The sequence below is a fragment of the Ceratotherium simum genome, chromosome 4, assembly GCF_057802395.1.
Source record: "Ceratotherium simum simum isolate JZ-2026a chromosome 4, ASM5780239v1, whole genome shotgun sequence".
NCBI lineage: Eukaryota > Metazoa > Chordata > Mammalia > Perissodactyla > Rhinocerotidae > Ceratotherium > Ceratotherium simum.
In genome coordinates, this window is record NC_141903.1 from 9,776,118 (window position 1) to 9,919,873 (window position 143,756).

Consider the following 143,756-nt stretch of genomic DNA (forward strand, 5'->3'; position numbering starts at 1 on the left):
GTTGTTTATAATAGTGAAATTGAGAACCAACCTAAGTATCCAACTATATGGAATTATTGAAATAAATTCTAGTACCTGCATACCACAGGACGCTTTGCAGCCCTTTAAAAAGCTGCTCTGGGCTGACATTCCACCACATGAAAAGCTGTTCACAATACGTTGTATGTATTTTAAAAAAAAAAGGTTATAAAGAATTGTATGAAGAGTGTGATCCCATTTTGGCAGTGTGAAAGGTTTTTTAAAAAAAGGAAATAAAATTTTAAGTGTTTAATTATTTTATTATTCTTTTTTCTTGTTTGTATTTTATTAACGTTTCCATAATGACTGTGTTTTACCTTTGTAGATAGAAAAGAATCATAACTTTGTTCAAACAACACAAAATATGAAGATAACGGACAACTTGAAGGGATGTGGGTGGCACAAGTGTATGAAGCCATTATTCCCCTATGGCCCCCTCTGAGCATCTTCCAGCCCTCTGCCTTCTGACCCAGACAGGGCCAGGGCGTCACTGCATTCAAACACGGCTGTCTCGGAGTCTTCCTGGAGATGCAAAATCCCCATATGCCGTTTGCGTTATGTCAGGTTACGTCATAGGAAGTCTGGTTTCCTTGCTTGCAATCAGACAGTGCTCTCGACACACGTGTTTCTGATGCTATCAACCCCGGCTGAGCCTACATATGCCCCAGTCGTGCTTTTCAGGAGAAATCAACAAGGAAACTGAAGAGTCACCAAGTCTGGAAGGATTCCCCCAGACACTCTGAAACCGAAATGAACATGTGCTCTGGTTGCCCAGGTTCCCGACAGCAGGGCTGCAGCAGCCACATGTTTGGGCCAGGTGGGCCTCATAAGGCTCATTCGTTCATCTGTGCCAGGTGCCCTGACACTCCTGGAGACACGGTGTTGACCTGCCCTTAGGGAGACCCCTTTTAGTGGGAGAGATGAGTGGTCATGTGGCCACTCCTGGTCATGTGGCACCCACCCCCTGGATGCACTTAGGAGGGACCCCTAACCCACATTTGGAGACTCAGGGAACTTTTCCAAAGGAAGTGATGCTCAGCAATGACAGGGAAGAGAATTTGGGAGTGAGTCCTTTACACATTCTCATAGAAGGGACAGGATAATGTTCTCAGTCTGCATCAAGAGTCACCTGAAGTGATTCTGCTCTCGCTTTCCGGATAAAGGGGGTCTTGCGGCTCTGGGTCTGGTCGGGGCCTTAGAACCCTGGTCAGGTGACCAGACAGGAGCTGAGAAGAGCCAGGAGGGGCCCACATGGTTGCGGCGGGGGAGACAACCAAGCTTAAAGCCAGGCATCAGGTCTGTCCAAGTCTCCCATCAGAAGGGAGCAGGAGAGAGGGAGAAGAGAGGAGTGTGCCTATGGACAGAGGTGGGGAGGGGCGGGACCCACGCCTCAGGGAGCAGGGAGGGTGAGAGAGGCGCAGGTGGGAGAAAGGCCTCCAGGGGGCGCTCGAGGTAGCTGTCACTGCTGCAGCCATCTCCCTTCTGATTGCTGCTTTGAGGTTCCCCAGCCTCTGGTTTCGGCAGGAGAAAAACCTATTAAGGGACCCAACCAGGCACAGAGCAAAAAGCCCGACAAGGATAGAAGAAGAGCTGTTTGACATTAAACCTAACAGGGGAGATGGAATATACTACTTAATAAAGAAGGGCTGGTGAAGAGAAACAAAGATGACCCTCCGTGGTAAGAGACCCCCGCCACCCTGTGACTTTCCCCAAGGTCAGCCATGCACCTCCCTACCCCCTGACGGCCTGCCTCACTCCATGGCCCCTTCCAACCTGGAACCCGCACTCCCAGTGAGGTGTTTTCTTGCTGCTGTATTTGCCATCCATCAGCATGAGGTAACCTTCCCCTACTGCCCAATTGAGAAGATCCTCTCTGTGCTCACTCTCACACTGGCTTGTTTCAACATGTCCACAGCAATCGTCCACACTGAAAATGGCCATCTTGGTGCATTTATTTCTCACTCATAGTTTTCTCTCCCACGCTTCTCGAGGGCAGCACCTTGTCTGTCTTGTTTATTACCATAAGGTAGGGCTTAGAATAGCGCCTGGCATGTAGTATGGCTTGATGAACAATTGCTGAATGAATGAACAAACGAGTGAATGAATGAATGAATGGTGTGTGCATCTAGGGGAAAGAAAACAAGCAACAGAATCAGACACAGACAGACCCTAGGACTGAGGCCAACTCCACCACTTACCCACGGGGTAACCATTGAGCCCAGGGTCCCAGCTGAAAATGGGCTACGCAGGATTGTGGATTTGCAAAGTGCCTAATATAGAATATAAGCTAGCTCTTTTTGTTACTATGAGGAGAAAGAATGAGGAGGAGAATTTTGCTGTTATACCAGAGGCAGGCTGGATTAAGAGTCCAGAGTGTCCAGCAAGCGAGTAGAAGAGGCAGGCCTCCTGCAAGGGGTCAGGAAGGAGACACGGGTGTGGGAGGAGGGGATGACCAGCTCTAAGGACCTCTATGCCGTCACACAGAGGGAAGGAAAGGCTGAGCTGTCGGGACTCTGCTCTCCAGGGCAGATTGAGTGTGGTTTCTAGGGTCAGTCCCTGGGCGGGTACCAGAGCAATCTGCATGACCCGCATCATGGCTCCGTAGCATGTATGTTTAGGGGGAGGATGCTTAGCTCAGCTTAGCTCCCCCACCCCGCTTCCCCCATCACCCCTAGCCATGGGGCAGTGCCTTCATATCTTACTGGGCAGACTGCCCCAGTAGAGGAACCAGGTTGAGTATCGTGGCTTCCTCTTCTGGTTCTTTCACACGATGCAGATGACTATCTGCATAGTGCAGTTGGGCCATATTGCAGAAAAAGGGCAAGTTCAGCCAAATTGGAAGAACACATTCTAGAAAAAATAGGGAAGAGAATCAAGATGCAGCTGGATCAAGGGAAAAGCAACAACTGGGCACGGAGAGAAAAATGCTCATTGAGAACCCTGAGAATAAAGGGAAAACTTACATGAGGGGATGGGCAGCAGGGGAGAGTGCAAGACTAGGGTCGGGAGGCCTGGGTTCAGGTACTGGCTCTGCCTGTAACTGCTGTGTGGCTTTAAGCCAGTGACTTCCCCTCTGCGGGCTTCAGTTTTCTCAGTTATCAAGCTTTTCTCCTTCCTTCTCTATATCATCCATTCATTCATTCAAAAACATCTCTCAAGCCCCTAGTTTGTGCTGGGCACTGCTGCAGGTGCTGGGGATTAAGTGATGAGCAAAGCTGAGAAAAGTCCCCACCCTCATGTTTACAGCCCACACAAAACAAAAACAGGAAAAAATGTCGTATCTTAGTTCAGCACAAGCGCTAAAGAGAAAAAAAAGTGAGGAAGGGGGACAGGGAGACTTTTCTGAAATGGTGACTTCTGAGCCAAGACCTAAGGATTTTGTCTGTTCACTGGCAAACTCCCATCACCTAGAACTTTCTTGTCACATAGTAGGTGCTCCATAAATACTTGTTGAATGAATGAATAAGAGAATTGAATTGAACGTGGGACTTGGAGAAGGATCAATCGTCACAAAGTCAAACTCTTTTGGGGGCTTAGCAGGGGATAGAAATGAGTGAAGGGGGTGGTGTAATTTAATGGGGAGGAGTGGAGATGGCAAACTGAAGAGAGTGTGCCCCATGTAAAGGCTTTCAAAATCATTTTCTGGGGGTGGGGAAGGTGGAGAGGAGCACAGAATGCCCACAGCAAAAGACACCCACGAGCTGCCACTCTCGGGGACTTTGTCACTCCATAATTACAGGCCTCTGGTTCCATTTCCCAGAGGTTCAGCTCCACACACGCCGCAGTCCCGATGGGCATCCCTTGTGTGTAATGCCATCCAAGACCCAGGGCTCAGAACATCAGCATCACAGATGGCACTGAATGGAAACGTTCTTGTCCATGTTCTCACTCAGCGCGGACTTTTCCGGGGAGGCTGGACGGTGCCTCAGAAATTACATGCACACACACACAAAGAAATAACATGTGACTGGCTTGAGAAACAGGAACATCAGTCCAGGAAGTAGTGGCCGAGTTGACAGCAATGACAGACAGGGTCCAACACAATGCCCTGTGTCTAGGAGGAAGTCTCTCTTGGACAGGGCTTGAGTTCGGAAGACAGTGCCTATGGTGGCCCTTCTTGAGCTCCCTCGGGGGCATTCATTGTTTTTCTTGAACAGAACAGTAGGCAAATGGCCCACACCACTTACCCTGCTCTTTCTCTCTCTCCTCCCAACCACGTACAGCTGTGTTAATGTGCGGTGTAAGAGCACACAATGTGCACTCCACACTTGCAGGGACTTAGGCGACGTTAGTTACCTCCATGTGCCGTCTGCCGTTGTCCAGACAGTGACACGAGCACCAAGTGTCAGCATCCCCAGTGTGAGTCACAGCTGTGTGATGTTGGGCACCTTCTGGCTACTGATTAGGTTGTGGGGTCCTTCCAACATAAAAGGTGATACCGTTCAGTGATTCTAAATCAGAAGTGGCTCGCAGGTCCTCTACAGCCAACAGATGTGGTTTGTTGGGGCCATGTGTTTTTTTTTTTTTTTAATTAGTTGATGTATTAGTTTTCTATTGCTGCTGTAACAAATTACCACAAACTTAGTGACTCAAAACAACAAATTCATTGTCTTACCCTTCTAGAGGTCGAAAATATGACACAGGCCTCACTGGGCTAAAATAGAGGGCTGTGTTCCTTCCTGAAGGTCTAGGAGAGAATCCTTTACCTTGCCTTTCCCAGCTGCAAGAGGCTGCCCACATTCCTTGGCTTTTGACCTCCTTCCTCCTTTTTCAAAACCAGCAATGTTGCATCTCTCTGCGCCTTTCTTCCATATCACACTTCCCATTGACTCTTTGTTCTTCTGCCTCTCTCTTCCATTTTTATTTTCTGCTGAGGAAGATTAGCCCTGAGCTCACATCTGTGCCAATCTCCCCCTATTTTGTATGTAGGATGCCTCCACAGCATGGCTGCCAACGAGTGGTGTAGGTCCGTGCCTGGGATCTGAACCCGTGAACCTGGATGGCCGAAGTAGAGTGCGCTGAACTTAACCCACTATACCATGGGGCTGCCTGCCCCCTCCTCTATTTTTAAGAACTCTTGTGATTACATTGGGTCCACCCAGATATTCCAGGATAATCTCCCTATTTTAAGGCCAGCTGATTAGCATCCTTAATTCCCCTTTGCCATGTAACTGAACATACTCACAGATTCTAGGATTAGGACATTGACAGCATTTCCTGCATTTCGTTTTTTGTTGTTTTATTTTTACATGAAATCTAGCTTTTCTTAAGCAAAGATTTGACAACCCCAGGCCTCATTCTTGCACTAGAAGGCCCTCATTACAATATGGCAACACTTAGCTTGAACTGAGCTGTTCCCTGTTTGCCCCAGTCCCCACCCTTCCTTACCATCTTCCTGGCTAACGCCCAGAGTAAGTTGCCATTTGTCATTGCATTGAGTTATTATTTTTCCTACCAGGCTTGCTTCACTCACTTGCATTTTCCCCTGGCCTTACCAGCCTATGAGCCTACAGCACCTGTTCTTAATTATTAGCAAAGCTCAACTGTACCACTTTTGCTATCTGTCTACCTCAGATATATTACAGAGTATAGTATGTGTATGCAATTGATCCCCATCCAAATGTGATACGGGAAGGGTAAACTCAGTGTTACATGTAACCCGAGGAACGCATAGCAATGGCGCACTGACTGCCCCTCTGGGCTGGGCCCTGGGGAGGGATGAGTGAGTCAGACGTGTTCACAACATTGAACAATGCCAGCAAGAATCACCATCCATGGTAGGCCAGGGCCTGTGCTCTGTGCTTGCAATTTTATCTCACTGAATCCTCACAACCATTCAATGAGGTCAATTCTATTATTTAGCTTTTCCCATCTCCCTGTGAAACTGTGGCACAGACGAGTTGAGTGAGTTGCCCAAGATCACGCAGCTGGAGTGTAACAGCGTTGGAATCCAAACATGTTATTCTGACTCCAGAATCTGAGTCTTGACTCCTATAGGTTGTGTCTTTACAGGGAGAGAATTGTCTGCAGTTTCACGCTTTTGAGGGATTAGACTTGGAAAGAAAAGCTGGACCGGAAGGATCATTCTAGCAGGTCTCCAGAATGAACTTGAGTCCCTCTAAGTTCCCAGGTTCCCACAGGAAGTCACTGAGACAGGAACGAAGGCCCTCTGTCAGAGGATGCTGTGGCTCGGGGGAATGCTGGCCTTGAAGCTCCTAGGTGAGACTTCCTAAATCAGAACCCTGGCAGCCTGGGAGCACAAGATGCTCATGAGAGGGCCTGAAACTCTGCAGTAGGTGACAGGGAACAATGGTGGCATTGGAGGAGGAGGGAGGGAAGCTTGCTGTGAGACTCTGGCACTTCTCTTGGCTTTTCACTCACTAAACTTAGAGCTGTGAACTTCTATATAAAATCTCCCTGGCTTGAAGATAAAGCGGAGCCCCCAGTTCCAGCAAGGGCAGGATAAGACAATGCTCCGAGGAGGCCCATCACACAGCTGGGAATTAACAGCCACTGGACTCATGGCCACATGAACATGCCTCCACCTGAGTTACACCCAGGGCTTCTGCCTGTGGCAAGTGGGATTCTGATTTCCTGCTAAACGCAAATAGAGTCGCCATTTGCCAGAACAAGTGAGGCGTACGGAATTCTGCTTACCTGGGGCAGACGAGACCTTGCAGGAGAAGATCAACAAGGTGTGAGTGTAACTAGATGAGAACTTGGTGACTAGGGTGCCCCTATGTTCCGTTCCCAGGGGTGGCCACCAAATATGCCTCCTTTCCTGGTACATTATTAATAGAGCCCCTTCCACTTTCAAAAAGTCCCAGTTTGGCTGATAACATAGATGATCATAGATGAACTAGATGATACTCCATGAAAGGTTTTCAGAAGAAATCCTTGACATCAGGTTATCTGTGAGTTTTTTGTTTCTGTCTCCCAAGAGAAATGGACTGAAAATTAATCAGCTACTGAGAACATCATAGAATGTTAGGGCTGAAAAGAAATTGTCTGGGGAAAGGAAACAAATGTGTGGCATCTCTATTATATACCAGACACAGTTCAGACGCGTCATGTGAGCAATTTCACTTGTCACAAAGGCACCAAGAGGGATGCTAAGTGTTATTAGCCTCTTTTAAAGATGAGGAATCTTCACAAAGGACTCAAGATCAGACGCCCAGTTGATGGCACCATTGTGATTAGAATCTAAGCCTGGGACCTCTCCACCTCCCGGGCCACAGCTCTGTTCCTTACCCCAGGCCACCTCTTTTTCTTTTGACATTTTTTGGACAAAGTAAAGAGGAATGGTCCATGTGTCCTGGGAGAGTTATGGGTTTTTTGTCGTGCTCTGGTCTGAATGTTTGTGTCCCCTCAAAGTTCGTGTGTTGAAATCCTAGTGCCGAATGTGATAGTGTTAGGAGGTGGGGCCTTTGGGAGGTGATTAGGTCCTGAGGGTGGACACCTCCTGAATGAGATTAGTGTTCTTATAAAAGAGCCCCACAGAGTGCCCTAGCCCCTTCTGCCCCGTGAGGACACAGCAAGAAGGTGCCGGCTATGAGCCAGGATGACCATGCTGGTGCCTTGATTTTGGACTTCCGGCCTCCAGAATTGTGAGAAATAAATGTCTGTTGTTTATCAGCTAGCCAGTCTGTGGTATTTTGTTATAGCAGCCGGAATGGACTAAGACAGGTTGCAAGCAACAGAACTCAACTCTGTGCAATATGAGCAATAAGGCAACTTATTAGAAGGATGCAGGGGCATTCATATATTCAAAAGAATGGTTTTAAGAACCAGGCTTGAACATGAAGAAGCCAGACAATTCCAGGGGTCTCCACAGCAGGGCGACGTAGGCTTCTTCAGGGCCCCAGGCTGGAATGCATGAGGGCCAGTCATTTTCCTCTTCCCTTCCTTTCCTCTTCTCCTCCACCCCTGCCCCATCTCCTGTCCCCCATGAGCCTGGCCCAGCTGAGCTGTTGCCCCAAGTGCGTGTCTCTCTACTTGCAGGGTACGTTCCAGGGACTTGGTGAGCTTGTACCACTAACTCAGTATTAGAATTGCTAAGACTTTTTTTTTAATTAGAGGAAAATGTATGCAAACCAAGAATCGTTATTTTAGGAGAACTCAAAGACAAAATACCCTTTCTTTCACAGCCTAATAAATGTGGTGTATTATGGTTATTCACCTAGTATAATTTCCATCCTTGGAAACTGCATCTTTCAGCGGAAAGAGTCTTAGCATCAGACAGGTCTGGTTTCAGATCCCACATTCTACCTCTGACTATCTATGAGGACTTGGACAAGCATTTGACCTGCAAAATGGGTGTGTACGCCTCTATCTCCCTTTCACAAAGAGCAGGATCACAGGATGTAATACATATAAGAACCTAGCATTCCTTTTCCCCAAACCCTTGAGCTCTCATGGAAGGGCTGTAGAGATAAATGATGTGTTTTCTAGATGCATCCTCTTCTCCCCAAATCTCTAATCCACTCCTTCTAAGGGATCAATGTCTGTTTCAGAAACATGCTTGTGGGAAAGCTCTGACACTCACGCACAGTAAGGTATAAAGGACAGATAAGGCCTAACAAGGCGCCTCTCCCAGGACAGCGTATTGGAAGATGCACTCTGTCTGGGTCCAAACTCTGGAAGGTCAGGTATAGACTGGTGATCAGGGCAGTGAGATTTTCAAGGCAGGTGATGCAGCCAACATCAGGAGCTCCAGAAATAGAGAGAAGGCCACCAGCACCAAGGCCACCAGGTGAGGCAGGAAAGTCCAGATGGAAAGTCAACAGCTAAGTGACTCGCGAAGACTGCAGGGACAAGTCATAAAAGTAGAACAGATGGAGATCCAGCTAGCCCTGCGTTGGCATTCCTGCTTCGTGTTTACTAGCTGTGGGAACTTGGGCAAGTGAATTGTGGTCTCTCAGCATCTGCAAAATGGGAGCACTGCCATCTACTCATAGGGCTCTTGTGAGGATCAAAGGGGCTGAGAGCTATCAAGGGCTGGATCCATGCTGGGCTGCTGGTTTTGTCTGTTGCAAATCTTCGCTTCATCTTGGGGGCACGTATGCGCTTCCGGGGCCCACAGCTCTTTGGAAAGAAGCAGCTGGAGGAGACCACATTGACCTTTGCTGGGCTGTGGGTAAAACTGCTTTTGCTTTTCTCCCACCGCACCGACCCGCCCCTCACCCTCTGCCATTCTCCAGCTTGCCTCAGGAGGAGGGGGCAAGGTTTTTTTCTCTTCTGTCAAGCTGAGAAGCCTGTCTCCCACCCCTCCCCCCACGCCTGCCCCCGCCCCGCCCACTCCTGCGGGCACCTGGGGAGTTTCCCTTGAGGCAGAGCTATCTGGGGATGGGTTGCCAGAGTCAGAAATAGGGCAGACGAGAAGGGAGGCTTGACAGGAAGTCCAAATATGCACTTCCTCCCACCCACCTTCGAACTTCTGAGGCACCTCAGCTAAAACAGCAGAGAAAGAGAGACAGAGGATGAATAATATACATAAATATTTTGAAAAGAATGAAATTGTCAGCTCTGAGGAAGTGGAAAATATTGCTCCTCATTGCCTGGCCCGCAGTAGCTGGTTCACGCTTTCCTCATGCGAGTCCCGGGATGGGGGAGGTGAGGACTGTGTCCAGTCTGGGGTGGGGAGGGTCTTGGTGGCTGTCAGGACAGAGGGCAGTGTGGCCTGGAGAAGGGCTGCTGTGGGCTTGCACGAGCTCCCCCACCCGCTTCCCACCACACAGCCTCCGGGAGCGCTGGTGAGGGCAGCCCTGCCCACCCAGAGACGGCCGCATGGCAGCCCTGCCCTCCTGGCACATCCACTCTGAGGCAGGGTCACCAAATTCTGTGTCCTAGTGTATGGCTGCTGGGTGTGTGGAGCTGCCCGGCGCAGGGGAGCCGTCAGGACCCCTTCCTGGCTGTCCTCGCACCACCATCCTGTGTGGGTGGAGCCCTTCGCCATCCAGAAGGATTCCGAATAGATGGTGCTTCCACTGCCAGCCTCTGAGAATGGAGCGGAAAAGCTGTAGTTCCTGTTCCCCCTCCAGGAAAACCCACACAGGCCCTGAAGAAAGTCCCAACGGCAAGTCACCTCAGCCTCAGGTGGTACATTGAGCTACAAAACGCTGGTGGAGGTGAGGCTGAGTGAACCCCTGTGAGGGCATTCTCTCCATCGCCCACCCTCGGTGTCCCAAGTCAGCACCCTCCCCGGGCCGCATGCCACCACCTTTTTCTCCTCCCCCAGCCAAGACCCTCTGTCCAAATCAAATCCAAATACGTACTTCCTCCCACCTACCTTCTCGCTTCTTAGGCGTCTCTCCTAGGAAGGTCAACACATTCTCCCCTCCAAAGTCCCTACTCTCCATTCTCTTCTGGTCCCTAAGTTACCACTCCCTCTCCCGCCCCACACACAGAAGCTGCAACTCCCAAGTCTCTTCTGATGAACTGCATATTTTTCTCACCTCTAAAATTAGCTGACCAGTTATCTCCCCAGATGATTCTGTTGTAGGTTAGCGGGAAAGAGAGGGAACTTCAAGCCCGGGTAGGGTGGGGTGGGGTGCAGCAGGGGGAATACTGGGGTGATTCCCCACTCTGGGTTGCAGTGTGCTGCCCCTACATCCACTCTCTGTCCCTAAGATGGAGAAACCTGACACATCGCTCCCCGTGAGTACTGCTTTCTTGTCCACAAGCTCGTTGGCTGCACACTGAAGATTCCTATCGTGCGAGCCCGCATCCCCGTGTACCCGCATGACGCTGTTCTCACTGCGCTCAGGGACTATTTGCCCCCTTCCTAACCTTGAGATACAGATTACAAAGCCTAAGAAGGCCTCCGTTAACCTTTCAATTTGCTCCTGCCTGAGTTTTGGGTTTCTCCACCTGGCTAGAGGGGAGAGAGAGAGATGGGAGAGGGGATTCCCACCCAGGCCGCGGCTTCACATCCTGCACTTAGCTGCTCCCCACTCTCTGTTCTGCATCATGCTTAAAGCTAAGACCAGTGCTCTATAGAGGATCGGTGTGAGTTGGCCCCAGCCTTCATCACTGCAGCATCCCCTCTGCTGTGGGCTGTCCCCAGAGGCTGCTATGATGACTTCCCAGTTTACAGGAGAGGAGCCTGCGGCTGGGCCAAGTGAGCCTGCTTCTCTTGGGGGCTAACTGGCCCTGTCCCCAGAGCTTGTGGAACCCTCAGCCAGAGATGGGAGATGTGAAACTCGTGAGTGTTGAGAAATCCCCGAGGACTGGGGAAGAGGAAAGAATCCAGGCCTGAAGCAACCAGCTTCCCCTTGCGTCACCTGCTGTCTCTTGCCCAGCTGCCCTTTCTGAGGACAAGGCCTGTGGTCCTATGGGAGGGGACATCAAAGCTCTGCCTCGTGGAAAGTGCTGTATGCTTTTCTTAGCTGGCCCGGATTGACAACCTCACTTACTGTTCATGGAAGGCAGATTGATCAAGTGGAAACTGTACAGGCTCTGGGGACAGAGCTGGGTTTGAATTCCTGCTCCATCTTGGGCAATTCGTGTAACATCTCAGAGCCTCAAGGTGGCAGAGGGGTGAAGGACAGGGTCTTGGGACACAGAGAGAGTCCCAGATGAGACCCAGCTGCATAACCTGTTTGCTGGGTACAAGGGGGCAAGTGGCTTCACCTCTCTGTGCCTCAGTTTTCCCTTCTGTAAAGTAGGAGTGATCATAGTGCCAACAATTAAATAAGAAAATTCGTGCAAAGTTCTTAGCCCACTTGCTGGCACACATGAAGGACTCCATGCATTGCATCTGTGATGATTCTTATCGTCATCATAACTGTCACCCAGGTTTCTTAAGCGCTGTGTCCCTCTTCTAAATGGGCTCCATGGATTGTCCATCTTGGCCACATGTACTGGATAATTCTTCCAAAGGAGCCTAATATTTAGCTATATCTTAATTCCAACTTTTGCTTTTCTGTAGATTTTTATTCTCCTGAGTGGGAATGAATATCATTAAAAAAATTGCTTCTACTTTTAAGGATGACCCTGAATGTTCCTTTCCACAAGTGCATTGTGTTTTGTTTGCTCACGAAGCATACCCCGACACACACACACACACACACACACACAGATCTAGAATGCCCTCCCTCTGCTCCATCTTCCAAGGCCTTGCTTAAATCCCAGCTGATTCCACGACATCTTCTTTGACTGCCCTATTTGGAAGTGATTTCTCTCTCTCCTTCTCTTCTCAGATAGGTTTTTATCGTTTGCCACTGTTGTGGTGATTTGAAAACTGAAGTGACCTCTCTTACCAGTAGTGGAGCTTTTGAACTGCAGGGTCATTATCTACAGAGCACGGTTGGTTATTGAGAGCTCTTAGGTACCAGGCCCTGTGAGGAGAGTTCTGCTTGGGCTGCCTTGATTGATGCCTCCAGCACCCTCTGAGGTGAGGATGACACCAGCTCAAGTTTATGGAGCGCTTGTATACAGAGGCTGGGGCTGGGACAAAATGCAGATCTCATTTAAGCTCATAATGAGCTGGTGAGGCTGGTGCATTCCAGTGACGGTGCATCTCCTTAGACTGTGCATAAGATGGAAATGGTGCATCACCTAAGCTACCCTTGAAAGGCTTTGGGAAGGCACTACCTCAGGGACCAAGGTAGCATCACTCAGTATGTGCAACAGAGCTCGGTCCCTTACTCAAATATCAGAACAGATGGCCGTCTGTGTGTGTATGTGCATGGAGCACTGGATGAAATGGTGACGTGTTTAGAGGCTGCGATGTTGCACAAATATATTTGCTTTTAGGCGGTGGACTCCCCCTCTACCAATGAGGTGACCAGACCACGAGAAGTGCACGGGATCTGAGAGAGACTAAGAAAGCAGCAGATTCCCCTCTCCTGTCTCAGGGCCACTCCAGGGAATGCGCTCTTTAGGTAGAACATATGGAGGAATCAGCAATGAATAGAAGGTGTGATGGAAACAATAGTGAATCGAATATATGGCAGCATCAACAGCAACAGTTATTATTTTCTTTTAATTTTTTTCCTTCAAGTTTGTCTGGTTAAATGCATCCATGTTTTATGTGCATATGAAGCAATTCCTCTGTTTTCTTATTTTATAGGTAGGGAAACTGAGATTCCTAGATTTTGAGTCCTTGCCTGAGGTTGCACAGCATGGAAACAATCGTATCAGAAATTAAGCCCAAGTCTGCCCAGTGTAGCCCCTTCCTCAGCCCTGGGTGCCTGACTCACTCACTCGCCGAGAATTCTCTTGTGATAATTATAGGGAGACAGCTGAAGGGAATCTCAAGGTTATGCCTTTGAAAGAGACTGAGGGGTGGTTGGAAAATATTACAAGGCCATGCTCTTTCCCCTGGCAGTTCACTGATTTGGGAGATTGTCTACATTTTAGGTCAACCGTCAAAACACATTTTCATCTGCAAAGACCCAGCCAAGCAGGAATGCAGTGTAGACATATGGGTGTCAGGAGTTTTAATGGAAATGTAATTGGACCCACTTTGGAGAGTAAGTCCCCTTCATCGCGCCTCCCACTGGGCTGGGATGACTGGGGCCAGTGGGGAATTACCAACCCTGTCGCTCTCTCTGCCTCTCTAGCCCCCTGAGCTGGCCTTCCTTGTTTACTTACTTAGAGCCCAGCAGAGGAAGTGGTAAAGGAAACTTGCTGAGTCGTTTTCTGAGAAGAGACCATATTTGTTCTCAGAGGAAGCCGTTGCTTTCTGGGATCTAGTTACAGCAGAAAAGGCATCTGCTCCAACAAGGGTGTTCTAGAGGGTAGCTGGGAGCTGGAAGAGCCAAGGACACCTCCACACTCTGGATTTGGGGATCTCGGTCCATGGGTGCAGTGCCTGTGCTCAGCTGGTGAGCTTCGCCTGGGAGAGCAGCCATGGCATTGAAGAACGTGCCCTTTCGCTCCGAGGTCCTGGCCTGGGACTCCGACAGCCTTGCAGACTATTTCAAGAAGGTGAGCCTTGCTCTTTGGTTGGTGGTAGGGCTGGCAGTGCCCTTGGTGGGCTGGGCAGAGGCTTGAAGATGGAGTCCAGGCAGAACATGAGAAGTGTAAAAGATAGCAGTGGCACTTCCAACCCCGTGGCAACCTCACCGTTGAGCGAGTGCCATGTAGACACACGTACACCACTCAGCTTTCTTGGCAATGAGTTCTGGAAAGAAGGGAGGCCCTCAAATGACTGCGTACCTACCGCATGCCAGGGCTTGAGTTTGCACTCCACAGGCACTGTCCTATTAAACACTCTCCAGGATTGTTGTCCCCTGGGCTCAGCTACAAAATAAGCTCAGGGAGGTTAAATGGCCCAAAGCCCCAGGGACTGCGTGTGACAGAGGCGGGATTCCAGTCACGCCTGTCTGGTCTCAGAGTCCATGCTCTGAGACTCAGAACTACTGTAACTGAGAGTAAGAGCAAGGCTACCTACTAGAAAGGGGAGAAATGGAGTCCTGGGAGGAGAACAAAGAAAAGGCAGGGGAGGAGGGTTGGAGAGGCTATGATGACAATGCTGGAGACGGCGTCTGGGCGTTCAGTGCTCATCACCCTGAAAGAGGCTCCTCAAGCCTTTACATGGGACAGAGTCACATTGGAGCTCTATGAGGGTCTCAGGAGGCAGCCAGAAAACGGATACGAGCCCCAAGTTATGGCTTGGGAAACTGAGGCCCCTACAGAAGAGGTTTTCCAGGCAGGGTCAGAGCTGAGACAAGAGTGTTGCTGTCCTGCCTTCCAGCCTTGGAGGAGATGCCCAAGGATCCCCAGACTTCGTCATCTGCTAGTGGGACCACAGGTCACACATCTGCTTGGGCAGATCCCAAGCTACATGACTCGATTGGGGACCATCTACCCCTGTCCAAAGGATGAAAAGTCTTGTGAGGGACATTTGAGCTTCTAACACCCCCCACCTCTGGAGGCTGGCATCAAAATCAGTTGACACTCCAGGCTGTCATAAAGAAGAGATTTTAAAGTCAAGACCTTAGAGGTCATCTAAGTCAACTTTCTGTTTTTTGTGGGGTTGGAATAGGCTCCCTAGGACACATAGCTGAACCTGGGTCTACATAGTACCAAGGTATTTGTAGTACCAAGTTATTTGTAGTCACAACTGTCCTTCCCCAACCCAGAGAAGAAAAATATGAAAATGTTGAATTGGGTGTGACGTGGTAGAAGCACAGCCCACAGATCCTGTTATTTTTCTGCTTTTTGTGCATCTTATTTCTGTTCTTTTTCCCTCCAAAAGGTCATAATAAACTTAGGTTTCAGCATTGTGGGTGCAAAGATCATTGAACAACTGATTTCTGAAGGATGTTTCTAAATACTTTTCTTAAATGTGGACCAAATAAACTCAGGCAAGAAGGTGAAATTTGCCAAGATGCTATCAAGTGGCATGTTAGCTCAATAAAGGAAGGAGAAAAGAATTGAGAAATAGTGAGAGAAAGCAGGGGACAGGCTGAGAGATACAGACAGGCCCCATCTTCAGTATGAGAAGGAGAGTTACACAACCCAGTCAAGCAACAGAAGGATCCACGGGTGAAGTTCCCTTTAGTCCAGGGAGACGAACTTTAGGTCAGCGGTGGTTCAGGGAGACAGCTCTCTGCCTGAGCTGGGGGAAGGGAGAGCTTTCCTCCTGGAGACCCCAGGCCCCGGGACAAGTCCACAGCACAGGGACAGGTTCGCCCTCCCAGCATGAAAGAACTCATGGCAAGAACGAGGAGATTGAGGGGAATCCATGATCTGGGAAGTCCCAGCCCCCCACAGACTCAGACACCCTTCAAATCCTGAGCACCCGCATTCCCCCAGAGAGAATATACCAAGTGAACTGACCACGGAGTCATTTGGGGATGGATATTAACCATCAAACCTCCTACTTAAAGGAGCGACTGGCAGATGCAATTTCTAATGAAGCAGCAGGGTCAGGCCCGCCTTGGAGACACTCCCCACCCAGCTCTGGAGTCAGACGCACATTAGTTTGAGTCCTGGCTCTGCCACCTGCTAGCTTGGTGACTTTTCCTTAGTGGCTTCACCTCTCTGTGCCTCAGCTTCCTATCAGTAAAGTAGAGATACTAACAGTAACTACCTCACGGGATTGTTGGGGGAAATAACGTGTGCGAAGCATTCAGCAGAAGGAGGGGGCCGATTCGTGTTCCATGCTCCCTTTTTCCTGCTCTATAGATTGGACTCGAGCTGGGGACGCCCTTGCAGCCTGTCTGGCCTTTGTGTCTTATTGTCTCAGATATGTATAGCTCATCCTCTGTCTGGAATGTAAGCCCCTGAGGACCGAGGTCATGTGTGCATTTCTTTAACCCCTCCAATTCCTTTTGACTTGGCAGCAGAGCATCCCTGGGCCATGCAGGGAAGAGGCACTGGCTCAAAGCCATGAGTTCTAATCCCAGCTGTGTTCCCAACTCGCTGTGTGACCTTAGGCCAATCCCCTTCCCTCTCTGGGCCTCAACTGTCCCATCTATGACACCAGGTACCTACTCTAGACCAGTGCCAACCAAAGCTGGGTACTCCTAAGAATCAGCTAAGTATTTACTAAAAATACAGACTCTAGCCCCCAGGCCCAGATATTACTGGATCAGAATCAAACTTCTAGGCAAGCCCCAGTCTGCGGGGCTGTCAAAGTCTGCACTTTGCAACATCAGAGATTCATCTTATCAGATGAATACATCTGATGAATTCATCTTATCAGATGATAACAGTGAAAATGATGAATTAAAGACAGTTGAATATTCCAAGAACCACTTACACCCCACTGCACGTAGATAAGAGGGATGCTCAGGGCTCCTCAGATGCTGCTTGCTTTCTACACTGACATCTAAATCAGCTTTTTCTAAGCTTTCTGACGTTCATCCCACCCTTTCAAGCCAAGAGGTTACAACAATTGCATTCACTTTTTAGATTTGTTGGCCATAAGAAAAGACCATGATTTCAAATTTGCCCCAAAATAAGCCTGCCACAAACTGTGACTCACACTTGTGATGAGAACCTAGGGTTCTCCAGGACAAATATGCAGCATGAAACATCAAATTTAGAGATGTTTCCAGTGCAAATGCTTATGCTGTTGAGGACAAGACGAGACGGGCACCAGATGCGACTGTTGGTTGATGTGACTCCTTGGGAAAGCAGCCAAGACCCTAAAAATGAACATTGCTGTCTATCCTATAAGTATTCTGAGAATTTAGCTCAAACAATTTATCTTAAATAGAGGGAAAAAAAACTGGATGCAAAAGAAAATCCGTGCTGTTCTCCATTTTGATCTGGGTGGTATATTCAGCTGCACTTAAATTGGTTTACTTTACTTACTGTACGTAAGTTATATTGTTACTAACAAAAATGGAGAACATTCCTGACAGAGACATTAAAGCCTTGTTCTGAAGCCCAATTGTCACCTCTGTCACCTGCTACCCAGGGAATCTCACGCAAGTTACTTGACTCTCTGCACCTTTGACTCTCTGTCTGAAAAATGTGAGGATTAATGACTGAAGATGGGTTTAGATACTTAGCACAGTGCCCGCCACATAGCGAGTGTTCAATAGTTATTAGCACCTTCTATTGTCATTATTGGAAGCACAGTTTGGTAAGCAACCTAAGTGTTCAACAATGAGGAAGTGATTAAATTAGAATAACGTTTAAAATAAGTTTGCAATAACAGGAGGCAGTGTTTATGTTATTATTTTAGGGTAATTTAAAAAAAAAGTCAGGATAACAAGATTGAATATAAATTATAAGCTCATTTGCATTTAGAAACATGCTTAGAACAAAGCACTGGGGGGAACATGTCGCGATGTTCACCGAGGTTGACTTTGGGCAGCGAGACAACGGATGCTGTTTATTCCCTTCTTTCAGCCGCACTACCTGCCCGAGGAGCACATGGCTAGCCCTGTGCAGCTTTGAAGGCACTCTCTTTCTGTAGGGGTTGGCCCCACAGCCTTAGACTGAGGCAATTTCTCCATTTCAAGAGTCCCAAGGGGCTAGTGAAAGCAGGGCTGAGGTGGGGCCGGGGCCCCTCTTTTAACAGGGGAGGGAAGGGGGGAGTCTGGCTAGCCGCAAGTACCACAAATTGCTAAGCTGCTGGGGGAGGCAGGGGAGGGGGGCCCAGGGCATGAGTCTGCCTGCCGCTGACAGCGCCTTCCCTTCCTCTTTGCAGTTGAACTACAAGGACTGTGAAAAGGCAGTGAAAAAGCACCACATCGACGGGCCGCGGTTTTTGGTAAGCGAGGGGCCAGTTTAACACCTGAGACCAAAGCTGTTCTGTGCTTTAGCTATTGGCTGCAAGGCCACTTGGTCTACCCTGTCCCTAGGGCTGCCCAGGGCCAATGTCTGTCTTCAGGATCCCCAGGCAGCCCTTTGCCTTCTTCAGAAGGTTTGTATGAACCTCTCTCTCAGCACCTCGCGGGATCCTTCTATTTAGGATACCTCCCAGATCCTTCACTGATAAAAGATACATTCTAAAGACAAAGCGTAAGGAGGAAACCAAGCATAGTTACACACACACACACACACACACACACACACACACACACCTTGAAAATCTATTCAAATACCATCCATATTTGAGAAACCCAAGGAGAAAAAAAGACCAGATGAGAGAATAGAAGACTCTATTTTCCCATCTCTCATTTTGGGGTACATACTCACTGAGTGGAATAAACAATGGAATCACCCTCATTGTTTCAAATATGTCCCTCTTTCTCTCTACTAAATTCGCATAGTTGGTTTTGTGCCAAGGAAACACACATGTGATGTGGCTCTCTCCCCTCCATTACACTGCAAAAAGCTTTAAGTGCAAGACGAAGATGCAGCCATATATTAAGGACTAAGCCATTAAATGAAAAGGGAGGTAGCTCTGACGGTTGGGATAGAGGATTGGGTAGTGGCTGGGGATGGTCTGAGCGTTTCCCCTGAAATGACACCTTTCCTATGGGTAAGAGAGACCCTGACTGCACCAATCCATCCCTTCCGATCACGTTTCTTCACTCTTTAAAAAAGAAGTGGGAACAAGACTTCAAAGGTGTTCTGGGGTAGATGTTCCCTATTTGATTTGGAGTGAGGAGGGCAAGCCAAGCTGGTTTCCCTGCAAGGCCTAGTCAGCAGCAGTGAGGGAACCGGGCCACGAGACTTCAGGGTTGGAAGGGACTGGAGAGGTCACGTGCTCTAGCTTTCCACCCAGCACACCAATCTATTTCCTGTATTGCATCTCTGCCACTGACATCTGCTTGAATTCCTTCAGTGATGGTGAGCTCATGACCACCCATAGTCACCTGCCCCTTTCTGGGCAGCTCTGGAGTCTCATGCTGAGACCAAGCCTGTGCTGCTATCAGTCTGAGTTTTGCTTTCATGTGCCATGGAAGACGTGTTTATCCACTGTCCCACCTAAATCATTCATTCATTCACCCAGCCATTCACTTGACAAGCATTTTCCTGAGCAACTTTTACACACTGGACTATGCCATATGCTGGGAATATAGAGATGATTAAGATGTGATTTCTGCCTCCCTGAAGCTTGTTTTATAGCAGAAAGGTATCTTCAGAAAGGCTTCAATCACCTCATTTGCAATTGAGGAAACATGTACAGAGCTGTGATGTGATTTGTTCTAGGTCACGCACTCAGTAATTGGACTCAAGCACACATGTAATTTAATCTAACACTGCATGGGTTTACAGTGCTATTTCTTCATACGGAGCTTTGAGCCCATAGAAGTCCTGGAGTTTTGTTGTTGTCGCTGTTCTTGCAAATTACTGCTGCACCTGAATGTTTCCTTCTGGTGCCTCCAGCACTAAAAAGAGACTTATCAAGGCTGAGCGGAAAGGGAGTAAGACATCTTGCTGAGGATGGTCCTGGTTGTGGCCCTGATGGCCTGGGTCACCTTGAACAAGCACTTGCCCTCTCTGAGCCTCCCCTTGCTTCTTCCTCTGACAACTAAGCACGTTGGACTGGGTTGTAGTGGTTGACACTCCCTTCCAGCTCTGTGAGTCCCCCCAACACTCCGTGTGTGAGCTTCAGGCCTGTTAGGACAGGGTTGTTTCCTTGGTGGAGAGATGGTTTCCGAGCAGCTTTGTCTCCTCTGCTCCAGTATCTGGGACCTGTCAGGCCCTCAGAGAAGACTGCATATTCTGCTCATTGTGTGAAAAGGAGGAAGTGGAAAGAGGGATGTTAGGACCCAGGAGAGCAGGGAGCAGAACCTGGGGCCTGGCCCAGCAACTGAGGTATTTAAAGGCAGCTTCTGCTGAAACCCACCCCCACCCCAGGGACCCTGGGTACAATTTAAGCTCTGATCTGAGCTCTAATTTCTCATCTATCGTTCCTTCTGGTTTGATAACATCCAGGACCATTCTGCTATTGAAGGCATAGTAGAAGGCTGTAGTCCATCATCCATCCTTCCCTCCCTCCCTCCCTCCCTCCCTCCTTCCTACGTTCCTTCCTTCCTTCCTTCCCTCCCTCCTTCCTTCCTTCCTTCTTTCCTTCCATCCTTCCTTCCTTCTTCCTCAGTGTAGGAGATAGTAGTTCCCTTGAATCTGTTTTGCTGCCATTTTTGTTTTCCAAAGAGAAGGGTAGGAATTTGTCTGGTGGAGAATGGGGGTGCTATGCTCCCAGAATGTTGAAGAAGAGGAGGAAACGTGCTTGGAACCTGTGTCAGTTAAGAAGGCGTGTGGCCGCCTGTAACAGAAACCACAATGGCTTAACCAACTAGGGGTTTATTCTTCTCAAGTGATAAGAAATCTAGAGGTGGGCGCTTGGGGCTGGTGAGCCGCTGAAGGAAGTCATCAAGGCCCCATCTAGCCTATGGAAAAAGCCTGTGGCTTCTGTCTTCATGGGTGCAAGGTGGCTACTCCATCTCTGGGCAACACATCTGCATTCCAGGTGGGAGAGGGGAGCCAAGAGTGAAAGGTGCATAAGTGCGTGGGGAATGCATCACCCCCTGATTTCAGGGAAACTTTTCCAGAAGCTCTGTCCAGTAGACTTCAAGTTACAGCTCACTGGCCACAGCTGAGTCCCATGACCTCAGCCATCTGCAGGGGAGTTGAGGGCATTAAATATCTTGAACTGGATACATTTACTGCCCTGCACAAAACCCTCCTGGTAACAAGGAAGAAAGAGAGAATGGATCTTAGGCAGGCAAGCAACAGCATCTGCCACATCGCCTCTCCAGGCAGGACCAATTTGCAGCTCTCCTGCCTCTCATACCCCTCTTGAGGTCACCCTCAGCATGTAATCATACTCCTGCAAAGCCACCGACTAAGTCCAAGTCGTTGTAATAGGAACCCAGAATTTGCTGACGGTTTTTGAAGGAGGTGGAGGAGGGGGTTACACCACACAGCAAAACTCTCCAAAAATTCTGTTTAAAGCTCTCTCATCTTTCCTTTCAGTTCCTGTCTTGTTCTGAAGGCCTTTCTCTTTCCTAACATGCTGTTCCTCTGTGTCTCTGGCCATGCTCACATCCACATTCTCCTTCACGCTCTTCCCCAAATTCCCTCAGCTTATGTCCTCGACTCAGCAAAACAGAAGGCAGTGGCCAGCACCCATCACTCAGCTATCGTCCCTCTGGCAGCCCCCAGGAAGCCCTCACTCGTCATGCCACACTCTGAACATGAGTCACAGTAACTCCCTGAGAGGGGGGTTGTTCTGGAGGGAGGAGACGCCACAGCTCAGTGATGTTAAAAAAAAGAAGGAGAAGATATTAAGAAGCCTGACCAAAAACCTGATTCTCTCAGGACCCTTGGCAGACTCCTGCCCCAACCCTGCCACCGATGGTCTGATGAGGGGACTGGGGCAGATACTGCTCCTAAGAGCTGGAACACGAGTCCAATACGCACATTGCTAAGGTGCCCCGGCCCCTGTCCAGCTGGGCTCAAAGGGAAGCATGCCCGGCTCTTCCCAGCGGGCAGCAAACAACCTGCCAGGCAGCTCCTGGTCCAGAGCAGGAGAAGAAGCAGACACTAACCTCCGAGAGCTTGCCGGACCCCAGCTGCTCCCTCCCCTGGGGTAGTCATGACTCACCTAACGCCAGCATTTCTCACTCACTAGGATGTGTCCGGCAGGGTGCCAAGCACATGATATACATCATCTCATCCAATCCTCATGACCCCTGAAAGGTGGCTGTTATTATTATAATGGCCCCCATTTTACAGATAAGGAAACTGAGGCTCAGAGAGTCTAAGTGTGTGCCCCAAATCAGATAGCTGCTAAGCGAACTAAGAGTCAAACCCAGCCTGTCTGACTCCAGAGCACCCCCTAACTACCAAGGCTCCCGGCCTTAATTAGAATGTCGATGGAGCTCCTTCTTTGGCTCAGCGTTGGTTCTATGGAACATGTGCCTACCCTCTTTTCTCTTCCCATTATTCACACCCCTACCTCCTCTCCTCCTTCCAAGATGCCAACTTCTTTCACCCTCCCCTCCTACGTCCCTCCCACCTAGGCCACCGGGACCCTCAAAGGGCTTGGACAGGGGAGGACGAACACTTGCAGGAATTAAATAGACTGTGGATGCCCCAGAGCAAGGTTCCAGCCCCAATTCCATCACCTAGAAGCTGAAATTCCCTTAGCATCCCCGAGCCCCAGCTTTCTCCCCTGTAAAATGGGAACACTGATCGTTCATCACATGGTTGATGTGAAGATTAGTCAAGGTGCTGTAAGGCAGAGGCCCAGAGTCAGTTCTTCACAAATAGGAGTGTCTTTCTCCTTCCCTCTCGGTTCCCTCAGGAAAGCCTCTTTGTTGCATCCCCACATCTAGAGAATTCTACCAATAACTCTGATAAAAGAGGCTTTTGGGGTGTGATGGTGGTAGAAGAGGCACAGATTCCTTCTCCAGGCTGGCTTTTCTTTGGTGCTCCACAGAGAGACTGAGAGGGGCCCTGAAGTCTGGGCTAAGAGATCACGACATGGCCAAATTCAGCCCATAAAACAACTTCTGTTTGGTCCCACAATTCAGCTCTCATAAGTATTTGTTTGTTTGTTTAAGTTAAAATCATTTGTCAGTATTTAGAACTCAGGTAATTTCACATAAAATCTAGAGTTTGGGATTCCTTTTGAAAAAGTAGATCTGGCTATACCAGGCCCATAGGCTTTTATACAACATCTAGAAGCTGCCCACTTTGGGTGGATGGGTGGGGGTGTACTCTTCAGTTTGCCGCAGTCCCCACCACTCCCTATTGTTTCATACTCTATTCACCTGGCCCAGAGCCCTTCCTGTGGGTTGTAACCTGCTGGTGTCTTCATTTCAGAACTTGACAGAAAATGACATCCAGAAGTTCCCTAAGCTCCGGGTGCCGTAAGTACTCCCGCCTGATTCCTGGAGTGGTTTGGGGAACAGAGGTTGGAATGGGGAGTAGTCCACAGGGAGCTGAGTCAGTTATCTATCACTGTTGGTTTGAAATAGGAAAGCGAGAAAGAAGAGTGATGGCAAGGGCAGGGTGTGGGGAAGAGAAGTTATGGGGAAAAGGAAGTAACAGATCAACCCAGCTGGTGTGTTGGCTGCTCTTGCCAAAGACAAGCCCAACTCTGGACCATGTTTTCATTTCCTCTCTCCCCAGTGGGGTGGTTTGGGCCTGTGAAAATAACACCAGAATCAAGAAGGCTGGGGTTTCATCATGGCATCATCACAGACTCAGTGTTTGCTCACGTTTTCTGGACCTTAGTTTCCAGCTCAGTAAAAGGAGAGTTGGGCCAGATGAAGGGTGGCAATGGACATCACTTTGTCTGTCAATACTGACTGCTTGGGAATGGCTGTCAGGGCCGTTGTGTTGAGAAGAGTTCTAAGGAAAGGTGAGCGTGACCCATTACTGATGTCTGACATGGGTGCTGAAATAGGAAGCTGCATTGTGCATATCATGCCATGTGTTTTCTATCCCTCTAGTAAAGGTCTCACATACTCAAATGCTTACAGGAGCCGGGCAGGTGATATAAACGTATAAAATGGGCCAGGTTGAAAAATACTAAGTCCTATTGATTTCACTTTCATTTTGCCACCTTTGAATAAAACATGGGTATGGAGAAATATGTCTTCACTATAAGAAAAATAATGGCACAGTTATGATGATAAAAGAGGTAATCAACACAAAGCCACATTGTTGGTGAAACAACAGGGAGTAGTGGAGATTGTGGCAAATCAGAAACATATTTTCCATCCAAGGAGAGCAGCAGCTACTTAGCGCCAGTCAATGTGGACCCAATGATGCCCAATCTTTAAATTTATCAAAAGTAGCTAGAAATATAAGTCTTATGTGATACATCTGAATTTTTAAATGTTGGCTCAAATATTTTTAAACATTGTAGAAGCCAAAGTAAACATATCTAGATTTAGTCTGGGGGCTACCAGTTTGAGACCTCTACCCAGCACATTCTCTGAGGTACTTTCTCTTGTTCTAAGGGTCCTAGAGCTCATAATGGTAAAAGGGAAGTAGGCCAATGGAGTAGGTAGGACCACCAGTGTAGCTCAATTAAGGAAAATATGGCTCTCAGGTTTCCCTCATCTGGAAGGGTGAAGGAAAAGATAAATAAGGATTTTTGCCTTTGGCGCTGCCTATCTCCAGGGGCAAGTATTGTTGAAGAATGCTTATTCTTCCTAAGGGTTATCTCTAATGACTTATGGTTATTTAAATTTAAATTAAATGAAAAATTCATCCCTCAAAGGCAGTAGCCACGTTTAGGTGGCTCAATAGCCACATGTAACTGATGACTACTGTATTGGACAGTGCAGATATGGAACATTTCTGTGATTGCAGAAATGTGGTGCTCTAGAGCAAGATCATAGTTCTATGTGAAGGAGAGACCTTAACACATGAATCAGATTTGGTGGCTGGTGGGCAAAGCCAGCCTGCAGGCATATTAAGTTTGGTCCACACAATGTTTTAGAATCAAGAAATCTTCTATAAAATCCAGCTTTTCTAGAAACCAATGGAAGATGTGGTAATCCAGGGTTCATAGTCTATTGTGGGAACAGTCAGCTGAAACTGAGTGTCTGCTGTCCTGTTTAGATGGGGTTTATGCTCCCCAGTTCACCATGGTCGCCACCACTCCTTAAGGGATTATCCTAAGGTGATTTAATCATTTATATCTTATGCATGGAAACTTTGGCTTTCTGACCAACAAGAAGTAATAGAGTGCAGATTTTCCTCCCACCTGAAATAACCAAATAACCAGATAGAATATATGAAGCAGCCATTTTCAAGACATCGGACATCAGATAGTAAGACATGGAAAACAAATGAGGTGATTTCTCACTGCTTTGAGAGAGTCTCCAGGCCATGGCACAAGGAGCAGGGAACACAGGTGGAGTCTGGGGAACTCCTTGAGTTGAGGAGACAGAGCTGAGGGTCAAGAAATCTAGAGTTCATTAAATGAGAGGAGAAAGCTGCATGAGAAAATGTTCTGGAGAACTGCAGAGGATCCCTCTTCAGCAGAGTGCTGATCAGTGCATGCATGTAAGGAGACTACCCAAAAAGAACCACCCAACAGGATTCGAGGAAACAGCAGCCAGCCACAGGGCAAGAAATGGTGCCTGTTTCTACACAGGAAAAACTCCAGATTCACAGTCATTGGGTAGGGTGCACAGAAGGACCTTGCCTCAGTAGCAAGAATAATTAACCATAGTCTAAAACTGCTCTGGCCCTGCCTGGCGAATCCTAAGAGCAAAACTGAAAAAAAAAAAATCAAATTGTTCCCAAGTAACTTAACTATATCACAAAACAACATCAGAAGGGACACTGCAGAAGAAATTATTAGTAAACATGAAGACACAGCAGTGGAAACTATCCAAAATGAAACACAGAGAGAAAAAAATTAAAACAAAACAATGAAAAGAGCATGAGGGAACTGTAGGGCAAACTTCAAGTAGCCTAATACACATGTAATTAAAGTCCAAGGGAGAGGAAACAGTGTGCATGCAGAGAAGGGTTGGAGAGACAGAAATAAAATATTTGAAGAAATAGTGGCTGAAAATTATCCAAGTTGGATGAAAATGATAAGCCCAGAGATCCAAGAGGCTCAACAAACTCCAAGCCCAAGAAACCGCCAGAAAACTACTGGGTACATCATACTCCAAGGTACATAATCAAATTGCTTAAAACCAATGATAAAGAGAAAATCTTAAAAGCAGTCAGAGAAAAAAGACACATTACATACAGAGGAACAGATATAAGGATGACAGCAGATTTCTCATCAGAAACAATGCAAGTGAGAAGATACTGGAGCAGTGTTTCAAAGTACTGAAAGAAAAATACTGTCAACCTGGAGTTCAATACCCAGGAAAAATATCTTTCAAAAATAAAGACTTTTTCAGACATACGAAATCTGAAAGAATTCATCACCGGGTGACTTGCACTACAACAAATGTTAAAGAAAGTCCTTCAGGCAAAAGGGAAATGAGACAAGTTGTAAATCTGGATCCACACAGAGGAATAACGAGTATTATAAATGGAAACTATCAGATGAACAATGAACTGAAAGACATTCCAGGAATGGGGAACATATTGCAAAGCACCAGAGGGCCACCAGTGTGTTCAATGGAACTGCCAGTGGGTCAGAGGGGCTGGGCATATACACAGGGGATTGGAAAGCAAAGAGGCTGGAATGACTGGTCACAGTTTAGAAGGGTCCTGTGAGCTGTTCTAAAGGAGTCTGAGAGTGTTAGTGAAGTGCGTGCACCAGGGGGAACATTAAGGTCAATCTTGTGTCTTGGCTCTCTCCAGGGCAGTGTAAAGATGATTTAGAGGAGGGCCCAGCTGGAGGCATAGAAGTAAGCTAGGAGATGGTGGACATGATCCCGCTAATGAGATGGGAGCCTCACCCAGGGCTGTGGCTGTGAAGACGTGAGAATGAGGGGATTTAATCAGAACAGTAGAAGGAAAGAGATAAGGAAGGTACTTTCAGCTTGGAAGATCCCTTTTTATATTAAGGCTGAGCTCAGCTGATGTCTCAAGCTATGTTTGAGTGCCTGGAGGAGGAGGTGGGTGAGACGTGGCTGCTAGTTAGTGTAGAAGGGATGGTTGTAAACACTTATGTTGCAGGTAGGGTAGGGGTGGGATATTTCTTCAGCTATTTGAAAACTGAAACAACAACTTTACCTGTACAATCCCCCTCCAATATGTTTGAATGTGTGCCCCAGACAAGCTATGAGGCCCATGGAACAGGAAGGGTGAACATGGGGAGCGATGGGGAGGGGACCCAAGGAAGGTCGGGGCTGCCCCGATTAGTGACTCTGAGAGCTACCCTCCCTCTTGCAGTGATATATAATAAGGACCAATTCCATCTCTACCTCTGATGAGCTCTACACCGGGGACGAGTCCCTAGACCACCCTCAGTTTCCTAGTCTATAAAATGAAAGAACGGGTTACATGGAGTGTGGGCTCACTCGTTTTAAAGGTTATTATTTTAGATATGAACAGGCAGACGGGAGAGCTTAGTGAGTAAAAGTGTGGGCTCCAAAGTCAGACTACTTGAGATCCAATTTTTCCATTCACTATGTGAGTCTGTGGACAAGTCATCTGAGTTCCCTGAGCCTCAGCTTCCTCATCTGTAAAATGGGGAAAGTTAGAGGAGATAATGGGGAAATCAGAATATGCACTGAAGAAGTATTAGCTGTCCTTATTATTTTATGCAAAATCCCGGTGAGCACAATTTCAAATTTTTACTAATTATTCTATCCTGCTAAAGAGGGAGGATTAAAGAAAAGAAAGGCATAGGCATTGGAGCACGGGGGAGATCCAGATTCTAAAGTAGGCTCTGCCCCCTCCCAGCTGTGGGACGCTGGGCCAGTCACTTTAATGCTTTGAGCTCAGTTTCCTCATCTATATTGGAGAAAAGAAGAACTCTCCAGGACCGGTGGATATGAAAGGAACAGCCCACATAAATTGCCTGGTGCCATCTTGATGCATTCAATACTTATCTGTTCCATTCCCTTGTAGTTGGGTTCATTTGCCCTGCTCATTACCCTAAAGGGCCATGGAAAAGAAATTGTGTTTATGTAGAGCAGACCAAAACAAGATTACACTCCTCTGAATATCTCTATTTCCTTCCCGATGCATAAAAAAATCAGTAGTAAGTAGATTTTGTAGGAAGGCAGACTCTGGTGAGAAGGCTTTCTCTGTCTGCAGATAGAGTCACTCTCTCAGGACATAGTTGCTCCCACAGATACCCCAAATTCTGTAATGGAGGAGGGTTTTTAAATAAAACAATGAATGCTCCCGTTGTTGGGCCTAGCTTAAGATCCATGGTATAGCTGAGCACGATCTGGTTAATTCAGTAGAATACATCTTAAAATCTGCTGATGCCCATTTGGAGTTTATTTAAAAAAAAAAACATGTTGTAAGTTTTATATTTAAATCTACTGTGTTAACTTTAAAAAATAAAGAGAAGGAAGTGATGGGGCAGTGGTGTAGGTAACAAATAAGTGTTGGATGATTCTCTCTATATTGTTAGTTATCATTGTGCCCATTACCAATTGTGGAATTAGGCTGGGAAAAGCTAAGACCCAACGAGAAAAGTAATGCAGGAATACCTGTGTGTTTGTCTGACTTCCTGATAAGGCTGTAGGTCTTCTAATAGCAGAGACAGTCTCCTGTCTCATCTAGTCAGTGCCTACCTGAGGTAGAGAAGATAGGAAAGGAAGAAGGAAAGATGGAGGGAGGGACCCAGAGGTCAACAGAATGTGACCAGCTCTCAGCGGAATCAAAACAGTGACAAGTCTATCTCCCACAAGCTCCTTCCCTCTCCTGTTCATTGGCTAATCCCTGGCCAGGTACTCAGTTGTCCCCATGTGAAAAGTGCCTCCTCTCCACCAACAGCCACTCATTCTCCCCAACGCAAGGCCAGAAAATTTGACTTCCTGGCTCAGCTCCTCATTAAAACTGGTTGTGTGGCCTTTGACAAATACCTCTCTCAGAGCATTGCTTACCTTTTTGTTAAAAATGGGAATAATTCTAGTTGTCTATCACTCAAAATGATTGTGAAGCACAAGTAAAATAATACACGTACAATTGTAGGGGTTGGGAACATGGCTGAGAAGTGGGGAGACCACGCTAGGCCCACAAATTCTTATTTCCCACCCACTCATGCGTGGTTCTCCACTGAGGCCTAAGATGATGATGGAAGACCCCTTCCTGAGTCCGTAGACTTACATCTTGGCTTCTCACGTGACAAGGGCAGAGCTTTGGAAGGTTTGGCTTTTGGTTCAAGGAGGCTCACCTTTAAAGGTGGACACTGTGTTCCTCTAAAGTAGGATGAAATGCAGAGGGAAAGCCAGAGTGAGAACGTGCGCTGGGAGGCCGGGAGCAGGCATTGACAGAGGTGATGTTGGAAGAGAAAGAGGCAGTGGACGGGAGGGAGAGTTGGAGGAGGGCGGCGGGAGGACAGTGTTGAGCAATGTCAGACTCCTGCCCAATTCTGGGCCTGGGAAAGTTGTTGCGTGTGTTGTCATGATCTCTGAAATTGGAGTCGAGGGAGCAAGGCTCCCCTCGTGGGAGAGCCTGTGAGAGGGAGAGAAGGAAACTAGTCTAAAACTCTTACTATGTGAGCAATGGTAAAAAATACATTTTACATTGTAAGCCGGCACACAACTACACATGGGACAATAGAGGCAACAAAAATAGAATGTTCACAAATTAGTAGCTACTCTTCCTGTGTGCTATGAGCTCTGACATTTTCTATTCTTCCTGTTTCCTTCCTTCCTTCTTCCCTGCCTCTCTCTCTCTCTCTTTCCTTCCCTTCCTGCCTTCCTTTCTGCCTGCCAGCCCACCTTTCTTTCTCATTTCTGCATGACCAGCAAAGTTGATATCAAGAACCACTAGTGGGCTTCCACCGCACTTGGTAAAGCAGAAGGGAGCCCTGCGTCTCCTGGGAGAGTCCAAGGAAACGCTTCAAGATAGACTGAGACGTCTCATTCCGCTCCTGCTCTCCCACCGCACTCCCTTCATAGTTATAACGGGTCTTCTCCTCCCCCTCCTCCTCCACCTCCCTCCTCCACCTCCCCTCCACCTCCCCTCCATCTCCTCCATCTCCCCTCCATCTCCTCCTCCTCCATCTCCCCCTCCATCTCCTCCATCTCCCCTCCATCTCCTCCATCTCCCCCTCCACCTCCCCTCCTCCACCTCCCCTCCTCCCCTCCCCTCCATCTCCTCCATCTCCTCCTCCATCTCCTCCATTTCCCCCTCCATCTCCTCCTCCATCTCCCCCTCCTCCATCTCCCCTCCATCTCCTCCTCCTCCATCTCCCCCTCCATCTCCCCCTCCATCTCCTCCTCCTCCATCTCCCCTCCATCTCCTCCTCCTCCTCCTCCATCTTCTCCTCCTCCATCTCCCCTCTTCCACCTCCCCCTCCTCACCTCCCCTCCATCTTCCCCTCCATCTCCTCCATCTCCCTCTCCATCTCCTCCTCCTCCATCTCCCCTCCCCTCCTGCCCCTCCCCTCCATCTCCTCCATCTCCTCCTCTTTCTCTTTGTCTCCTCCTCTCCCTCTTCCATCTCCTCCTCCTGGTTCTCCTCCCCCTCCTCCTCCTTCTCTTCCATCTCCTCCTTCATTTCTTCCTCCATCTCCTCCCCATCCCCCTTCTTTTTAATTTTTTTTAAAAACAAGTCAGAGAATAACAGACCTGACTTCATAAACTTTTCAGACCATAAGAATCACCTAGGGGACTGTTGTTCCTGCCCGCCAGGCCTCCCCCCTGGAGGTTCTGGTGGGTTATGTCTACGGTGGGCCTGGGGATCTGTGTTTGTAACAGGTGCACCCATGTAATCCCAGTGGTCAGGCTGGTCGGGGATTCCCTAACCAGGGCCAACTCCCTTATTTTGCTGGTGAGGAACCAGGGCCGAGGGAGGGCAAAAGTTTTGCTTGAAGACACAGAGTAGACACTGCCCTTGGGGCAGGACGTTGCAGTCATACTTGGACAAGGACCTGCCTTGTGGGCCTTCTAACCTCACCAGGAGAGGCCTCCCATTGAGAAGTCAAAGACTGGCCCCCATCAAGCTACAGATGCAACTGGGCAGGAACCCAGGTCGTGGCAGGATTCCACCTTGCTGCCATGGCCTGACTTCCTGTTGGAGAACTCAGCCCCCCTTCCGGGACCAGTTCACCCCTAAAACAAGGCAAAGCAGAGGAAACTATGTCTTCCAGCTGCCCAGCCCCCTCACCTCTCTCCGTAAGAGGTGCTAAGTGAGGCCTGAGGTTTGTGGGGAGGACGGGGAATGAGTCACCTCCGGCCACTCACTGTCACTTGGTCCTCTGGGGGCGGGGAAGTGGGGGACAACTTTGAAGGTTTGCACACAGAGGTAGCAACACCTCCTTGCCCTGTCTACCAGCACTGCTACCCTGCACTCTCACCCCCCCTGCCGTGGTCCCAGCCGGCTCGGGAGGTGTTCTCTTTGGCCCACCGCAGCAGGAGGACCCAAGTTTTGCTGCAAGCAGCACTGCCAGGCCCTGCTCTGCTCTCTCTCACAGCTCTTTGCTGCTCCCCTATTGGGGCCTGTGGTTTGGCATTTCCTTCCTTAGCCAGTTAGAGCCCCAGCAGCCTCCAGCCTGGCCGCTAAAGATACTGGTGAGAAGAGACACCGCAGAGAGCAGGGGGTCTTTTCAGGATCAAAGCGGCGTTGTGAGTCGGTCAGAGCCCAGCCCCGCTCTGTGGGACGGGGGCGTTGAGGTGCTGCCCAGCATACCTCTTCAAGTCGTTGTTGAAAGGTCACCTCCCCGCCAAGGCCCGCTGGTTTTCAACTGCAGCTGCACCCCACCCATGCACTCCCACACCCCCTCACCCAGCCCCCACCACCATCGCACGTATGTATACACGGGTCCTACCCAGAATCTCACTTCCTTAAACGTTCATTGTTTTGTCTCTCTCTCTCCACTAGCATGTCAGCTCCTCGAGAGCAGGGACCTTTGTCGGTTTTGTTCATTGATGCACCTTGAGCACCCAGCAGAGTTCCTGGCACTTAGAAGGCCCTTAATGCCTGTTGTTGAATGAAGGTGTGACTGAATGGGACTGGCTGCTGCAGCCACACACCTGACCTGGCAAGGATGCAGGACACCAACAGGTTCCCTTGGCGGCTCTGTAGAGCCCTTCCATCCCAAATGTCAGAGGAGGGAGGAGAGGGACTCCCATCAGCTTCTCAAGACAATCGCTTAGAGGAAACAAAAAGAACCACGTCACAAATGTTCTGGTGCTGTGATCAGGAGGCCACTGGGAAGTCCCCACCCCTGCTTTACAGCATCTCGCCCTCTGGGCATCAGTGAAGTGTGAAAGTCCAATAATGACATTATGACAGAGGATTAAACATTGCCCTCTCTCCTTCTCTGTCCTCTTAATTCCCCAGTGTGTTTATCAAAATTCATTTATCCTGTCATTCTAGCGAGGTAGGAAGGTTCCAAGCAGCATTTCCCTGGGAGTGTGGAGAAGTGGGGGATTGAGGGCTTGGGAGAGTGAGAAGGGGAGCAAGAAGTGGTGGATGCTAAGGACTACCTTTGCTAACTCAGCAATTTGGTTTTAGGCCAAACTTGTTACCTTGAGATGGTCACTTAACAGAAGGAATGTAGATCCTGGGTCATTCTCAGATGGGCACAGGCTCAACAGTGTCCACATCCAGGGAGCTTGTAGCATAAAGGGAATTAACACAAGGGTGTGGTGTGTTGAAAGTGTGCTGCCCTGGAAATCAGGGATCCTGGCTTCTGAGGCCGGTGTGTGTTGTGGGGAGAGGGGTGACCTTCATCACTAAGCCACTCTGTGGGCCAGTCCCTTCCTTCGTCTGGGCCTTATGGTCTCATGTATAAAACGACGTTGGACTAGATCTTCTCTGAGGCTCCTCCCAGCTGTCCCAAATCTCTAGGTGCTAAGGGAGGCTGGAGTCTCATGTCCCAGAGATTTGGGAGACCCCCACGGAATGGACGCTTAGTGTACGGTGTGCTCGTGGTGCAGCCCTACTCCCCCTGTCCTGGGGTCTGCTAGTTCACTGCACTCAAGGACTAAGAACGACTCCAAGGGTCCTGGCCAGGGCTGACCTCAGGGCATGAGTGACTAAGGGGCTCTCCCACTCTGGAGGCTGCAACTTGATTGGGAATACTTCTCCAAGTTTTTATAAGAATCCATGTCACCGAGGAGAGGGTGGGGTGGGGAGAATGGAAGGAGACAACAGGCCAAAGAACAGCCCACTGGAGCTCTTGTCAAGAGTTATGCAATGAGCAGCTGATTCCTCCAGGTCTCAGAGATGGTTTCAGGATTCCTGGAAGCTAGACACCACCACAAGGATGCTAAACCAAGAGTCAGAGGACCTCAGCCCCAGGAATACTACACAATAAAACACATAGAGGTCATGTCCAGATCTTGAGGCTGCAGAATTTCAGAGAAGGGAGAGCCAGGCATGAGTTGACAAGTCTTGATGGAGGGGCTCCGAGTTAAACTTTGAAGGCTGAGCTGGACACAGACCAGCAAAGAGGAGAGAGGGCTTCCTGGGCAGGAGGAGGGACTGGCAGGGTGATGAAGGTGACAAGTTCTAGAAGGAAGTGAGGAGCAGAGGCCCTGTGGAGGGGATTGGCTGGAGGTCAGAGGAGGAGGCTGGCCAGGGTGGGCCCAAGTGCCCTGTGTCACACAGATCAGGGAACTATAGGGACCAGTGGGAAGGTTGGGGTTGGGGAGAGATGATGGTTTTGTCACCTCATCTGTCTCTTTGTCTTGTAGGATTCTCAGTAAGTTAAGTCAAGAAATCAACAAGAATGAAGAGAGGAGAAGCATTTTCACACGCAAGTGAGTGGGGCCTGGTGTCGCTATAATGTAATGCAAAGAATTTTCAAGCCCAAGTTGAACCTTAAATGGGAGGCACAGGACTGTTTTTGCACCAATTTTTGATCTTCATCCCGTCTTCATTTCCCCGGTCCCGGGGTCTTGAAGCTGGTGCCAAAGTAGGGTGGGGGGGGCTCCCTCTCCCTGCCCCACATTCTGGCCTTGGGTCTGGACGCCAATGGAACTTCCCCCGGAGAGTCAGGCAGTCATGAGCCCCAGTCGCGCCACCATTGTGGCTTTGGTGGTTTCCAGAATTTTCCGGCAGCCTGGCTAGAGTTGCCGAGCAACAATGACACCAGTCCTGGGTGGTGAGACATACTCTGTAGGGGGGGCTCCTCTTGCAGGGCCAGACAGAGGAAAGAGGGAGATCCCCTGAAATCAGTAGGGCCATTAACACAATGCTGTTTGCCTTTGCAGACCCCAAGTCCTGCGGTTCCCTGAAGAGACAGGTAAAGATCTCAGCGGGGAGAGGGATTGCTTTAGGAGGTGACAGGTACTTCAGTGATTCTTCTGTCTGCCGGTTCCTAGGGCTCCTTTGGCATCATGCAGTGACCTTATTCATTTGCTGTCAGCCAGTTCTTACCCAGAAAAGGGTTTGGGTCCCATTAAGGGGAGGAGAGATGTCACTATGCAGGGCACCTGGCTTATGGCCCCTGTTCAGCTGGGACCCTCTGCAGAGACACAATGAGGAACTCTGTGGGGGGCAGGGAAGGACCCAGGCTTTGACTGAGCATCTGAGTGGAGCCGGCCCCCTGCTTCTGAGTCTTTAAAGCAGTTTTTCAACATTTAAATTACACATGGTGTTACAATGCAGATTCCTGAGCCCCACCTAGTCCTGCTGAATCAGAAGCTCTAGGGTAGGGGCCCAGGTATCTGCGTATTTTAAAGCACTCTCAGGTGACTTTAATGCACGCAAAGGTTGAGAACCACTGCCATCCTCTGGTAGATTGAGCCCCTCAGGTAGAAATTCTAGAGCTGATACTAAATTGTTAATCTCAAGTATGTGGAGTGGAAGGTGGGATGGAGGCCTGGGATGGGGCAGTGGTGTGGGAGGGCATCAGACGGGGAGCTGCTTTCACTTTCCTTCTAGTGGCTTCCTTTGGTACTGATGATGGTGTTATCTTCTCCCGCAGAAAGCCATGAAGAAGACGATGGGGGCTGGTCGTCCTTTGTGAGTATGGCGTGGGCTGTTCTACCTTCACAGCAGGTCCCAGAGCGCCTTTGTAATAAGGAGCTAGCATAAGGCCAGAAGGAGCAAGGCCTCTAACAAGATGCCAGTATACCCACTGAGGGGCAGAAAGTGTGTTCTGTAAAGGTCAATAGGAAATATTTTCGGCTTTGCAGTCCACACAGTCTGTCTCATCTCTGCCTCTCTACTATGGTAGCACAAAATCAGCTGTGGATGATACCTGAACAGTTTATTGGCTACATGCCAATAAACGTTCATTTACAAAACACACGGTGGGCCGGACTTGGCTGTGGGCTACAGTTTGCTGCCCACACCACACCATTATCCACCATGACCATCCCAGAGCAGAGCCTTCCACCACCCCCTCCCCAACATGGTCTACGCTAAAGCAGCTTTAAAGTAGCTTTTCTCGTAGACTTAAGTCCCCACGGGTGACAAAGAGGGAAAGGGATTTCAGAATCGACTATTAGCCCTGAAAAGACCCCAGGGAAGGTCCAACCCAATTGGTTTTAAATTTATATTTATATATTACATTTTATATTTTTATTTTTGGCCACAGTGACCCTTGGAGAGTCTGATGAACTCTGTGCGCCCTCTCCCCGGAAGACTCCCTATACAGTCACTGCACATGAAGCCAGACTCAGGCTAAGAGCTCTATTGTGGATCATAGCCCAGTCAGTTAATTACAGAGGAAGCAGCTGAGCCCACTGGAGAGCCTGACTCATGTGGAGCCCCACATGAGTCCTAGAGCAGGCCTAGGACCCAGGGGGCCCACCCTCAGTCCAGTGGTCTTATGAGAGGAAAGGGCTGGGTGGGCAGGCTAAGGGAACCTAGGGACCGCCTGTCAGTCTAGTGGGCAGCCAGCAAGGAGAGGGGCTGAGACCACTGTTCTGAAGTCCCCATCATCATCCCCATCCACCCCCTGCTCTCAAGTTACAGGAATACTGATAACAGGACAAATCTTTTTCGGAGTTCAGGAAGACACTCAACCTTCACTTTGCCTTCCAATATTTTTAAAAAATATTCCTTGAGTCAAAAATTAACACAGGAATCTTTCAATTGAACAACTCAGACAGTCTTCCTTAAGCTTCCTTCATAGCAAAGCTGTCAGGATTTCTAGGATAGCAGTGCATACCTTTCCTCGCTGAGTTGCAGCCTCACACTGCCCTTGACTTCAGAAATGCCCTGGGCTCATTTACGACCCACTTGACTTCAGCGTGAGAGTGATAAGCCACTCACTGCTGGGCGGCTGATGGTGCCACCTCTGCTTGGGAAATCATCCCTCTGTCTACTCTCATGGACTGCTTCAAAGGCAATCACGCAGCCCCGAGGGCTTACTTTCCCTGAGAGCCACAAAGAAGCAAACATAAAATACAATAAAAAATTTAAAATGTAGAAAGAGAGTCTTTCCAAGAGAGCGGTTTCAAACTCAGTGTCACCTGTCATGAATAGTAAGCTGTTGTTTCTATACACACAACTCTCAGCAAAAGAGAACAGCACAGCCGTGACTATCCCCTCTCAGACACAACTTGATCTGCCTTCTAATTAACAGGCTTTGCTTATCTGGTTTCCTCATTAGCGGGGTCTTCAACACTGCACTGGCTTATAATGTGAAGACATTTTTTGAGCACAGGCACACGGAGAACAGAGCCGACCATTAATTATGGGCATCACAAGCGCTCCAGGCGTTTAGTCTTCCTCTGGGCGATTCCTGGGGTAAAAATGTGTTTACTCAAAACAGAGCCGGCTCTCCCTCCCCTCTATTCCAGCATCCTTCTCATTTCTTCTGCTTTGCTCCGTTGTGCAAAAAGAGGAAAATGCACTTGCCTAGCAGTCTGAAGACCTTGCTGGAGGTCCCAAGTCCATGACTTGCTGGCCCTGTGAACTGCAGTCGGTGTCCTCATCTCTAAGATGGGAGTAACTAGGACGGAGTAATCGTCCTAGTGCTGCCTGCCCCCAAGCCAGGACTATTGTGAGGCTTGGCAGAGAGTGTAGACGCAGGCATGTCGAGTGCCATGGAGCCTCTACCAACTGCACTGTCCCTGTCGCTGTGTCGGCAGGAAGAAGATGACTATGAAAGTCCCAATGACGATCAGGATGGGGAGGATGATGGGGACTATGAGTCCCCCAATGAGGAAGAAGAGGCGCCCGTGGAAGATGATGCCGATTATGAGCCGCCGCCCTCCAACGATGAGGAAGCTATGCAGAACTCCATCCTGCCCGCCAAGCCTTTCTCCAACTCCAACTCCATGTACATCGGTGAGGCCCCTGGCAGCCCCCAGCCCCACTGAGGCACAGGTGCCCCACACCCACACAGCAGAAAGCTTTGCATGCTGATGCCAGCTCAGCTTCTTACCAGCTATGTGGCTTTGGACAAGTGACTCCGCCTCTCTGGGCCTCAATTTCCTCATCTGTGAAATAGGATAATAATAACACAGATCTCATAGGTTTGCTGTGAGGATTATTCATATTGCAGACAATTTATTACCTGTGGCGGCTGAGATCAGCATTGAACTGCCAGATAAGGGTATTTGGCAGTAATAACTCATTTTCTGTATTACTCAGATACTCAAGAGCACTTTCCTCTCCTCACCATCTTTTGACCGATTCATAGTTAGGTGGCACTCCCACCCATGGACTGTCAGAATAAACCTAATGATATTGAGTGGGCTTTGACCATAACTTGAATGAGTTTTACACAGTATTTAAGATTTTCATTGTCTATCTGTTCCTGTCAGCTAATTTCTCCCTCATTCATTCAACAAAAATTATTGATCTCCTACTACAAGCCAGGCACATTCTAAATGCTGCAATTTGAAATCACCAGGAAAGAATACCTGGCCCTTACTTCACGGGGCTTACTTTCTAGCAGTAGTGGTGACAGAAGACACGCTCATACACTCTTGCATAATATAATATCATGGGGTGAGCTAGAAAGGTGATATTAATATCACAGAATTTGATACCACCAATCCTTTGTGCTGTACAACACTTTGCAATTTTAAAGCCCTTTCACGAACACGACATCAACATTTCATTTTGTGTTTTTAAACACCCTATGCGATAGGGTCAATGATTGTCAAGCCTGTTTCATATACAGGGAAACTGAGGCCCAGAAAAGAAATGGATAACTAATTTGTTGGGTACCTTGTGTGTGCCAGTTACGAAGGCACAGAGTGAGCAAGACAGTCTTCACCCTAAAGAATTCACAGTCCAGGGGGTGAGGCAACCTCAAACAAATAAGTCACAAAATGATTTAACTGAACCATGATACATACTCAGGAAGACAAGCGTTGGAGATGAGGCTGGGGCATATGCCTAGTCTCTGGGTTTGCTTCACTGAGGACGTGATGTTTAAGCTGAAATTTAAAGGATAAATAGGAGCTGGCCAAGTAAGGGTGGATGTGCGAAGGGAAGAGCATTCCAAGCAGTAGAATTGGCTGTGCAAAGGCCCTGAGGCTTGAAGGAGCATGACATGTCAGAAAAGCTAAGAGATGGCCAGTGCGGGTGGAGTGGTATGAGATTAGATCGGGTTTGCCTGAGTTCTGAGCCCCATTCTCTGTGGAAAAGCAATGCCTCTCCAGGCCTGGGACTAGGATGAGGCAAAGAGGCACACGGGGCATAAAATGTAAGGATGCCCTCCTTCACTCACAGCCCTGGCCTGGCCTTTCCCTGTCAAAGGGGTGGGACATTGCCAGCCTGTCAGCCTGGCCTAGGGATACTTCTGTGGTGATCAGAAGAATGTGAATTTCTGTCCAAGGCAAGTCCAAGTAACCAGTTAAGAGTCTGATTTGGTAACAGGAGTTGGTGAGCAGCTCCTCCCTTTAAGCGCAGAGATGAGCAAAAGGAGGAAATGGAGGGGGGAGGATAGCCCAGAGCATTTGAGAGGGGAAGGAAGCGGACCCGGAACAGGATCCCCACGATCCGTGACAGCCTGCTTAACCCTGCGGGGCAGCTGGGTGTGCCTGTGCGTGTGTCTGTGTCGGTACATGTGTGCACGTGTGTATATGTGTCCATTCATAGAGGTGCGTATGTGTGCATTTGTGTGTCTGTACGTGTATTGACTTCTTTACATTTTGTCTGAATGCACTCTCTCTTGGCACTGGCTGAGCTAAATACAAAGAGGCCTTTCTTCACACCTTGATCCACAAAACCTCTGATAAATTTCCTGAGAGGTGAGGTGAGCATTGCCCCTAAGCATAAGAAGAATAAGACAAACCGGGACAGGCAGGGGACCAAAGACTCCCCACCCCTGTAAGACCCACGTGCGGCCAAATCTCTGCAGGGCCAGGGAGGCAGTTGGTCTCGTGGAGGTCTGGGGGATTCGGCGCCCCCGAGCTGTGCAGAACCCGGCGCAGGATCGGCTCCCGGAGGGCCCTGAGCGTGGCCCACACTCGGCCTGGCTTAGCATTTGTCCTCTCATTTCAAGGCGCTTGTGTCTCTGCAGACCGCCCCCCCTCCGGGAAGGTCCCGCAGCAGCCGCCGGTGCCCCCGCAGAGACCGATGGCCGCCCTCCCTCCTCCCACCGCCAGCCGGAGTCACGCGGTAGGCCCTCGCTCTCTCTTGTGCTACTTTGTGTCCACTCTGAGGATTTCCTCTGGCAGAGAGAAAAGACTATAAACATCTTTATCTAATTCTAACTAGTAAGAAGAGATTATACATAGGCTGGGAAAATGCATACCCCCAAACTCACAGGTTTTTGGGGGAGGTGGTGGTGAAATACTAGTGATTTTTATTCATGGCATAATGCTTATCATGGGTGTTTTCTTTTTACCATAAACAACATAAACTACATGTATGTTAAAGTCTCCTTCTAGTATTCATTGTGGTATTACTTCCCACTTTTGAAATAAGTGAAAACTATAGAATAAAGTCTAAGAGGACCGAGTTAAGTTAAACAGTATTCCACGGTCACAAGCCGCCTTCTCTCTCCTGCAAAAAGACTTATGCCACCTGCTGGCCAACGCCTGAAATTGCACGGGCAAATGGCTTGAGACCACGCAGTGTACAGAGCAGTGAACTCAAGGAGCAAGACAGAGGCAGCAACGCCCCTTCGTCTTTCTTCGAGCATACAGTCCCAGGTCCTGTGGGTGTAATTAAGCATGCACAGAGACCCCGAGAAGTTCAGGCTAAGGAGTCAATAGCTGGAAATGTGTTCTCTTCACAAGGGGCCAGAGCATTTTAACAGCTGTGGCAAATGCCAACGTGTCAGGGCTGGAAGGAGGGAGAGGATGTATTTTTCCAAAAGCTCAAAATCCAGACCACACCACACTCGGGACCTCCCGTCTAAGAACAGATGGCTCCCTCCTGCTCGTGCAGTTTTACTGCAAAGGGGGCTCACGGAGCTGAATTTATCTACAGGTACATTTTGCCTTTGAAACCTGAAGGCCTTCCCCTCCACTGTTGGGATGAGGAATTCACTGATTCAGTCAACAGATACTTACTGAGCAGCTACTGTGTGCCAGGCAGTGTTCCACTGCTGGGAACAGAGCATGAACAAGACAAAAAAGGTCCCTGCTTTCATAAAGTTTCGATTTGAGTTAGGGGGAGCCAGATAATAAACAGGTCAGCAGAGATGCCAAAGAGGGCGTGAGCTTGAGATTTTGCAGGAACTACAAGAAGACCCTTATAGCGGGAGCCCATGGGCACTGGAGAGAGGAGGATAAGAAGGGGTTGGAAGGGTGGACAGGGCCAGCTCAGGCAGGGCTTTGCAGGCCATGGTGAGTTTTTATTTTGTTCCTAACGTGATAGGAACCACTAAAGGGCTTGGCAGTGGAGTGACATGCTCACTTCACTGCGATGCAGAGAATGCGATGAGAGAATGCAGAACAGGGAGCTCAGAGCAGAGGCTAGTGTTCAGGTGAGAAACGGAGGCATGTTTGTAGGTGGAACACGGGGATGGAGAAAAGTGAACAGATTCAGACATATTTTGGGAGATAAAGCCACCAGGGCTTGCTGATGTGTTGAAAATGCTTCCTAATATTTGGATCTTTTTAAAGCAGCCACTACTGCCACCTCAGCCCAACCACGAAGAACCTACTAGAAGTAGAAACCACAAAACAGCAAAGCGTAAGTACAGGGGCTGCTCTCTCCTTCCCACCAGCCCACCCGTACCCTCACCCCCAACCAAGTGCTTTCTTCTTTTAATTGACTTCTGTCTTTTTCCTTCCAGTCCCTGCTCCTTCGATAGACAGAAGCACGAAACCACCCCTAGATCGTTCCTTAGCCCCATTTGACAGAGAGCCCTTCGCACTAGGTTGGTATCATTCTATTTGACACATAGTGATAATGTGGTAAGTGATAATGGCCGATATTTGCAGAGTGCTAACTGCATGCTTTTCACATGCACCATCTCATTTAACTATCGCCACAACACTGTGAAGTGGGGACTATAGAATCATCCTCATTTAACAGATGAGGAAACTGAGGCATGAAGAGATAATTTCCCAAGATCACTCAGGTACCAAATGATGGGGGTAGAGACCCAAACCCAGGTCAGCGTGATGCAGGGCTCCTGCCCTCAGCCCTGTGCTGGGCCTGCTTCTCCATGAGTGACATCTGTGTACACAAATCTCCTTGTCCTCGTGGAGGACAAGGCAGGAGGCATCATGGTGCAGAGGGAGGAACTGGGCTGAGAGACAGGAGGTCTGGGAGAGCTGCTGTCTGCTGCCTTGGCTGCTCCTTAGCAGCTCAGTGACCACAGGGATGATGCTTTTTCACAGCTGCCCCCTTGTTTGTAGGGTGGGTGTTCTGAAGGAGAAAATACTCTATAAAACTCTAAGGTGCGAGTCAAATGTCAGGGTTGTTTTCTGTTGTATGTGTGTGGTTGACCAAACTGTGGGTATACCTCAGTCCTTTCCCCCAGAATTAACCAGAGTATTCTTGGACTGCAGCTGCCTCCACTTGAAGCTATTTTCAGTTCAATTCTAAAACTTAGCTACCATTTATTGAGCACCTACTATGGGGCAAGGGCTTTACCCGCCACAAATAATTTACTTACATTATCTCTAATCCTCACACCAACCCAACTGAAGGGGTGTATTATCATCCCCACTTTGCAGATGACAAAACTGAGGCTCAGAGAGGTTGAATAATTTTCCCAAATTTGCATAACTAGGTGCAGGATTTGAACTCATGTCTTTCTGACTTCCAAGTGGGTGCTCTTTTCCACCACATCCTGCTGCAGTTGGAGACCCTGGATTTTCCTTGCCGTGGACTAGGAACTTCTGGGGAAGGAGCCCTGAGCCTTGAGGGATAAGGAGCCTGGATTCCCAGCCTCACCCCAGCCCTTTCTCACTACACACTGAGCAAGGCATTCAGCCTTTTGTGACCTCAGTCTTCTCATCTGTCTGTCGGCAAAATGACTTTCAGTTCTTGGATTGAGGCTGCTGCTTGCTGCTCTTTCCCTGAACTGCATCCCAGCCCCGCTGAATCAAGCACAGCTGTGGGGCTGTGCTAGTTCAGAGTGGTCCACTGCAAAGGGCTGTACAAATCAGGTGAAAATGAAGACAGAGAGATTCGACTTCAGACTCCAGCCCTGCTCACTACCATGAGCCAAAGTGTCAGAACAGTGGAATACTGACATCAAATCCTTCAGAGTCACCTCCTGAACAAAAGCTACCCTTTTAAAAGATTCCTTTTTTTTTTTTTACTTTTGGAAGACACCCTTTCTTGAAAATACCAGCTCTACCTTTGAATTCCTCCCTTGTCCATGATGTTTTGGGAGAACTAACCTCTTACAATGATGCTCAGACTCTTATCAGGAGACTCCTAACATGCCCAGAGAATATGCTTAAATCAGCAGACTTTTTCAAAATAAAATCTATTCAGGCCTAAAGATATAAATCTAAGTTTTCTGGGTACCACTCTAAAGTAGGGTTTCCACCCAAAACCAAAGTTTTCTAAATAATAGACATTTTTTATACCACCCAAACTCTCTCCCACTGGGCAGTGAGCTTCTACGTGGGACAAGATTCTTAGGACCTATCATGGGTCTGGCATATACTCAGTCCTTAAAGAGTAAGTTATGCCGTGAAAATGCAACTCCAGGCAGATCATATCACTGTTCACCTTGGAGTGCTAACTGTGCCTGGAGGTGGGAGGGAGGGGAAGAAAGAGGAGTTGTCTGACAGTTGTCAGCACCCATGGATCGTGTGCCTGACCCTGCATATAAATTGTCACCTGATCCTTACAGCAAACCTATGCAGTTTTAACCTGTAATCCCCATTTTACAGGTGAAGAAATTGAAAGTCAGACTTTGAATAACTTGCTCAAGATCATACTGGCTTTGCTTCTAGACCTGGTTGAATCCAGTTAGTAATCCATTATTACACTGAAGATATGGGGTGTATCTACTCTAGCGGACTTCAGACAGGATAAAGAATAAATTGCTTGGAATCATTCTGTAATGCAGAGTTCTCAGGTACGCCTAGCATTTCTTCAGGAGCCTGCATGTCATCTGTTCGAAGAGAAAAGTAAAAGAAAGAAAGGAACAAAAACCAATAAAAATCAAAACAAAATGATTTGCAACTCACAAGAGAATCTCCTGAAGCCCTCTCCCCAGAGTTAAAAATTTTTCCAGAAACTAAGTATAATACTTTATGTAATGTCAAGTGTACTACAAGATTGGAGGAAAATTAACCTCTTCGTGGCAAATGGGTTTATTTCAGATACAGAAATAAATTTAGGCTGTACAAAGAACCTCTTGATCAATGAAAGAGGCATAAAATCCCGAGAAGACATTAATCCTTTTAATCATCAGTTACATAAAATAAAATGCTGAAAAGCAGAATCCAGAATACTGTTTGTATGGACACAATGCTGTGCGACCTTGGTCAAGTCACTTAATTCTCTGAGCCTGTAAAATTAGGTGCTCTGTAACAGATCCTTTCAGGTCTGTGATTCTTTAATGTTTAAAACCAGTCAGTTCCCCAAGGGGCTCGGATTCACACTTTCATCAAACTATGGTTTTATGCCTCATGCCTAGCTGATAAAGCCCTGAATTCAAGGCCTGTCTGCTCTTTGTCATTTACAGGAAAGAAACCAGCATTTTCTGACAAGGTAAGCTGTTTCACTGTTTTGTTTGTTTTCGGTCTTGTTTTGGATCTTTATTCTTTGAAAAGTGCTGAGGACACTCACACATCTTCCCTCCTGTCTTGCAGCCCTCGGCCCCAGCAGGAAGGTAAGCGCTGTTGCATCTGCGTGAGGGGATGCGGTCTGTGCTGTAGACTCTGTGGGGACATTAACTTCGTTTCTCATACATCCTTTCTCTCAATTCTGCAGGCCTCTTGTGGAGCATTTACCCAAGATACAAAAGCCTCCTTTACCGCCGACTGCGGAAAGACATGACAGAAGTAGCCCCCTGCTAGGGAAGAAGCCGCCTATGCCAAAGTAACTGTCTTCTGTTGTTGAGCCTGTCATTCAGAGGGGTGACGTGAACAGCCTGCCTAGTGTTAGCTCTACATAGGAATCGAAATCATGGGAGCTCCCTGGTGGGAGTGGGCTAGTTTTGCTGCTGTGGCTTGAGAAATGTTCAGGTTTCTCAGGCTGGAGGTAAAGCACCTGGGTCCCTTTGAAGAAAATGGCAAGCCAGAGAAGAAAGGAGTAGAGAGATGCTTTGTCCGGAGTACAGGAATGACTGCTGTTCGTGGAGACCTAGCCGTCCACCAGTCAAATTGGTGGTTCGTTTTCCTTCCATCACAGCCCATAGGAACTCTGCCTTCCATTTTAAATTTCCCAAGAGGTAGCGGAGAGGAAACACTTGGGGGAGATTGTTAGGTCAGTGTAAGCGTCTCCCTCAGTGCTCAAGCACATGTTGTAAAGGCAGAATCCTGAGGTCTGCTCGAATATATCTGACTTTATCAGAGTCTTTTGGGGCCTATTTGCCAAATGGCACAAATGGATCTAGGCTCGGGCCCAACCCCACTACTCACTAAGGACATGACCAAGGCTTCTGCTGATCTCACCTGGGTAATCAGGATTCATCTCTCTGGCCCTTGCTTGGCTGGTGTGAGGACTACACCAGGGCTGGGGTGAGGGTGTACCAAAAAAGCCTCAGTAATCGAGTTAATATTTTAATGGAATATTTTAAAAAATCAAAATGAATGCAAAAAATATCATAATGAACAAAATACCAACATTTTGAATAAACACAGGATGAGATGATGACACGTGAAGTGTCCGACAGATGGGAGGCCTTCAACAGATTGTCCTCCTTGTGTCCCCCTCTCTGAGGAGAACATGATCGGCCCAGGTGCACAGCTGCCTGCCAGAGCTCTAAGGCAGCTGCCACCAAATCTGTTTGACTAGCTCGTGCATCTGGGCAGAGTCCCAAAGCAGCAGCATTTTCCAACTGTCTTTCCTTCACAAGAAGGGTGAGCCCGAGATGGCTGTTTTAAAACATCAGCAAAGGAGAATATTATCTAGAATGTTTTCATTTGCTTGGAGAAACATCTTCTCAGTGAAACTTAATAGCTACTAAAGAGTTAGTTTGCTGACTAAACCTTTTCTTTATATATATATGTGATCATTTGCCGCAATAGCTAAACAGAATAGAGGTTTGCCTCGCTCGGCTGGCAATGATGACGGAACACTGAGTCACACACCTCCGTTCCACTCCTCTCCTCTGCTTTCCTGTGGGGCTTTTTTGCTTCTCATTTTACCACGGCTCAGTGGGTTCAATATCTTGTTATTAGATTAAGTAAAACTGTATTCTGAGGCCACCTCTTTGAAACTCTTCACTCTCAGTTCTCTTTCTTTGCTCTAATTCATTGCAGGCATGGATGGGGACCAGACAGAAGAGAGAATGTGAGTACAAAATGTCACTTGGTGAATGTTCGGCACAGAGAAACCAGTGCAGGCTCTGTGGAGGCCGGGGTTCCATCTCTCTTGGCCTTCACTAAGTCCAGCACTGGGAGCAAGGCTTGCACACAGTTGGCTCTTGAATATTGGTGCCTACTGGGGCCTCCATCTTCCCCTCCGGGCCACCATGCTGCATTGATTAGCTCCAGTCTCTCTGAGAGCTCCCAGGGTGTCTGGGTTAATTGCACCTTCATCAGGTGGTAATTAGCAAGGTGAAGGGGCAGTGGGTGGAGGGGAGGATAAAGTGAGGGATGCCCAAGAATCTAGGCCTCACAGCAAAGTTTCCAAGGCCTCTGTTTTCCTTTTTAATACTTCCACGACCTGAAAAAGAGGGGAAAATAGCATTTATTGAATGCCAGCTCTGTGCATGTTGCCAAGCTAGCTGCTTTTGGGTGACCAGCTGTTTGCCTGGGACTTGGCCGGTTTTAGCACTGAAAGTCTCACATCCCAGGAACCCTGTCAGTTTCAGGCAAACCAGGACCAGGACAGTTGGTCACTCCTAGCTTTACACATGTTTTGCATTTAATGACCCTATGAGGAATCATTGTTCCTCTTTTACTAAAAGGAAATTGAAGTTCAGAAAGGTAAGGTACTCACTGCAAGTTGCATAGCTAGTAAGTAGCCAGGATGGGAATCCAGGTCTGTCTGATTTCCTCTACACTATAAGCCCTCTGAAGACCATCACACCCTGCCCTGTTCAAGCGCTCAGCCCACAAGTGCCTGCTGTATCCATAGCTCTGTGGGAGATGCTGTGCTTGTTCAGCTGAAGTGCTAAGATGTGATGGAGACAGGCAAACCCACATCCAACATGCTAAACAGCATACAATCACAGAATGAACTACAGAGGTGAAGGGAAGAAAGTGATCCCTGAGGGTCAAGGAGTCAGGGGTGACTTCTTAGAGGAGGTGAGATTTGTAGTGGTCATTGAATGACGGGGAGGACACAGAATAGTCACCCTAAGAGAAAGCCCGGGGGCATGCCAACCTCAGGGACGTCCTAAGCAAAGGCAGGTGAGTGGCAATGCCCCTGGAGCCTTGAGGACAGCAGGACAGCAGCTAGGCTGCAGAGCTATAGGGGCAAAAAGGAGGCAAAGTGCTTGAAAGCTTGAAAGCAAGGGTAACATCACACTCCTGAGGTTCCCAGTCTCTGGAAGTGTTGACGCTCATGTCATGAGAATCTCGGTCATATATTCTGGAACCAGAGGGACACGGTTGCAAGTGTTGAAGAGCGATTTCATGGTGGGGATGCCCTGAGCCCACGTGCAGTTATGTATGCAGCCTTTTGCTGGGACTCCCAGTTGGCCAATTGGGATGAGTGATTCTGGCTCTGATCCTTCTTGCTCCATTTCAATGGTAGGGCTGATGATAGCTAACTTTTACTGAGCACTCAGCGTATACCCGGGGCGGGGGGCACATATAGTAACTAATTTCATCCTCACAACACTTTGAAGAAAGTGCTCTTTCATCACCACTGTGCTGCCCTAGTCTAGGTCGGCAACTCTGATCTCCTAGTCAATGGCAAAATTGTTGTTTCCTCTCCAATATCATTTCTTATCTGAGGAGTAAAGCAAATAGCCCCTCCTTTACCTATTCCACAAGTTTTCCCTGAAGATAAATTTTTTGAGCAATGTAGACACACCTTGTAGGCCACATTATAAATAAGTAAGGCTGTGTTGCTTTCAAGAGGAGTGGCCATTGCAAAGCAGAGCCCAAAAGAAGGCTGAGCTTTGGGTCGACAGATTAGGGGTCGAATCCATTTCTGTAACCCTTAGCGTGTTAGGAATTCTTCCTGAGCATCATGTTTCCATTTGTAAAGTAAAGATGTTAAATTCTTGAACGATTGCTAGGGGAATTGGGTGAAATATCATGTATGAATCTTTTGGGCACATAGTAGATATTGTCATTATTATTGTATCTTGGGGCCCTTTTGGGCACCTCAGAACCTATTTTATGATTAGTATGTAAGGAGAGTCCCACATTGGAGTGTCTTCAGATGATCGTTTGTATTAAGAAATTGTAAACCATTAGCAGGTTCTACTGTTTTCCACAATATATTTGTTATGGAGACACACAACTGCTAAAGAAAGAAACAGGGACATTTCTGTGATGAGAACTGTAGTTCTTCTTTTAAGAATTGTGTTTTTCTGATAAAAAGGTTAATATTTTTTTTTTCTTCCCCTTGCCAGGATGAAGATGATGGTATGTTCAGAAAAGCTTTCTTACAACTTATAACTCATTCCTTAATTTTTCTGCTTGGGTATTCAAATGGAATTATTTAGTACAGAGACCCCATAGAATCAATTATAATTGTTCAATTAGTATTAAGTAGACGTATATCAGTTGGTATTCTGCATAATGATAATTAAATGGAATTATTTGGCTGGGTTGCCAAAGAGAACTGTTAAGTTCATGCGTAACAGTGCAAACGGCTTAATAGTACAGCAAAAGTGAAAAATGCTTGTATGGTTTGATAGAAAAATTTCTAATATTTATGCCCTCTACACTTGTGGGCAAAGGATCATAACTGCAGGTGAATGAGATAGCATAAAATTTGGCTTTCATAAAACAAAACCAAACTTGTGAATCATTTTTGAAATTCATATGGTTACCAAATGACAATTTTCTGCCAAGGTTACATTTCAAAAATGAAAAAAAATAAAATAGATGTGTATTGTAGAGAATGATATAGAACGGTAGCATTTTTAATGCAGTCTAAGGTGGCAAATCATCTAGAAAAACCTTGAGGGGTGTAGTTTCATCCTACCACTTCTTAATTACATTTGATCTTTTGGATTTTTGTGTCTCCCTTTAGACTAGCTCTTTCTAACTGGGGAGCATTCTAGAATGTTCCTTGTGACACTTGGATGCTGACAATTGCCTTTATTTTTTTCTTCTCCCCCATAGTGCATCAAAGACCTTTGCCCCAGCCAGCACTGCTCTCTATGAGCTCCAACACTTTCCCTTCAAGATCTACCAAGCCATCGCCCAAACACTCCCTCCCATCATCTCACATGCCTGGAGCATTCTCAGAAAGGTTTGTGCCAAGGTCCCTAAGTTCTAGCTTAACATAATGTCTGGGTCCACCGATACTGGGCTAAGGCCAGGTGGATTGAGGAAGAAAGAAATGAGCCAGTGGCTTTAGTAGAGTCAGAACATTTTGAATCTTAAGAAACAAAACCAAGCTGAGCATAAAGAACCACACGTGTTAATCCACTGCTGTCTTCTGAGTCTGTGCTTCGGGTCATTGGGGTACAGAATTGACTTCCCCATGGGCGCTCCAGAGAGAGTGAACCCTTTAGCAAGAAATGGAGAATGTTTCCACTTTGTGAGTTAAAACAAACAGACAAACACCAATTAATTTAAGGACTCGGAGGTCACCCTGCATCTTGAATGCGTAGAAGGAGAAAACGTACCTTGCACTTAGCAGATGCTAAGAATTCACTGCACAGGCTCTGTCCCCAGCAGGTCTGTTTTCTCAATAGCAATAGTGTTTCTCAAGGCCCACAATGAGGCTGTCCAGAGACAGAGGCACAAATAGGGAAAGACTCAGGTCATTTCTCCCTAACCAAGCCCAGGGGCTGCCTCCTGGTGTGCCTCAAGGCCTCCAGCCCTTTGGGATCACTCTCTCCTTTACTATCCAAAGGGAGAGGCGCAGTCCCCACCCTAAATGTGAGAGAAAACTCAACCACCAACACAACCCCTGCGCCCCTGCCAAACAGAAGGATTCTATCTAGGATTCTCAAAATTTTTCATTTTCCCTGGGTGCCTCTTCCTCTGATTTTCTGCTGTTTCTTATCATTATTCCAGCTGTTTTCTACTTATGCCACATCTGCCATTTTCTCCTGCTGCTTCATCCCACACTGGGCCCCAGCCCTGTCCTTCACTCTTGCAAAATACCACTCAGTGAGATTGCTGAACAGAGAAAAATTTTACCGAAGGTTTGGGCTAATGCACGGAGGAATTGCTGCTCAGCAGGGGGACGACAGCATTTCAGGGCTCCGCATGGGCCCTCCCTCTGCCACCCAGTCCCTGCAGATGCTGTTTCTGTCTGATGCTGTGCCACCTAGCCCTCTCTTTGTTCCTCATCCACCCTGCCCTCTCCTTGTAGACAGACCATTAGGTCCTGGGATTCACTATTCCCAAACGACATGCACATTAATATATTTTCTTAACCAAAAGAGAAGTCCTCTCCCCAGAGGGCCTCTGCCATTCTCCAAACTCAAAGGCCTCAAATTGCAGCCAACTTTTTAAAGTAACTTTTAGATGTCCTTTACGTAGACTTTTGTTTGGGGCTTGCGAAGCTTGTTAGACTCTGGGATTGTCCATCTTGGGGCAGTATGAAATATGTCCCATCAGTTCCTTCTCTTTGCCACCCCCATGGCATCAGGGAGAGAGTGGGAAGTACTAACAAAGGAAACAGCATTTGCAGTCCAGTTTCCCCCACCTAGCCTCCCCATCTGGCCCCTTCACCCCAACCCAACTTAAGACCTGTTCTTTTTCTGTCTCCGCAGTAACAGTAGTTTTCCGCAGAGCGCCTCCCTGCCGCCATACTTCTCTCAAGGTTTGTACTCCGGGGACCTATTCCAGGCAACACGCCTTCATGACTGGGTTACCAGCCTGTCCCAAAGCCTCTTGGCAAGGGTTTTGTTTCCTAAAAAGCATCTGACTTCCTCATTTAGCACTTAATTTAGTTTCTGCAGTGTACTGTTGGAATGATAGGACACCACATAAAACACCACACACAGACACACACACACACACACACTTCCTCTGGAAGGTGGCCTTGGCCTTAATCTTCCCACATAGAGCTTTTCCTGCCTGCTGTTTTCATATGGCGCTCAGGATAGTGCGTGGCTTTCTTTGTAGTTTTAGGTTTCTATAATGAATCTGGCCTTGAGTTGCGAGTTGGGGAGCATGTTTAAAATACAGATCAAGAGAATCCAACCCCTAAGACTCTGATTCACTAAGTCTGCTGGAGGACCTGCATTTTTAATAATACCTCCTCTGGGTGTCCATGATAAGTATTTGCTGAGAGTGTTCTCAAAGTTTAATGTACATACAGATCACCTGGGAATTGTGTTAAAAGGCAGATTCTAATTCAGTGGGTCTGGGATGGGACCTGAGATTCTGCATTTCTAACAAGTTCCCATGTGCTGCTGATATTGTTGGTCCGTGACCACTCTGAGTGGCAGCGAAGGCATACAAGGTAGGACTAGACTGTGTCTATTTTTCATCCCTAAAGCCTTGCAGGTGATTGACATATGGTAGGCACTTTTAAAATGTTTGTTGAATGCCTGAATGTCTAATGACTGTGGAAAGTTACCCAACTCTACTAAATAGAGTTTTCCCGTGCCAGGAAACTGGCCAAGTTTTGCCAGATTTTCTGTTTTTTTTTTTTCCCCCCAGGAAAACTAGAAATATGGCTTTTAATGTGAAAGTATCCCATTTGTAAAGGTTGACTTAAAATTTTTAAAAATGCTGTGAGGAACAAACCAAACACTTTTTTTGCAGTCATGGTCCACGTGCGGGAACACTAGTGTGTGTTACAGATAGAAAACTACGTTAGTAAGTTTGAATTGTAGCTCAAGAGTAAACACTTTTCTCAGGAGCACATCTTACACCCCATATGTGTGTGAGATCCTACTGCCGACACCAATGAAAACTACTCAGTTTTCAATGTTCCTCAGCATTTGAGGGTATAGTGTGTATTTTCACTCTAGGGTTTCCACAGTCCGCCACACTCCTCCATTTTCCACAGTGTCCACGACTCACTGTGTTTTATGAACCACACTGTGGCCCCTGCAGGCATCTGAGCCCCAGCCACTTCACTGACAGCAATATTTCCCAAAGTCAGTTCCACAGACCCCTGGTTTTGTGAGTTGGTGATGGGATTATTAATACAAACAGTTGGTTAATTCTTTCTTGGGATACTACCTTAATCAAAATTGATCCCTTTTCCCCTGAGACTGCCAGGACACCTGGTCTTCAGTCTTCTCCACTGGCTGCTCTAACATCAGGAAGGTAAAGGATGTGTTGTGCATTGTCCAGAAACCTGTCCCAGCTCCCCTGAGGATCTAGATAGTACGGGTGGTGGGTGACTGCAAAAAAAGTAGTATATTGTCTGTCGTGAATAGTGACTTTATGGTACTGGCCTGCAGATGCAGAAGCAGAAAGAGAATAATTCCTCAACTCTAAAATAGCCATGCAATGCAGGCCTTGGTTATATGACTTTCCCACATGGTTAGAGTTCATTCATTCAACAGACGTTATAAAACATGCCTGCCATGTTGGACTGCAAAAGTGAGGACAGGGAAGGTCTGTTGAGGCATTGGGAGCCTTAAGAAGGAAGATCAGCAGCTCAGGCCAGCCTGATCTCCTTATTTGGAAACAGTGAACGTCATTGTAAATCATCCTGGTGACATGGCTCAGGATACCTCAGCCCTTCCCAGGCTACTCTCCTCTCTCGGTGGCAGGGGGACAGGCAGTTTGCCACTTGTGGCATCGTGCAGATGGAGTAACAACCCTGGTGCAGAACCACCTGGAGTGCTTGTTAAATGCAGGTTCCCGAGCCCTGGGTGATTCAAAGGCCCCCAGGGATTCTTATTTATGTAATGTTTGGGAACCACAGGTTCAAGTCGTGGCCCTGCCACCAAGAGCACATGATTTGTTTAGACACTCTGAGCCTCTGTTTCCTCATATTCAAAAAAAAGATAATACTCCCCTGTGGTGCTGCTGTGAGGATCAAAGCTGGCATGCACAGGTGCCTTACTCGAGGGCCGGACAGAGTAGTGCTGGATACATATCTGTTGAATAGATGAATGAATGATGCATGAATAACTAAGAGAACATTCAGCTCACAGAACTTTTCAGTTTTTAACAGCTGTTCTGGCACATAGAAAACAGCCTTGGCAAGTACAAATCAATACATCAAACCGTTCCTGAGATGAGGAAACACATTCTCTTGGAAAGTTTCAAGGAACTGTAAACAAGAAAAAATAGTTTAGAGTGGGTGAGACACAAGTGCTGGGTAATGTGTAGTTCCCAATAAAGAATTCCTGATCGATCAGATAGTTGGTAGGGCCTTCTATGTGAGTTGAACAGTTCTGCCTCTTTAGAAAATTCACTAAAGAACAGCAGGTCGCAAATGCTGGTTCTAAAAGCTAACAATATTTTCAAGGTAATTTCACCTTGTTTTGGGTAACTTATATTTCTTTCTGTGAAAACAATGAGAACATAATTATCTCTATTACTGCATTGTCATTACATCAGTGGTTGGGAATCCATTCTGGGTGTGCTGGACTCTATGAAAGATCTGTCTCTTGAATATTCGTTTTGATGATCATATTAAAATGACTGTGACTTTTTCATCAATGGATCTAGTCACTTTATATTATGTAACATGCACATTTAAGAAATCACTCAAACTTGTGGTACTGCTCTCAAAATTTCATTGGCATGGCTACAGAATAATGGCCTGAGTAGTCCTTATGGTTTTGAACAGGTGAAAATCATTTTGAATCTATGGTTTCTTGAAATGTTAGTTTTTGGGACCAATTACAAGGGCACTTTGGGGGAAACTGTGTTATGACAGAAGGGAAAAATGGCTTATGGTAAATTAACTTTCAAAATGCTTTACTTTTGAAGGCCCTAGCAACAGACCACCACCCAGAGCTGAAGGCAGGAACTTTTCCTTGCCAGTTCCAAACAAACCTCGGCCACCATCCCCTGGGGAAGAAGAGGTAATAAAGCATATGTTTGTATTTGATTTTTTTCCCCAGCAAATGAATCATCAGAAACTCCCATTGAATACTCTTTTACACTTTTATCTTCTACTAGGCTTAATTTTTTTTTAGTGAAAAAAATTAAGGGTAGGATCCACAGGAAAAATAACATATTGTTTTTTTCTTGGTGTTCTTTCAGACTCTTCCAATGGCAAATGTGTGCTTTGCATTAAATGAGAAAAAATAATCCTATTTTTCATCTGTTTCCTCGCTTCTGACCTTGAATAAGTCATTTAACTGCTGCTTAACCCAGTTTTTTTCATTAAGTATATTACTATACTAAACTGAAGAAATTATTACATCTATTTCCTGATTAGAAGTTCCATTATAAAAGGAATGCTTATTCACAGCTACCTTTGCAACCAGTGTTATGATAAAAAGCAGTTCACACAAAATATCATCTATTTAGCCCCACCTGAATGATTCTATATTCAAATTAAGAAAACAAATGTTTCAAACCTCATGGAATTGAGGCAGTGATTTATGGAAATGATGACTTGGGGGCTTTTCTTTTCACTTACATATGTAACTGCAAAATTTATTCAGTTCTTAAAAATTTACATTTCCAGAATTCATTAAATGAAGAGTGGTATGTTTCTTATATCACCCGACCAGAGGCAGAAGCTGCTCTTAGAAAGATAAACCAGGTACTGTGCTAAAGTTTATTTTTAAGTAGTTATAAATATTAATGGAAGGAGAAAAAGGGAACTGACTTTTATGGAGTACCAATTATAGGCTAGGAGTTCTGCTAGTGCCATTCATGTTCATGCTGTTATACCAAGGGGACCCATTAGTGCCAGCTTCACACCCACCAGCATCCATAGCAATGCGTCCTAGCACCCTGGGAAAAATCTAAATTAAGGTAGTCATTGGGCTGGCAAAATCTTAGGAGATCTTATTAACGCAGGGGTCCGTCTTGTCATAGGAATCATATAGTGTCAAAAGGAGACTCTTTCCCCCAAATTTCCAACATCTTACTGATTCCATCTTCCTCAATACACAGTTACCATCCACATCAATGCGAAGGGAACCATATCGAGAGAGACAGCAGCAACTTTTTGCCCTTTCCCCTAGAAATTTCTAGTTGTCCTTTAATATTACAAGGTCGTAACCAGATTTCCTGCCATCTGGTGCTGAACCTTAACCTTAAATCTATATATCAGAGAGGAGAAAGCCAAGATCCCTCTTCTTTCATATCTCGAGTCTACAACAGTAGCTGTTAACCTTAGCTTAGCTGCACATTTAAATCAACTGGGAAGCTTTTAAAAATTCTAATTCCTGGGGCTTACCTGCAGAGATTCCAATTTAATTAGTCAGGGGCGCTGTGTGGGCTTTGGGAGTCTTCAAAACTCCCCAGGTGATTCTAAAGTGAAGTCAAGGCTGTGAATCACTGGTCCATAAGTATATTTGTTCAACAGAGATGTTCTGAGAGGAATTTACTCAATTACCTTGGAATAAAAAGAACAAAGGAAAGCCATTATTGCAGATCGATGGCTATTTAAAGCCATGTTGATTTAATACATGGAGAAGGGCGTAGTGTAAACATGTACTTACTAATTAATTCTATTTTAATATTAGATCTTTACAGTATTATTATTATGTAGCAATAATTTATGGAATGAAATTTTAAAGTGCAGGATAAATCACAACACTATTTGGGTAACTATCAGAAAAAAGTGTGGTGAGAACACAGATGGTCCACATTCGATTTTGTTCAGGTATCTGATGATGAAACACTGTATCTGGAGATCATGAGGTTTTAAAATGGGTGAATTTCATAGGCATTTGGGTGTTTTCTGACTTTTGCTGTGGAAAGAAAGGGTTAGGGAATTAGCTCCCAGGAGTAGGATGATATATCTTTAGTTAACCAATAGGCCTTATTTTACCTGGCCACTTATCCACTCAACCACCTATTATTTGTGTTATCACTAAAAAATAGATTCCTTTTTTATAAAGAGGCTTCAAAGAGGTCTCTTTGAAATCTGGAAATTTCTCTGATACAATCTCTGCTGCCTCTCTCTTGACAACCAAGAAATCCATGACACGCGGGACTGTACCTGTTTGGGGAACTAAATGCTAACTGACTTGTCAACTGGTAGGTTTCCAGATCCCTAGAGTCTTGTCTACTGCTCTTAACAGGCAACAGAAATATTGCCTTTTACTGCTCCCATAATGACAAGAATTTATCCTTTTAGGATGGCACTTTTCTGGTTAGAGACAGCTCTAAAAAAACAATAACCAATCCGTATGTCCTCATGGTGTTGTACAAAGATAAAGTCTACAACATCCAGATCCGTTATCAGGAGGAAACTCAAGTTTACTTGTTGGGAACTGGACTCCGAGGGAAAGAGGTAAGAACTTCCCGTTGTAAAATTTCCCCGGATTCTCTATTTGTGCCTTTCTGGGTACCTACCTACATGGAACCTTGCTGTAACATTCTTTGGGGGTCCATAACTTAGAGTTAAATCACATTAGTGAAGCCCTTCATTTACTGGAAGGAAATAAAACAAAATGTTAAGAGTAGCTACCTCTGCCACAGAGTCTTATATCTTTTATTCTAAATAGTATAAAATCATGTGTATAATTTTTAAAATAGAAAAATGTTAACATTTAAATTAAAAAAACATCCAGTTAGATAGTGTCAAAGGCAAGTCCCTTCTATCATTCACCTTTGTAACATAATTTTAACATAAGATTGCAGCATATTTATACGGCCGTATTTTAAATCAACATCTGGGAAAGGGGAAAAGATAGAATTCTTGTTGTGGTGATTATTTAGATATTTGTGTTGTCTCTTACTAAAAATGGAGGTTTGACCAAATTGCCGAAGACATTTTTCTTTGCTAGTCACTTTCTGGGTGGTAATCAGAACTGGTGTGAAGGAAAGCTTTCAAGGCTGCTTTTTGCAAAGGAAACTAACAGCTAAACTTAATGCCCCAAACATGTTCTTTAAGTTCAAAGTTCCAGGAGGAGGATCAGATGAATCAAACATTTCCAAAATGAGAATGAGCTCACCTATAACTTCCACTTCACTTCAAATATTTTAAAGTTATGATCATGTAAACGAGTAGAAAAAACACACGATTTTGTTAAATGTTTGAATCACTAGTTAGGTGTGGATAGAGCTGCATGGGTCCTATAGAAGCAGAGATGTCTGCCGACCAGGATTTCTGTTGCTCTAGTATGGAAATAACACAAGGACAAACCACTCCTTGTGGCTGCCCTGGAGGGAACACCTAGCAGAGTAGTCTTGGAGGAAGTGCATAATCCTGCGTAGGGTACCAGGGTGCTTCTGACCCATATCTAGAAGGATGGATGGCATTTTTCCCAGGCTGGCCATCAGGGATAGGGTGATTCAGGCAATGGATGCAAAGACCTTGTGAGTGTGGAGATGGCAGTGGGACACAGCAGAGAGATCATGAAGGAACTATATTGTGCCCCACTATGGATATCACTTCCAGACACCGGGGACGCTGTCTGACTCCCTGATTCCTTATACCTCCTCATACCACTAGTGATTGAGAGTGAAGTAGGGATACAGAAACCAAAACCAAACCCACAAATAGAGCAATCCTAAGGCAAGGGTATCATAATTAGACCCCCTATATGAAGTTAAAATACATACATATATATATATATATATATATATAGTCTTTTTATATATATAAATATATATGGATAGTCTTTATATATATATAATATATATACTTTTTATATATATTACAGTCATATATATTACAGTCTATATATTATAGTCATATATAGCTGTCTCTATAATATATAATATATATCTTATATATAATATATAGACTATATATATTATAGTCTTTTTATATATACATAATATAATTATTTATAGTCTTTTATCCAAGGTTTGCTGGATGTTGGTGAGGAATTTTTTTTTCAAAGTTCTATAGCAGAAATCGTTAAAATATTTGCCAAATTTTACATGTTTTTTCCCACAAACCTCCTAACTTTAAGAGGTAGGATATTATGAGATAAAAAAACTGAGGGTGAAATTCAGGCTATCCATTCCAATGTTGATTTATCTCCCTATTTTGACTCTTTCAGGACTTTCTGTCTGTGTCAGATATTATCGACTACTTCAGGAAAATGCCACTTCTGCTCATTGATGGGAAAAACCGAGGTTCCAGATACCAGTGCACATTGACTCATTCTGCAGGTTATCCCTAGCAAGTTAGCCAAGCAAATGAACCTTCCTCTTGCCTCTGTTGCCAGCATGGACAGATCAGTCACCGTTGGTGAATGGACACTTAGGACTGAATCAAACTTCTCAACATGAACACAAGGGTTTTCTCCTTTTGCTTAAAAATGTGTTTGAAATGAAGACTGTCAAATATCCCATAATTTATTTATTCTTCTTCAATGTTTGTAAAGTGCATGAGTAATAATGTTCACACAGTCTAGTAGTGCACTGTAATAATTCATATAAAATATATGTATTTTTGAATACTCATTTCAAAGTACAGTAGCTTACACGGCTATAGACATAATTTCGGACAAGTATAAAAACACTTAAAACAATAGTAGTTTTTGGTATCACATAAAACTGAATTTTTTTTATAGCCAAACCTTTGTCAGTCAGGGGCAATCATCAGTTTTATACATAATAATTTGAGAAGTACTAAAATTCACTTTCTCATCAGCAGTAATTTAAGAGCCTTCAAAAATATATCATCCTTTATTTGGTGTATTTTGCTAGGAGATTTCTGTGTACTTGTTTATGAAAAGATAAGTGCATGTTGGGATAACTTCCTGGGATTAAAATTAATTTGCCTTTTGCTTTACTTTTGGGTTCCTAAAATAACTTTATTGACTTCGCTGTTTAGTCCATACTATCATATACTTGTTTCAAAGTAAATTTAAGCTACAAATACCAAAAGGAAACATTTTAAATTCAGAGATGAAGCTGTGGTATCAAATATACCTGGATTTAAGTTCCTCACATCCTGACACCCACATCCCACCTCCTCCACCCCCCACCCTACTCCAAAAGCATTGTCAAATGATGTCGATTTTACCAAAGTCTTCCTGGGAAGATGAAAGAGCAATGCATAGACACGGAAAACTTTGATGTGACTTTCTGATTAGATACATTTCTTCCATCTCTTTCTATCCCCCTTGACAACTCTGTCATAAAGACCTTCTCCTCATCCTTCCCAAAAGTCTCTATAAATCCTGCAAAGTGATTCAGCTCTTTCCTTTGGTTTACATATCTCACCTAAAAAGCAGTAAGCATTTGAAAAACAAAAACCTGGCCTTCAGTGGTTCTTTAAGTTTTCCCTTTTGAGCCCTTGGTTGTTAGTCTACAACTTTTATTAATACAAAAATTGGGGGCCGGCCCTGTGGCGTAGCAGTTAAGTGCGCACGCTCTGCTGTGGCGGCCCAGGGTTCGGATCCCGAGCGCGCACCGATGCACCGCTTGTCAAGCCATGCTGTGGCGGCGTCCCATATAAAGTGGAGGAAGATGGGCATGGATATTAGCCCAAGGCCAGTCTTCCTCAGCAAAAAGAGGAGAATTGGTGACAGATGTTCACTCAGGGCTAATCTTCCTCACACACAAAAAAAAAATCTAAAAAAAAAATTGTTGGCTTCTCTGCTTAATCTACAAGTTTTATCTTGCATTTTCATTTTCATGAGCTAACAGAACATTGGAAGGAATCTTGGAAGTCACTGAGTTAAAACTGACAGTTAGCTAAGACAACAAGTATGTGGAGAATTTTAATCAATGATATATAAAAAGGATGTTTCACAAAACTTCATCCTTACAAACCATAAGTTCTCAATTTAGGGTCCAGAACTTGGCAATTCTAAAGCTGAAAAACCTGCATTCATTTACATGTTTATTCAACAGGATATTCAACAAGCATTTGTTGTCTATTCTGTGGTAAACACTGAGCTGGGTGCCGGGTAGTGAGGATAGCAAACACCACCCGTTCTGTTATGGAGTGAGCTGCCCTTGTGTCTTGCTTCATGGTATTCTTTTATGTTCAAAAATATCTAAAAAGAAGGGCATGGTACATTTCAAAGCAACTATTTCGTAGTGAATTATGTTTACAAGGCAAATCAAAGCCTATTATTTTAAGTCTCCTTTGGTGGAAAGGGATGGAAATTAGAAAGTTTTAGGATAAAGATATCCTAAAACTAAAGGCTACTTCACTGCTCTGACTGAAGTCAGTGGTGAGTATCTGATGTTTTCATGGCATTCTTTCTGCCCTCCTTCAGGCCATGGCAACTCCATTCTTCTGGCAGGGTCTCTCCTCCTTTGGCCACAGACCTGGCATATGACACCAGCCTCACCAATCACAGTTGCTCAGGACCCTGTTCAGGGATAAACACCTTAACCAAATCTAGGCCAATCAAGGTCTTTCTCCGGAATGTTAAACATAGCAGCTGAGACAGAGGGTCTCTCTTTGGTCTCCCTCAAAGTTAATTTTGTACACCTGGAGTTGTCTGCTGCCATGCCTCCACCCTCTTCTACCTGCCCTTTGGAGGAAATCAGTCTATAACAGGAGCAGATGAGGCCAATGCACAGAAACAGAACCAGGATAGAGACATCTGATGAATTAGTGGAGTCCCTGAAATCTACTCCAACCATGGGCTTCCAAGTCACACGACCCAATAAATGCTTCAGCTAGCTTGAGTTGTTTTTGGCACTTGCTATCAAGAGAGATCTGATTAATATAAAATCATACTATCCATTTATAATTTAGTAACTCTCTTTCAACCTGAGCCAAATTCAAGCATAAGGTAAAGGATAAGCAATGCCCCATGGCCAATTTCCTATGTCATACTCCTGCCATTAGTGAAATCAATTAGCCAATCTTTTTAACATTAAAACAATAATAAAACAGCCTTCAAGAATATGAAATGACTATTTACAACTCAACATATTTTTATTTTGTTTTTTATTACATTAAATATATTAGTAAAATCAATTCTCCCAGGTATTTGTTAATTCAACAATAAATATAGTTAGAAATTCACAACAAACAAATGAGAAATCAAAGAGAAAAACTGTTAGAAGCAAGGGATACATCTGATATTTTAGATTCTTCAAAGGGGGGGTTGTTTCTTTCTGTTTCCTTTAAGTCATCTATCTTCACAGGATGACTAAAATGTAGAGTAAGGTCACAAAGCAGTAACTGGGAGAGCTCTGTGCAAAACAAAATAAAAGATACTATATTATAGCACATATGTCACAGACTATTATTCCTTTCAGTAGCTATTTCCCAATTCTAAATTCAGTTTTCTTTTAAGTGATTATTGATCATACCACAGTTTAGATGGCTTTGACTTCAAAGTCAAATTTATGTAATACAAAATAAGCGTGACATAAAAATTTACTAGAAGGGCTCTTTAGCCCAACTTGTCAGCTATCTCACTAAACTGCAACTTGATTTATGCAAATTTTATTTATACTTTAACGCAATATTTTTATCTGTTGTACATGTACATAGTATAAAGAATCAAATAGGTCTATAAGGAACGTTACAAAAACTAGCAGTTCCTATCTCCCAGAGGAACCACATTTAACTTTTTTTAGCTCATTTTGTTGTTGTTTCGTGTGTTTCTGTTGAGTTTTTTTGTTTTTTTGCAGGGGTTGGTATTACCTCCATATCTCTAAACGACATGCATATTTTATTTTGTCAATTTGAGGTATCATCTATCTGCTTCTGACTATAGAAGATTAAGATATAGCTCTTTTCACTCACCCCCACTTTCCTAATATACTTGAGTACAATTTTTGTTAGCTCACTATTTAATGTGAAAAAAATTTTAATTATATAAATATTCTTACAGCTGAATCTTATAGTATGACATTTCCCTTCCACCCAACCACAGTTAATAATTTTCTTTTTTCATTGCTTAATTATCAAGAATATCCCAAATTTCCCCCAGTTGGGTAATCTCCTCTCCGTATAGTCAAGTGCCTTAGCTATTCTATTGTTGCAAGTCTCTTCTCTCCTCGAGCCTTCTGATCTGCTCGAGTCTGGACTGATTGCTCTCTAGGACTGCTGTACAGTTTGCATCTTGGGAACTCCCTTCACCATTATCCTAGGGACTCCTTTCACCTCTCCCTTGTGTGGAGTATCCTTTTCCCAGAATCTCATGTCTTTCTCTTTTTGGTCTGCTTCTTTGTTTGGTGGAATACAACCTCAGTAACTTCCTGGGGGGGAAAAGTATATGTCTGAAAATGTCACTCTCTACACCAATGCTTAATAGATTGACTACAGAAGTCTAGGTTGGAAATGTTTCTTCAGATTTCCAAAGGCATTACTGCATTTTCTTCTAGTTTCCAGTGTTGATATTGAGAACTTTCACATGATTCTAACTCTTTATTGTTGTTTCTCTTTAGAAGGCTTTAAGGATGTTTTTGTTCTTCCACTGTTCTGAAATTTCACAATATTGTACTTTGGTATGGGTCTATTTTCATCCATTGTCTTGGTCTCTTTCATTGTAAAAACTCATACTCTTCAACTCTGGAAAATTTTCTCAGATTATTTCTTTAATGAATTCCTCCCCGTTTGTTGTCTATGTTCTCTCTTTCTAACACTCCTATTTATTGGATGTTGGACTTCCTTGACAGAGCTTGTATCTTTTCCCCCTAAAACTTTCCATCTCTGCTTTTTTGCTTTACACTCTAAGACATTTTCTTCATTTTATCTTTAAATCCTTCTATAGAGTATATTTCTATTGTCACACTTCTAATTTACAAGGGCTCCCTTTTGTTCCGTATTTTTTTATAGTTTCATGTTACTTTTTCATGGACATAGCATTGTCTCTTCTCTGGGGATATTAATGATAGTTTCTTAGAGTTTTCACTTCCCTTCATAATTTCTGTTTCTTCCTCATTGATTGAATCTATTTATTTGTTTTGTCTCCACTTTTCATTTTAGATGCTGTCCTCAAATAGCTGTTGTGCCATAGTTGTCTGCTCATATTTAAGACCATGGCACTAAAAAGACAATTGGAAGCTCTATGCCCATAGTAGTCTATATTGTGGGGTGATCTAGCTGGGTATTTTGTTTGGGGAACCTCTGCTATCAGTATCTTTAGATCTTTTCTCTTAGGCTGGTCAGATTCCTGAAAGAAAAATCTACGTGAGGGTATAAATCTGGCTGCCAATGTTTTGTAGCCAAGTGGAAAAAGAAAGCTGAGGTCTTGTAATTCAGTATGTAAACTCTGTCTTAATACCCTTGTTTTTAGTACAGTACTCTCTCCCTCAACTTGTGGCTTAGTGGCTCCAGGCCAGAGATCCCCTGTTTTATCCTCTCAGGGAATAAAACTTGAGTCTTCAATTACAGAGGAGAAACAGTTGCCCAGTTATATAGAGAGGGGAAGAGACCTCAGGGGTCTACAACTTCTTTTTTTTGGCTGAGAAAGATTCTCCCTGAGCTAACATCTGTGCCAATCTTCCTCTATTTTGTATGTGGGTCACTGCCACAGCATGGCCACTGACAAGTGGTGTAGGTCCACACCCGGGAACTGAACTGGGCCGCCAAAGAGGAGTGCACCAAACTTAACCACTATGCCACGGGGTCGGCCCCTACAACTTCTTAAACAAACATTGAACCAGTCCTCCTGTTCTTAGCCCCATCTTCACCTCCACTTCCAGAGGATTCTGGTGCCACCATGTGTTAAATCTTCGGGGCTATTTCTTGGCTTTACCCAATCAGCTCATGGTTCAGATTTTTGGACTTTAGGGTTCAGATTTCTCTGTTGGCTTCCATTTACTTCCTGTTTTGTTGTTAACTCTTTTTGAGAGCTCTTTGTCTTGTGAATTTTTGTCTCTTTAAAATGACTTTAAATTTAAATCTCACGTCTACCACTGACTAGTTGTGTGACCTTGGGAAAGTTAGTTAACCTCTCCATGTCTGTTTCTGTATCTGCAAATGCCAATGGTAATATTTCCTACCTCACAGGGTTGTTATGACAATTGAGTTCATTTATGTAGAGTTCTTGGAAAAGTATCTGAATTATGGTAAATGCTATAAATGTTAGCTATGGACAATACTATTTTAGTGAGAATGTGGGGGTAAATGGAGTGTTCATTTAATATTCCATGTATACCAGAAGGCTACCCTCCTAGTCTAGCTCTACAAGTCCCTTGTATCCTATCTACTTGACCTACCCCATAACTTTTCAGGAACACATAGATCATATTTATTATATCTATTTTACTTCACAAAAGAATAATCCCCAAACTAGAACAGTTAGATAATCAAGTTTGAGAGGAATCTAAAGCTAATTGTTTTAAATGAGTGCAAGCATCCAGAACCAATTATTCACTTAATAAACATTTTCCAAGAATCTATTATATCAAGGCACTGTGTTAAGTGTTAGGAACGCCCTTATGGAGGTTACAGTTGAGCAGGGATAGGAAAAGTAAGTAAACGTGCAATTACAACACAGTGTGATAAGTGATACTAAAAGGTAGAAGAGACAACACGCTGGCTTAAAAAAAGTTTTCCAATATAAGCAATTTTGACTAATAAGTAGCAGTTAAGCTGGTGGGGTGGAGATGGGGGTGCAGCAGTGGGCATTTCAGGAGGAGATGCATGTGTTAAGACACAGACACAAAAGACAGCAAATGTGTACATATGCAAATGGCTCAACATGGCTGGAGGATAGAACACGCAGGGAAACAAAGAGCAAGACACTGGAGAGGCAGGCAGGGTTCTGACCTCAAGAAGTCTTATAGTCCATTCTAGGAGGTTTCGACTTTATCCTGAGGACAATGGTGAGCCAAGGAGGGTTTTCAGCAGATTACATTTTAGAAAGATAATCCTTGCTGTAGTGCTGACATTGGTTTTGAGAGATCATGAATTAAGCAAAGCTAACCAGATTTTTTTTTACATCAGACTCCTCAGTGCCTTTGTTCATATGTACTATAAATTTGTGAGAGAAATATATAGCATAAAGCACTTCCCAACTTATTTGACCATAAGAACATGGACTCCATTTTTACCGCACACCATCTATTAACATCTCTTGAGACAACAGGGTTTACAGATCAAAGTCTAGAAAATGCTGCCACAGGGAAAATAGAAAAAGCATAAGAGGCACTCACTATTTGGTGCCTTACTAACAGCCACTCCCCTCTTCTTCTTGGTGGCACAACTTGATTTCATTTGAGGTGCTCCTCTCCCCAGGTCCAGCAGTAAGTCCTGACTGGTCCAAAGTGGTCTTGGCAGCCCCATCCCCTTGGTGGTGGCTGCTGTAGGCATACGCATGTGATGCAAATCTGGCCAATGAAAGCAAAGGGGGAATGTGCTGGAGGGATCTGGGAAAAGGCTCACATAAAGAGATAGTGTCTGTATATGGCCATGTCTGCAGTTAATGACGATGAGGAGTGACAAACAAAATGAACACAACAAAGTAAAAAGATAGAACCTGGTACCTGATGAAGTCATTAAAACTCTGAATCAACTTTAGGGCTGCCCTACTTTGGATCTTGTTATTTTCCTTATTGTATGAGCCATGTTAAGTTGGTATTTTGTTACTAGTAGCTGAAGGCTTCGTAACTGACACAGAGGCTATCTTCAAATATCCACGAGTTGTCATAAAAAGAATAATGAGATATGCAGTGTCCTTTTCATGGTTAGAAATAGGACCAGTGAGTGAAAAAACAGGGGAACAGATTTCAGTTAGTCCATAAGGAGGAACTGTCTAAAATGCAACAGGTTAACTGATGAGAAGAACTCCCTCCACATAGGATATGTTGGGTCTGGGACAGATTATCCCTAGAAATATTCAATCATGGAAACTGTACAGGCCTGGATAAAACAGAATATACCTGTGAGATCAGGGACGAAACATCATGACTTATAAGGTCTACTCGTACTCTAATCTGTTTAAAATGAAGAACTCTTAACTGACAGAATCACACAAACTTATAATTTTTAATTTGTAAAGAGCCTTAGGAGGCTTAGTAAGGGTTAATGGATAAAGACACTGAATCTTGCAGAATGTGACATTGCCACGTAACAGTTTGTTGAAGAGAAGGAAGAGAAGTAAATTTAGAGAGGATAGTTAGACATAATAAGCTTGCTGGTGTCAGGGACAGGAATTCAAGTTGGCTAACTCCAATGCTCAAACCTAATTCATCTTCAGAGTTCTAGTTCATATTAGAGTGTAAACATTTCTTAAGAAAACAGAAAAATCCTAAGTAGTGGGCAAAATTCAGTTATACCCCAGCAGAAGCAAAAACTGGTTCTACTGTTTATTGTATAACAATGACAAGCAAACATTTTAATTCACTGATTCCATACTTACCTTTCATCTTCTTCAACTCCAAAGAAATTGTGTTAATGTTTTTAATCATGGCTTCCACGTTTTGCTTATGCTCAGAAACATTAAACATCTGATGTTAAAAGAGAAACAAAACTGTGCAAATCAGAAGTATTTATGTGCACTTTTAAAATACTTAAACTTTCAGTATTTCTAAAAGAAAAATCTGTTATTACAGAACTGTAATAATTGTGAAATAATAGTCTTTATAAACGATGAGAATTCCAACACAAGAAGGCATCAACTTGTTAATATTTTTCCACCTGAAAACACCACCAACTGGGATTCTTAGGATGAGGTTTCTTCTTTAATCAAACCACATCCACAAGATGGGGCCCTTACAACGGAAACGCAGCTGTGCCCTCTTCAGAGAGCCTCGCACTTAGAAACCACCTTACCATTTAGCAACCGTATGAGATCTTCTCTAATTTTATGTAAGTCGGTGTCTTTTTGTACCTTATTCTTGAATGACAGGGTTCATATACAATTTCTTTAAGTACACAGTAAAACTCAAAATAAGATTTGAGGGCCGGCCCTGTGGCTTGGTGGTTAAGTGCGCGCGCTGCAATGCTGGTGGCCCGGGTTCGGATCCCGGGTGCGCATCGAGGCACCACTTCTCCGTCCATCCTGAGGCCGAGTCCCACATACAGCAACTAGAAGGATGTGCAGCTATGACATACAACTATCTACTGGGGCTTTGGGGGGAAAAAATAAAACAAATAAAATCTTTAAAAAAAAAAAAATAAGATTTGATTACAATTAATTGACTAAGAAGATGGCAAAATGTCCACTTCTACTTGAGCTTTGGGAGTTAGGGCAACACATTTTAATTTTGGTTCACTGAAATGTGTAAATCAACCCGTTATTATGTTATATGCACAGTACATATATTTAACCAGTTGTGTCAGATACAAATATATAGAGGTGGTTCACTACAAACTAACCGTAGCCATTCAAATCTCTCAAAACGACTTGAAAAAATAAACCACAATCAGCACACACGACTCCAGCAATGTGAAAGGTGGGCAGTTTGTCCAAAATAACGAAAACTAACCTTTAACTCAATTTCCTGCCTCTGCCTTTTCCTGAGTGCGGGAATTTACGCTCTCTCTCTCTCACTTCGGAGACCCTGTAAAAGAAATAAAAATTTTGTTTTCCAAACAATGAATGAAATACCCTTTGCATCCACCGACAAGCATCTACACGCTAAAAAGGGAATGGCGGTTCTCTTCCTTGGTTGGTTATGGCAAACCAGAAGATTCAGGTTTGAGGGGAAAGGAAAGATGATAAAAAATAAAGGAGGTGCGGTGGAGATGGCGGAATTAAAAATCCTTAAAAATGAGGATCGAATGTAAAAAAAAAAAAAAAATATATATATATATATATAAACCCAAGAGGGGAGTAAAAACTAAAGGGATAGAGAAACGCCCAAGCAAGGTGACCCTCCCCACTCTGGGGTCTGGCTGTCCACGGCCCTCGAGCGCCCACCGGGACGGGCCAGAGGGCAGAGCCACGACTGGACTCCGCCGGTCTGGAGAGGCCAGAGCTGCCCCCAGCCGTCCCCAGGGAGCTGGTCAGGCCAGCACGCAGAGAAAGGAGAGGCCGCCCACCCGGCACCTCCCCAGCAGGTGAGCAGTGGGGACCGGCTCTGGGGGCAAAGGGAGTAGTCGGGGTCAGAGGCCAAGACACGGTAGCCTGAGGGCGCTAACGCGGCTCAGCCCTGCCCGGGGAGGACTGTCCTCGCGCACTTTTCCTCCTCTGGGCCAATCCCTCCTTCCCGGCCCACCGACACCCCCACGGAGCCCCCGTCTCCGCGGCCGCGGGGTGCAGCCAGCCCGCCCAGCCGCCGCTTGGCCCGAAGATGGAGCCGAAGGCAGCCTGGACGTTTCCACGGTCCTCAGGCTCCCAGACAGGATCAGGACATCGCAAAACGCGCTCAGCGGCACCCCGGCCTGCGGACGACCACCGTCCCTGCCCGCACCCACCCAGCCAACCGCCCTTCTCCACCACCAGGTCCAACCGGCAGGCCCAACCGACGCCATGAGGGGCCCCGGAACTTCGAGGCCCGCCGGCGTGGTGGCTGAAGATGGGGCCTGAGGCAGCCTGGAAATTTCGTCTTCACCCTCCCAAACCGGATTAGGATCATTTTTTAAAACCGAGCAACCCTGGCCTGCCCACATCCCCGACGCTGTCAGGACCCACCCAGTCAACGGGCACCGAGGTACTGACGAAGTTCTGACCGTTAAGTGGGACTAGCAGGCAGGGAAAGCGAGACTGGGCTTCCTGATTGGCCAGCTTCTCTGCCTGGTGCATCCTGGGAGTTGTAGTCCCAGGCAAGGCCCCAGCAAAGAAGGTTCTAGATGCGAGGCTGAAAGTGACTGGCACTGCCTCGTGGGCAGAGAGGGAGGGCACGGAAACTGCTGACATTCTCTGCCTCCTATGTGCCAGGCACTGTGCTAGATGCTTTAGAGCCGTTATCTGCATTTAATTTGTGTAGGAGTTGTGGTTAGGCCAGACTCTGGACTAAAACTGCTTGCGTTTGAATCCTATTCCAGCATTTATTTAGTTTTAGAAATGCTGGTAAGCGCTTTCATCATTCAGAGTCCAAATGTCCTCATCTATCATATGGAGATAACAATAACTGCCTTCTAGTGTTTTTTTGAGGGTTAAGTGAGATAATGCATCAAAGGGGCTTGGCAGATGATGTGCCCAATAAATGTTAGCTGTTATCATTCCTGTAAATTTTTACAGTAAAAAATGAGTAAGGATGAGCGTAGCAATGTCTGCTTGTTTCTTGCCAGCTGGAGAAGCTGGGATTCAAGCCATCTTTGCTGGATTCCAAGAGGAATCTCTGCCACTACAACCTCTGGAGCTGACTCAGAGACTGTTCTTGATGCCTTCCGGAATTGTCTTCTGGTTGATGAGGAGCACAGACCTCAAGCATTAGGTTCTACACAAGCCTTTGTCTTCTCCAAGTCTCCCCTGTAACACACACCAGCCTCCTGAACCAGTCCTTTCCTGACAACCCATGCACATAGTCTGTTGTTTATTTTATATCCAACTACCTTCAGTTTAGCACGAGAATTTGTTGTCTGATGCAGAGTTAGATAGATGAAGAGGGGCACAGGAGAACTCAGCTTCAGTCCTAAGGATAGCTAGCTATACAATCTCGGGAAAGAGTACCTTCCTCTCCCTGAACCTGTTTCCTCATCCATTTCCTTATGAGAGGGGTGGGCTAGATCAGAGTTTCCTAAATTTCACTCATTATTGGGCCACTCTAATGATTGGTTGTGCTGTGTATCACCAATATTATTATTACCTTAATATTTTAAATTTACTTTCCTTTAAAATTTAAATCTTAAAAGTCTTTGTATCATCAATGTAAATGGAATAAAATATAAACAGAAGATAATAGTAAAAATAAAGACAATGAAAATAAAACAGTATTTTTGTGTGTGTGTGTGTGTGTGTGTGTGAGGTAGATTAGCCCTGAGCTAACATCTGTTGCCAATCCTCCTCTTTTTGCTGAGGAAGATTGGCCCTGGGCTAACATCCATGCCCATCTTCCTGTACTTTATGAGGGACGCCACCATAGCATGGCTTGATAAGCAGTGCATAGGTCTGCACCTGGGATCCGAACCTGTGAACTGTGGGCCACTGAAATGAAGTGCGAGCACTCAACCACTACACCACCAGGCCGGCCCTAAAACGGTATTTTTAATCATCTAGATAGTCTTGCCTCCTGATGGCTATGATCCTGCAGCCTGATCTTCTTTGTTAAAATGGGTTCTTATTAAGTGTTAAAGATAGTCTAGCACAAACTGAGACTGTCTTGGTGATACAATCAACAGAATTGAGGAAGTTGGAAGGGGAAAAACTCTCACTTGTGATTGCATGTTGTTTAATGCCTGTGTACCACATCTCTCGTATTCCTAGTGGGCTATGTCCCACACTTTGCTGAACCTAGGATTGGATGCTGTCCAGTATACCAGCACTTTCTAAGACTCCCTCAGTCTCAATGTGCTATGGATGCCTTTCAAAACTCACCTCAGTCGTGGAGGGAGTCTTCCTGAACTAACCCTGCCCAATTCTGCAGTTTCACACCAGTCTCTCTGCCAGTCCTTCCCTCACTCAACATTTTAATTGTGGACACTTGCTAGTGTTAGAGTCTTGCATTTTCTTATATCTTATATGTGTGCTGAGTGTTTTTCATCTAATTCTCTGAATGCTAAGTGAGGGGGAAAAAGAGGCAGAAAAGGTCAGGGAACAAACATTCTTTCAGCACTTACTGTATATCATGCATTATGTTAGAAGCTTTCATCTTCTGACAACTCTTGGAGGTACCCCGGGTGTAGGGAAAACAAAGCTTGAGCTCAGGGAGCTGAGTGCCTGCTCTGGGACATGAGAACCAGATTCAGATCCTGTCTGTGCAACTCCAGAGCCTTCTGTTCTTTTCTCTGAACCAGGTTGTCTCCTAGACCAGGATACCATCTCTTGAAACAGTAAACAAGTACATCATGGCTCCATAATGCTTTGGGCCTCAACAGATCATTGAACTTAAACACACGTGTACTAACACACACACAAGCACACAAATACAGAGTGGTCAACATAGGGTGGGCAACATTTATTTTCTGAATTAAGGACATTAACGAAACAAAAATAACTGCCATCGCTGTTTTATAAAAGCAGGGATAATTTAACATCAAAAGGAAGGAAGAAAGAAAAAGAAGGAAATGTCATAATAATTTCAGAATAAGACTAGCTTAACAAAAATCTTACTGGTTGTACCTTTTTTTCTCCCCTTGTATTGATGCAAACTAGTGAAAACTTCACCTCAGACCTGCATGACTCCAGATGTGTGTTTGGAAACTCCCCATAGATAACAGCAGGAGAAAATAAGGTATTTAAGAGAAGTAGGGTGAAAAAAGGGTTGAGATAGCATTAAGATTGAGAATCCTAAAAATCAGGTGATGATGGGGGCTGGCTGGGTAGAATGTGGTGTCTCTGGGGCCCCAGCATCCCGAACACACTGAACTCATTAACAAGGTCCAGCAAGTGTTTGCAGGGCCTGTCTGAGCTAATACCTGCAGATTAGGATTCTGCTCACAGGACTTTTGATAAAATCTAAAGACCTTCCACCCATCCAGAGTGCTGATTACTTCTTCTGAGTAGATTCAAACTATGGTAATTTGGGAAAGATCATCATTAAGCCTTTTCTTTAAAAAAAAAAAAAAAAAAAGAATCAACTTTGTGTTTCTTTTACATAAGTGTTATAAGAGGAAAAAAGATCTGAACTCGGAAAAAGGTAGATTGTAATAATGTATTTTCCTCCATAAAAATGTCTTGGAGCAATGATGACTACTTATTGTAGTGCTTTTCCTCCTTAAGTAACTATAGATTCTGTGTTTTCTGTTTCCTAAGAAAATAAAACTTTAAAAACACAGTCTGCTACTTAATACTTGAGACTGTTATAGATGAGGCCTTAAAAAAAATCTATCTTCCTTAATAAGTTTGCAAATACAACACTTTACTGGAATCCAACACAGGGTGCAGTTGTTGATTCTAATGTTAATCAAATAAAGGAGATTAAAAAGCTGGTAAATTCTCCCATAAAGAGAAAAGCTGTCATAGAACAAGGTGATTAAGCATTTTATGGAGCCGGGTGTGAGTACCTCGGTTAGTTTTATTACAAATTCTTGACATAAAGTCTTCATTCCCAGGAAAACAAATTGAGTAAATTATCTCACTTCTTCGACTTGCTCTCAGAGCTCTCATTCCTGTCCTCTCCCTGCTCATTATCACTTAAAAGTGCTGGTCTCTGTGCCTAGGGACTGGCTTTCTGCTAGAGCATCAAGTCCCTTCTGAATATTGCTCTGTACAACCCCTGTGTACACAGATTTGGGAGGTAACAAGCACGTGCTTGGATCTTTACCTGGGGCGCATGACCGGTGTCCAAAAGATCAAGGAAATCCTGGTGCGTCAGAACAACCAATGCTTTTCCCATAGCCAGTCACATAAAGGAAGCAGGAAGGTGTGCGACTTCTGCCTCTGTGGTCTGAAGTGAAAGCTGGACCCCCTGTCCACTGTCTTCTTCAAGTAGTTGAGGTTACATTGGACAGGGTCATTTTCTTTTTCTCCAGAAGAAACACTTTTGACCTATAGAAAGATGTTATTAACAAAAATCCACATTGCTTGCTGTGTTAACTAAAATATTTTCACTTGTGATTAAGAAATTACATAAAAAAAGGAAATCGCGCCACTTGTGGCAACATGGATGGACCTTGAGGGCATTATACTAAGTGAAATAAGTCACACGGAGAAAGACAAATACTGTATGATCTCACTTATATGTGGAATCTAAAAACATTGAACTCATAGAAACAGAGAGCAGAATGGTGGTTGCCAGGGGCTGAGGGGTGGGGGAAATGGGGGGATGTTGGTCAAGAGGTACAAACTATCAATTATAAGATGAATAAGTTCCAGGGATCTAACGTACAGCATGGTGACTATAGTTAACAAAACTGTATTGTATACTTGAAAGTTGCTATGAGGGTAGAGCTTAATGTTCTCACCATAACAACAACAACAAAATGGTAATTATGTAAAATGAAGGATGTGTTAACTAACCTTACTGAGGTAAACATTTCAAGATATATACGTGTATCAAATCAACATGTTGTACACCTTAAACCTACCCAATGTTATATGTCAATTATATCACAATAGAGCTGGGGAAATAAAGAAATTACAGTTCTGTACCAATATTTCTCTCCGAAATAGGAAGCTACCCAAATAGAATTGCCAGATCAAATACAGGACAGCCAGTTAAATTTAATTTCAGGTAAACAACAGATAACTTTTTTTAGTATAAGTATGTCCTGAATATTGTATGGCACATACTTATACTGAAAGTTTATTCATTTAGCTAAGACTAAAATTTAATTGGTAATCTTGTATTTTTATTTGCTAAATCTGGCAACCCTATGCCCCAAACATTTCAACCATGAAAAAAAACCCAAACAGTCTGAAGGCTTGTAGATTCAGTAGGTATGGAAGCCAAAGAATATTGAGGTTTTCCAACTTGATGTCAAAAATAATAAACTTACACTTACTGTGCCAGAATTCGGCTCCCTTCTTCCTTCAGCATTCCTGTAATTCGAGAAAGAAGCTGGGTCTTTGAAAACGCAGATGGACGAAAGAGGGCAATATTCAACAGGGTGCTGTTTTTGACAGTTGCTTGCTAAGCCTGTTTGTCTGAAAACTCTTTGCTCTTGGCCTTTTAGAAAGTGCCTTCATCCAGGGAGGCATATTCATGACATAAGTTGTGTTTATTTCCAGAGGTCTACCTATCAGAGAAAACCTTCTCTGTCCCAAAATAAAATATGTTTCTAATTCTATCATGTCAGCCCTCCATCCACCAACAGTGCTTCCTGTTTATTAAAGACATAGATCCTGATCAGATGTTTCTGCCTCGAGGCTTTGCCTCAACTCCCACGTCTCACCCTCCTCAGCCAGCCATGCAACGAAAATTGAATGTATCTATGAAAAAACATATTATGTTCGTGAAGTCAATTACAATAGAATAGAAGTGCATACTCACCTCTTGTAATGAAAAAAATGTATATGTGCATGAAAGCGAGTTTGGAAGAATATACACCAAAATGTTAACAATGATTGTCTTTGGGTAGTAAGATTTACGGGTGATTTCTCTTCCTTGTTTATCTGTGTAGCGTAGTTGTAACTTTAGTTCCAACCCTCTTCTCTATATTTCAAACTCTGCAGGGCATTTCTCAGCGTGGTACAACATCAATCACTTTAAAGCAGAGCTTCTCAAACCTTACAGTGCACAATTCCTTAGGGAGCTCGTGAAAATGCAGATTCCCAGGCCCACCCCAGACACTCTGATTTAGTAAATCTAAGGTGAGGCTCCCTGAAGCTGCGTTTTGAATCCCTCCATTTTAACCTCCATGGACTGTGACTGCAGGCCATACTTTGAGGAATACTGACTTACTGCTTTGTCGGGCATCTCCTACAAGTCGCAAATGCGTGACCACAGGTGAAACTTATTTTGGCTACTGATGCCAGAATTTGGTCTTTAAAAAAATATGTATATATATACACACACACACATATAATTTTCAGGCATAAATCAGGTCCACTTAATTTCCATTTAAGAGAGGAAACTGTTTGTGGGTGGAAGCCCCCACCTCCTTCCCCAGAAGGAGGTGGACATTTCAGCTTCAAGTTCTTCCTAATCTAGGTCTTCATTTCTTCTGTTTCCTAGGCTTTTTGTTTGTTTGCTTCCAGTTTCACTTGCCATCATAATGGAAAGTCTAGTGCTAAAGTCTGAAATTGCACATGATTTTTAAAGTATACACATTTTTATATATAACTTTTTGTGCTAAAACTTCCTCTATTTCGATCTCTGATGCCATTCCCCTGGTCTGGGAAAACACCATCTCCTGCCTGTGCTGCTTGCAATAGCGTCCTCCTTTCTGTAGCCCTTGGAGGAAACACTAAACTCCTGACCCAAGTCTACGAGGCCCACAAACTCCAGTCTCTCTTCCCCTCACTCTTCTCTCAGTCCTAGTACACACCAGCAACTGTTCTGCAATTGTTTCCTTCTGACCCTCCCATATTGGCTCTTTTTTATGCTTTAGGATTCAGAGAGGCCGTCCTCTAATATCACCCCATTCTCTGTCCCAGCCCCTTATTTGTTTCCGTATAATTCTTGATATAATTTGTAATTTTCAAATATCTGTTTCTATTTCCTTTTTTGTTTTGTTTTGGGTATGTCTCTTTCACTAACACAGACCTGTTGTATGGGCAGGAACCCATCATCTTGTTCGCCATTATTTACTCATTGTTGCCTAGCACAATTCCTAGGTCACAGTAAGTGCTCAGCATGTGTTTCTTCCGTGACTGAATGAATGAATTGGCCTGCCATAGTGGTAGCCCCCACAGTCAGAGAAGCTCAGCTGTGCGTCAGCACCGGCCACTCAGCTGGGCTCTCAGCAAAGCTCTGACAGCAGAAGTCGCACCGTCATGGCTTCTAAGCTCTCTGAGGGAGGGACAGCCCCCACGGTGGCTAAGGAGAAAGTGGATTAACCACAGCAATCCGAACCCTGCGTATTCTCTCTTAGTTCTCTCTGCTTTCTCATTCTGGCACACGGACCAGGGATCTAAGACAGCAATGGAAAGCAGACTTGTGGCTGTTTGAGAAGGCAACGACAGGCTTGAAAGCTTCAAAGCAGCCTTGTGTGGGAAGGATGACGAAACTCTGGTCCCTGATAAAAGAAGTGTCTTGGTTGTGCATCATCATTTGAATAAAAATCAAATGACTTAGGATCTGTCCAAAATGAAGAATGTTTTAATACTTTGTGTGTAAAAACACTGATATTTTGCTTCTTTTTTATTAAACAGATTTTATTATTTTTCCGAATCTTGTCATCATAATCATTTTATGGGTGGATGAAATATTCAGCGCTGCCGCTCTAGGAGTTCTTTCCCAGCAATTACCTCGTGGCACTTTTGCTGTAATTAGGTTTTCGCCAAGGATTTTTCCCTGGGTCTGTGTAATAAATGAAATATGACCAGAATTTAAATTTGTCAATTACAAGCAAGCATAGTGCATAAACACACAACAGAGCCGTGAATTCCAAACCACATGCTGTTCCTAGGGGGTAGACGCTCTGAAAATTAAAATGGAAATAAAACTACTGACTGGCAAGCGAAAAGTGGCCCCCAAAGAAAGCAAATCTCCCCTAACACTCATGCATGATTCTACCCAGCAGTGCAAGCTCTTGATTACAAATTCTTCAGCATGAAACTGACAAATCAAAGAGCAAGTAGTGGATTTGAATTAAAATAACGTACACAGGGTGCTGATCTTCTGCCTTATGAATTCTTACATTTCTAGAGGCCTGATCAAAAGAATTTTGGACATGGCAGGCTAGAGACCCACTATATTGCATAGCCTGGTGGTGGTGTTCTCTCTGAGTGGCTCAAGGATAGACAGATTTCGGGACAGAGTCCGCTGTATTCCAGCAGCTGCTGTTTTCACTGACCTGACTTCAATAATTGCTCCTGTGGGGCCCTCTGCCGACCATCTCTTGTACAGGGGGAGATTCTAGGAGTCTGCACTGCTGAGGACTCTGACAAATGATTTATTTTGTTAAAACAACCACAAAACAAAAGCAAATCTTTTGAACTTGCATGTATAAAAAGCCCTAGGCAAGGAAGAAGGAGCTCCACATTTGTAAACTTACTGAGTATCATGCATTCATTCATGCAACAAATGTTTCTTGAGTATCCCTTCCATGTCAGACAACAAGTTTTAGGCACATAGTGGTGAGCCCAAATCAACAGGTCTCTCTATCACAGAGCTCACAATCTGGAGGAGGAGATAGACTGGAATCCACAAATCACACAAATGCATATTAAATGATAATTTAATAAGGCAGTGTCTGGGAAGGAGACATGTCATGATAGGGGCAGCTCTCTTGGAGGGCTTCCCAGAAGAAGGGACATTTGGGCTAGGATCAGAAGGAGAAAAGAGCATTCTAGGCAGAGGGAACAGCATGTTCAAGGGCCCTGTGCCAGGAGACAGCCTAGCAGATGGGAGGGCTTGAAGAAATGTCTGACAAGGTTGGAGTGCAGGGAGCAAGGGGGAGCCAAGGACAAGAGGAGCTAGTGAGGGGCTGGGGCCAGGCCACACCCGGGCCAGGGAGGCTGTGTTGGGGGTTAAGGTCCCTCCTGACACCTGTGGGAAGCTACTAAGGGCTCTCAAGCAGGAGGGGTCTGAGAATGGTGGTGGTTGATATGATCATATGTGTGGTTTGGAAGGATGACCTTGGCTTTATGATGGAGAACAGACTGAAAGAGGGAAAGCATAGATGCAGGAAGTCCAGTTAGGAGCCTAATGCAGAAGACTCCGTGTCTTTCATCCACGTGAAAGATGGCAGGGCCTGTTTAAGATAGTGGCAGAGGGATGGAAATGAGATTAGAGAGTGTTTGAGAGGTAGAATCAACAGGGACTTGGTGATGGGTGATACATGGTGATGGAAAGGTGGGGATGTTAAACATGGCCTACCTTATCTCATTTAATTGTTAGAGCTTTGCAAAATAGCATTATCCCCATTTTACACATGGGGAAATTGAGGCTCAGAGAAGCTTAGTGTGGGGCTAACATCATTCAGCTGGGAAGTAGATGAGCCATATGCCTTCTACTTCCCCCGGTGTCTCTGAGGTCGTGTGGGGATTTTAGGAACATATCTCCTCCACTTCCTTTCAATGTATCCCTTACATTCCTGACAGCACCCCAAAATGTTTGCTCTGTTTATTCCTTGTCTTTCTCTCCTGCTAGGCTGTGAGCTTGCTGAGGCCTGTGGCCTCTGTATTGCCAGTACTTAGTCCAGAGCCTGGCTCAGATTGGGAGCCAAGGAGTGAATGTTGAGTGAATAAGAAATTTTCACCGGTCTCCTACAGAAGGGAGCCCGTTGGAGGGCAAAGTGTATTTTAAACAACATTCTCACGGGTCTAATTCTCTCTTGTACCATGACCACATTTTTGGGATTTTTGCTGGAATGCTCAAAATCGACTTTCAAGAAGGATCTAGAAGTTTGTAGTAGCCTAGTGTGGTTAAAAGAGCATAGGTTTTGGAGTCATATGGCTCTGGATTGAAATGCTAGCTCTTCAGTTTATAAGCTGTGCGTCCTAGAGTTACTTATCCTCTCTGAGTATCAGTGTCCTCATGTGTAAAGTGAGGATAATTTAAGTATTCATTATCAGGGCTGTTGTGAAGATTGCATTTGATCATCTGTGGAAAGGGCTTGGCTCCTTAATATATAAATTCCCAGTTGTTGTAGAATGTCACAGTTTCATGGCCAGCCAAGAAAGCGGATGGGGCTGAGAATTTCTGTCTACTTGGTCTCAAAGTTCCTGTCGCTTACTGACTCCTCTTCCTGTGGTTTATTCTGGAATGGGGAAAGAGGAAGTTGGCTCTCTGGGGGTCCCTGACAAGCTGACACATGTCTCCTAAGGCAGTTTTCAACAGAGAGCTCTTTTTTATCATTATTGTTATTATTCTTTTTGATTTACAATATGCGCCTACAAGCCTCTGGGCATGATCACGGAGTAGGAATGGAATTAATAAATTGGATCTGTTTCCTGCTAAATTCATGGCTTTGACAAAATTAAAAATGGAGACAGGTAGGAGAGCCTAAACAAACAAAGTGCCCCAAAGCCTGGATTCTGGGGTGCACAGGGAAGAACACTGCACACAGCCTGATCTGCAGTTGGAGCCAGACAGACACCCAGATGGAGCAGGGGAGCCTGGGGACACCCCAGAAAGCAACAAATCCTTCCAGTCCAAACACGTTTGATTTAAGGAATCCAGGACTCTGGGATCTTACATGAATGGGTTCAAATCCTGATTGTACCGTTCATTTCCATAAGTTGTGCAATGGCTCAAGGTCACATGGCTGGTTATTTGCAGAACTGGATTCTGACGCAAACCTGAACCCAAGTCTGTGGTTTTTAGCCATTGTAGGGGAGGAACAATAATTTTCTCTCTACCCTTCTGAGTTCCTGGCTGAGCTTCCCTGTGATTAAAGACAGATTAATAAGAGAAAAACAAACAGAAGTTTATTAACATCGTTAAAAAACAAAATTCAGTTGAGTAAATTTTAAAGGTCTAATTGGCTTTATTCAATGATTCATGAATCAGGAAGCATCTGATCCAGCAGATAGAAAGGCCATCCGAGGGCCGGCCCCATAGCTTGACGGTTAAGTGAGCGCGCTCCGCTGCTGGTGGCCCGGGTTCGGATCCAGCACACGCACCGAGGCACCACTTCTCCTGCCATCCTGAGGCCGAGTTCCACATATAGCAACTAGAAAGATGTGCAGCTATGACATACAACTATCTACTGGGGCTTTGGGGGGAAAAAAATAAATAAATAAAATCTTTAAAAAAAAAAAAAGAAAGGCCATCTGAGGGAAGAGCAGTACAAAATGAAAGGCTTTTTATAGGCAGAAGGGGGCGGGAATGAGGAAGTCCTACTAGGCAAGAAAGCAGGTTGGTTACTGCAGGGTTACTCTCCTTCAGGGGATGGCTAGGGTCTATCAGGTGGATTACCTCACTAGTACTGATCAGGAGATTCCTGATTGACTGGTTTAAGATTCCATTTCTGGGAGAGTCAAAACTGTAATTAAGTCTCAGCTTTGTGATGTGGGGCTTAGCATAAGCAACTCCATTTTGGGCTTATTGTCTTGTTTTTAACAACATGTATACCTGAGTATACATGGAGATACCCAGAGAAACTGAGTAACTCCCCAAGCCACTAGCTTAAATACCATTTTCTTCTAAAGACAAAAGCAAGGTGTTGAGGAGGGGAGGGGAGGCCAGTTATGGGAGGTGATCAGGAAAAGCACAGTAAACAAAGGTAAGGTTTACTGCGCAGATGGAAGTCAGTGCCTTCTCCACTGGTAAGAGTTTCTTATGATTTCGAGTCATCTTTCTCTTCCTGGTACAGAGAGGGAGATACTTACAAATGGAGACTTCCTTTATAAGTGTAAATGCCTCTTACAAAAGGGTAACTTCTACTCTGTTTTCAGAGCGTCCCCTATGCCTGCAGTTTCTCAAAAATAATCAGCTCAAAATAATCCTTATGCCAAAGAGACGTATTTTGGGTGGCATATTCTGCTCCCCTTCACTATTATACTATATTGTTTACGAACATAGTATGGCATATTATAGTTGCTTAAATATTTACTGCACAATTACGAAACCCTTAAAACGAATGCCTAGTATATGGAAGGAGCTCAATAAATGCATGCTGAAAGTTTTGCTTAGATTTTTTCCCCCCTGAAATTCCTTGCTCCCTCAATACTCCCCTCCTACCCTACAAACAATTATATCGATCACTGGAAAAAGCATCTTAGAGAAATACGTCTTAAGACCTTCATGAATTACCAAATCCACAATATAAAAATAAATATCTGCACAGCATGAGGCTGTCTCTCAAATCTCATTTGCATCCAAAGTCATGAGATCCCAGGGTAAACCCTCATGTTACTACACAAAATTGGGGTTTACTTGCCAGTGTACATAAACAAGCCAATTAATTATGGCATCAACCTTTGGGAAAAGAGATCAGCTTTATTCTGCAAGCTCAATCTACAGGGAGAACAGGGGGCATGTGCCCTCAGATCTGTCTCCCCACTTCAGGATTTGGAGGAAAATATAAGAGGTTAGAGAGAGCAGGCTGGCATGCCGAAATGCTGGTGGGACAGGTTTTGATTGGTGGGTTTCAAGCATTTACGGTAATGTTCTCAACATTTATGACAGGGTTCTAAATATTGTTGATGAGGTTGGGAAGAAATTTTAACACCAGATCTTTCTGAATGAGGGACCCCTCGCTTCTGAAGAGTTCAACTTTCAAGTTCCGGTCATGTCCTGGTCCTTGGGTTCCGTGGGAAGGAGGATCTTTGGTTCCGTGGTCATTTTAGGTTACAATTTCTTCCTTTGTGCATGCCTTGACTACATGACTTTGCAGATTTTCTGAAAGGCAATTCTTAATAAATCTGTTGATAAGAGACGTGGTCAGTTGAACTGGTCCTGGAGGGCCCACAGTCACACTCACATCACACGTTAACCATTGACTTTTTTTTTTCCATTACCCAATGGCCAATTTTCACAAAGAAACATGATTTTGATCTTAGGAGAATTGCTCCATATGAGCTACAGAATCAAATGATGATGAAACGGGGGAGTGGGCAGCCGCAGGGCTCCCTTACTCCATTCCAAGGACAGCAGGATTCAAATTTTCCCCTCAGTAGATGTCAACCGACCATGTGCCGCTCATTAACCTCTGGGGTGCCTGCCCATAGTCAAAGCCAGCAACGCCAGGGGATGGTAGTGTTGTGAAGCCACTATGGGTCATCTCTTCCGCAAGGCCAAATCCAACCGTCTTTCAGGCCACAAACACCCTCTCTTATTTTGATCTTGAGCTTTCAAACATTTCCAGGCTTCTGTCTTATTATAGTTGATTTATTATTTTAAAATTTTTCCTAGTTACAAAACCAAAACCATCATGGAAGACTCAGAAAAGTACCCAAAAAGAAAAACAAAAAAATCACCTGTAATCTCTCCGCGTAGGAAATGTAACTGCTAACATTTTTGTGCAAAGCCTTCCAGTCTTTTTCCCCCCACATTGTACAGCTTTTGAAAAAGGATTATTCCTTCAAATGTCCTTACGCTTAAGAAAAGGGGATAAAAAAGTCCTTATGTTATCCCTTCCAGAAAGAACCCAAGTAATCCCTATTATGTAAACTCTTTCAAAGAAACAGTCTGTTCAGAACTGTCAGTAAGTCATTTGTTGCTATAGCAACGCTTGGCTCTACAGTGCAATAAACAACCATCCTGACTCTAGCCTCTAAACAGAAGCCACCATTATCTCCCTCAGAACTCTTCAGGGGGGCTCATTTTGCCAAAGCTATTCATTTAAATTAGCAGCTCCCTTCTTAGTCACTCGAATTTCTTTTGCTTCTTACCAAGCACGCCGGGGGGCTGAGAAAACAGTTAGAGCAATAAATTGAGATGCTGAGGGCTGGGGGCAGCACTCCTTTGGTTGGTGGCCTTCTGGGGATCTGAGGGAAACGCAGTTTCTGTTCTGAGGAGCTCTCTCTTTGGGCACACAGTCTACCATCTTAGGTGCATGTCATCCACGGCAAAGCAAGGTTAGGTTTCAGGCTTATGGGTGCAGTCCTATTATAGTGAAAATTCTGACAACACCATATTTAGCCAACCCCATGTAACTTTTTTGAACTAAAAGTGCTGAGAAAATCTCACAGAGAACATTCTGGAAAGCTCTTTGTAACGTTGTGTACAGCTGCAGAATATTATAGCTGAAGGGCTGAGGGTTGGGAGTGGGGGAAGCGCTTTACATGCGTTATTTTATTTGATTCTGACAACAATCCAATAGCGGCAGGCAGCATTTTTTTTTTCTTTCCTGTTTTACAGAGGAGGAAGCAGAGGCTTAGAGAGATTAAGTGATTCGCCCAAGGTCCCTGACCAGAAAGTGGTAAAGCCGGTTTCAAACCCACGCTGTCTACCTCGGAGCCTGCTCTCTTGACCCTCGTGACATATTACCTCGAAGGACAGAAACAGACACATGTGGGCCCCTGCTCTATGCACAAAATGCTAGAGATTTTACATACATTGTTTAAATGTCATGATTGGCCTGCATGGACATTATCATCCCCATTTGCCAGATAGGGAAGCTGAGACCCAGAGATGGGGTGTGCCCAAGGTCATCCAGCCAGTTGTAGTACAGAGAGATTTGAACTCACAGCTGCCTGACTTCAAAGCCTGTGCTTCTTCCCCTACACAGCATTGCCTGGAACTAGAGATCGTGAAGCCTACTGCCCTCTTTTTACAAATGAGGAAACTGAGGCTGGAAATACTAGGTGACTTGCCCAAGCTCATCTCTGAAGGTCTAGAAACCACCTCCCTCCAGCCTGACAAGGAAGACGGACGAGACTTCGTTTGCTCTAAGCTGGCCTGGTGTGCGAATAGCCCCTGTTCACTGGGCCAAGTCCCAGTGGTGTCTGCAAAAGCAACTGCCCTTGAAGAGTGTGTGTCTATTGTGGGATTACAATGGAGTCGAGCCCTTTCTGCTCTGTGCCTGGCCATCTCTTCTCCCTAAGCTGGCTTCGTCAAGCCTTACATCCAGAGAAGATCATCCTGGAAGTGGAGAATCAAAAGGGTTCCTCCGAACGACAATTCTATTTATTACTCCTGCCCCCCTACCTCCACCCCATTGAGGTCGGTGCTGTCCTTTCCAAAGGTCACAGCTCCAGTCATCTCCAGTGACCTCTTGTTCCAGGTTCTGGTAACCGCTCTCTCCTCTTGTTCCTTCAGGCTAGGGGCAGAAATAGTGTGCCACTGTTTTTAGCCCTGGGGTTACTGCCCTATAACTTCTTACTTTATCTGGTCTTACCCACACCTTTGTAAACCGTCTCTATAATAAGCCCTCCTCATATTACCTAATTTGAATGTCTCCTTCTGGGACTCTGACTGATTCACACCCCCAGTTATTCTCTGACTCATCAACCAATTTATTTCCTTCCCAGTACTTACCACAATCAGTAATTGTTTCATTTATTATGTGTTTGCTTTCTTAATGTCTTTTTCCCCTCTAGACAATGAGCTTCAAGAGAACCAAGACTTTATTGGTTTATTATCAAACATTTTTCCCTAAAGTCAGGATGGCCATTTTTGCAGCCCAGCTGTCAGTTTTGTAGGAAGTTTGCAGGAAGGCCTGTGGGACGATTGGTTGCAACTGGATGTAATGTTGGTGTTTGCCTCAATTGAAAGGTCCCTTCCAAGACTCTTTCAGGGTAAGAGCACAGGTTGCATTTCAGATCTGTATCTGGCCCTGACTGCTATTTGCTTCTCCGGATTTGTCCTGGATAATTCCCACTGTCAAATTCATCTCAACCAACAGGTTGTGTCCACCTAGGACGTGCACTGGATGGTGCTGTGGTGCTGTGGCCTGTATCTGCTGGGAGGGGAAACCCACCCATGCAGAGCACGACCTGCCTTCAGCTGCCATCCTCAGATGGGTGTTCTCAGTAGAGCTGAGCACTTTTCAAGGAATCACATGGAACATACACTTGATTGGCAAAAGAAATGAAAACCCCACCCATAGATCCATTCAGATAATTTATCAAAGGCCGTTCAGAAGGAGCTGTGGAGTCCTCCATTTATTTGGTCCCTGAAGGGCGACACATTTCAGACACAAAGGGACCAGCAACTCCCAACATCAGGAGTCCCAGGGAAGCCCCTGGCTACCTTGCGAGGATAGTCTTACCTCCACTTTGCTGGCCAAAGCTTTCCATCTATCATCAGCTTGAGAGACAGACAGCACTGAGCTTCAGAGTTCAGGCTCTGGAGTCTGATAATTTGGTTCAAATTCTGGCTTCTTCACTCACTAGCTCTGAGACTCGGTAATTTACTTAACTTTCCTAAACCTCAGTTTTTTCAGCTGTAAAATGGCAACACTCCAACGTACTCCCTAAACCTAAAGAGAGAATGCGAGAGAGAATGCAGGTAAGGCACCGGGCACTTGCTCGGTAAATGGTAACTCTAGCGATTTTAAGGAGGTGTCCGATTTTCCATCTGCCAGGTCTGCTGGGTAATTTTTAAATAATCCAGTTTCCTAGCCACTTACCCTTCCAACCCTTCTGTATTGTCTCACTTTGAGTTTCAGTGTTTTCCCAAAGCAGTCATTTAGATTGTTTTTTATTTCTAATCCAAGCCAAATTTAAAAGGTTTGCTTGTCATTGCTATTGAATCTCCTAGAGTCCAGCGGAAGAAAATGCATTTGTGATATGAAATATTTCCCCACCAGTGCCCCCAGTCCTGCCCTGGGCTCTTTGACCACCCCATCTCACCCACCAGGTCGATCGTCTCCCAGGTCACCAGCTCTGCAGCTTGCCTGGAGCCCAGGAGCGTGTCAACTAGTGGAAAGAAGCATAGGCTCTGGGCCTGCACAGGTCTGGCTTGGGGTCCTGCGTCTGCCATTCACTCAGTTGCGTGGATTCAGGTGCCTTATGTAATTGCCCTGAGCCTCGGTTTCCTCATTTATGAATATAGTGTGAAAAACATTTGCACCCAGGGCTTGGAAATGGAAGTGATTTCTATTATATTTAGGATTTTATTCTTTGCCCTGGAGGAGCTCCTCATGTACTTGAGATGGTAAAATGACTATTTCTAAAATACTCGTGATTGGGTCAAATAGTTACTAGCAGGTATAGGGCACTCCTACTGGTAAAAGTTCTTCAGCGACTGCATTTCTTAGCTTTCTAATCAAATTATAGATGGCTGCTTTTGACTGAAGTATTGATCTAATCAAAGGCTAATTTCTTTTCTTTGCTTTCTTTTTTTTTTTTTGGAGGGAGTATGCTGAGGTTGGCATTCGGATGCACAAAACAGGACAATTCATGCAAATGGAACTGCCCCTGGCTGCTTCACAACCCTCAAAAGAGAGCAAGACCCTGGCAAGTGCTTTTGCAATTAGGGTCTGCTCAGTGCAGTTTCTATCACTCAATTCTTCATCACAGCTGAGAAAGCCCTCCAAGACCCCAGCCTGCCTCCCAGTCTCACTTCTCCAGCCCATCTACTCGATAATCCGCCATTCCCCAATCACACCAGGCTGCTTTACGTGGCTCTGCCTCTGCCCTCAATGCCCTCCTCTCTTGTTGCTGTCTCCTTTCCCCTGGCTGAGTGTTACTTATTCTCTAAGCAGTGCTTCTCAAAGGGCGGTCCTTGACAGGTGCCAGTTTGCAAACTGTTACTGCTCCACGGTGAGATAGGTACAAAAACAGCAGTTTGACAGAGTAATTTTATGTCTGTTGAATCTAGTAACCATAAGTTAGTGCTACTATTTTGTATGTCTTTGATTTTTTATTTGCATTTTTATTGTATTTTACAAAAGTCCTGGTGCGTGAGGGAGCAGAGAAACAGAAACAGAACTTGTGCTTCCCACAGCTGGTTAGAGAAGCTCTGCTCCAGCCAAAGTTCCCAGCCCTTATCTTGGCCTGCTTGCCTGTGACCCCTCCCCAGCCTCACCTTGCTCCCCATCTCTCCTTTCCACAGCATTCCTGCTCCCACCTGCTCCCTGCTTTGAGCCTTCAGGTATGTGCTTCCTCCTGCCTGAGCCCTTCCATCCTCTCTCCACTCAGCCCTCTGCTCTCCAGCCCTCTAGGGCAGCTCAAATGTGACTTCCTCACCAGGCCTTCCCAACACACTCTAGTCTCACTTAGGGTGCTCCTTGTATTCCTGGAACACCTGTTATTCCTCTTTCTTCCTAGCACCAGATCCCAATTGAGAGTTTACTGGGTGTTCCACCGTTTAACACTAGACCTCCCTTATCCCCTCAACTCTAAGCTCCACAATGGTGGGTGTCATCATGCTACCCTGTCCATCACCATCTCCCTGGTTTCCAGTAAGATGCCTAGCACATAGTAGGTGCTCAGTAAACGTTTTTTTTTTGCTCATCGGATAATTGAGGAAATGGATGATCAACAGAAGAGTTGCTCATTCCATCTTCCTGACCCCCTCTTAGGCCTCAATATACCTTTTTTAAAAATAGAATTTTTCCAATATATACACTCAAAAAGCAAGGCTTTGGCATCAGAGAGAACTGAGTTTAAATCTTGGCTTCTCCACCAACCAGCTGTACAACCTTAGGCAAGTCATTTGAACTCTCTGAGACTCAGTTTTCTCATCTGTAAAATGGACATATAAACACCTACCTTACAGGATTGTTGGAGGATTAGATGAGATAGTGCAACTTAAAACACTGAGCAGAATGGCACCGAGTAGCTGCTCAATCGATATTAGTTCTTTCTCTTGTTCCCCCTCCTCACTCTGTTATGAGTTCATGAAGGCAAAGGTCGTGCCTTGTTCGTCATAGTACTTCTGGAGCCTGAGATACAGCGGGTGCTAGATGCAAGTGTGTTGAGTGAAGGAATTATTAAATAATTATTGTTATTATTATTAAATAAAAAATAACTATACCAAGTGATCAATGTTTTCAATTTCTTAATCCACAAAATGGGGAAAATAACCTTTATTGTTGAGAGAATTAAATAAAATAATATATATGTGTTTAACACAATAAGTGTTTGATAATTGGTAATTGTTATTATAATTAATAATAACAATATACCAGATGATATCCCCAAATCCTCAAGCACCAAGTTCACCTGAAATAAAGCAAACAGGCAAACAGATAAAGGCAGTGAACAGTGGTCTGGCTGGACTTCTTTCCAGAAGTGTAGTGAGGGGATGTAAATTAAATCCCCACCCGCTCCAGGCACAGCTCAGGTCAGAAGCTCTAAAGCAAGTCTGGCTATAGTCAGGAGTGACAGCAGGGGGTGCTGTTTCCTTAATTAAGACACAGCCGACTCAGCGCAGCTTTGATACAGAACATGAGACCTGACTTGAGTCGGAGGTTTGAGGAGCGGTAAGGTCCTTGTGGCAGGAACTGTGTAGGTTCTGAACAGAAATCCGTTGACTGACGCGCTCAAGTTTGGAGCCCTGAATATCAGCCTTTTTTCATCTTTGGCTGGCTTTAGGGTTGTGGGCTAGTCACTTACCCTCTCTTGCATTATCAACTTAAGGGAGGTATCATGTGTATAAAGAGGGAGAGAAGCAGAGAAATAGGACCCTAAGACCTCAAGGGGCCCTTCCCACTGTGTCTGGGTCATGCTTCTCTCAGCAGACCACCCTGGGGGCAGTGCGGAGAGGGAGTAGTGCTGAGGCTGCTGCGGGCTGCCTCTCCCTAATTCCTCTGCCTAGACATGTGAGATTTTCTCACTTGCACCAAGACCCTCTGTGAGCTTGCAGTAGCCTTTTAAAGCATACCTGGTATTCATCCGGGTGACCTTCTCTATTAGATGGGAAAGGCTTAGGCTTGGTCCTGTCCGCATGATTATTAACAACTTGGAGGAAGACATAGAAGGCTCATGTATCAGACACAATGATGCACAATATCTGGTCATCCTCTCTGATGACACTTAATTCCTGTGTCACCTCCTCCAGAAGCCTTCTCTTGCCTTCTAGCCTGGTTTAGGTGTCCCTCTATGAGCTCAGTACCACCATTCTCCTCTACCATCACGCTCACCCCATGAGTTATCGTCAACTTTTTACCTGCACATTGCCTCCTTTGGACTATGTCATAGATTCTCAGGGGCAGAGACAGGTCATTCATCTCTGTGCCTTCAGCACAGTGTTTGGCTCAGAACAGGTGCTCAGGGAATGTGTGATGAACACATGAATGAATGAAAGAAAGAATGAATGAATGAATGAGAACAAGGCTTGGGAAAATAGCTAGCATGCTGAATAATAAATAAGGACCTAAAAAAAGATGATACTCAATGGGAGGAGTTGCTGAAAGAAACAAGACAAAATGTATTCAGATTTAAGTGTGAAGTCCTGCTCCCAGTCCTAAGAAATCAACTGCACAAGGATAGGATGGGCCAGCGCTGGCCTGACAGAGCTCGTGTGTGTATGTGGTGGGGGGTGGAGGGGTAGAGACAGACCTAGGATGGAGAAGGGACGAGTTAGGAGAAGTGAAATCTTAGAATTTAGAAATTTCACTTAGAAGTGAAATTTCACGAGAAGTGAAATCTTAGAATTAACAGGAATATAGTGTTCAGAGCATGGAAGATGACAGCCTTTTCCATAGTCTGTTCTGGTTTGATCACATCTGGAGTCTAGGGATGTGAGGGAAGGAGGTACCCTTCTGGGCAGGGGCTAGGGTGAGGCAAGAGGGGCTCCCAGGGCGCAAAGTCTAATAAGGTCCTCACTTCCAGGCTCCTGCAATTCCAGGATGGGCACCTGAGACCTAGTGCTTCTTCAATGTTGCAACCTGGGCGTCTCTCTTCCTCACCTCCTGACCCTAGGGGCCTTAGAGAAAGTTCTAAGAAGTGAGGAACATTGAACATGGGAGGAATGTTTACCCTGAAGACGAGAAAACTGCATAGGGATCTGATAACAACAATTAGTTAATTAATTAAATGAGTATTTATTGGATACCCACACTGTAGAAGGCACCGTACTACATATTGTAGAGAGGTCTTCGGTACAAAAATGAGTAGGACAGTGTACTGCCTTCAATGAAGGCAAAGAGCTGGGCTGACTCTAGAATTGGTGAGCACCTATTGTGAAGGTACCCAAACAAAGCTGAGTGGCTCTCTGTAAGGGAGGTTTTAGAGAGATTCCTGCACAGGGTAGCAATTTGCACTACATGGTCTTCCTCTTATGTGCTCAAAATCCTTGAAGACTTTAGGCCAGGGCAGCAAACTCTACGGCCCAGGGGTCATGTCTATGTGAGCAGGGGCAGCGGGTGGGAGGTGTGTATCTTCCAACTCACATTCAAGAACAAATCTTATTGAATGGTCAGTCATAACTTTCTTGCCATTGTTTGGCATAATGGTCTGAAGCTCTGGGGTCTGACTGTCTTGAATGATAACCTCCTGGCTGTGAACATAACAATGTAACTTTGGGCCAGTTTCCTCCCTTGTAAATGGGGATGGAGGGTCTTCATAAGGAGGTAACAATGCAATGCCTGAAGAGCAGTAGAAGAATGTCTTATGCGTGTAGGTGCTCATGGTTAATACCGTAGTTGTTGGTGTTATTATTATTGTTGTTGTTACTTCGGCATCCTAAGTTGTATTTCTTTGGCACTCCTACACTCTGCATATTAAACAGATCTGGAATAGAGTGGTCTTCACTGCCACGGAGGAATGTGCTCTCTCAAATGTTTTCTTGAGATGCACAGATCTATTGTGTCTACACTTTATTTTCTTGCTTTTGGCAGAGACAAAAGGAGTTGCAGATAAATCTTCCCTATTATGAGAGAAAAATCTCCAGCTAAACTGTGGTGATTAATGGCCCTGACGCTGGGCATCTTGTGGGGGATGTGACAGAGGACGGGAGAGACTTGATGAACTAAGGAAAATGGGGCCTGATTACAGAGGGCACCCACGCTTGAGCTCCAGTCAGCTGTTGAAAGGGAGAATGTGGGTACTACATCGCTAAATCTTCCAATTTTTCAAGAAATTTAGCAATTCAGATTTTTAGGAGAAGTCTCTTGAAATTTTTCTTTTTATTTTAATATTGGCTCAATTAAAACATACACACTAACAGTCCAAAGACTTTACATTGGTCCATGGACCATCAGTTTTCCACTCTGGCTTACCTAAAAGTCCATCCTTAGCATGATATTCAAAGACCATCACTAATTCTCTGCTGCCTAATCTCTTAGACTCTGCCTACACCCGGCTGCTTACTCCTCTCAAGTTTATTTCAAACTTTTTACCTCCCAGCACCTCTGCCTAGACCACCCTTCCTGCTTCTATCTGCTTGATGGATGTACACTCATCCTTCAAGGCCCAGTCAAATGTTACCCCTCTTCCTCTTCTGGAAGAATCGCTTAAACAGGATCACCTACCGCACTCCTTTTATCCAGTTCTGATGTTGGCTGGCTTTTCCGAGAATAAAAAACACCACCTACCAAGGCCGTTCTGTGCCTGCCTCCTCTTGTCTTCATTTGGAAGGATTCTCAATATTGCCAAGTAAAGTCTTAGGTGAAGAATTATGTATCCCATTTAAAAAATTTGATTATGGAAAAATTTTAAATACACTCAGAAGTAGAAAGAAAAGTACAATGAACCCACACGTATCATCACACAGCCTCAGTAACTATCAACTCATGACCAATCTTGTGTCATTTATATCCTCCCCCACTCCCTTGTTAAAATCATTTTGAAACAAATTTAAAACAATATATTTTCACCTGTAAATATTTCTATATATCTCTCTAAAAGATAAAGCCCTTATTTTGTTATACAAAATTAAAAAAATATACAGAAGTGGGTAGACTACTATAATGAATCTCCATGTACTCATTATCTGACTTCAACTATGATCAATTCATAGCAATTTTATATTATCTATATACTCCATTTTCTCCTTCCATAGAATTTTTGAAACAAATTCTAGACAACATATCAATTCATCTTTAAATATTTTTATGTATGAGAACTCTGAAAATTAAATAACCCACGTGCAAAAGCGTGAAGTTGGACCCCTAACTCACACCATATACAAAAATTAACTCAAAACGGATCAATGACCTAAATGTAAGAGCTAATACTATAGAACTCTTAGAAGAAAATATAGCAATAAATCTCCAAGACCTTGGATTTGGCATTGGACTCTTAGATATGACATCAAAAGCACAAGCAACAAAAGAAAAAATATGTCAGTTGATAAATAGACAAATTAAAAATTTTTTGCATCAAAGAACATTATCAAGAAACAGAAAAGACAACCTACAGAATGAGGGAAAATATTGGCAAATATATATCTAAGCATCTAGTATCCAGAATATGTAAAGAACTCTTATAAGTCAACAATAAAAAAGATAAACAACTTAATGTAAAAAATGAGCAAAAGACTTGAATAGACATTTCTCCAAAGAAGATATGGCCAACAAGCACGTGAAAAGATGCTTGACGTTATTAGTCATTAGGGAAATGCAAATTTATAATTTTATTTATTTAGTTTTTCCCCCAAAGCCCCAGTAGATAGTTGTATATCATAGCTGCACATCCTTCTAGCTGCTGTATGTGGGATGCGGCCTCAGCATGGCTGGAGAAGTGGTGCGTCGGTGCGTGCCTGGGATCGAACCCAGGCCGCCAGCAGCAGAGCGCGTGCACTTAACCGCTAAGCCACAGGGCCGGCCCCTGGAAATGCAAATTTAAACCTCAATGAGACACTACTTCACATGTACTAGGATGGTTATGATAAAAAAATGGAAAGTAACAAGTGTTGTGAGTATGGAGAAACTGGAACCTTCATACATTGCTGGTGGGAATGTAAAATGGTGCAGCTACCATGGAACATGGTTTGGTGTTTCCTCAACAAGTTAAACATAGAATTACCCAGCAATTCCACTCCTGGGCATATCCCCCACAAAACTGAAAACAGGTACTCAAATAAGTACCTGTACATGCATGATCATAACAGCTCTATTCACAATAGCTAAAAGATGGAAACAGCCCAATGGTCCATTAACAAATGAATGGATAAATAAATTGTGTGTGTGTGTATATATATATATATACACACACACACATATAATGGAATATTATTTAGTCGTATAAAGGAATGAAGTACTGATACGTACTAAAACATAGACGGACCTGAAAAACACTATCCTAAGTGAAAAAAGTCAATCACAAAGGTCACATATTGTATGATTCGTTTATATGAAATATCCAGAATAGGTAAATCCATAAAGTCAGATGTAGAATGGTACTTACCAGAGGAAAGGAAGGAGGAATGGGGAGCAACTGCTTAATGGATATGGAGTTTCTTTTGGTGGCTATGAAAATGTTTTGAAATTAGACAGAGGTGATGGTTGCACAACATTGTGAATGTACTAAATTGTTCACTATAAAATGGTTAATTTTATATTATATGAATTTCATCTCAATTAAAATAAATAAAATAACCCTAATACCATTTCCATACCTAAAAAATTAAGAATAATTCCTTTAATATCGTCATATATCCAGTCAGTATTCAAATTTTCCTTACATCTTTTTTTTTAAAACAGATTACTTAAATTGGGATCCAAATAAGGTTCATACATTCCAAACGATTAATATATTTTTCAGTCTCTTTTAATCTACAGATTCCTCCTCCTTCTCTTTTCCTTTTCAATCTCTCTCTCCTTTTACCAATTTTGTTAAATTAAAGAAACTGGGTTATTTGTCTTGCAGATTGCTAATTTTGCTGACTGTATCTCTGTGGTGGTGTTGAACATATTCCTTTGTCTGCTGCATTTTCCATAATCTGATAATTAGACCTAGAAGCCTGGTAAGATTCTGTGTTTTTGTTTTGTTTTACTCTGTTTTTGTTCTCTTAAGGGGCAAGATTACTTCATAGGCACGTAATATGTGGTTGTCTCTCTTTGGTGACATGAGCAACCACGGCCATCACTGACTAGATCCACTAATTCATTAGGAGTGTGCAAAATGGTGATATCTACCATTGCCTCTGCGTTTATTAGCTGGAATCCTCCTAGACAAAGAGTCTTCTCCTACTTAACTATTTGATTAGGCAAAGGAATGGTTCATATAGGAAAGGCAGGATAAATGCTTGACTTTCTCCCCTTTATTAACCAGTGTTGCAAATAAATGAGTTGGCTCTCTAGAATCTTCCAAAAGTGGTCATTTTTCCAATATCATTTATAAACTCAGGAATTTGTGCATAGTTGATGTGTCTCGATCCTTTGCTGTTATCATCTTTATTGGTGCTCAAGTTGTTTCATGTTTGGCCAGGGGAAGCCTCTTCAAGTTGTCTTCTGAGTCCTTTTGTCACAGCCCTGGGCATCTTTGATGACTCTCTTGCTGACAAGATGTCCCAGGCTTATCTTGTACATTTCCTGCCCCAGACCTGGAATCAGCCATTTTTCCCATGAAGCCCTGGTTCATTTTAGTGGTTAATGACATTGAGAAGCTACAATCTGGAAGGGTCTCTTTTAAAAACATAACCCTACTGCCATTATCATACCTAGAAATTTAACAATCATTCCTTAATATATGAATCCCACTTAAAATAATATCCCTCATATGAAATTTTCAAGGCACTTTCACTTAACTTGACTTTCACATTCTATTCTCATAATCTATACTTCAAAAAACTTATTGTGTGAGTCAACAATACTAACAATATGTGCCAGTCACCATGTGAGGGGCTTCACACAGCTCACTCACTTTATACTTGCAACACACCACAGGGTAAGGAATATTATCCCCACTTCATAGACAGGAAAATGGAGGCTTAGAAACGTGAAACCACCTGCTTATGAATAGAAGCTCATACAGAATAGTGTAAGTCACCTAATTCTGGGCCCTGTGCTCTTTATTCTGCAGCACATGAGGAATGGGTCATGTGTGGAAGGCAGTAAAATATGCAAATATGTTTCGAGATCTTTAAAGTGCATTTACATGTATAGTATTTGTTAGAAGCTCCAGTTGCCTAATGGATAAGGCATTGGTCTTCTAAATGTATAATATTTTTTGCTAGTTATTATGATTAGTGCTATCTTATTCTATATTTGACCAACTCCTCATAAAATAAATTACTTTTGATTTGGATGTAACTAGTTTATCTTTTTTGGAAGTATTATTATTATGGGAAATAAAATTTCACTTCCTAGCTTACAGAAAAGTCTGTGTTTATTTTTGTCTTTTGTTATAGAGGACTTGAAAGTCAGGATCTTAGTGGAATCAATTTTAGGGATTTGCTGGAAAGAGTTGCAAAGCTGTTTATCAAATTCTCATTGATTTCTCCCCCATAGGAATTGCCAACTACACAGGCAGAACAAAAAAAGATTCTCTTTCTGCCTCCTTCCTGTCCTCCTGAACAGATAACCTTTGAAACAAAAATGCAGAAATAAATATACAAATCCATGGGCCCCAAGGCTCTGGGTCACAACCTGTAATTTTCTCTCTAGTTTGAGTTGACCACAAAGTACTGTCATTTACTTTATTTAACAAACACTTAGTATGAGGCACTGTTCAAAGCACTTTACAAATACCTACTCCTTCAATACTATCATTAGTCCCATTTTACTGATGAAGAAACTGAGGCACAGATAGGTGATTTGCCCAAGGTGTTACAGTTAGTAAGCTGTGGGACCGGGATCTGAAGTCTGTGCCTAACCACTGGGCTATGCTGCCTCTCCTGCCATGGGCCTTTCCAGCTGCAACATCCATGCCCACAGGACTGAAGACTCTGTAGCTGGTAGCCCATATTCTATTGGTAAATGTACCCAAAAAAAGTACTTTGAAGACCCAAGAATTGTCCTGCCTGACTCAAGTTTGAAGACCAGATTTAGCAGAACAAATCTGTCTTGGTTCTGGACTCCAGGGACCAGGAATTTGAAACGATGTGCTTTATTTTTCCCTAATCAAGTTTGAGTTTGACAAAGGAAACAGAAATCTTGTTTGCAGAGCTAGATTCTGCTTGAGGCAACACCCCCAGATGTACATCCAACATCTGGATGAAAAGTCAGCTACACTCCAGGTTTTTAGCCAGGTTTCCAGCCAGGTTTCCATGGCAGCAGCCTGCTGAACGTCTGTGTCTGATTCTTTTACTTTTAATGTGGCTTTAACAATAATAATTATGATAATTATAATAACATCACAAATCATAATCACAATGGCCAACATTTATCCAGTATTCTCCCGGGTCAGTCACAGTGTGAAGAGCTCCATGCGTCTAATGTTTGATGCTCACAATAAAACCATGAGGCAGCGGCAATGCTTATCTGCATTTTACAGATGAGAAAACTGAGGTGTAGAGAAATTAGGTAACTTGCTTAAAGCCACAGGGAGTAGCAGATCTGAGATTTGAAACCAGGTCTGTTTGACCAGGGCCTGAGTTAGTTTTCTAAACTGCCTCTCACGTTATGGAATCATGGCCTTCACTCAAAGCTCTCATCAATGCACATAGAAATTCAGTTTAACATTACTGTTTCGTTCTCCTTCCTTTATTTATTCATGGACCAAATATTTCCTGAGTCATCGTTCTGTACTAGGCTATGGCCAATAAATGGGGAACAAAACATAGTCTCTGCTGCATGGGACTAAAAAGAGCCTATAAAAGCAGAGACATGGGGCTTTACAAGGAGATTAAGCTAATACCTTAGTGCCTGGGGAGCCCATAGGACGGGCACCTACCCTAGTCTAGGATTCGGGGACAGCTTCCTGGAGGAAGCAACATCTAGCCTGGAACAAAAAGAACAAACCAGTCTAGCAGGAAAAGTTGGAGTTAGGAAAAGAGCATTCTGGGCATAGGGAACAGCATTTACCCAAATGTGAAACAAAATCAGACCCTTTCAGGGAAATGTAAAAAATTTAGTACCGTCTGAGTTAGGGGTGATGGAGGGTAGTAAGAGATGAAACCAGGAAGATGAAGACTGATTATTTGGGGGCTTATATGCTCTGCAAGAGTTTATACTCCATTCCTAGGGTGGTGGGGAGCCTTCCAAAGTGGGTTCTCTCTTTGGATTCTCGTGAGCTGTCAGTCACAGAGGTCAGCCTTTTTCAACCCACTTATGAGGAGCTGTGGTCGACAGTGGGACCTGCCATTTGACAAGGAGACACGCTGGGAAAGTGAGAATGCCTGGTGATGTTAATGATGGCACCTGGGGAATTGCCGGGGATTTCTAAATTCCCTATGGTTGCTCAGCAGCCAGTTGATGTCCCAAGGCAGGGAACTATTCATGTTACCTTTCTACAGACACTTCTGCGGTAGATGAAGATTACTGACCCAGCACAGAAGACCGGTGCCCGGAACACTGAGCAGAGATTAGCAAGTAAGGTGTGCATCGTGGGCAGCATCAAGCTGCTGTGTTAATGGGCATCTCGTTTATTCTTCTGCTGTGAAAGCAAACTGTTTATTTGTTAGAAATATTGCACTTTTATAGAAGTGAAGAGTTCGGGCTTTGGACTCAGATGTGTCTCAGTCCAAATCTGGGCTTTGTTGCTTATTTGCTGAGGGACTTGGGGCCAGTTAAGACACTCTCTGTGCCCAGGTTTCCTGGACTCTAAAATGAGGACAGTAAGAGAGGTACCTTTTTTTTTTTGTGAGGAAGATCCGCCCTGACCTAACATCTATGCCAATCTACCTCTTTTTGCTGAGAAAGACTGGCCCTGGGCTAACATCTGTGCCCATCTTCCTCCACTTTATATGAGACGCCGCCACAGCATGGCCCGACAAGCAGTGCATCAGTGTGCGCCTGGGACCCGAACCGGCGAACCCCGGGCCACCGCAGCGGAGCGCGTGCACTTAACTGCTACCACACGGGGCTGGCCCCAAGAGTAGGTACCTTTTTGGCATTTGGAACTATTAGGTCGATTAGGTCAGACAATGCAGAGAAAGTGCTTACCATCGCGCTTGGCACGTAACACTCACTGATGGTGAGTATTAACATTTCAAACTCAGTCTCCTTAAAATCTGAATGAGAAAGAACTCTCAAACGTATGTTCATTTAAAAACTGGTCATGTAAAGCTGAAGGAATGAATTAGCATTGGTGGAATTCAGACAGAGGGTAAGAATTGGGACACAAAAAAGGGTTGAACTACCCTTGGAGTAGGACTCAGGAAATAGCTGCAAGCTCCTCCTACGACATCTGGCAATGCTCTTTCTCTCTCCTCTCTTTTTAACTTCTTATTTGGAAATAATTTCAAACACAGAAAAGTAAATATACCTATTAGATTCGTCTATTGTTCACATTTTGCCTCATTTGCTTTTTTCTCTGTATACACACACACACATGCATGCATGCACTCTCACACACAATTTTTTTTTCTGAACCATAGGAAGAAGATGCAAATATCATGGCCTTTACCTCTGAATACTTTGCTGCATGTTTCCTAAGGATGAAGATATCCTTTTGCATAATCACAGCAGAGTCACCAACATCGTAAATTCAAGATGGATACAACACTTTTATCTCGTCTACCATCCACATTCCAATTTTGTCAGTGGACCACAAAAGGCCCTTTACAGTCTTTTTCCCTTCAGTATAGTTTTAGTCTAGGATCAGACTTTGCATTTAGTTTTCATATCTCTTTGGTCTCTTTTAATATAGAACATTCCATCTTTCCCTCTCTTGACATCAATTTCTCTTTCTAGGGAAAAAAAGGACGTCCGACATATCTGGGTTTGCACCCTAGCTTAACACTTAGGAGCTGAGTGACCCCAGGCAAGCTACTTCACCTCCTGGTGTCTCTGTCTTCTCCTCTGCTAGGTGAGAATAGTAATAATATATGGTGAGAATTCAGTGAAATCACATGGGACCCTAAGGCATCTAACAAGGAGGAGCCTGGGACCTAGTAAATGATCAATACATTTCATTACTATAATTAATGTAATACAATCAGCAATGCATTAGTGATTTATGTAATTAGTCCTGGCTCTGCCACTTGCTTGCTGTGTGACCTTGAGGAAGTTGCTTTGCCTCTCAGAGACCCAATGTCCTGAAATGTAAAACTGAGGTTTAACACCTCCCTCCTGGGATGGAAGGAGACAACACAGGTGAAGCATCCAGCTCAGGGCTGGTGCGTAGAGGTCTTCAGTTAACGCCAGCTCCCTTTCCCCTTGCTAAATGCCGACTAGCCTCTACCAGCAATAAAGCCTCCTGCTCCATTTCCCCTATCAGCACCTCTTTCATGCACAATTCTCAAAAGGCCAATACAGTCTTAGTGGACACTAATTCCAGGGACAGAGCCCTTACACAGGTGCTATCCTGTGAGAAGTTCTGCAACCCCAAAGGTGACAGCTGTGTAAAGGAGAAACTGGAGACCTCACCCTCCCCGTGGAGGCTTTTCACCGAGTGTGTTTTGGAATCATCTTTCTCTGTTGGTCAAACATACTGCCATCGTGGGTGTGGTGGGCATGGTGGGTATGGGGGATGTGGTGGTGCTGGCAGAGTGATCGTGATTCATTGTTGTGGAGTCTGGGGAGCCTATGATCTGTGTGTCATCATGGAAACTCTGACATGGTAACTGCCCCAAAACAGAGCTCTCCAGGGCTGTCCGAAAGGCCCGGGTCTTCCTAGGGCTGGCTCCTTCTCAGCAGTCAGGTCTTGGTTCAGTGTCACCTCCTCTGGGAAGCCTTCTCTGGCCTCTGCATCTAATGATGACCCCCCTCCCACCATATCACATCCCCTATTTTATTGTCTTCTTGACACTTAGCATGATCTGATAGCTGGTCTGGTTCATCTGTTTACCTGATTCTTCTCTGTTTCCCCACTAGGATGTAAGCCCCAGGTATCAGGGAACATACCTGTGTTACTCTCCATTGAATCCCCAGCCTACAACACGGGAGGTCACCAATTTCATTGGTCACCAATATTTGTTGCCTGAATAAATGAATCTTCTCCCACTTTGACCTCCCTGTGACAGTGGGGCCCAGCGAAGGCAAACTGGTGGAGCTCACCATGCCGTGGAAACTGTTCCGACTTTAGGGCCACTTGGTGGGAGCTCAGGAGGGGATCTGTGATGGATGGATTAGGACTGAATTAGGAGAATCACGGCATTTGAGCCCCGGGAGCAGGGAGACAAGTTTCCTCTGTGGGATGGGATTTCCTCTTCTCCTTCTTTAACCCAAGTTGGTGGTTGAGATTCCTCCAGCCCATCCTGGAGTCAGAAACCCTGGGGATTGCCAAGAGCTCCTGTCTCAACCGTTTTCTCAAACATGGGGGACATTCCTTGTCCAAATGAGCTGTAGGTAAAAAAATATGAGTTTGTGGGTGCAACATGAGGTTACTGACTTGGTTGCTGAAACTCATACGACTCACCTAATGCACAGGACTGGTGTGGAGTGTGGTGGTCTGGAAAACGCATAACTGCTCACCTTTGTGCCCTCATTCTATACCCTTGGGCCATGGAATCAGAGCTTGGGGTGTGGATCTCAGTCAAACTACATAATATCTGTGTGACTTGGGAAAATCTTTTTCCTCTCTTGAGCATCAGTTTCCTCATTGTGAGTAGGAATGATAATGCCTACCTGACCTGTGAGGACTGAGTGACCTACCGTGTCGGGCCAGGCACCCAGCACATAAGGGCTTTCCTGACAGCAGGGAAGGGGGTGTCAGGCGGCGTCAGGCAGGATAGGGTTGAATTCAGGACCTAGACCTTTGAGTCAGACAGACCTGAACTTGTATCTCAACTCTCCCTCTTACAAGCTGGGTGACCATGGTCAATGCACTTCATTTCTCTCAAGCCTTTATTTTCTCATCTGTAAAGTGCCTATAACAATACTTGCATATTTCTTAGGGCTGTTCGGAGAATCAGATAGGGAGTAGTTTTTATGCAAAATGTCAGGCGTTTATTACTGTTTAAGTTCTTATAAATTTAAATCTTTCCCTCTCAGACAGAAATGAAACTATCACTGTAACCAGGTCTAATATGACACCCAAATTCCTAAATAAAATAACAGATTTATTATTCAACCAAATCCACGAAAATAGCTGATCCCGTTAGTTGTCAGTATGCTGCGTGACAACAGGGTTGACGGCATGGCCTTCAGCGTTTGCAGTGTGTGTTTGGAGGGGATAATGTCGCAGGGATAAGTCCTAGAGAAACGATGGCGATCACCACCTCCTGTGCTTGCTCTGCTGCCTCTCCCCTTTACAGCCTCCTTTTGCCCAAAGCAATGCTCATCATGCGTTCACTCAACCTCTCCCATGTCTCCCTCTAGGTCCTCAGGAAGCCAAGTCAGCAACACCTCAGATACCTTATCCTGAGATGTGCAAATCGGGTATGGCCTGCCGCAGAGGGCCTCTCTGTCCGAATAAATCTATGCTGTAGGTGAGGTAGGCGGCCTGTGGCTCAGAGCGGCAGGCTGGAAGTGACCTTCTTCAGCTCAGCTCCACAGGTTTGTTTGCAAGAACACAGAGACATGAGTGGCCGCTGACAATGTGTGTTCCGACATCATATATGGGGCATATTTTGCTCAGAAACATGCCCTGTTAGTTGTTGAAACCTTTTTTGCATTCCCTGAAACAAAGGACACTACGGTGTATTTTCTTTTGGGGGGCAGTAAATAAAAGTCTTTTATGTTGACAATGATAATATTATATTCTACAATCTATTTGCATTTCTCTATTCTGTGGATTTTATTGCTTGGTATAAATCCCCGGGCTGAGGCACATTAAGCTTCACTCAGGCAGAAACAGTGCGTTTTATCGTAGGGCTGCACAGCTACATGCAAGGTGTCACCTGCAGCCATTCGCTTTTGCCCAGATGTGCAGGAGGAAAAAGAAATTTGTACATGTGTGCAGGTTTTGGTGGGTGCACACGAAGCCTGGAAGGATTTTCCTTGGATCCACAATCAAAATGGATTTCCAAGAAGGAGCTGGTCTGAGCACATGCCTCTTTCATATGCTACATATGGGCCCATCCCACCAGTCACGTCCTCAAGAAAGTGCTTGGCACCTGCTTCTGCTCTGGCCAGAGCTCTTCGGCCCATGTGGTGGGCAGAAAACTGAAATGACGACAGAGAAGCAACTCAGAGACTCGCAGACGAGTGAGTCTCTCACCACCTTCCTGAAGGTCTCCTGAATACTTCTGAGTGTAGGAGCATCTTCTCAACAGGCAAGTCAGTAATTGCTGAGATAGACCTGGACACGAGCTTGAGCCAGGGTTAATATTAACTGTTGACACCACTGAGCACTGACTGTGTGCCATGCATTGTGCTAAGCACTCTCTCACTTAATCCTTACAACACTCCTGTGAGGTAGGTGCTATTATCCCCATTTTACAGATGGGGAACTGAGGCCCGAAGTTCCACAGCTGATAACTTGCAGAGAAGGAATTCAATGCCTGGGCAGCCTGGTTCCAGCTGTAGTTATTCATGCTGGGAGAAAATATGCTGTCTAAGTTTGCCTTGAGAAACCATCAGTGGTAGTCACAAAACCACTTGTATGGCCTTGCCCAGCAGGAGTAAAAACATAAAGACAGAATGAATGAGTAGTGGTTTTAATAGAATAATTGTGTCTGTTTGGTTGTCTGGTATATGTTAATTTATGTACTGTCTTTCTATTTCAATCAAGGCTGACTTCTTTTTTCTTTTCTAGTGAAGTTTCCTAGGCGAAGGCAGTGGGAGGTTATTGGGCAGACATATCTAAGAGTTTATGGCTCTGTTAAAGGGTTTGGTTGCAACTTCACCCCAAATCCCCTGGAAAAGAGCAGAGTCCCTGCTTCAGCTCCACCCCAAAGAATACCCCAAACCTGGTGGTTTCTGGGTCACTAGACTGGTTAGGTTAAGCAAACGGGTATTCTAAATAGCCAACATATTTTTTTATTGATGTTTTAATAGTTTATAACATTGTGAAATTTTGGGTTGTACATTTTTGTTTGTCCATCACCACATATATGTCTCCCTTAACCCCTTGTGCCCACCCCCCACTCCCATTGCCCCTGGTAACCACAATACAGTTTTCTCTGTCCATGTGTTGGTTTATATTCCACATATGAGTGAGATCATACAGTGTTTGTCTCTCTCTTTCTGGCTTATTTCACTTAACATAATACCCTCCAGGCCCACCCATGTTGTTGCAAATGGGACGATTTTGTCTTTTTTTATGGCTGAGTAGTATTCCATTGTATATATATACCACATCTTCTTGATCCAGTCATCAGTCGAGGGACACTTAGGTTGCTTCCACTTCTTGGCTATTGTGAATAATGCTGCAATGAACATAGGGGTGCATAAGCCTCTTTGGATTGTTGATTTCAGGTTCGTTGGATAGATTCCCAGTAGTGGGATAGCTGGATCATAGGGTATTTCTATTTTTAATTCTTTGAGGACTCTCCATACCGTTTTCCATAGAGGCTGCACCAGTTTGCATTCCCACCAGCTGTGTATGAGGGTTCCTGTTTTTCCACATCCTCTCCAATATTTGTTGTTTTTGTCTTGGTGAATATAGCCATTCTAACGGGTGTGAGGTGATATCTTAGTGTTGTTTTGATTTGCATTTCCCTGATGATTAGTGATGTTGAGCATCTTTTCATGTGCCTGTTGGCCATCTGTATATCTTCTTTGGAGAAGTGTGTGTTCACTAAATAGCCAACTTTTAATGGAAAAGTTCTGTGGCTTGGATTATTAAAGTCATAAAATACTTATTTAATTGTGTTTCAAGTCCATTTACCATTTTTGAGTCTAAGGAAGATTCACTCAGTCAGAAGGGGTAGATGGAACGGGATTATTCAATGATTTCTCTTTTTTTCCCTTTCAACTTGTCTTGGGTCTCATTTGAATGACTGTTTTCAAATTGAGCTTTTAAGTAGTATGGCATTTGTGAGTGAAATTTCCCCTTTTACTTTCAAGGTAATTGAATCCCATTTTTCACTTTCCATTTCCCTCTAGAAAAATGAAAATGTTTTTAGAACTTAGCTTCTCAGTGGGCGATTTTATAAAATGGGAACTTTGGCATCATAGAAGAGACTAGTCTGGCAATGACATTCAGGACAGGGGTGGTCAAGGCCGTCCTCTGCAGGTGAACCAACCCCACCAGCCAGCTTCGGATTGCATACTGATTTCACTGTGTTTGTACTTGAAACACCAAAGGAATGTCCACACCTCGTCCTTGGGCCAGGGCTGGGGGATGAGAGAGCTGGAATTCTGGTCAGAATTTTGTCATCATAGAGCAGCTGAGGGGCAGTATTACTCAGCGGAAAAGCTTGGAACCATGTGGTAAATAGGCTTAGATCAGTGTCTCTGAAAGATTTGGACAAATGAGAGTTGATTTTAGGTGCACTTGGATAGGCCTTTAAACAACATTGAATCACACAGTGACATAATGATTATCTTTCCAGCTCTCTTTCAATACCTCTGATGAGATCAAGGACAAAGTCTCAGTTTGATGTTCTGTGTCTTTAACATTTTTCTCATCTCTATCTTTTAAATAAGGAAAGACCAGGCCTGAGTCTTGGGCCTTTAGAAGGTAACAGTTTCTGGTTTGGATTTAATAGCTGTGTTTTGTTTTTATGATAATCTTGGATTCATGGCAATTTTAAAGGCAAGATATAAAGTTGCATTTTAAAACAAATGAGTTTAAGATGTTTTTCACTATTAAGTAAATGATAGTGTTTGCGGATGTGGCAAAACTCACCCGCGTGGCACATGAACCCTAAACTTTGGGATGCACTGGGTTAAGTGGCACGGTGGGAAATGAAAGGAGGTTGCTTTCTCCCAAACTCGTGGGTGTTTGCCATTTCCTAGAAGGCTGTGTTCCAACGGTGGAGGCACCAGCATGGAGATCAGAGCTGATTTCCCATCTTCCCTCTGCTCTCACTAGCTGTGCGCCTCAGCTTCCTCGACTTTGGTTTTCTCACCCGTAAAGTGGGTATTGTGAGCAGCTGGAGGAAAGTGGGTGAGCTTCATTTCCTAAGACAGGGTGGGCGATGTGGTTGACATTCACCAGAAAGGTAAAACAACACAGACCTGACCGCTGGACCGAGCCTTGGGAAGGGCAGATTCCCCACCCCCAGGTCAGGCATCTTCTGTTTCCTTGTTGCCAGGGCTCTGAGTTTGCCACTGGGTGGGAGGGAGGGTGGGATGTAGCTCCTATCCCCTGCAGCCTGGTGAAGAAATGTCCTCCTGAGGCCAGAAAATCAAAGCAAACCCATCTGGCTGAGATGGCTCAGCAGCATGAAGGTCAAAGTTTTGTGCACAGGCAGGCTTTCCCCTTCTCAGGCTGCAAATCTTGGGCAATTGGAGGCAGGCTCTGAATTAAGCTTAATTAAAATCCACTCTTAATTAGAGCCATTACTTAAAATCAGCTCTATGTAATGAAGCTGTGTAATCATAATTAAGCCCCAGAAGTGGAATTAGAAAGCAGAGAATGCGAAAGCCAAACACGGATGCGCCCAGTGCTGGTGGGAACAGCAGTGGGACTTCTCGAATCAACAGAATTTTCAAATAGTCAAGAACCGATGATGCATTGAGAACCTCGGCAGCCATCGGGACAACACACTCATCAGAAAAAGGATTTGGGATAAACGCAACCCGGAAAGGCAAAGCTTGGTGATGTTGCCAGTGAGAGGATGGTGCAGCATCAGGTAGAGGGGCCACCTTGTGGTGAGGAGGAACAGGGACCCTCTTGGGGACAAAGCCTGAGGCTGGGCCCCCGACTTGTGGGTGATGAGGGCAAGTCTGCTTTCCAGACCTTGTTTCCCCAGCTGCGAAAACAGGGTCTAGGGCAGCTGTTTGCCAAACAAGGATGTCTCTAATGACTCTTTTATTTTTTTTTTTAATTTTTGGTGAGGAAGACTCTGAGCTAACATCTGTGGCCAATCTTCCTCTTTTTTCCTTCTGGAAGATTCACCCTGAGGTAACATCTGTGCCAATCTTTCTCTGTTTTGTATGTGGGTTGCTACCACAGCATGGCAGCCACCGAGTGGTATAGGTCTGTACCCGGGATCCGAACTGGGGCTGCTGAAGCAGAGCACGCTGAACTTAACCACTAGGCCACAGGGCCGGCCCCTCTAATGACTCCTTAAACTCCTGCGGGGCTCTCTTTAGGGGATCTCAGGGCAGCAAGGTCAGGATCAATGCCATCTGCTTGTAGCACCAGAGGGGCCCACGTGGGGTTAGTTTTGAGGTTGTGGGCACCACCACTGTGGTGGTGGGTCAGTTTTAACTGCAGAAGGGAGGGTGGTGAGTGGCAGGGGACGTCTCCTGCTTCCACAGTGATAAGCACGTAAGGATTAGGAGCAGGAGTTTTGGAGTGAGATGATCAGAGTTTGACTCTGGATGTGCCAATTACTGGCCTAGCGATCTAGGCAGCCTTTGCTTCCCTTCTCACTTTCTTCATCTATAATGTGAGAATTATAATAGTAGATATCTCAAAGGATGGTCTGAGCTTGTACATCCAAAGCACTTACCACACAGGCCTGACACAAAACGACAACTAATTTTATATTGAGAACTCACTGTATATCCAGCACTGTTCTGCTTGTTATATATAAGCTGATTTTATTGTCACAGTTGCCCTAAGAATAAGTATTATTATTTTCTCTGACTTATAGATAAGGCATCTGAGGCTGAGTGAGGTTAAGTAACTCGCTCGAGGTCACACAGCAAGTATGTGGCAAATAGTAAGAGCTACACAAATGACAGTTATTATTATGAACATACTATCTATCTGTCTGTTTGATCTGTTAGTCAGAGTTGCTAAGACCTACAGCCAACAAGTGTCCAGAAGCTATACATAAGTTACAAGAGAAGTCATCACTCATGCTTGTCCCCATGTCCCAAGCCTGTGCCTCTAACATGCCAGAGTAGGCCAGGGATTTGGGTTCAGAGAGGAAGGAGCTGTTGGATGCTGATTACAGAGCTGTGGACTTGGAGGAGGAAGAGAAAGCAAGAGAGATCCCCATCCCATATCTGTTTTCTGACTTAGCCTTTCAGTTTTCCTTGCTCGGGAGACCCTGGGAATTACGCTCAGTGAGGGGAGGGGATGTCTAGGCACCTGCAGCTGACAAAAAGCTGGTTCCTCCATCAAGCCCCTAACTGTTCAGAGGATGTGCATTCCTCCTATGCCACATATATGAGTGCCAGCTGTGTGCCTGGCACTGAGTTGGGCTCCACGCATTATCTCATCTGGTTTTCATCAAAGCCCAGCAGGTCAGGAATGATTACTTCCGTTCTGTAGATGGGGAAACTGAGATGCAGAGAAGCAAAGCTATTGGCTCATTTGCCAACGTGAGCTACATCCTTTGACCCTCATATTAGGTTTTTAATTCACTCCACCATATACCATGCTGTCCCGGAGATGCTGTCCAGGTGGGGGTGCCTGCAGGGCCTGAGTGGGTGAATCAGCCTCCATGCCCAGATTTAGAACCAGCTGTGCCTCTGGTGCTGGAAAGTTCCCGCAGTTCATGTTTCCCAAACAGCCTCAGGCTGATGCAGTGATTCCCCTCGGGGCCATTCACTCTGTTTGCATGCCTCCAGTGATGGGGACATCACTCCTTACCGAGTTAAATTCTTTGCTTTTGGACGACAGTGTAGAGCAGGAGGGAAATTTGGCCTAAACCTAATATTCAGGAAGGCCTTCCCATTCAGACTTGACATCATCTCTCTGATTTATACACATAGTCAGTATGCAAAAAGTGTTCATCTGTTAAATGCAAATGTTTCAATCATATCATAGTTTTTTGCAAAGCTGTGTTAGCATTTTCTCGTTTTTTAGTATTCCAAGAACCTGAATTGAAAACGAAAACAGGAGTGGCCTGTTTTCTGTCCATGTCTGAGAGGCCTCAAGAATTAGCAAGAACATTCTTTATTGGGCTCTCGCCTGTACATTTTCAGTGTTTCTGCTCCCTGGGGAGGGTCCAGAGAGCCCTGGTTCAATTACGGCCTCTTGTGCCCCTGCTGTCCTTAACTTGAGGGTGTGGGACCTGGAGGGAGGTCTTGCATTGATAAGGAAAGGTTCAAGATTACTGCTCAGTACCAACATTATACAGCCACGAACCCTGCTGCTTTTGAGAGGAGAGTACATGGTGGCGGGTAGGGAGGCTGATGGCCACCTCAGGTTTCTTAAGATTCTAGAGGCCCTGCTTTACAAGGAATAGTAGCACCTTCCCTGTGTGCATGCCAAGCTGCCCCACCGCACAACTCCAGGGGGCACCCTTCACATGGTGTTCTACATAAATGCCTCCCTATGGGATTGTGTTACATGGAAGCCCGAATGCAAGCCCCAATCCCAGAGAGTACTCCAGAGGGAGCTAATGTCACATCAGGGGGCCGAACCCCAGATTGCAAAGGTGTTCACAGATATTGGCTCATGAGGAGGCCACTGTCCCTCTCCGGCCGTGACCTCTTTGTCCTTTATCCTGAGAGAATTTGCCTCTATTTACACTAAATAGATTCAGTGCCATTTGCCGGTTCCTGTATTTTGGGCAAGCCCAGCTGGAGGCCCCCGCAGCTGGTCTGAGCAGGTGGTTGTTCTGGTGGTGGTCACGCGGCAGGTCCTGCTCTTCCAACAAAGTTTAGCAAACACCTTATCTCCCACAAAGCAGGTGAGGTAATGTTTATGAGAGGTCGCTCTGTCCCCTTCCACCAAGTGTGGGGGTGCCAATGTGACCACCTCATGCCCGTGGGTGGACTCCCCTCAGCCACCTTGCTTCTCTCGTTCTCTTCTCTGCTCCCCTCCTTTGGGTGGAAAACCACACTGATTGATATCCTTTCTCACTGTAGGTCTTGGGGGAGTAAGACTCTCTGCTGACCTTCCCATTGGCCTTCATGTCTCTACTTTCTACATTCACAGCACTCTTGAGAAGTGTTATGGGCCTCATTTTACACATAAGGAAACTGAGGCAGAGAAAAGTAAGGCATCTTGTCCAAAGTTAAAAAGTAGGTTGGTGACTGGGCTGGGGACCCAGGGTCCTACCTCCTAAAGTCCCTTCTGAACTGCTTAATTTGTGATAATCATTCATTTAAAGATTCCTGAGTTTTGATATGGAGGGATGGATGCATGGGTGGATGGATGGGTGCATGGAAGGAGGAGTAGCTAGCTACGTGGATGGATTGATGGGTGAGTAGCTGGCTATATAGATGGAAAAACATAGCTGGACAAGTGAATAGATAGGTAAGTAGAGATATGGTTGTGTAGGTGTAGACAGTCCTCAAAGGATACATAAGAAACTATGGACAATGGTTGCCTCTGGAAAGAGAATGGGGAATTTGGGTGAGAGAGAGAGAGAGTATTCTTTGTTTTTTCTTTGTTCCCTCTGAACTGTTGGAAAGTTTTTCATGTGCACATAGTAGTTTAAAATTTTTCCTTTTCTACTTTTTTGCCCTCTCAGTCCTTATGTGTTTATCCACAGGGGAGATCAGAAGCTGAGACACTAGAAAAATTGCAGGAGGTTCCTACGGGGAATCCACAAAATAAGAATTTCCTTGTCAGGCACCTCCTCCTCCAGATGAATCAAATCCATCATCTCTCTCAGATCCTCGGGCTGATCAGGCTTATACTGACAAGAACAATAGTGGAAGGTGGGTGAAACCCAGCCTTTGGAGTCTGAGAGCCCACGTGGTTGCCCAGGTTACCTCCACCCCCGATTCAGTGACCAGAGAGGCCCTTAGCAGATGTTTATTTCACGGGTGCTTACAAATGTGACTGATTGAAAACTACCTACATGCCCAACAACTTGGAACTGGTGAAATGATTTTTGGTTCAGCCACACAATGGAATATCATGCAATCATTCAGAATAAATAAAAGATCTTATACTTTCCACCTTCAGTGTTAGATCAAGACCGAGCAAACACCTCTGCCTTATGCATCCGGGTTTGTGTGTCGAAGATGGGTTTCTCGGCTGATTTGAAACTCAGCCAGGGCTGGGGGCCGTCCTTCTGCAATTAGGGTTCCTCTGAATAGAATGCAGAGAAGTCCAGTCAAAATGTGCCAAAGATGTTAACAGTAATTATCTCTTGGATGTGATATTTTGAGAAACTTGTATTATTTTTCAGGCTTTCCCCCCCATTTCCAATGAGCAAATATACTTTTTTATTGTAAAAATATAAACATTTATAAAGAATACTCTCTTAGATTAAGAGCAATGACAAAAATCTCTGCACAGGTAGATTGGAAGGAAATAAGAAAAATTGATACCTTTGGGTGGTAATATCATAAATTATTTTTTTCTCCTTTGTCTTTATAGTTTTCTGAATTTTCTGCATTTGATATGTTTATTTTTATAATGGAACATTCATATTTAAGATGATTTCTTTTTTTAAATGAGTGGAGAGGGAAAGAGAGATGACACTGTTGAAGAAGCCAGAGCTTCAGGCTCCCGAAAGCTTGTGCATGTTAATTGGTCACAATTTCATGAGCGCCTGAAATGTGAGAGTGACTGGGCTGGGGGGACACAGAGGTGAAGGAGACGCAAATCCTTTAATCAGAGAAATCAGTCCAGTTGGGGAGATAAGACCCTTCATGACACAAGACACAAGGTCTTATCCTGGAGGTTAGGCTATTAGGCCATCAAGAGTAATAATCACAACACGATGATCTGCAGACGGGCCAGGAGCTCCAGCTTTAAAACCGCCTCACCTGGGGAGAAACTCATCTCCATTTCTTAACCACTTCAGGTCTGAGCCTCAGTCTCCTCTTCTGTAAATGCGACCTCACTCATGGGGTCGTTGGGAGATTAAGTGGAGCCTGCACGTGAAGGGCTGAGCAAGGTGCTCTGCAAACAGTCCGTCCTCAGCTTGGATCCCTGTCATCGTCATTCTGGCTCTTGTGTGCCGGGCCTGCTCTCTGGGAGGCAGGCTTCCACAGAGGTGGCAGAATTGGGATTTGAACCCACATTTATCTGATCTCAAAGCCAATGATCTTACCAACCAGCCACCGCATTTCCCCTCTAGGCTCAACCTAAATTCCTTCTAAACCTCACCCCATGTCTTGCAGGAAGAAAATCTAAATTTTCGTGAAAACATCAAAGGAGAAATGAATCTGTTTCAAACAACATCAGAGGAAGATAGAAACATCCCTTCATGAGAGATCTTGCATCTTTATCCTCCATCCTGCAGTTCGTGTCTCTTGGTGCAGGAGATGGCTTCGGCAGCCGTGGTGGCGACGCAGCACGGCAGGGCGAGTCCCACGCTGTGAGTGTGGCAGAGGGCCTGGTTTGCTCTAGCTGGAGGCAAGAGGGGCATACATGGAGAGCAGGAGGAAGCGTAGGGAAGGGCCCGTGGCGTCTGGGAGAGCCCCAAGGAGCTTGACAACGAAAGCCTGGAGGAGTGCACCAACTGCCCACATGCTGAGGTCAAAAAAACCAACAGAGGTTCAGCAAGAGGAACAAGCAAAATCAAAGCAGAGGGAAAGTTCCAGTTATGAACCTCCACGTCATTCAGAAACTGGTTGACTCCTCGGGAGAGGCTTAACATTGATAGTTTCTCCCTGTCCTTCTGGTCAACTGTCTTTTTATGGGAGCTGTGTAAACCCAACTATAGCTCATCCCACCTCATTCCTTTCTATTCCATTCACCCCACTCTGTGCCAGGCACTGTGCTTGGCATGAGGAGTGCAGATAGGGACACTGGAGCACTGGAGGACTGTGCATTGGGATAAGGAGGAAACAACACATCAGGTGACAGTGCAGTCCTGGAGGCAGGAGCAACATGGTGGCTAATGGGGCAAGGTGGGCAGAAAAGGCTTCCCTGGGGAGCAGGTACTGAGTGGGTCTTCAAGGATATTGTGAGCAGTCTCCTAGTGGATCCAAGAGAGGAAGGTGATTCCGGGCAGAGGCACGAGAGTGAAGGATGTCCCAGGTGGACTGTAGTATCTGGATCACAGGCGTGTGCAGAGAAGGTTGGGGGCAAAAAGGCTACAGTGCAGGTGGGGTGGCCCCCAGAGGGCCTCGGCTGACCTGGTGAGGGACCTTTCCCAGCAGAGAGAAGAGCCGGGTCTGGTTTGTCCCTGGCAGCAGGTACCCTGTGGGCTCAGGACCAGGACCCACGTCGGGCAAGATGGAGATAAGGCCCTGCTATCTGCTCTATCCCATCTTCAGTTGGGGAGAAGAAATTCAAAATTTATTATTTATTTATCAGATGACTTTGGAAAAGCAGAGATCTTGGTGCTGAGGCAATCCTATCATTCATCCATTTGTTCATTCATTCATTCAGAACAGTTTATACTCAGTTTATGTCAGTTTATACTCAGTACTGCTGAAGTACTCTGGGGGCTACACAGTTGGTGAGACTTGGTTCTAATCTCAACAACCTTCCAGCCCGAAGGAGAGGGAGGTGAGTACCAACTCCACGGTGTTAACCCACAAAGTGAGCTGGTCACGTCGCCTCCCCATCACCACTTAGAGCACTCAGAGGACTTCTGTTTCTCTCAGGAACATCACAAACTCTTATCCAGGCTGAAGCTCCCCTCTAGGGGCTGCCCCTGCTCACCCATCTCCTACTACCTCCCTCCTTCGCCTCCCACTTCAGCCTGTTTGCCCTCCTTTCAGTGGTCCTCACCATTCCCTTCCACCACAGGCCCTTAGCATGTGCTGTGCCCTCTGGCCAAGTCATCTCCGCTGGTTCATGTCTGCTCATCCTCCTAAGCTCAGGTAAATGTTGCCTCCTCAGGGAAGGCTTTTCTGGTCTCCCTGAATCAACCCTGTCCTTATTACACACTCTCACATGCCATATAACACCCTCAGTAAATCTTATCCCACTTACAATTATTTTGCATTTATTTGCGTGATAACTTTATTAATATCTGTATTCTCCACCAGATTGTAAGTGCCATGAGAGCAAGAACTGTGTCTTTTTTGAAAATCAATTTTATTGAGGTACAATTTATGTACAACAAACACACTCATTTTACACGTACATTTCAATGAATATTGACAAATCTATACAAAAATTTATGCACTTGTGTAACCGCCACCACAATCAAGATACAGGACACTTCCATCACCCCAAAAATTTCCTCTGTGCCTCTTCGCAGGGGATCTGCCCCCTGCCCCAGGCAACCACTGCTCTGCTTCCTGCCTCTGTAGATTAGACTTTTCTAGAGTTTCGTATAAATGGAATCACACAAGAAGTGTTCTTTTATGCCTGGCTTCTTCCATTCAACATGTTTTTAAGAATCATCCGTGCTGTCATGTGTATCCTTTTTATCCTTTCTGAAAGGTTTGTTCCCTTTTTCTTGCTGAATAATACTGTTCCCCAATTGGTTCACGGGAGTAAGCCATCAGCTTCTTGAGGACAGGGGCCACATTCTCTGATGCCTTTGATATTTGGAATGGGCCTAGGCACCCAAGGCATGTGAGTGACCACTCTGGACCCACACTTGACAGTCTCCCTGACACTCACAGCCTTTCGCTCCACACCCACAGGCTGACCTTCTGGGCCCGGAGAACACAGCACATCTGCGTCCTTTCAGAATCAGTCTGATGCCTTCCACAGCCACAGAGGAAAGTTCTGGGTCAGCCACGGTGATTAGGGGCAAGGCCTGGAAATGGAGGGCAGATCCCTCCAATACTGTGAGCTTTGATTTCCTTACTTGTCAAACGGAGACACTGAGATATCTACCTCATGGGGGCCATTAAGTGGGCACAGGTGTGTGAAAGTGTTAGGCGAAGTAGAAAATAAGATACTGTACAGTGACAGTTAATTTGATCATTTAGTTTCATCCTAATGTGGATTAAGTGCCTGTGTTACCTGGGACTCCCTTTTTCTCTCTGGATCTTCTGTTCCTTCACTTGTCAGATGAGGGGTTGAACCAGAGTTCTCTATGGCGCCTTTCATCTTGAATCTTCTTGGATTCTAAGGTGCTGGAATGCTGGGGAAAGGGCCTATCTGATCATCCAGGATTGGAAAAATTTGGGTGATTTTTTAGAGAACATCTGGCTTCTCTGAAAATTCTCTTCCCAGGTAAAGGATTCAACTCTAGTTCCCAGAACAAACCAGTGTTTTTGCAACAATAGGCTTAAGTGGGAAGCTAGTTCCAAGCCCACTGTGGAAATAATAGAGCTCCTTACTTCTGGGTGTGCTGGCTGGTGCTCTGAAGCATGTCTTGCTGGGACCTGGATCTTTGATGGGTATGGTGTCCCCAAGGCACTGGTGGGGCAGGAGCAGCATTCCATTTTGTAAGTCAGAAATTTAGTTCAAACCATCTCTATGTGGGCTCTGTCATTCAATAGAGGATTTCTGAGGGCCTACTAGGTGTTAGGGGCTTTATATATATTGTCACTCTCAACAGCCCTGTGATAGAGGTATTGGACCATGTTTTAAGATGGAGAAATGGGCTCAGTGAGGTGAGGCTTGCTGTGTTCCCTCAGTTAGTAAATGACCAAGTTGAGGCTAGAACACCAAGCCCTTTCCACTGTAACTGGGCCTGGATTAGGCACAGGGAATGCAAAGACAATGCAGACAGACTTGAATTCTTTGTGGCCAGGAAGAGAAAGCAATAGTTTAATATTTACTGAAGAGAAATCCAAGAATGTCAAGATATCAGTAACTTATCACCTAGGTCAACTCCCTCATTTTACTGATGAGCAGACGGAGGTCCAGAGAGGGGATCTGACTTGTACAGAGTGAAACAGCTGGCTGGCTGCAGGCGGGAAGTGTTAACCAGCCTCCTGACTCCCAGGTTAGAGCTGTCATGGCTACAGCACGCTCAAGGGCAGAATGGGGACTATTGCCAGAAAGAATAGAACAGAGAATTAGGAACAAGGCTATTTCCAAATCACTGTCTCCGGTCTGCCCTGTTCAGAGTAAAGAAGAGCTGAGGTCTGGGAACCAGTCAGCAGAGACGCTTTCATATCTGCCCTTAAAATAGCACAATGCCGTGTCCTTTTCCTGTGACCTCTGGCAGACTCAAGGACAAATTTCAAAACAGCCATTTTGTGAGACCTGTTCCTTGCTCCCAGCCTGCAGAGACCCTCACTTCTGCTTAAGAGCCAACGACTTCAGAGCAGCAATTCCTATTGTACAATCAAGGACTCCGTTTACTATTGGGCCCAACTACCCTTTGTTTGGAAAGATCTCAGCTAACTATGAAGTTATCTTTATTAATCAATCACAAATTACTTTTCCCATTCTATCTTTATCAAACACAAAATCTTCAGATCAGTGTGAGATGATCAGTGCATGGACAGTGCTAATGACAGCGGCCCCTGATTGAACACCCACCACCTGTGAGGGGTTGTGCTGGGTGAGTACGGGATAGTCTTAGCTCGTTGGCTCCTCCCACCAACGCTTGGAGGTCATCCACTTATCATCCTCATTTCATTGTGTAGGGACCAGTGTTCAGGGAGGACATCGTGCTAGGAAGTGGCAGAGCTGGGAAACCTGAGCCCCTGAGCTGTGCTGGGAAGGATCCCCCATACCTCAGTGCAACTCACTGAGGCTGGAAGAGCCGGCACTCAGGCATTTTGAACCTAGAGCCCGTGACTGTCTCTGAGGGGCCTGACAGAGTGGGCTTTCTCCGTCTGGGAGGCCATTCCAGGGTTTTAGGTGGCTGAGGAGCTGTAGAGGGCAAAGGTGAGATCCAGGAGGACCCCAGCCGTCCTGGGAACACTGGGGCCACAGGGCTTCTCAGCACTGTGCGCGGCGACTGCTCACCTAATAGGACACAGGCTTCTTACAAGTGGGCACGTTCCCACGGATGACCCAGGAGGCAAGACAGCAGAGTGGGGTTGGGAAGCCATGTTGACTGGGATTCAGACCCGGATTCTTCCATCTAATAGCTGTGTGAACTTGAGAAGAGTTTTCATCTCTTCAAGCCTTGGTTTTCTCACCTGTAAAATGGGGCCAGTACAACCTATCTCAGTGTTACTTCCGATGATTAGGTGAGAGAAGATGTTGCTGATGCATTATTAAGTGCTTAATATTTGAGAGCTGCCATTCTTGCTATGTGGCAGGTCATCCTCTAAGAGTCCCCTTGCCCGTAAACCTGAAATACCGTATTTCTGCCTCACCCAGAGTCTGGAGCACAGTAAGACTGTGGCTCTGTCCTCAGTCATCTCTTGCACCAGCCTCCAGGTCCAGAGGAGCCCTCTGTGGGTCACGGTCCCCTACTTCACAATCTGGGTAGAAGTGTGCCTCCTCTGTGCAAAGACCTGGGTGTACTCTGTGGCGGGACAATGGTGCTGGATGCTTGACCTAGAGAGTTTGACAAGCGAATCAGTTCAAGGCAACAGAGAAGAGGAAGGATGAAAGAGAAGGCTGGGAAAGAGATGCAGAGGTGATGGTGGAGGCTAAATTGAACTTGCTAGGAGGCAGGACGTTGTGGCGGGTGGAGGACGCAGGGTCTGGCATCACACAGACCTGGGCGGGAAGCCTGGCTCTACCCTTCGCTACGTGTACATTTGGGCAAACCTCCAACTCTCTCTGCCTCAGTTTTCTTATTTGTAAAAAGGGGATAATAATGGTTCCTCCTTCAGAAGTTTGTTTTCAGAGAGGATTTAATGAAGTCCCATATATAAAGCACAGTGCCTGGCTCGTAATAACTGCTCAATACAACTGAGCCATAATCACAATAATTATTATTCTCTCCTACTGGCCAAGTACTCCTCTAGCTCTCTCCAAGGCTGTGTGTGGGTGCCATCATCATTATTCCCATTTTACAGACAGGGAAGTCAAGGGCAGTGGCAGAACCACCCCAGCGTGCCGATCCTTCACTTGTACCCTGTTGCCACACAGGTGGGCGCTGGGTGCCAGTCGGCGAGTGCCACATGCAGGAGCAGAGCCATTCTCAGCCTCCTGCCCTCCCTCACTGTCCTGCCACTCCCTCCCTGGGGCTATCTGTCCCAGACTGAGACTCCCCAGCCTCCTCAAAGCAGGGCCAGCCAGGGCTCAGGAGCAAAAGCTGTAGAAGCCGGCCTCCAGGGGGCAGCAGGAGCCTTGGAAACCCCAGGCTGGCTGCAGGGCTGGGCGGAGCTGGCTGCCAGCTGGGAAGCCCAGTGCACTCAAGAAGCAAGGGGACGCTGGGGAGGGGGCTGACCTGCTGTGGCCCCACTGCTTGTGTTGGGAGCTGGAGTCAGGGCTGGGCTGCGAGAGAGGAGAAAGCAGAGGGTCACTGAATTAGGATCCTGGGCCTCCTCCCTGAATCCCCTCTCCCCGGACAGCCATTTCCATTCTGCTCAGTAAATAGGGGCTACACTGGGCCAGGTGCCATGGGGGAATAAATGCAACACATTCCCAGCCCTCCAGGCAGTGAGGGAGGCCAGGGCAGCCCAGGGAGTGGCAGGACAGGGGAGTGGGGGTGGTTGGGGTGCGTCACGCTGGAATCCAGCAGGGAGAGCATGTCCCAAGCCACTAAGGACTACACAGAGCCCAGGGCATTTCTTAGGTCTGCGCCTGGACCCCTCTGGCCTCTGCTGAAGGAATTTGCTCACCACGTGGTTCTAGAGCCCAATGACGGCCAGATTTCTAGGCCTTCCCCCAGGCTCCTGAGTTAGAAGTTATGTCCTTTGGGCCAGTGGTTCAGGGGATCCATGTGCAGGCTCACATCTGACTGCCTCTGCTCTGTGCTGGCCCCAAGAAACCCTGACAGAAGGACCATAGTAAAGGAAGGTATGGCCGTTTACTGATCACCCCTTGCCAGGCTCTGAGCTAAGGGCCCAGTAGATATTGTTCTATGCATTTTCCCCTTCACAATATTCCTGCATCTGTTCTTTACAGATGATGACGTGCACTGAGGCTCAGAGAAGTGAAGTGATGTGCCCAGGGCACGCAGCAGTCAGTACATGAGGCAGGATCAGAACTCAGGGGTGCCTGGTTCTAAAACATGATCACTTTCCCTCTCCAGGTAACCGGGCTTAGGGTGGGAGAAGCAGTGAGGCTGTGCCCAGGCCATGGTGAGGAAAGGACCCAGGATGCCCCTGGCCCTCAAAAGGGGTGCCTGCCCTGGACCCCCACCCTGGGGCCTGGCATGTATCAAACACTGAAACACTTGGACTTTTTAGAAACATTTGGTGATACAGGAAAGCTAAGCCTTCTGTTCTTGCCTCCATCCTGGCCTCTGCCAGAGATGGCTCGGTCCTCCTGAGCAGACCAGAGTCCATGCGGCTCTGGGCTCCAACCCTGTGCATTTTGGCAGGAAAGGGGCTGGGAGTGAGAGGGGAAGGGTCTGGGGCTGAGGTCCCTGGCAAGTGCTCTTCAGACACCTTCTGCTTCCTAGAAGCCAGGCCTTCCAGCTCTGCTTCCCTTCACCCTTGGTTTTCAATCTCAGTTCCCTTATATGAAAAATGGATCACCTGTTTGGCCTCTCTGGCAATTTGCCAGGATTCCATGAGATCATGTGGGAGAAGGGGGCTCTGGGAACCAAATGTGAAGCACAGATGTCAGTCATGACTTAGGACAACTGCTGGGCACTGTCTTGCTTTGGGATCAGAAATTGGGATCAGTGCAGGGTGACTCTCTGACCACACCGTCTCTCTACCCCACTAGGCAAATAAGATTCAAATACTCCTTTTGAATGTTCCCTATGATGACCTTGTAAAAGTCAGGCTCTGGCTCGGGTAACTCAGACCTCTCTCTCATTGTGTCTCTCCTGGTGTCTCCTCACCCTATTCCATCTCTGATCTGTCTATCTCAGTTTCTTCCCTATTCAAATTAGTTATTTGAATGACTAGAAGCCAGAAGTTTCTTCCCAGGCCCCATGGCCCAGAACTTTCTGAAGAACTCTCCTCCCTCAGGCTTCTGTTGATTGAGAAATGCCAAGGTTCCCACTGGGCCCTGGCCAGTCCTTTTGCCACCTGAGATTTCTGCCAGGTAACGTGGTGTGGCCTACAGGTTATCAGCAAAGGATCAGCTTCCTCCCCAGCCTGTAGAGACAAGAAAAGGAAAAGCGGCCACATGGGCATCCTTAGGCAGTCTAGGCAGGTGAATCTCTTCTGTCTTCTCGTCAAAGGTGGCACTTGGCCAGGATGTTGATGGATTGGTACCAGGGAGAAGAAAAGACAGTGACATTAATCACATTGATTGTTCCTGAGCAGAGACATGGCCCTCAGAGTCTATCCAGATGCTCCGCCACCAGACACCTCTCACCTTGGGGATCTTTCTGGTCTTCCTGCACCAGACATCTTCTGCTTATGCTCAACACACACCAGCAACTATGAGTGGTGACAGCTCTTCGTCTCCCTGGAGTTTGGCTGAGGTCTCAGAATCCCCCCATTTGGGAAAGTGCTTTCCTCTCTCTGGGCCTCCATTTCCACATCTGTATAGTGGGTACTCCCCATCCCTGCCCCCAAATTCTAGGATTAGTAGGAAGATTTGATGAGATAATCTGTAGAGGCGAGTGCTTGGAGCTTAATAGAAATGGACCCCACCCTTCCAACAAATCTCCAGGCTTTCTAGAATATTGTCGCTTTGTAGTCAACAAATCTCTGACTCCTCAAGTAACGGTGCACGTAGTAGTTTCATTTTGACTAGAAATTGCACTTCTGGGATGCTAACCAGTAGAAATGAAAACTCGTAAGGATACATGGACATGGATGATTATTGCCCCATTGGTTGTATTTGTGGAGAGGGAACTAGAAAAAACCCTACAAAACTAATGCACATCAATAAGGGAGAGACTGAATAAACTATGGTACATCCACAGTATTGGATTAAGCAGCTTACGAACAATAATGAATTTTTTCTCTTTCTATTGATCTGGAGAGATGGCCATGATGCATTCAGTGAAAAATGTATACACGGAAATATGTATAGTATAATTATTTATTTATTTATTTTTTGAGGAAGATCAGCCCTGAGCTAACATCTGTGCTAATCCTCCTCTTTTTGCTGAGGAAGACTGGCTCTGAGCTAACATCTATTGCCAATCCTCCTCCTTTTTCTTCCCCCAAAGCCCCAGTAGATAGTTGTATATCATAGTTGCACGTCCTTCTAGTTGCTGTATGTGGGACGTGGCCTCAGCATGGTCGGAGAAGCGGTGCGCGCCCGGGATCCGAACCCGGGCCGCCAGTAGCGGAGCGTGCACACTTAACCGCTAAGCCACGGGGCCGGCCCAGTATAATTATTTTTTAAACAAACAACCTTTCCTTTCTCTCCACTTCTATAGATGAAAGTATATGTTTCTATGAACCTAACAAGAGATGTGGAATGATCCATACCAGCTGTCAACATTATTTACCTGCAAGAGAGGTACAGAAGGGAGACTTGAGGGGGGGAAAAGAGATTTGAGTCTATTAAATTTATTTCTATTCATCTCTGAATTGTTTGCTGTTTTCTAAACATGTGTCTTTTTTTTTTTTTGTAATGAAATAAAGTTGTTAGAAGGCCACTGCACAAAAAAATCCTCAGTGAATGAATGAAGCCTGACAATCCTACCAGCTCACTCTTTTCAAATGGGAAGTGTTTTCATGTTCCAGATTCTCTACCAACATGTAGATACCTCTGAGGGAGGCTGATAAAGCCAACTTTGTCAGTGATCACTAATCTGGGGCTTGTCAGCCTCAAGTCCAAGATCAAAAAGTGTGTGTGTCTATGTGTGTGTGCATGTGCACTTATGTGTGGGTATGCTTGTGTGTGTGTTTGGAGGGAGGAGGACAGAAAAGTATCATCTGTCAGATGCCTTCCGCGAGTCTAGCAACATGCTAGGTATCTTCATACATCAGTTCCTTGAGTACAGACACAACCCTGCAGTGTAACCATTAGCCTCATGTCATGAACAAGAAAACGCAGGCTTAAAGGGTTTGTGATCATCTTGCCTAAGGTTATACCCCCAAAGGCTGAGCTGGATGCAATCTCAGGCCATCTGACTCTAAGGCAAAGTAGGATGGTTCCAACACTAGGAACTTTCTGCTTTAAAACCACACTAATGATAATAACATAAGTAGTAAGACAGCTAACATTCATTCAGTCTTAGCGCCATCCTTGCCAGACCCTTTGCAAATACTTTAGATGGTTATCTCGGTTAATCCTTAAGAGGACCAATGATAGGCACCCTTATTATTCCCATTTAATAGATGAGGAAACTGAGCCACAAGGAGGTAAGTACATTGTGGAAGGACACAAACTTGAAAGTGAAGAGAAGAAATTTGAACCCAGGCAGTCTGTCCCAGGGCCGGCCTCTTCTGCCCCCCGAGGACACAGCAATTCCTTGCAGCTCCCTGTGCAGCGCTCTTCCCTCTATGCCAGGCTAACATCGGTCCTCAGGTGCTGCTCAAAAAGAGCAAACCCTGGTAGAGGGAGGTTGGAGGTCCCCAGTTTGCCTCTGGCTTCCTTGACAGGCTTTAGTGAGGCTTCCAGGGGTGACTCCAGCCTTCTCCGAGTCATCTCTGAGCATCTCAGTTCCAGCATCCTCCTGAACTTCCCGCTGCTCACTCTCCCCACAGCAAACCCCAAGCCGTCCAGGCCTGATGCGGCACACCTCCAGGGTGGCCAGGTAACTGCCTTCAGGGCTTTGCTCAGGAGAAGGCCATCTTCATTTATCTAAGACAGTGTAAGCCAGAATTCAGCCATTTCCTTCCCAACAGACCCATTTTTGTCATTTCTGCCAATCACCTGAAAAATTACTCATTACTATTTTAATTTAAATCATTGTTTAAAATTTAAAAAAATAAACTTTATTTTTAAGAGGAAATCTATATCACTGCTATAAATGGAAAACCAACCTGGCTTACCACAGATAGAAGGTTACTGTGACGTGAAGGTGATAAAAGCAGAGCAAAGCCATTCCATTCTAGCTGGATGCTGCAGCTTACAGAAGGGCCAAGCCTAGGCAGGCCTGCCCTCTGCTTGTTAAATGGAGAGAGTAGGGGTTGGAGAGGAGGTCAAGCCCTCTCACCACCCGCTGAGACTTTCTCCTGCTCCCTTCCGTGGGGCTGGGGTGGTTCCTATTGCAGCGGCGCCAGCCTCCGGGGCAGAGACAGGCTTGGATTCCAGTCCTCCCGGAGCTGGGGACACAGTGCACCTTGTGTTGGATTTTGAATCCAGGCTGAGCACTTACCAACCGGGTGATATTTGGCAAGTCGTTCTACCCCTCTGAGCTTTCGTGGGGATAAGACAACCTACCTTGAAGAGCTGCTGTGAAGCTTAACAAGACACCACATCCTGGTGCCCTGATCCACAACGTGACTCTGGTGTCTTGGCAATCAACTGGCCGTGCAACGCTGGGCAAATCACTGTCCCTTACTGGACCTCGGTCCTCTCACTAGCAAATTGAGGGTGTGATTAGATCAGAGGTCCCCAACTAGAACCCATTGGTCAGATCCGATTTTCAGATATGTTTTTGTAGGCTAGAAATATTTTCTGATTAGTTGCCAACATTTAAAAATCAGGTGATCGCATAAAGAAATCCAGGTTTTGCATGTCTCCTAAAAAATTTACAGGTCTGACAACATTGGGCCCATGTGGTACATTTGCTGAATGCTGGATGGGGGCTGCCCCTGAAGACAGGACTCAGCTAATGGGCTTTTTAGCCACTTAAAGTATTGGGCATTTAATATTCACAACAGCTGTATTTTACAGATGAGGAAACTGAGGCACAGAGAAGTTAAATAACTAGACGCAGGTCATACAAAGATGAATGAGAGAGCCAGGACTTGAACTCACACAGTCTGGTTCTGGGTACATATTTATTTCATCTTGCTGCCTCTCAGCCAGAGAGCCAAGAACTGTGCCAGATGCTGGGGAGACAGATGGAGGCAGAGCGAGACATCCAGTCTGCAGGTTCTCTTATCCCCTTCCTTTGCTGGGGAGGAGAGGGTTAATCCTACACTGCTTGTCTCCACCTGTCCAGAAGCTGCCAGGATGGAGTGTGCGGGAGCTCACTGGAGGTGGATGAAGCACAGCCTCCCCATCTAATGACATCTAGTGTTGACCATGACAGCAGCCCCTGGCCCAGGCTGGCCCCCAGCTGGCCCTCAGGGGCCCCTGGGTGCATGGGGTGCCCTGCGCTACGCTGGCTCTCTGTTTTGGCTTGGTAGAGGTGCATACCTGCCTCCCCGTCACTCCATCCCTCCTGTTTACCCTACAAACAGCCAAATGCTCCACACCGTCATTTAGAGGCCAGGGGGCGGCTGCCGTGGGGCACCAGGCGGCCCAGGCCTGTTTGAGCTGTCCTGGGACCTGCTGCATGCACACGCGCCCAGAGCCCATTTGCCTAGGAATTAATGGGCCCCCACACCCCTTCTAGGCGCAGACACGAGCCAGGGAGGCAGCCAGGGAAGGCAAAGGGGAAGAGGTGGGGGAAGGAGGTGCTGCTGGGCTCTGGCTGACTCAGCTCCTGTGAACCTTGTGACCTTGAGCCTCTGGGGCTTGGTGCCTCAGTTTCCCCATCAGTATCTGGCTTTCCAGAACTTTGGAGAGTAGCAAACTCATGGACTCAGAAGATTCTGGTGAGGCACCTACTGTGGGCATGGCAGTGGGACAATAACACCAACATTTGACATTTATTGTAGTTAAAAGTGTTCAACAACAGGCATTGAACTAAGTCTTTGAAAACTTTTCATTGAAGTATCACATACTTTCAGAAAAGTGTACAAATTATAAATGTTTTGCTCAATGAATTTTCACACACTGAACATACCTGTGCAATTAACACCCAGATCAAAAAGTGAAAGATCCCCAGCACTTTGGAAAAAGTCCTCATGCCCCTGTAACCACTCACCACCATCTGACTGGTATTATCTCGTTTAATCCTCACCACAATTTCATGAAGAAGGTACCAGACCATTCTTGTTTTATAAATGAAGGAACAGGGGCTCGATGTGGTCCATCACACCAGCTGGTGGTTAGATCAAGATTTGAACCCAGGCCCTTTATCTCCAGAGCCAACATGTTAACGACTGTGCTGGGAAAAGGGGTGAGCATCCACTGAGGTCCAGACAGGGTCCTGTTACCTACATGTCCTTGTCTTCCAGGCACTTCCAGTCTTGGGGAGCTAGGGTAGAAAGTCTTAACTGCTCCTCAGAAGGCATAAATGTCGTGTTATTTCTCATGTCTTCCCTAGCCCCTAGAGACAGGGACTGTGCCCTGTTTGTTTGCCATGCCAAGCCCTGCCCAGTGCCTGGCACACAGCAGGTGCTCAATAAATATTTGTCAGGTACCTGAATGAATGAATGAGGGAACGAATGGAAAGACAGGTAGAAAGGGAGGGAGGGAATGAGAATAGAAGGGAGGGAGCAAGGGAGAGTAAGAGCAAGTTCTCCTCCCGATTCCTAGGCTTTCTCTCTGGCCAGCCTCCCACTCCTGTCTACGAGGACCCACACCCATCACGGAATCAGAACCATTGCTCCATACTCCTCTTTCTAAGTGTTTCCTCAGAGCAGCCCCAGGCCTCCCTAATGCCGCAGTGACTGCTTAGAAATGTGGATACCCAGCTTGGACTTGACTTCCCTGAGGGTGGGCACAGGCCAGAGAGGGGTGAAGGAGTCAAGCTCACCTCCAATGGCTCCCGGAGCCCAGCCCCACTCACCTCCCCGATGCCTCTCTCCCCTGCCCCCCACCCCACTACTCTTCCCTACTTATACCCTGCACTCCCCCAACCCCAGCCTTTGCTCACACTGCTCCTTCTGCCTGGGGGGGAGCCTCCCCTTGGTCAGCTCACCTGGCAGGAAGGTCAACTCGTCTGATCCTGTGGGACTTGCTCAAGGGTCACCCCCTGTCTCCTTGATGATGTCCTTCTTAGATGACTTCCCCTCCCCAGAGGTAGAATGCCTGCCCATGTACCCCTTCCTCGAGTACATAAACCCACCTCCATAATCATTCACACCTAGTGAGCTCCGGGGACATATTCCTGGGTCTCTCTCCCTCATTAGACAATGAGCTGTGAGGCAGGCTCTTGGGTTAATTGTCTTTGTAGTCAGTGTTTGCCATAGTGCTGGATGCAGAGTAGATTCCAATAGAGCTTTACTCAGCCAAGGAATTAATGGATATCTATCCTACCTAGGTCCCCTATGCCTAAAATTCCACCTTTCAGACATATGCCTTTGTAATGAACAAAATTCAAATGCTTGCCGCCCCTGCAACTTGGTGGAAATGAGTGTATCAGATTAATTTGTTTCCAAGAACATATGTTAGAGATGAGCAGGGGGAGAAAGCAGGTTACTGGGGAGAATGGAGGAACTGACATTGCAGAGCAAGGAGCAGAAGCTCACCTCTCCAACTCTCTAAGGACTGGCCCCAAGTAGCTCAAGTTTTCTCCACCTGTTCCGCTCTGTTCCTCTTCCCAACATTATATACAGCCAGAAATCCTGACTTTCTTGTCTCCATCGCTAACTTTCAATGCTTTTGCTTTGGGATGGCATTATCCTGGAAGTCAGGAGATCTGGGCCTCTGCTGTGTGATCTTGGGAGAGCCTGTTCCCCTCTCTGAGCTTCAGTTTCCTTGTTGGTGAAATGGAAGGTGGGTGGTGTGGATCAAGATGATGGTTACAGTGTCCTCTGCTCTGACATTCTGACTCTCCTGTGGTTTCTTTGGTTTGTGGAGATATTCTCTTCTCCCCTACCTGAAGTTATGTCTCTCGCTTAAGTTAAAATGAATTTTATCAGGAGAGTTTTCTTAGGCTTTCATAGAAAAGGTTTCAAGAAGACTGGAGATCTCCTAACAGTGACAAGAATGCCAACAGAAACAAAAATAGCCATTATTTATGGAGTGTTTTCTTGTGCCAAGAACTTACCTTACATAGCTAAGTGCAGTGAATCCTGTTAATACTCTGTGAGATGGGTGCTATATGTCCCCATGTATAGGTGCAGATGCTGAGGCCCAGAGAGGTAAAATGATTTGTTTGGGGTTACAGCATAAATAATTGGCAAATATTCCAGACCAAGACTGCTTGATTTCAGAGCACGCAATCTTGATGAAGCTAGATCCTCCTGTGGCAGTGCATTTCTGCCTTTTGAAAACTTCTTAAAACCATGACTGCTCATTGATCCTTGGTTAGAACCAATGCGGCAACCTGAGGAAGTTATGTTAGCTTCTGTTTCAGATAAGGAAACAGGCACAGAAGGGTTAGTGACTTGCGCAATATGGTGGTTCCCAACATTTCTGTGTCCATGGACCACTTTGGAATATTGGAATTTGACGGGCATACTTAAGAGGATTTCAATGCAAACACCAAATTTTACAAAAGTAGGTTTGGGGGATATTGAAGGTTTGGATAGGTTTACTAAGTGCATAAATGAACGCATGAATAGAGGCGTGTATTTTCAGCTCTGAGTCTCCATCACCTTCTCCAGGGCTGGCCACTTTGTAGGCCTGGTGTCTACTTTTGTTCATGGGAGGAGTGAGCACATCGAATGACACTTGAAATCTTAGTAACTTGCCAAATTCTGTCTGGAGGCCTGGGGTGCTGGGACGTGGTGTGGCCTCAGATCCAGCAGCCTTCTGGGGCTTCCCAAGGTGTGCAATTCCCACGCAGGCCAGAGAAGGGCAGTAGGAGGCTCTGGGAACAGCTGCTATATAGCCTTTGACCCACAGCAGGTCAAGATGCCTTCTCAAGCTTAAAAAGGTTGGTGCTGGGGGGCCGGCCCCGTGGCTTAGAGGTTAAGTGTGCACACTCCACTACTTGCGGCCCAGGTTCGGATCCCGGGCGCGCACCCATGCACTGCTTCTCTGGCCATGCTGAGCCGCGTCCCACATACAGCAACTAGAAGGATGTGCAGCTATGACATACAACTCTCTACTGGGGCTTTGGGGAAAAAAAAAAGGAGGAGGATTGGCAATAGATGTTAGCTCAGAGCCGGTCATCCTCAGCAAAAAGAGGAGGATTAGCATGGATGTTAGCTCAAGGCTGATCTTCCTCACAAAAAAATAAAAATAAAAATAAAAAAAATAAAAAATAAAAAGGTTGGTGCTGGGATGCTTTTTGTTTCAAATAATAAAAGACCTGGCAAAAGTGGCTTGAGCGGTGACTTCATTTATTCTCCCATTACAAGAACTCTGGAGTTATGAAAGTTCCAGAAAGTTCCTCCCATCTTTCTAATCCTTTGTACATTGGTTGATCTTGGGCTTGTCCCTTCATTGTTACAACATGGCAGCTGCAGATCCCAGCATCACAGATATTCACGTCAATGTCTGGACTAAGAAGTGTGTTTCCTTCCATGAGTGGATCACAAGCCCATGTGTAAGGAAGCCTGGGGGAGACAATGTCTAGCCTTTCCAGTCTCTATGATGAGATGCGGGCTCTGCCTGCAAGGAAGAAGTGGGTGTGGGTTGCAGGAGAATGGCTGTTGGTAGGGTAATCAATAGCACATGCCACAACCAACAAAGAAGAATCTATTGCTCCCTCTGCCAATATAGTTCTGCAGTTGTCTCTCATGTGGGACGTGCACTGATGCAGCCAAGGGAAGCTCCTGCTGAGGTCAACTGTCCCAGCAGTGGCTTGTTCTCAGGCCTCTCCACTTTCTCCTCATCCCAGACTGCACACTTCATCTATGTCCCTACCCTGTGAGAGGATGGGGGGATGTAAGCGTGGAGAATCTCTTACTACAAAAACTGGTTGCCTTGAGTGTGCACAGTTTGCCAGGTTCTATGCTGAGCACTTAATCTATTGTTTCGTTTGTCCTCACAACAATCCCCATCTTACAGATGAGGAAGTTGAGGCTCAGAGAGGTGAAGGGACTTGCCCAGGTCACACAGATAGTATGAGAAGAAACTGGAGTTGGAACCTGGTTCTCTTTGACTCAGACTTGCCCTCTTAGAAGCTATTATTAAATTGCTCTGACTTAGAGGCTCTGGGGCTCCAATTCTAGAGCCTGGGCTGGAGCCTTAATTTGCATTCTGTTAGCATCTCCCTAGCTTAAGGCCAAGCAGGCAGCTCCTCTTTTCCCCACCTGGCCTGGCCTCAGCTGACCTTTAATCTGGGTTCTGTCTCCTGGCTGACTCCTTCGTTCCTACTACTTACTTTCTTCTCTTGTGTGAGGAGGGGAGCGGGGAATGGGAGGGTCATTTCTACCTGCTGCCTTCAGGAGTGCCTCTCTCCAGGCGGCTCAGACCCATAGCTCCTCCAAGCCCCTGGCTCTGCCCCGGGCAGGCCTCAGAAGGTGCATGGGCAATCAGACCTGATCTTGGAATCACCGATGTGGAAAATCCAGGGGAACAAATCCTGTTGGCTCTGGGCAGGTGCAGCTGTCACTGTCCTCAGCCCCAAGTTCTGGCTGGCTGGACCCCTCCCTCGGGCTCAGGCGCAGGCAGGGGAGGGTGAGGGTGCTGCAGGAGACAGATGGAGCAGCGTGCTGTGCGTGCTCCACACTGGCCCCAGCAGCCCCACTGCTAGAACAAACCTGTTCCTCACCTCATCAAGAAAACCCATTGGACAGAGTGAGGTTGTGCCTGCCAAATAAATATAGTTAAGCTTGTGGTGCGTTTTCCCCAAAGTAAAGGCTGTCAGACACCCCCAGTCTCCAGGGCCAGGCTCTTTGGGAAGTGATCCCCTCCTCCAACTAGTCACCATGAGAGAATTCTGGCTCAGGGAGAGCCGTCAGATACACAGCAAACAACCTGCTGCATCTTGTCCATCTCCCTCCCCATGCCCCCTTCTCTGGGTCTCAGACGCCCGTATACGAAGGACACTCCTCCTCGTACGGTGGCAGGAAGTGGTTGCCCCACAAATATTTCTAGAGCCCCTGAAGTGGGTTCACGCAGTCCTCTCCAGCTCAGACTCTGCACGTGCCTGGACCAGTATCCATCTATCTGTCCATCCATTCACACCCATCCATCCAACAAGCATTTGCTGTGTGCCGGCTGTGTGCCAAGCCCTGTGCCAGACACCGAGGACCACGGAATGGGATGTCCTGCCTGTGCAGAGCTTACCGTGTGGTGGAGGAGACAGACAGCTCACGCTCTGATCACAGTGCAGGGAGCTACATGCCTTGATAGGGTCCATCCACGCTTCACCCCAGAGCTTTCAGTTTAACTGGGCTTTGCTGTCACTTCAACTCTTTCAGGAGCCGTGGATGCTCTCAGGAAACACCCAAGGCAAGGAATGATCTGATTTATGTTTTAGGAAGATAACCCTGGACTTGAGAGGGTGAGATTGGAGGCAGAAGCAGGCTGGGAGGCTGAGCCAGAGGTGAGAGGATGGCGCCCTGAACCAAGGCAGCTGGGGAGAGAATGGAGAGGAGGGGAGAAGGGAATGGACAGGGCTGGATTTGAACACTATTTAGGAGGTACTGCCCATAGGACTGGCTGAGAGATAAGATGGGGGTGGTGAGGAAGAGATGGTCCAGGCTGATGTCCATATTTCTGCATTGGGCAATTAGGTGAATGTTGGGGGCCTTTGCGGAGAAGCAAAGGGATGCTGCGAGAGGGGCTGACTCACCAGGTCACCCACAAGTCAGTGGAGCTGGAACAGCGCTCCGCTTCCTGTCAAGGCATGCCATCCAGGGGACGTGGGCTTTGGGTATCGATGGGGAGAGAGCTGCTGTTGGCTTAGGAGAGGGGAAAGGTGCTGTCCCCATATTATGATGGTTTTCAACTGAGGGTGCCCAGTTGACAAGGGACATTTACTAACGTCCGGAAATATTTTTGTTGTCACAACTCAGGGTGAGGGGTGGGGTGCTACTGGCATCTAGTGGGTAGAGACAGGCATGCTGCTAAACCCCTCTAAAGCACAGGGCAGCCCCGATAATGAAGAATGATCTGGCTCCAAATGCCAATAGTGTTGAGGTTGTGAAACTGCCTTAGAGAAGCCAAATAGTGAAATTCAATCAGCTCTTCAGGTTGAAATCTCAGCTCTACAACTTAGTGCTTGTCTGAGCCTGGGCACGTTACTCTGCGGCTCTGTGCCTCTGTGTTAACACATGCCAAGCATTCAGCACGGTGCCCAGTGTATAGGAGATGAGCATTTTGGAAAAGGTGAGCAGTCTCTAAGCTTGTCCACCAATCAGTTCAGAGGGTTGCCCCCTGGGAATGTGAGGGAGCTGACCTTTACCTGCACCTGCTCAGCCCTAGACACTGGGTGTGACACCTTTACGCAAGTTGGTTATGATCCCTCTTGTCATAATTGGGCTCTTATACAGAGTGCCAGGCACCACTCAAAGTGCTTTGCACACATTAGCTCATGTTACCCTTACAAAACCCTGTCAAGTAGGGATTTTATTCCCCATTTTACAGGTGGGAAAACTGAGACTCAGAGAGGTTGTATGCTAGGTACTAGTAATACAGAGAAGAATAAGGCTTATCTGGGATCTCTAGGACCTCAGTCTAGTTAGGGAGATAGGAAAATAAATCGACACAATAATAAAACAACAGAAAGTGTAATTTCCATTCTGCCTCATCTGCTATGCATTCAACAAATAATTGATGAGCATCTACTATGGGCCGGGCCTTGTCTCGGTCACTGGGTTCCTGCCTCGAATAGCTCACAGTCTAGTGGGCGAGACAGATTACAGGATAACGCCAGCTATGCAGATGCACCAGCATCCGTATTACTTGGCATTTCCCCAGTGCCAGGCACTAACATGCTTTGGCTCATTTAACCTTCAAATTTGTCATGACGAGGTATTATTGCTATCTTCATTTTACAGTTTGGGGCCTGGGGTTTTGAAAGATTAAGGAACTTGTCCAAAGTATTACAGCTGGTTTGTGGTGGAGCCAAGTGGAGGGGACTTGGTCTTTCTGACCCCACAGCTCAAGGTCTTAACCACTCAGATGGACCCCTGCCCTGTTCTATAGGTGCCACCTGCGCATGCCTGGCACAGTTCCTATCACCTCTGTCTGTTTGTCTCAGACGTCCCTTTGAACTTCATTCTTCTGGGAGTGATCAGCAAATCAGCCCTGGGCTTGCTCAACATTGAGGGGAGGAGCCTATTAATGGTTCCAAGATGGTGGGATCCTGAGAGATGGCAGCCAGAAGCTTGTTCCTATGGAGCCCAGATAGCGATAGACAGAGCAGTGTGACCCTAAGTCACCTCCTGGTCCTCAGACAGCATCCTGAGGGCACTTCTTACTCGCTAGACAGGATCTACCTGCACTGATGTGATCAGGGAAGTACAGGTTCAACCTGTTCTCTGAGAGAGGCTGTGGGCATGTGTGTAGCAAAGGAAGAGAAAGAGGGAAGCTGAAATGACATCTCATAAAAGGTGCTCCCCACAGGAACCCAGGGATGTTCGTTCAGCTTCCTTTCCAAGTTTCTTTCAATGAAACCCAGTCAAACGGCTCCAGGGAACTCACATTTTAGAAAAATGCAGGCCAGGTGATGCCCCTCTTCTAGGCACAGACCCCAGGGGGACCTGTGAGTTATTACAGGGTGCCAGCACACCAACCGAAGCCCCTGTTATTGCCTGCACACTGAACAACCAGCAAGTTGCACATTTATGTTCAACTCTTTTTTTAGTTCCATTTATTCCACGAATATTCCACAAATATTCAGTGAGCATCTCTAAGGTGCCAGACACTGGCATCTGAAAGTCATAATGTAAACGGAAGGCGTAATGGTAAGCCAAGCAGATATGGCGCCTGTCCTCAAGGGCACAGGGAATGGAAGCTGTTTTCGGGACTACTGTTATGGCTGGGGGTGTGGTCTCTTGCCTCCAACAATAGACAGTCTTTTTAGCCAAAGAACAGACCCATCTAACTAGGATGTGGAATGTTCTGAGATAAGAGTGTCAGACAGCCTCTGCATTCATCTGGGGTCCCCAGAAAACCTCTCAGAGGTGAGGGCCGCTGACCAGGCAGGATTTCCACGGGTGGAGTTAGAGAAGTCCTTTAGGTGGAGAAAAAATTCTCAGAAAAAAATTTCCAACTAAGCTGGAAACCTTGCCATGTTCTGGACTCAATATGAGCTCCACAAATCACAGATAAACACAGGGCTTTCAATAGAGCTGGAGCTGAGTTGCCTCCCAGTCATTCACCCTTTCCCTCACCTGTTCATTCAACAGGTTTTTACTGTGTGCCTGGCACGCTGCTTTACATGGGTTATTTCATTCAAGCTACATAACACCTCTGTGAGGTAGGTACCATTAGCGCCCACATTGTACAGATATGGAAACTGAAGCCCGGAAAGGCACAGGGTGTTGCCCAAGTTTGCACAGCCGGTAAGTAGCACTAAGGCGACTTAGGTCAAATCCTGGTTCTGCCACCTTCAGCTATGTGACCTTGGGAAGTGATAACTTCACAAACCTTGGTTTTCTCCTGTGCAAAATGGCTATGATAATCCTTACCCCACAGCTGCTGTGGGGCCTACATGAGATAACGTCCCCAAAGGACCTGGTCCCTAGATGCCTTTAGTACACTTCAAATCTCCTTCCCGGTCCTGGCTCCCGGGGGTCTGGGCTGCATGCAACTCCCTTAGAACCAGACAGGGTTTGCTCTGTCCCTGAAAATTAGCCTCCTCAGCCCTCAGCCCACCCACTCCTGACCTGGGCACAGGCAGGACAGCCAAGTGGAGGTGTCCATGCCCAGATCCCTGGCGCGTGTGCCCTGGTGTGCCCGCACTGCAGAACAGGGTGTGGGGAGGGCAGAAGTTTCCTGCAGCCAAGAATTTAAGGACTCAGCAGGCCTATTTCTCCTATCTCTGTGCCTGGGCACGGCTGCTGGAAACTAGCAAGGCAGTAAATGTTTTAAATGTAAGGTAATAAAAATTTGGAAAGAAAAAAATTGAAATCTTGCTGAAGTGCCAGCTCCTGAAAGGGCCCGTTTGTCTTATTCGGAGCAAGGTGAACCAGTTTTAACAGAAACACTGGTGGCTCAGCCCAAGAGGGATCCCCACTGCTTTCAACTCCTGGGACCTCAGTGTCCTAATGTCATTTTGAGGAGGGGATTCCCTGAGAAAACGGGCCTGGGCTCCACTGGGCTGGACGATGCAGAAACCCAGTTTGCAAGACGGGAGTCAGATGAGGGGCAGAGAAGAGGTAAAGCTGGGATTTTAATCCTGGTTTAGCTCCATGCTATTTGGCACTGTCTCTTGCCAGGCACTGTGTGGGGTGCTATAATAAACGCACCATCTCAGGGCCTTACAGAAGCCCTATGAGGTGAGAGCACGGACGTGATATCAGACACACCTAAGATTCACGGCTCTGTGTTGGGGCAGGCACCTGGGTCAGGCAAGGTAGGTGCCCAGCCACCATTTAAGGAGGCTCCCACTCTCAGGGTCGTGAAAGCACAGGGTCAGCATTTGAGAGTGAAGGCCCCCTTAAATGATGTGCTCTGGGGAACCAACTTTGCCTCACCCTAGTCCTCGTCCTGCTCTGTGACCTTAGGACAGTTACTTTTCCAGGCCTGGATTTCCTCGGCTGTGAAATTGGGTCTGACAGTGCCCACCTCCAAAAGTCATCGTGAGGGTGAAATGAGACGCACTGGGTGAAGGTGCTTAGATCATTGTGAGCACTTCCTAAACGCTAACTGATGTTATTATTGGGCCATTTTACAGATGAGGAAACTGAAGCTTAGAAAGACCACACAGCTAAGAGGCAGAGCTGGATTGAACCCTGGCTGGGGTGGGGGGTTTAGAGTGAGGTGAGGGTTGAGAGGAGGCCTTTGGATTTGAGGCCTGGAGATAAGATAAAGAGGTAGGACTGTTATAAGGTCAGGTGGCTTGGACTTGGGTGGTAGCAGCATTGGGGCCTTGCTGTCAGATTCTGGATCTATCATGAAGCTATAGCCAGCTTCTTTGAGAATCTGATGGAAGCTGGCAACCTTCTTCCCCAAAACTGTACCCACCACACACCACACAACCTGTTGCACACACTCTCAGGAGGCCTGGACCTCTCTGAAGCCACCTTCGGTCTGCTCACGAAAGAAGCCCTTGGCTTTAGGATATTGCGTGCGTGCAGCGCAGCACGAGTCCTGGCCCATCCCTTTGTATGCCCAGCTTTGCTCAGAGTTTGTGTCCATTGCCCCGTCTCCCCTTCCTTCCCCTGGCGCTGTCCCGTCTCTCTTTTGCTAGGACCTGCTTGGATGGGAAGGCAGAGCCACTGGGCTTCCCAAGGGTTTCCCAGGTCTCCCTGCCCCCTGCTTGCGTGGGCCCAAGTGGCCCACGTTGAATTCCGGTGTCGTGAGCTACACCCTAGTGGATCTTCCTGCTATGGGCACTGCACACAGTGTGGGGCCAGCTCAGGTTACAGAAATGGAAGGGGGGGGGGTGTAGAGCTGGCATTTACCAGGCACCCAAAAGAAGTTTGTGGAATCAGTACATACTTTTGCCATAGTCCTGATAATAAAATGTTATAGTTATTGTTATATGGCCAGTGTCTTCCCCATTAGACTGTAAGATCTTTGAGGACAGAGGATAGCGACTGTGTTTCATTTACTTCTGAATAAGAGAGAGAGAGAGAGTTGAAAGGGAGGAGAAAAAGACGTGTGGACATCGTAGTTTCTGTTGGCCTAGCTAAAACCTCTTTCCTACAGGCTAACTAGGCTGAGAGAATGTCAAGTTGAGTTGCAGATTGTCGGAAGCAATCTGGTAGGTGAGAATGTTTGCAACACTGTGGGAGAAAGCCAGTCTTGACAGAATCATTGGAGCCACTGAATCCAGCCAGACCTGAAGGCACTTCCTGGTTGTATGAGCCAATGGTTTTCTGTTTTGTCCTTGTATTTATATTTTTCCCCTGAAGCTAGTTTGCCTGGGGTATCAATCACTTGTAACTAAGAATCCTGACTAATACAGAAGGGGGAAGAAGTGAAGAGGGCAGGAGGGAGGGAGGGATGTCTGCGCTGTGTGGGGAGTACACCGGGGCTTGTGCCAGTTCTGATACAACAGACGGATCCTGAGGCCCCGGGCTTCTCTCGCTGTGGATCATGGGCTAGAATGCAGCCTTCAGGGTCAGTCAGAGAAGAGGGGTTTAGGGCAGGGTGAGAGGGAGGCTGCAGGAGGGGGGAGGTGGGGGGGCAGAGGCCTGGGAGGCGTGGAGACGGGATTAGTGGAGCCCAAGCAGCAGCTCCCCGTGTTTACAGCAAACAGGAGATGGGTGGCCGGCCTCCCCCTGGACCTCAGAGGGGAGGAATGGTTGATGGAGAACTCCTCCCTCCCGCCCCTCTGGGTTATTAAACAGGGTGGGGAGTGACGGGTGGGGAGCGTGGAGGCATGTAGGTGAGAGGGGGAGTCATATCCCCAGGTTTTCAGCCCCTCATCCCTGTAACCTTGGCTTCTTTCCCCTTGTCCTCTACTTCCCAGCAGACCCTGTCTGAGCTCTCCCCCAACATCTCCCCACCACTATCCAAAGATCTAGATCTCAGTTGGGTCCTGGGGATCAGGATTTTATCAAACTTCCCAGGTGATTCTCATGACCTTCCAGGTTTGGAAACCACTGACCTAATTCAAAGCTCTGCCTTTTACAGACCGGAGACTGAGGACTGAGAAGGAGAGGGGCTTACTCATCACCGCAGAGTAAGCCAGTGGCTGAGCCTAGCACCCAGGTGCCCCAAGCAGAGTAAACAACGCTGTGTCCATGTCTCAGGGCCTGGGCTGTTGAACCCAGCAGGGCCTGGATTGTCTCCCTGGGCCTTGTTAAATTTGCAGACCTTGAGGAGCAGGGTGAAGGTCTAGAGCCAGCCTTTGTGCTGTGAGAAGGTACAGATCGTGTTAAGTGAGAGTCGCTTGGCTCTGAGTGAGGGCTGAAGGCACCTACCCAGCTGCAAGGACTGATGGCGGCTGTAGAGTGACTGTCGATGCCTTTCCCTGCTCCTCTGGGCTTTTCAGGTTCCAGGGAAGCCTGACCTCCGAATAAGACAGTTACCGCGCTTTAACCTCTTGCTGCTCAAAGTACAGGCCCTGGACCCGCGCATCAGCCAGGAGCTTGTAGCAGTGCAGGCTCTCAGGCCCCACACCACATCTACTGAATCAGGATCTGCATTTTAACCCTGGGGGTGATGCTCAAACACACTGCGGTTGGAGACGCACTGTTACGCTCCACTGCGCAGCGTGAAATAAACACAGGTGATTCTGCTGCAACGCCCTCGTTGCTGTATTTGGACGGGCTGCGAAATATTTGCTGTCAAATGAATTTTTGCAAGTCAAGTCTTCTTGGAAATCCACCAAAGGCATTAGCGAGTTAAAACAAAACAGCAGCAGCAGCAACAAGAAGCGCGGAAGCCTTGCTTTTTCATGTGAAGTGGCCCAACTTCCCATAGGAAGTTTACGTGTTATTTGATTAAATTTACTCAAACTGAAGCATGACAGCTCAGCCAACGTGCTCACGCCTGTTGAAGAGTTTGCATCTGGGGAGCTGTTGGTTGTGCCAGGAACTGTGCTGAGCGTTTTACCCACCTGACCTTGTGAACGCCTCACCACACCTTTGAGGGAGGTGTTGCTTCTCTTCTCATTCAGCAAATGAAGGTGAAGTCACTGTGATTTTTGCATTTTATTTTGCCTGTTACTTTTGTTTTATAATCCTTTCCCTAGCATCTCCCACACCCCACTGTTCTGTGTTTCCTTAGATTCTGTGTGTCTACTCAGCATCCATTCATCAGAGGGCCATACTCTTGGCCAAAGTGTTGGCCTCTCTCCTGCAAGTCAGCTTGCCCAGAACTGGCCTTTCTTGTGCAGGCCAGCAGGTCCAAGCCTGAGTCCCCACCACCTTCTTCTCAGACTCTCACACACCAGGCCAATATTTCCCTTGCCCTAGGTCATCCCAGGACCAGATACCACAACCAGACCTATCCGTCACCCCTGTTGTCCAAAGCCCGCCAGAATTACTCACACTGGCCAATCCTAAACTGCTTACCCTGCCTTCCTTTCCCCATGGGAACCCCAATGAAGGCTGTGGCCTCGGCCCTCCTCTAGCTTCTGCTTCAGCCTCCTGACGAAAACCTGATGCTTCCCACGTGGTCCTGCACGGCATGGGCCATCCTCTTGGGAAATGTAAATAATGGCATTGACCTCTCTGTGCTGTCACCTCCATAAATTAAAACCCCGCAGGTACCAATAAAACACCCACCCCCGTCACTGCCACGCCCTGACATTCAAGATTTTGAGCCTCCTGGCTCCTGGCTTCTGGCAGTTGACAAAGGCTTGTTGTGCAATGCCGATCATGTGTCTGTTGGGATAAGAGGCACCACACTCCCTGCTCCGAGGGTCCCCCAGGCCTTGCTTGTCCTGCGCCTTGGACAAGGTGACATATCTAGGAAGGTAATGTGGGAAGTCTGGGAGATTCTGAGTAGTGAGAGACAATTCTCCATGGGTCTCTTGTGTTTCTACACATCTTGCAAGCTGGCTGTCTTTATTCTAGACTATCTTAAGACTGTGTGCATATTGAGCAGCCTTGGAAGCTAGTGATAGTGTCTTCCTCCAGAACAAAGAGCAGGTTTGCTTACTATCCAGAAAAATAAAGATAATGTCTCCCTCGGGGTAAAGGTCAAGCAGTTCATTATAAAATATTTGCATTCCCTCGGCTTGGGGTTCCTCTCCCATAACACACCCCGCCGCATGTGCCAGTGTCACCTGGCTCTCTTCACTTCAATCTGTGGGAATTGGGACAAGGGAAAACTGATGTGAATACGAAGCTCATGCTGCTTGCTGTGCTGTGATTAATAGTCCTTTGTCTCTGTCCCATGAGTCTTGTGTCTTCTGCCAGCATCCGGGAGACTGTAGCATGCAAATGTTTTAGCATACAAGCAGGGTAAAATCTTAGATTCTTCACAATTCTTGACATTGGAGTCTTCTGGTTCATGGAGTTAAATAGACAAGTCCTACTTCCCTTGGAAGAAAAGACTTGGTCTCCTCACTAAGAACGCTGAAGAAGGACTCATGAGATTGTAGAGTGTGAGAGCATTGGGTCTGTGGTATTTACCCAAAAGAGTTGAAAACTTACATCCACACAAAGACCTGCACACAGATTTTCATAGCAGCTTTTTTCATAATTGCCCAAACTTGGAAGCAACCAAGATATCCTTCAGTAGGTGAATGGATAAATAAACTGTGGTACATCTAGACAATGGAATATTATTCAGTGCTAGAAACAAATGAGTTATCAGGCCACGAAAAGATATGGAGGAAACTTAAATGTATATTTAAGTAAAAGAAGCCAATCTGAAAAGGCTACATACTGTATGATTCCAACTATATGACATTCTGGAAAAGACAAAACTATGGAGACAGTAAAATGATCAGTGGTTTCCAGGAGTTGGGGGAGAGTGGGGAGGGATGGATAGGTGGAGCACAGAGAATTTTTAGGGCAGTAAAATACTCTGTGTGATACCATAATGATGAATACATGTCGTTATACATTTATCCCAACCCATAGAATGTATAACACCAAGAGTGACCTCTAATGTAAACTAAGGACTTTAGGTGATTATAGTGTGTCAATGTAGGTCCGTTTGTAACAAATATACCACTCTGGTGAGTGATGCTGATAAAGTGGGAGGCTATGCACGGGTGGAGGCAGAGGGTATGTGAGAATTCTCTAGTATCTCCCTCTTAATGTTGGTGTGAACCTAAAACTGCTTTAAAAAATAAAGTCTTAAAAAAAAAAAGCATTGGGTCTGGAGTCCGATGGCCTTGGTTTGAAGCCAGACTCCTGACCTAGGGCAATTTTTTAACCTCACTGAGCCTTAGTGTCCTCATTGGTAAAGTAGGGCTAAAAATTGTTCCTGTTTCATGGATTGTTGTAAACATTAAATGAGATAATAATATGATTCATTGAGTAAGTGCTTTGCAAATGTTAGTTTTTATGGCTATTACTATAATCATGATCATTTTTCATCCTCCAGCCACTCATTTGCCTAGAGGCAGTCACTGAGGCTGGGTGGAGCTGGTAACAGTGACCCTTGACAGTGAAGGGTCATCCAGACCAGCTGTGAAGCATCCTCTGCTGGAACTCCAATTGATAGTTTAAGAACTGTCACCACCTCCCCTCTGTGCTAGATGTTCTCTAGAGGGCTCTTCCCCACCAACTTTACTCTCTCTTTATTAGTCTGCTCAGGCTGCCATAACAAAACAACATAGACTGGGTGACTGAAACTACAGATATTTATTTTCTCACAGTTCTGGAGGCTGGAAGTCCAAGATGAGGGGGCCAGCGTGGTGAGGCTCTGGTGAGAGCTCTCTTGGTGGCTCAGAGATGGCCTCCTTCTCTGTGTGTCCTCACACGGTGGAGAGAGAGCTCTGGTGTCTCTCCTCTTCTTGTAAGGCACTCATCCCATCATGGGGGCTCCACCTTTATGACTTCATCTAAACCTAATTGTCTTCCAAAGGCATCTCCAAATACCATCACATTGAGGGTTAGAGCTTCAACGTATGAATTTGGGGGGGACACAATTCAGTCTATAGCACTCTCTATGCTTGTCCACCTTGCTCTGAACCCCAGGAGACTGGCCTCCATAGACTGCACCACCAGACACCTTTTCCCTCTGCCTTGTGGTTGGGGCCAGCCAACTGGTGGCACCAAATGGAGACTGAAGAGCCAGAGGAGAGAGAGGTCAGAGCATTTATTTCCCCATGTCCTTCCCTCTGGACCACAGGTTAGCTGTGACTGTGCTTCTCCGTTGATGGCATAACTGCTCCTCTGCAGGTCTCTCTTATAGCTACAGCTCTGGCTTGGTTCAGGTGACCCCCCTCCTTTGTCCATGCCAGGGTGGCAGGGGCATCATGCGGTTGGCAGCCCAGCTGTGTTCTCATCCCTCTTGGTTTCCCTTGGCCCTGTCCACACTTTGGTAAGGAGTCCCTTCACTGAATTCTCCTCAGGTACCCCTTCTGAATGTGCCATCTGTTTCCAGTCAGGACCCTGTCCAGTGGGCCCCCAGTCTCCCCTGACACAGCCTGACCCCAGGAGGCAGGATTAACAGGCCTGAAAGGGTGCCGGGCACAGCTGGGCTGCAATCATAAGAGCACGGCAGGCCTTCCTCCTCTGCCTCATGGCAGCAGTTCTCAGGTTTCAGGACCCCTTCATATTCTTAGAAATTATTGAGGACGTCAAATAGTTTTTGTAAAAGTGGATTATGTTGACCTATGTTTATTAGAAATAAAAATAAGAAAATCTAAAACCATTTACTAGTTATATAAAAAATAAACACAAATACTTTAAGACAAATGTCAATGAAAGACATCTATAATTTCCCAAACAATACAATTAGTGAAAAAGATGACATTGCTTTACCTTTCTGCAAATCTCTTTAATATCTGGCTTACTAGAAGACAGTGGGATTCTTATATCTGCTTCTGCATTCAGTCTGCATTCAGTTGTGCTGCGTTGTTTTGGTTGAAGTATGTTAGAAAATGTGAGTGATGCTGTGCTGAGTTATTTTGAAACATATCCTTATATAATGTCTTTTTTTTTTGATTAATAATGATATCACCAATCTCATCAGGAGTCTTTAAGTACTGGGAAGTGGTCAAGCTCACCAAGGCAGATACAAGTTTTCCAAAAGTCTATTTTTTGCACAAAAGCTCTAATTTTATCAATGCAATCAATCCTTTTCTTGAATTGACATGTTTACTTCATTTCATTTTCAAGAAAATGTCTGCCAAATGCTCTAGATGGAATGACCATAGTCATCTGTCAGTTGTTCTTTCAGGTGAAGATGTGTTCCATGAACAATGTGGCTATTTCCTGGGCTGGCCCTGTGGCATAGTGGTTAAGTTTGGCACACTCCACTTCAGCGGCCCGGGTTCATGGGTTCTGATCCCGGGCACCAACCTACACCATTTGTCAGCCATGCTGAGGTGGCATCCCACATACAAAATAGAGGAAGATTGGCACAGATGTTAGCTCAGGGTGAATCTTCCTCACCAAAAACAAAAAAGAAAAAAAGTGGCTAGTTCAACTTGCAACGCAAATCCTAGCAGAAACATTTTCCTGGAGTCAACCACTGTGTGCAAACTTCAAATGCTGCACACATGCTTTACACACTTCCTAGTTCATTTGCTAGAATATTGAAAAGACATGCTCAAGGGTCAAGATTTAATAAAATTAGTCATTGCTACTGCTTCATCAAGGGCATTCTTGAGTGAAACTAGCTTTCTGCTCTCCATGTAGTAGTGGTGATGAACGCAGTGACTGCTGGTGCGGTCTGCTGCCGCTGCCTTAAGTCCCTCTAGGCCTCAGCAGTTTGCCCTCCGTTGCTTTTGTACCATCAGTGCAAATGTCAACACAGTAAAAAAGGCAAATAATGTCTAGTGTTATCATTAGCTTGGACCCTGCGAATCCCTTGCAAGCGTCTTGGGGCCCCCAGAGGTTCTGGAATCACACTTTGGAAACCGCTGCCCTACAGCATAGAGTGAAGTGATGGGAAGCGTGACCACATCTTTATTTTGTTCAAGGGCCTTTCTACTCTGAAACTCACTTGAGCCTCTGGAATCTAAGCTCCATGAGGGCAAGAAGTCTTCATCCTCAGAGTTTAGCGGTGCTTGCATATGAGATACCAATAAATAATTAGAGTCTTATTTAGAACAATCACAAATAATTAGAAAGATTATAAATTATTAGAAAGATGATTAAAAAGACTTAGAGAATTTAAGTTCAGTATAAACCAAAAATACGATGTGTGCTTTCGATTTTTTTCAAGGAAAAGCTTCAGCCAAAAGGATGTAGTAAAGCATTTAGTATCTGTAAAATTGCACAATTGAATCCACTTTTAATCTATTTTTCCATCTAAGGACTTCAGACAGCAAAGGATAGCTAATGGCTATCTCCCAGGGAGACAGAAGTAATCTGCATCCAGCAAACATGTTTTCCGAAATCTCCTGTGTTTTACTTTCCACGATTTGAGGGACCTTGTAATTCCGGTCTGTAAAATGTCACTGTTTATCTTAATAGAAAGCAACGTTTTAAACTACTTAGCAACAGCAAATTTTTGAACATTGATGCTCTATTTAAAGATTGATGGTCTGTTTATCCAGACGCAGTGTGGGGTCGCAAAGATTACAACATGTGAATTTAAGTAAAAGTCCCAAGTTTGGGTGTCATTTCTGCCTCTGTTTGTGTGACCTTGGGTGAGTCACATTCCTTTGGGTCTCAGTGTCTTCACTTTAAAAAATCAGAAAGATGCTGATCACAACTATAATAGTAAAGCCATAATCAAGACAAATAGCACCATCAATTGTATGGGGAGAATTCATGCGAGAATAAGACAGCAATGTATCTCTGAGTTTATGCAGAAATTCTGAGTGTCATGAAGTCACCCCTGACCCCCTGCCAACCCCTTAGATTCTCAGAAGCACCCACAGATGTTTTTACAGTATACTCCTGGTGCCCTAGGATTCCTCAGGGATGTGTCAGAGCCCTGGTGAGCTGTGTTAAAGAAAAAATTAAAACAGCGTGAGAGACTTTATTTAAGACTATTGAAATAAGTGTCAAGACTATTGCAATAGGAGAGAGATCAGGCTCCATTCTGAATACAATGATGACAGCTGGGATTTATAGCCAAAGAATAGGATAGTGGGTCAGTGGATGGAAAATTACTAAGAGGAAACAGAATTCTTGCTAAATTGACTTAGAATTCCTGCGGAAGGCAGTCGCAAGACTGCCCATCAAAGGTGGGGGATGAGGAATTTGATCAGATATCAAAGGTGATCAGATATCAAGGGTGGGGGGATTCTCACTAACTGACTTAGCAGGATTTTTCTAGAACTGGACTAATCATCATTCTGATTTTTTAAAGTGAAGACACTGAGACCCTAGGCAGGCCAAAGGCAAGGCCCAAGGATGAGGCCTAGTCAAAAAGAGGGCTCAGAGGAGTCCGCCTAAAGTTTGGCTAAGGAGAGTCTTTATCAGTTGGGCATGGGGTCCTCCTCTCCCCATACCCTATCCATGTGCACCATATCAACTCTGTTTGCATTTGTTTTGATTTGGGTTCTGGTTCTTCAGGTTAAAAAATATTGGGTAAATGGAGAGATATGCCGTGTCCATGGATAGGAGGACTTAATATTGTCAAGATGTCAGTTCTTCCCAACTTATCCATAGATTCAGTACAATCCCAATCAAAATCCCAGCAATTTACTTTGTAAATATCAATAGTGATTCTAAAGTTTATATGAAGAGGCAAAAGATCCAGAGTAGCCAACACAGCATTGAAGGAGAAGAACAGTCAGAGGACTCATACTATCTGACTTCAAGAATTACCGTAAAACTACAGTAATCAAGGCAGGGTGGTATTGGTGAAAGATTGGACAAATAGATCCACGGAACAGAATAGAGAGCCCAGACATAGACCCAGATAAAGATAGTCAACTGATCTTAGACAAAGGACCACAGACGACACAATGGAGAAAAGATAGTCTTTCTAACAAATGGTGCTGGAGGAACTGGTAACCATATGCAAAAAAATCAATCTAAACAAAGGCCTTACACCTTTCACAAAATTAACTCAAACTGGACTATAGAATTAAATGTAAACTGCAAAACTATAAAACTCCTAGATGATAACATAGTAGAAACTCTAGATGACTTCGGATTTGGCGATGACTTTTTAGATACAACACCAAAGGCACAGTCTACTTACAGGCTTTCAGCAAATGTTAACTATTTTCATGGTGAAATTCTTATGTGTATATGGACAAAGATTGAATAAAGTTTGTTTGCTGTTGTGATGGAATTGCAGGTAAGCCATTCTGTTGCTGTTGTTGTTGAGATTTAAATAATGTTAATGTTTCAAAATATGTTGTATTTTTAACCAAAGCAGTCCCTTTCTTCCTCCTCCCTCCCTCCTTCCCTTCCTTCCTTACTTCTTTTTTTATAGGAGCAAAGCCAAAAAGTCTGCCCTAAAAGGGTACTGATGGTCTAGAGGGAAAAAGAATGAACCAAATAACCCTTCTGAGCCTGGGGCTATGTCTGGAAGAGCTTGATCCTGGTAGTTTTTCAACTAAGAGAATGAGGGCTCTTGTCCAGGAGGAAGAAATAGGCCGGAAAGTGTGCATCCGGGCAACACAGAGGTCACAGATGACACTCTCCTCCCCATCCCAGGGGACTCAGTCTCACAGGGAGCATTTCCTGGTTCTCGGGGCACTGCATTCTGGCCAAGGGAGAGCTGGGTAAGTTGTCCATTGCAAATAGTCAGAGGCTCATCATACAAACTTGGGGCTGTAAAGCAGAACATCTCTCAGGTGGCTATGAGGCATCACATGAGGAGTCCAAGGCTCAGGGAGCTTGGGTGACTTGTCCTAACTCACATGGTGAGGTGGCAGAGCCTGACCCTGTGCTGCAGCAGGGCCTGGTGGGTAACGTGCATGACATAAGCAGACCTGGTGGGGAACATGTGTCTGTTTACAGGGAGCAGCTGTTACTCAGAGACTCAAAATGCTTGCCTAGTTTTTCCAGATCTTTCCAGATTGTTTTCAAGCAGAAGCAGAAAATATATACTGTCATGTGAAATCTCTCAAGTTTTGAATGAGGGCAATTCATTCAATATATTAAAGGACCACATGGGTCAAACACAGCTGGGGGTCTGCCATCGTGCCTTCATGTACATTCTTCTGAACACTAGCGAAGATTTTTGAATTATGCTGGAGAGATAAATGAAAGCTCTCGTAGATTAAGACAATCTTAATCAGTGAAAAGACTTTAGACCAAAGCGCACGTTTGCTTTTTCTTCTCTCAAACTAATATTTAAAGACTTTGGTTGAGACAAATTGAGCAGCCCTGGATACACTCAAGTGACATATTTCAATATTTAGGCTACAAATTAGGCTTTCATCTAGATGGGAACAAAAAGTCAAGCGAAAGTTAGAAGGCCTGGTAGTGTTTAAGGGTGGGATTGAAGCTAGAGAGGAAAGGATCATATTCTGAGGATTTTCCTTTCAAACCAAAGTGAGGGGGGTGAGAAATAGCGATCAGAGGCAAAACATTTCTGGAAAATGCTGAGTGATGAAGAGTCTATAGAAACAAACCTATTAAAGAAACTTAAAAATTGAGAATAGAAGCTGGGCTGATGTCTTCTTCCCTAGTGTAGCCAAGAAGCTCCGGCAAAGCTATAATGCTAGCTCATTGCGGCTCTCTGGGGACCTGGGTTCAAATCTCAGCCCCCTACTCACTAGGTGCTGTGATCTACGGCAGGATGCGAACCTCACTGAGCTTCAGGGCTGTTGTGGAGAAAATGGGAAATGTAATACCAACAAGAGGGCTGTTATGGGAAAGAAGATTGATAAACGTAACCGCTCGCAATTGCTCAACACTTGCCGTGTGTCAGGTATGGATCGCTTCACTTAACCTTGTTACTCCCACATTCTCACCATCCTCATTGTTGTCAGGATGTGTATAAGGCCCAGTTAAGTGTAACAGTGCCACTTATATTATTGTCATCATTTTATTACAGGAGATGTACATACCTGATAGTCCAGGGCAGGAGGCAGCTTCTCTGAATCATGTTATTGATGCCCTGGGGAGCCCTAACCACACAAGAGTCCTAAATGATCCTGCCCCACAGAATCGTC

At 45.7% G+C, this 143,756-nt stretch overlaps 2 protein-coding genes across 5 annotated transcripts; one reads left to right on the forward strand and one right to left on the reverse strand.

Annotated features, from left to right (window-relative positions):
- Nucleotides 1–13,641: 13,641 nt before the first annotated feature.
- On the forward strand, nt 13,642–58,380 carry LCP2 (lymphocyte cytosolic protein 2). Of its 2 annotated transcripts, none has more exons than XM_004428539.3 (21): nt 13,642–13,950; nt 18,134–18,196; nt 23,209–23,255; nt 33,642–33,707; nt 34,161–34,192; nt 34,877–34,914; nt 36,993–37,191; nt 39,380–39,477; nt 40,935–41,001; nt 41,105–41,188; nt 43,967–43,992; nt 44,094–44,113; nt 44,215–44,322; nt 45,708–45,738; nt 47,978–47,990; nt 48,696–48,825; nt 50,303–50,352; nt 53,436–53,530; nt 54,142–54,219; nt 55,768–55,923; nt 57,644–58,380. In XM_004428539.3, the coding sequence occupies exons 1-21, from the start codon at nt 13,873–13,875 to the stop codon at nt 57,764–57,766; spliced, it is 1,602 nt and encodes a 533-aa protein (XP_004428596.1). In that variant the 5' UTR covers nt 13,642–13,872; the 3' UTR covers nt 57,767–58,380. The 2 variants fall into 2 exon arrangements, with proteins under 2 accessions (XP_004428596.1, XP_014641596.1); XM_014786110.2 differs by having other exon boundaries at nt 13,643–13,950; nt 40,932–41,001.
- Nucleotides 58,381–58,453: 73 nt separating this feature from the next.
- C4H5orf58 (chromosome 4 C5orf58 homolog) lies at nt 58,454–72,040 on the reverse strand. Of its 3 annotated transcripts, none has more exons than XR_015551912.1 (5): nt 68,090–68,125; nt 66,942–67,016; nt 65,873–65,960; nt 64,668–64,841; nt 60,612–60,749 (listed from the first exon to the last, which is right to left on the reverse strand). XR_015551912.1 is itself a non-coding variant. In XM_087429439.1 (4 exons), the coding sequence occupies exons 3-4, from the start codon at nt 65,958–65,960 to the stop codon at nt 60,598–60,600; spliced, it is 240 nt and encodes a 79-aa protein (XP_087285565.1). In that variant the 5' UTR covers nt 66,942–67,016; nt 71,823–72,040; the 3' UTR covers nt 58,454–60,597. The 3 variants fall into 3 exon arrangements, 1 of the variants encoding a protein (XP_087285565.1); XR_015551913.1 differs by lacking the exon at nt 68,090–68,125 and adding an exon at nt 67,873–67,939; XM_087429439.1 differs by lacking the exons at nt 64,668–64,841; nt 68,090–68,125 and adding an exon at nt 71,823–72,040 and having other exon boundaries at nt 58,454–60,749.
- Between the last annotated feature and the right edge of the window lie 71,716 nt (nt 72,041–143,756).

What these genes read in the sequence shown, in the direction of transcription:
- LCP2 (XM_014786110.2), top strand. Translation starts at nt 13,873, where the DNA reads ATGGCATTGAAGAACGTGCCCTTTCGCTCCGAGGTCCTGGCCTGGGAC. An exon ending in TTCCCTAAGCTCCGGGTGCC is followed by an intron (nt 23,256 to 33,641) that starts GTAAGTACTCCC and finishes TTTGTCTTGTAG; the next exon opens with GATTCTCAGTAAGTTAAGTC. An exon ending in CTGGACTCCGAGGGAAAGAG is followed by an intron (nt 55,924 to 57,643) that starts GTAAGAACTTCC and finishes TGACTCTTTCAG; the next exon opens with GACTTTCTGTCTGTGTCAGA.
- C4H5orf58 (XM_087429439.1), bottom strand. Translation starts at nt 65,960, where the DNA reads ATGTTTAATGTTTCTGAGCATAAGCAAAACGTGGAAGCCATGATTAAA. An exon ending in GGAGTTGAAGAAGATGAAAG is followed by an intron (nt 60,750 to 65,872) that starts GTAAGTATGGAA and finishes TGTTTTGCACAG; the next exon opens with AGCTCTCCCAGTTACTGCTT.